Consider the following 144179-nt stretch of genomic DNA (forward strand, 5'->3'; position numbering starts at 1 on the left):
GTCACTGGGGCGGTACCCTATGGTACAAAACCGAAAAGGTACTAATATGTACCTTTAAGGTTCTACTATGTACCTTAAAGGTACTAATTTGCACTCTTAAAGTACTGATATGTACCTTTAAGGTTCTACTATGTACCTTAAAGGTACTAATTTGCACTCTTAAAGTACTGATATGTACCTTTAAGGTTCTACTATGTACCTTAAAGGTACTAATTTGCACTCTTAAAGTACTGATATGTACCTTTAAGGTTCTACTATGTACCTTAAAGGTACTAATTTGCACTCTTAAAGTACTGATATGTACCTTTTACGGTACTGATATGTACCATTTAGGGGTTATATAGAATAGAAGCAGTTAGTCTTATTGTTTAAATCTTGTTTTCTTGATTTACCACAAATATGTTTAACATGTGTAATATCGATATAGCTTGTGCAATACGTGTCTCAGAGTAGCATTATAACATAACTTTCAACACATTCAAATGTATCTAATATGATAAAACAGTGCTGCGTTACCCCGTGACCGGAAAAAGTGAAAACGACTGTCTGCGGCATAATAAAAGCTCTGTGAAATCAAGGTGTTATCGAGCTAGGCCTTTGTTTTGAATAAGCAACCGGTAGTGGCGGAGAAATTACATATTGTGGCTTTAAAATCAGTTGCATTTTAACACATTTTAAAAATACACTTTAAAATAATGTCATTATTTTTCGAGTAATTTACAAAGATTAAACTGTAAATGAAACTGATAAGGATTGTTTGTATTTAAATAATAATTTATTTTAATTGAAATGTAATATATGTAATGTGCAACATGAAGTAAAGCATAATATTTTCATAAGTAAACTAAACTCATAGTACAGCGTTATCAATTGGTTAAATGTCATGCATTATGAGATGAAGGTCTGGTGTGTGTGTGTGTGTGTATGTGTGTGTATGTGTGTGTGTGTGTGTGTGTGTGTGTGTGTGTGTGTGTGTGTGTGTGTGTGTGTGTTTTTGACATATGAGGACACAAATGTGTATAATGATATGGGTATGACATAGGTATTACAAGAAGAGGGTGAAATATGAGGACATTGGCCATGTCTCCACCTTTCAAAAGGCTTATAAATCATACAGGATGAGTTTTTTTTTTTTGAGAAAGTAAAAATGCAGAATGTTTCCTGTGATGGGTAGGTTTAGGGGTAGGGGCAGTGTAAGGGGATAGAAAACACGGTTTGTATGGTATAAAAACCATTATGCCTATAGAATGTCCCCATATGTCACAAAAACAAACGCGTGTGTGTGTGTGTGTGTGTGTGTGTGTGTGTGTGTGTGTGTGTGTGTGTGTGTGAGTGTGTCATGAAGATATGACGGTGTGACCCAGACACACTGATAGTGAACATAACAATGATTTGATGATCTACAGTTAGTGTGTGTGACAGCAAAGGTAGACGAGAGAGAGGACATAATGTCCTTTAATACCCTTTTATTATACTACTGAAGCAGCAGCAGCAGGCATTCTTTCACAGGAGGGGTGAGTGTTGGACACCTTCTGCGGCTCCAGGCCAGCGCTCCAGTCCCGTGACTGTGATTCTGTCATGCATAATACTCCACAGTTTAAACAAACACTCTATCTTCTGTCTGCCAAACATACACACACACACACGCTCTCTTTCGCTTTCACACTTTCTCCTCCGCACATATAAAGACACGCAAACATTCACACAGATACTGTGAGAGTTAAAGAGACGAGCGCGCTTACACAAACATCCGAAACAACCACACATACAGCCACTGAACTCCCCAGGGCCCTTAAATCAAAAGATGAAGATGATTTAGCAGATTCTGCAGGACTAATAGGAGATTCTCTTTCACACAAACACACACAGACACATCAATGCAAGTAATGCATCATCAGAAGTAGAAATGACACGGTGGGAGTTAAAACAGCTTTGTATTGTCATGTGTGTCTCAGCCAAGCTTAGATCTACAATCACACAGCCTGAGCTGGACTTCTTATGTATTTCAGGAGATAAGCTACAGTGCGCGCGCACACACACACACACACACACACACACACACAAAATCTGTCTGCTCTGCAGAATCACACATTGCTTCCCTGGCAAAGCTTCAAACCATCTGGCAAAGGTCAAGGGTCAAATGAAAAGAAAGCTGTATATAGAGCACACTGACACACACATTTTGCAGTCAGACAGACTTAGAGGGTCACATAAACATACAAACAAAAATTCACAAGTTAAGTCAAAAAGGCATTAGAAAGAGATTGTTTGAAAAGGTTTTCGTTCTCTCCGCATGATGAAATTCAACCCGTGTCTCTGACACTGCAGAACCATATATCAGTGCCTGTGTGTGTGTGTGTGTGTGTGTGTGTGTGTGTGTGTGTGTGTGTGTGTGTGTGTGTGTGTGTGTGTGTGTGTGTGTGTGGACAGACACACACGTGCAGAGAGCTGGAATATGGCCCTCAGTGTGAACACATGCATGGATGGGATGGGGAGGGGGAGAGGCGAGGAGTGCTTAAATAGAGCACAGTACAAACACACAACCAGAGAGAGAGAGAGAGAGAGAGAGAGAGAGAGAGAGAGAGAGAGAGAGAGAGAGAGAGAGAGAGAGAGAGAGAGAGAGAGAGAGAGAGAGAGAGAGAGAGAGAGAGAGAGAGAGAGAGAGAGAGAGAGAGAGAGAGAGAGAAAGACGAGACAGAGACGAGGCCAAGCGGAGACATCTGGCTTTAGTTAATGCAGTGCAGAACAGAATTAGAGTATTATCAGAGCGAGTCGATAAAACACATGCAGCTGAAATTAATAAACGTCTGCATCGGACGAATGAGATCACAGGACGAATACTTGTCCGCAACATACTTGTGCAATCCAAACAGAAACACTGTCTGCACAAATAAATCCTCCATCACAACTATCAAGTGGGTTAAGAGGCAGAACAATATTGTGAATATTGTTATGGCTTAAGGTATGATGCACAGCATTACACATTATAGGACTGTCTATTTGCTTTTCAAAGTCAGAAATCTAATGCAATATGACTGATTCAAGCTAAAAAAAAACATTAGGTTATCAACACAATCCTATGGCTATGGGTATATAATGTTGAATCATTGGCTAAATTGTATTAATTCATACAATCTTCATTGTACATTTTCAGATCTGCTTACATCCCAGTGATGTTATGTTTTAGCGGTGAGGTTTGAAATGTTTAAATTTTATACAATATCACCACCTTGTCAATAGTTACATTTTCCTGTAGGGTCATTTTAAGGGTTAACAGCCCCAATTTTAATGTTTGTTTTTGTAAATATGCATCATTATAATGATATGGTTTCTAAGTTTTCCAAAGGTTAGTTCAATAAAATGTTATTTTGTTCATTTTCGATACGCACATAAGGATGCTTTAAAAGGCCTAAATTAAACCTGTACAACATATAAAGTGATTTTGTCTCATCAGAAGACTTGGATTAAAATCACTTGATTAATATGAATTATTTGTCTTTATGAACTTTTTGAAGCATCAAAATTTGACTTTCAAAGGATGGACAGAGTCTCTCATGTTTTATTAATACCATCTTCTTCACTTATATCCCTCAGTTCCACCTTGGACAGCAAACCTATCGTCTACGCCATGGCTTCTCGTGCCCTCGGCTCCACACGAATGTCTTTGCAGCAATGTTAAGCTGAGTAAATTATTTCAGAGCATTCATTTTTGGATGAACTTGTCCCTTTAAAGGTGCCCTAGAATGAGTTGAAACAATATGTTAAATTGTTCTCTGATATCTACATAGAGGGTATGTGGCTTATTTAAGGAAAGAAATTGTCCAGATACAGTTTTACAGGTCCATTTACAACCCTAGAAATTGTCCCTAGGATGTAATGCTCTGTTTTGCCTTATTTGGAAGAGTCATGAATATTAATGTTGAGCTCTACTCTGATTGGCTTATTTCAGCAGCTCACAGCTGTTCGTGAGTCCTGATCGTCCTGACAGAACACAGACCAACTAAATGAAACTAAGCAAAACATCTCAAATGGAGATCGATAAAATCCAGCTTACTTATTTATTTGGTGTTTTCAGATCATCCACACGCGAGAAAGAGCACGCGTTCGTGCGGTTGCCAGATTTCAGTAATTAAATCCCCCAAACAGAGCTTTTCTGTGAAAAGAAACCTGTATACACTCCAGTTTTTACCTAAACATGTCCAATATGGCAACAGCACGAACGCGAGCTCTCTCTCGCGCACGGGTGATCTGAAAACACCAATAAACATGTAAGCTGCATTTTAATCAATCTCCAGTGACTATCGTTTTAACTTATATGGTGGAAAAGGCGACGTTTGCTAGAAGGATTGTATGAACGATCTGTAACCAAAGTATCTACGGTTGTATTTTGTAATACAAAATAATATTAACCTTTGTCATTAGACACAATATTTAGTTTTGTATGGTAACGTTACTTGGTGTTTCCTGTTGTTACTGTACTAGCATCTTGGGTCATCTAGACAATGCTGTCTCTCTAAGAAACTTTCAATTTAATCAGAAATTGTTTAAACAGTCAATAAGTGGATAAATTACGTACTGCTTACAGGAATATAGTTGCCCCTTTCTTCAGTTTAAGACGCTGAGTAAAGCTTGCTTGAAATGAACTGAACAAACGAATGATTTGTTGTGGTATCCGATTATAATAAACCTCAACCATGTGTCATGAGAGCCGTTTTTGCTATCTTCGAGCGTCTTGTTTACCATCAGTAGATTCGGCTTGTTTGGACAGATGCAAATGTTGGAGACGTGCATATAAATGATCCCCAACGCTTACGTCATGGTTGGGTTTATGTTCAGAAGCACTTTTTTTTCTGAGTTATTGATTTACGAGATTTACATAAGAAATAGGAAGCAATGGTGTTTGAGACTCACAGTATGTGGTGTCCATATACCGAACTCTTATTATTTCACTATGGCAAGGTTAATTCAATTTTTAATTCTAGGGCACCTTTAAGTATACAAAATCTAAAGCCATTATATGAATTACTCATTATTAGAAATTATTTAATTTCTCCATATTTAATTCATAGCTGTTAACATTTTAGTAATTGTGTAGTTTAAACACCTAGTATGCCAAATTGACCCATCAGCATCCAGGACTGTAACTGCTTTATAGTGAATCACATGTCCATTTATTACCTCATTTAAAGTTTCTGTAGTTTAAAAACGAAAAAATAATGCATATATACACTGTCAAGCCAGGACAGGACACATTGCAGATTGCTGGAAATTCATGCAAAGCAGCGCTTGTGGTAAACCCATGTGAATACAGCACAGTAAAACAACAGGTTGTGAAGGAGATGAGAAGCATTAGGAGATATCGGTCTCTGTCTCTGTGTGTGTGTGTGTGTGTGTGTGTGTGTGTGTGTGTACACTAACAGGCAGGAGGTTGTAACTCAGGGAAAGCTGTCAGTCACACGGCTTAGCTGCTGTTGCCACGGGGACATTGTCTAGCCAATGGTGTAAAAGACACGAGTCCCCAAAGACAAATACACACTAACACACATGCAACATTTACAATCTCATGAAAAACAAACACATAAATACACCAGGAGAGGAAACCGACAGCTGTTGTGGTGGGAAAAAAAACCTCTCATGTATATTCCCCAGCTTTAAAAATACAACCAGAGAGATTATTCATAGCAGAGTACTATATAATAAGATAACAGTTTTATCTAAAAGAATTGACTTCACAGAGGGTGAAATAAACTCTCATACAGTGAGAAAATCCTGTTGGTGTGAGTTTACAACCACAAAGACCTTGTTAAACAAACACACACACACACACACACAATACCACACCTGTACTGGAAAAATGAATGACAGATATGCACACACATGAATGCAAACCACAGCCAATCAATCAGACTGCATATGATCTGAGCAGCCAAGCCAGTAAAAACCAGTCACACACTTTCTTTCTCTCCATTCACACACAGCGCACACATACTCACACAGCTGGAAGCAAACGACTATTAATGCACATTAACGCTGACATCAGAGAGAATAAATAAAACAGTCAATACAAGCAAGCACAAACCATCTCGTTCACGATGAGCACTTATATGACAAATCCAACGTTTCAATGCAAAAAAAAACTACATAATTATGCTCTCTTTTTGCACCCCATTACAACACATACATTTCATTTACACTTTAAATGTCAATGAAACAAACTGTCTTGTTCAATCAGTTGCGCAGTATGATCCTCAGACTCAGGGAGTGATCTGCTCTTTCGCGGAGCACTAGTGTGGGAGGAAAGTGTGCCTTTGACCCTCCTAATTAGCTTCACAGTTGTAAAAATGTAAATATGCATATAGTGCAGGGTGCCGGTTCAGTCCAACGGAACTGTAATGGCTTTTCTGGAGTCAACATGCATTTAGCGCATTTAGTAACATGCAGGATTCCCTCAGCTCTTTAATAATTCATATCCATGGCTTTTCCGGTTGTTCGTGTTGGCTTTATTAGCTTTAAAGCAGTTCTCTATAAGCAATCTGTACCCTAATATAACACATACAGTATTCATAAACACAAAGGGTTAACACTGTAATTATAGTTGTAACTACAGAAAATTATTACAGGTGCAGTATGTTTTAAAAAATTAAAAAATAATGTAAAAACATGTATGTACATAATAGGTGCATAATATCAAATGTTACATAGTAATTACATTGACGTAATACAAAGTCAGTCCATATTATTATTTGTTACTTTTTCAATTTCTGAACATTTTTCAAAATTGCTATTTTTGAAAGCCACTATGTATTTTTTTCGCCACTAACGATTGCTTATTCAAAACAAAAGCGTAGGCCTATGACGCCTAGATTTCACTGAGCTTTTATGCCACACACAGTCACCGCTTCCGCTTCTTCTGCTCAACCGTATGTGGGGTAACGCAGCGCTGTTTTATCATATTAAGATACATTTGAGTGCATTGAAAGTGCATCGAGTGCATCGAAAGCTATATCGATGTTAAACATTGTATTCGTGGTAAATCAAGAAAACAAGATTTAAGACTGTGTTAAGCTATATAACAATGATTAGTTTAATGTCTATAAATGAATCCAAACATTTGCTCACCTGTCTAATAAAACACAATATATTAAAGTGTCTTTGGTGTTTCCATGGTTTCTACAAAATAAAACTGTAAATCGAAGGTATGATGTCATCGATAGGCGTTAGGCTTCGCACTAACACAATCCGTGTCCTGGTTAAAATTATTTATTTCTCTGGATTTAAACATTCTTGGAAACATTTGGGATAATCAAGTAAACAAGTCAGCAAGATATAAAACACTGTTCTAGTGGTTTTTGGATATTTAAATCCACTTATCTTACATATTGTGCCTTTTAGTTTTCCATAACGGTGGGAATCCTGAATGTGGATACACACCAAAATATTACATGCTAACAAATTCTAGTAGGCTAACGCATATTAGCCTACATGATGTTGTAATTGAGTATCATTGATTGTTTATGTCCAATTATATAATTATGTAGCCTAGGCTACTAACTGCAGTTGTTCATTGGTTATTTGTCAGTGCTTACATAGCCTATGTAAGGCTGTAATGTAAAGTGTATCCTTATTTTCCTTAAATATCAATACGTGAAGATAAAAGGAATGTGATGACAACTCTTGATGAAGCTTTCTCAGTGCTTGTGGTGAAGTGATGGCGCTAGTCATTAGGCGCTACAGCGGCAGTGCAGTAACTGTCTCACAACAGCTGATTAACCTAGTCTGAAGCCACACACACACACAGTTGTTTTCTCTCTCTATCATAGTAACACGCCCAGCTTCGACTCATAGTAAAAGCCGCCCGAATGTTTGTCGGCGAAACAACTGACAGAAACAAACGTATCACCTTTCAATACAATCAACTATCGCCGTCATATCAGCTAACGTTAGTTCCTTTAAACTTTTCTTCTGGTAAACAAGCGAAAGGCAATGTGTAGTAGATATATCAACTGAGACGGGCTCAAAATGAGCGTATGTTTAAAAGTTTTCCTTAACAGGAGTAATAGTGTTGTAAGTTTTACCGTTAGCAGCGTAGGCGAGTCAGTGGTCGCGCGGATGACCCCGGCTCTCCAGTTCCAGCGCGCGATGCCAGCGAGCTCCAGCTCTCCGCCGCTCACGCACAGGCAACGCTTCCCAACCAGCTCCAGCGACATAGTCCCGCAAAAAGTCCGAGAAATTGTCCGCGGACAACACGCAAACTTCCTCCTACTGTGTGCTAAGGTGTTGACACATTATTAAATTATGGTGATTAAAAGAAGATTTGTGTGTGTTTGAAAACAGGGGGTTTAAATTCCCTGCATACGTTCTCTAGCGAGCGCCGATGTCTCTGTGCGCCGAGAAACTGATTTACACTGGGAGTAGTAACAGTCATTATGGCTCTCTCTCTCTCTCTCTCTCTCTCTCCTCTCTCTCTCTCTCTCTCTCTCTCTCTCTCTCTCTCTCTCTCTCTCACTCATACGTGGTATTCATCCGCCCCTATTAAAGCACACAGGACTTTCAAACCGCAGCGAGCACACATGTCCGTCCGCCAGGCTTGAGTTCACTCCTCTTTTGGAGGCTCTGCCACAGAAAAGTAGTCCCTCATCTCCGTTATATCCTGCACTTGACCTTCTTAATCAGTTTTTAAAATTAAAGTTGGCTTTGATTTCGTTGGTTTTATCTAAAACTGCAGTCCACAAAAAACTATATTTACATTGTGATTTTGTTAACACAAAAAAACTACTTGCCTATCTATTTTAGCTACTAGGTCACTGATTAGGTAATATTTCAGTTCCCCCAGACTTTTTAAAGTGATGGTTCACTAAATTAAAATGTTAAAAGCTTTTCACAATACTTTGGTATGTCCATTATGATGAATAAATTATAATTTAAACAAAAGTTTATCATAAACTAATGTCTTATTTCTATCATGCACTAAGCTTTTGTCCTTGTCCCTGAGGCATTTGAAAATATTTAACAAAATGTGCAGTCACTGTCTATCATTTTTGGCATTATCATTATTTATTTGTGTTACTTAAAAATAAAGAGATGATATACACACAATTTTTCTATTTTTTACTTCAGTCCCATAAAAATGTGAGAATTATCATACAAATTTAATTTGTATTAAATTGTTATGAGGGACACATGAGCAGCAGGTAGATGTTTATTTTATAACTAGTTTTGTGTAAACCTTTTTAAACCACTTCATTTTTATCTTATCTATCATTTTTATCTATCTTTTATCTTTATTTTATTACAGGGTTGAGAAAAAAATGATATGTGTTTAAATCTTTAAAAAAAAAAAAAGGGATTTTGGAAAATGATTTGTGAAATGAAATGTAGTTTTAAAAATAAAATCAAGGATGAACTATTACCGAATCCCAGGAATGACCCTACAGTTTACAAAACTGTTTGCAAATATTCCCAAAGAGACCCTTTTCCCAGACTGCACTGTAAAAAAAAATGTAGGTTGTACAACAAAAAATTCTTAGTACCAATTTCCACTAGCTTTTTTTTGTTGACTCAAATTTTGTAAATCAGTTATACGAACTGAAAATAAGTTGTCTGTGACATATATATTTTGTTGTTGCGTCAACTAGACATTATTTGTTTTCTGGCAACTATTCAGTAACAAATCTTTTGTAGTTGAGCCAATTCAAGAAATGTTGGAAACAGGTGACGTGTAAATCCTGCAGTTTCTTTTATATTTTTCATTTTTTTTAAATGTATGTACATAGCACTATACACATATATTCCATTTGCATCAGATTTAAAAAAATAAAATTGCATAAAATAATAAAATAAAATAAACTGTGAGGGTGTTTCTAACAGACTACAGCGCTGTGGGAGTTGGAGTCTTTTCTCTTCTGAATGCCATTTTCAATCTCTCTTTTTTTAACTTTTTATTAAAGGTGTGAAAACAATAGCAAAAGAGGCAAAATAATTTTTCTTTTGCTATTTGAGCGAATAGAAAAACAAATAGTATTTTTAATGTATCTCTCATTCACAGCTGTAGAAGTCTATGATGACTTCCACTTCTGAGAAACCCGGGAAAGGGTCAATACAACTACACCGTAATTATTTTTATGACCTGAACATTTCATCAACCTTATAATCTCTAAACATACCACACACCATGAGGTTATTATATACACTGTAAAAAAAAAAGGCACATTTTGAACTTTTGCAGTATAATCAACTTGGATGTTTAAGTTATTTCAACTTAGATTATGTTAAACTGACTTTAAAAAATGAGTTACATCTTGTATAACTAATAAAAAAAGTTTAACATTGCTTAACTTATTTTGATGAGTTAAAACAATGTAAAAACATATGTTGTCATAACTTATTGAACATAATTTTTTACAGTGTAGATATCAATTCATTTTCCTTTGTCTCACTAAGTATAAATGGATGAAATGCCAACAGCATAAGTCCATTGCTGTCAGTTTGTACTGCTCTTAAAACTTTCTTCGACAAGTGAATGGGATGAGACATGTTTTCCTTTTTATTCGTGTGACGTTGTGCATCATGCCTATAGGCTATAGGCTATATTAGAGAACACATCCCTCCCTGCAGATACAGGTAGGTCCCGTTTATAAGGCCATAGGATTTCCGTGACGCAGACAGACTGAATCCCGGAATCCAGTCATAACAATGGAATTTACTGTAGGCTATGTGTATATTTATAGTCAGTTTTATCAAACTTTTATCTGTTGAAAAAAAGTCCTATTTCCTGAATGAAAACTGGTTAACTGCAGCTTAACCTCAGTCACCTTTCAGATGTGTTTTATTCTATTGTAGCCTATTTTGTTTTGTAATTGATCTGCTATGATCTGTTGGATATTCCTAATATGGTTCCCCCTTTGTCGCCATATGACCCCTCGAGGCACGGACTCCCCTCCACTAGATCCATGGATCGGGGCACAGATGCTCAATTGGGTTGAGATCTGGGCAATTTGGAGGCCAAATCAACACCTCAAAATCGTTGTTGTGCTCCTCAAACCATTCCTGAACCATGCATTTGTGGCAGGCACATTATCCTGCTGATAGAGCACTCTAAAAAATACTGGGTTAAAGACAAACCAAGTTGGGTTGAAAATGGACAAACCCAGAAATTGGGTAGTTTGAACCCTAGTAAATGGACCCATTCAAACAACCCAATTTCTGGATTTGTCCATTTTCAACCCAACTTGGGTTGTTTTTAACCCAGCATTTTTTAGAGTGAGCCACAGCCACCAGAGAATACCGTTTCCATAAAAGGGTGTACATGGTCTGCAACGATGCTTAGGTACATGTGTAACCTGAACCGCACACTCCAAGCGGGACTCAAACTCGGGTCCGCTGGCATAAGATTCGGACGCTCTAACAAGGAGGCTAAAGGCTGCAACCTAGTGTCAGTCGCTATAGAGGACAGAGGAGTGAGGTTTAACCGCATAGTGACTACTGTTACACTCACCCCCTTAAAACTTACTCTCATCCAGGCCAACGGCACCAAACCTGTTTATCCCCCCTGCTCCAAGCGGGACTCGAACCCTGGCCCATCAGCATGGGAGTCTGACGCTCTAACAAGGAGGCTAAAGGCTGCAACCTCTAACGTAAGTCGCTAGATGCACTGTGTATTCTGGCACCGGGTTATCACTGTTCCTACCTTGGACCACTGCAGACTGGGAACACCCCAAGAGCTGCAGTTTTGGAGATGCTCTGACCCAATTGTGTTGCCACATTAAAATTTGGCCTTTGTCAAACTCTCTTATTTTTCTTGCTTCATCAACTTTGAGGATAAAATGTTCACTTGCTGCCTAACATATCCCCACACACTACTGTAAAAAAAAATGTGTTTTTGTTGGTTTATCTTAAAAAGGTAAGTAACCTGGTTGCCTTAAAATTTTGAGTTTATTGAAATTAAAAATTTGAGTTAGTACAATGAAGGATATTTGTTTAATAAATAGAAACTAAAAATATTTGAAAGAAAATTTGATAGATCATGAAAATAGCACTATTTGGCATGTTTCACTGCGTCATCAGAAATAAAACACACACAATTACCCAATATGCTTACAAAATCTTTTAATAATATTATAATAAAGGTTGTCGAAGCTCAACATTTTTCAATGTATTAACTCAAAATTTTAATTTCAATGAACTCAAAATTTTAAGGCAACGAGGTAACTTTTTTTCTAAATATTTTTTTACCGTGAAGGTGCCGTGATGACGACTTCACCTGTCAGTGGTCGTACTATTATGCCTGTTATTATAATATTATCGTTGTATTCATCTGTATAATGTTGCTAAAAGCTGGTGTTAGTGGCTAATTCTGTATCAGATGACTGTAGTGTATATTCGGAGTGGTTTATGTCATTGGGCATGACTGGTGTTTTCATGTGAATTGTAAAAGTAAACTGATTTACGCAATAATCATATTTTTGTGGTGACAATGAGGAAACTATTATTCTCGATGTTCTTTGGAAACATCATATACTATATATAAACCTTCTCAGTTTCTGAATGTTTGGGAAATTCAACTGTCCCTTGACAGAGAGGGAGGACATCAACAACTGTCGTGACATGCATAATGTAAACCGCATGGAAATCGGAAGTAGGGCTTGTCTGTCTACAAAAATGATATATACAGTACAGGCCAAAAGTTTGGACACATTACTATTTGTAATGTTTTTGAAAGAAGTTTCTTCTACTCATCAAGCCTGCATTTTTTTGATCAAAAATACAGATTTTTTTAATATTGTGATATTTTATTACAATTTAAAATATTTGGTTTTCAACTTATTATACTTTTATTTCTGTGATGCAAAGCTGAGTTTTCAGGATCATTTCTCCAGTCTTCAGTGACACATTATCCTTCAGAAATCATTCTAATATGATGATTCATTGTGAGTGTTGGAAACAGTTCTGCTGCTTAATATATTTGAGGAATAAAAGGTTCAAAAGAAAGGCATTTATTAAAAATAATTATATTTTCAAATAATATGAATCTCCTTTACTATCATTTTTTCTCAATTTAACACATCCTTGCTGAATAAAATTATTGATTTATTTCAAAAAAAAGAAAGAAAAAAAAACACTGACCCCAAATTATTGACCAGTAGTGTATATTGTTGTTACAAAAATATTTCTATTTTTAAAACATTTACTTTTTTTTTTTTTTTTTTTTTTTTTTTTTTTACTTTTTATTCATCAAAGTTTTATAAAAAAGTATTACAGGTTATAAAAAAATATTAAGCAGCAGAACTGTTTCCAACTTTGAAAATGAATCATGATATGAGAATGATTTCTGAAGGATCATGATCACTAAAGACTGGAGGAATGATACTGAAAACTCAGCTTTACATCACAGAAATAAATGATCATTTAAAGTATAATAAATTGAAAAACAATTATTTTAAATTGTAATAATATATCACAATATTAATTTTTTCCTGTATTTTTGATCAAATAAATGCAGGCTTGACGAGCAGAAGAAACTTCTTTCAAAAACATTACAAATAGTAGTGTGTCCAAACTTTTGGTCTGTACTATATACAATTTATTAATTTATTTTTCATATTTTACATTTATATTACAATAGCAAATAACACGTAATAACTGCATGAAATGTAAGGGTCCAGTTCTCAGTTTGTATCAGATAACTGCAGTAATAGACAAAACACTATGGGGTTATTCTGCCACCTGCTGGTTATAAGTTGCGCTGCTCGACTCGACTTGTTCATCACGGTGTGGGCTATATAATAAATACTACGACTCCAAAACTATTTTTAAAATGACATTGCATTAGATAACAAAATATTTAACAAAATGGGATCTGGCATCTGCTGGAAATGTAGTGATGTGACTTTTAATGGGCGAATGACGTTCCCCTCAAGTTCACACTGGCGACTGATATAGTCCACTTGATTTGATACTCTGTTATTGATGACCTTCATGCATATTGAGCGTTACTTTAGTGTCCACCTCACTACTTTTGTACCATTATACCCAGCTAACAAGGAACGTTCTCAGAACTTTCTCAAAAGTTTATCATAAAGTTCTGAACAAACATTCTAGTAACATTAATAGAACGTTCGTTCAGCGTTATCTGTGCTTTAATAAAATAAAAATAAAAACTACATTTTTTTATTCATTTATGAAACATTTTAGTTGGATGTTCATATTTTAAACGTTATTAGGCTACGTGTTTCAGAAAACATTCAAAAGTAACGTTCCCATAATGTTTGTAAAATGATGAGATGGAATATCCCCTCGCATAACGTTTTTAAGACATTTGTTTGCTTTGAACATTCGTTTAATTAGAAATAACATTTTCATAACTTAATGGGAAAGTTAGCAAAACGTTCCCTGAATATTTTTGGTAGATGGGTAGCAGGTTCATATGATCTTGAGACTAATAAAATGAACACGTGGATGGAAAAAAAATGGTTTGAGGATTGTTTACAAATCTCATTGCGCACGTGACATGGGCGTTTCCTTTGTGGAGCTCAACCTCCTTGTTTTTTTCCTCTCATTCATTTCTCATTCAGTACTTCCTGTGAAAGGTAAACAAATGGCGCTCCGCAACTCAAACCTCAAAATGATTCAAAATGTAAGCAGAATATTGAAATTTAAGAGTTTAAAATGCCCGGACAGAAGAGAAAATATAATGTTCGCTTTCCACCTGTGAGTATTTCTGCATTTCCAAGTTTTGATGCTTTGTGAATCAACTCTGCTGGTTAGACGAGCGACACTGAACATCTCATCCTCCTGTTCTCCTTTTGGCCAGGGACGCATTAAGAAAATAATGCAAAAGGACACAGAGGTTGGGCGAATCGCCTCAGCGGTACCAGTCATCATATGTATCCTTAAAACCCTGAATGTTGAATGCTGGTTAAATCACTTAATCCATTTGCTAGTTTAATATTTTAAAGAATGTAAACTCTTTCCGGGGTTTTAATGAAGGGACATTAAGATTTTATTTTATTTTACACAATTTTATCATTTTATTTTTAGAATCATTAATATTTAGTTTTGCATAACATTATTTTCATTACACGCAAATGGAGGTTCGAAGTCGACTCCAAAAGAGTCGATTCCTCGACTCTGACTCTTCGCTTCTTTTGTTCTAACGACTCATTGGTTCTATCTATCTATCTATCTATCTATCTATCTATCTATCTATCTATCTATCTATCTATCTATCTATCTATCTATCTATCTATCTATCTATCTATCTATCTATCTATCTATCTATCTATCTATCTATCTCCATCCATCCATCCATCCATCCATCCATCCATCTCTGTCCCATCTGTTGTTCTGTCTGTCTGCATCCATCCATCACAATTCTTTTATATTGCGCTTATGTTCCATGACTGCACATTAAGCTAAAGCTTTAGAAATCTTCCTCAGATCTCTTCTCAGCATGACCTGCAAAATAACTCAATCCAGGAACAGCAGAGTGATGTCCATCAATCACATGTGAGGTTCAAAATGTGCCTCCCTCCACCTCTCTTAAATAAAAATTCCTATGCATTGTCCACTGTTATATGAGTATGTGTCCTGTCCATGTTTCTGTTATTTTATTATACTTATAAAATATATTTTATTATATAATTTTTGTAGGAAACAATGCATTCATTCAGAGAGATTGTTTGACTTCCTGAAGGATTTGGCAGATCAAGCCTCCACTGCGTCAACATCAGAGAGCAAAACTAAAGGCAAATGGCAGTCACACAGGTACAGTGTAATTTATTAAAATGTTCAGGTCCCCTGCAAATGAATAAAAGCAAATGTCATCGTCAGTGGGTGCCCAATCCTGTTATTGGAGTTCTTGCAAAGTTCAGCTTTAATCTTGATCAAACACAAAAGTAAGATCTTCAGGAGCACTTGATAATAACTACAGTCAGCAGGGTTAGAAGTCTGCAGGTAGATCTCCAGGAACAGGATTGGGTTCCCCTGCCTTAGTCCACACAAGCAATTGATGGCTGTGTCCGAAATCACATACTCTCTTGAGCAGGTATGAATAAGTAAGTAATTACTTTGCAACAGATAAAAAAAGTATGATAAAGTATGAATGATATCTGGACGTATTACATTAGCCATGTTGTTATTATCACATGACCACTATGTTGCTTCACTGCCGTTCATGAATCCTCTCCTGTGGCTTCATGGGATAGTAAAATGTCCATCGTATGCACACTTTTCACTGGAAATCTGGGTACTTTTTGCCTACACTTTTATGAATACTGTGAATTCAGACACCCTTCTTTTGTTACATAATGTTTTTTACCTAACTATATAGTAAGGATGTATGAGATTGTGGATGTAACCATTGTAAGGAAATTGTGTTCCTTTAGGAAACGGTGGCAAAGTGTGTCTATCAAAGCCAGATCACCGGAGAGGGAGGAGCCACCCCAAAAAGCCACCAATGATCTGGTCATCAACAGTGATTCGTCCAGTGTAAGTGACTCTACACCTTATTAATGGCATTTTTAGAAGATGTAATCTAAGTCTCGGTTGTCCCCAGAACGTAGCCTGGTCCTACCGACTCTCACAGATTACATTTTTTTTAAATTTTGTATTTAAACAGTAAAATACACACGTTTCTTGTTCACTGTTGTCACTTACGAAAACAAAATAGCGACGCAGAGGGTGGAAACATGCAGGTTAATGGACAGTAATATTATAAAATCCCCTTCCTAAAGAAGAGGAGAGAAATCTGAGCGGCTGATCACGTGCTTGCAGGGAAAGGCTTACCAGAAGTTACTGGGTTGTCCTTTTTTCATGTTTTCTGAGTTGCTAGATGCACCGGGGATGAGATCTTAGCACATAAACACGGAAAAAGTCTGATTTTCATGATGTTTCTTTCAGAAATTGAATGAAAGATATTTGTATTTTCAATGTTAGCCGTCTTCATGAGATTCATTCTTGATGTGTTTCTTTATCAGGAGTCTGAGCTGTTCATCTGCTTGGAAACTCACTCACCTTGATCGGGCTTCTGAAAAAGTGAGAATCATACTGACAAGTTCAGGCGCATTACTAATATGACAATGTTTAATTTTTCAATTTATTCTTATTTAAGTTTCGCAAGACGCAACAATCTCTCATTGAAAACTGCAGTGTTATTCTTGAAGACCCAACATCTTTTTGGGAGGGGTGTTAGTTATTCTTAGCATCTGACATGAATATTTAATTTTTAAGTTGTGAAAATGCTCTGTTGTGGTATTATAATGACCATGAAATTAATTATATATATTTTTGCTTTCATTGTTTTGTTTTTCAAATTTTCCAGGGAGTTTTAAATTCCAATAGGGAAGAAAATTATGTTTATTATATAATAGAGATTTTGTGATCGTGAGCAGCACCACTTTTTTTCTCAGTTGGATTCATAATTAAAACTGTAGTTTGAACTAATGTTTATAAGCTGTGACTTATGTGAGACAATATTTATAGATAAAGGTAAATATTTATTTTCTTTTTCTATCATCTTTAAAAGTCACTGGTTTTGTTAACTATTATCCACAGTAGGTTGCAGGGTTCTTTAAGCGGCATATTGAATGACAAGGTATTTTATAGTGAATATTCTATAAAGTGTATTTTAAGATGGCAATATTACACAATTCTGTATAAATATGCATTTACTACTCTTAACCTAACTACTGTGATAAATGACAAATGAGACGATGTGTAGTAAAAAAAAAAGTTTAAAATAATCAATCTATTACAAATAATATTGCAAAATGTATGAATAAAATATCTGAGGTTGATGTTTCAAAGGTACTTTTATTTTAAGTAAATGATGCTCTTTGTATGGTCACAAAGTGTGATGCAGAAAATATACAAGAAAATAAATAAAACTCAATAGGGTATAAACCTTTTCCTGGATCATAATTTGGGGCAATAAATCCAATTTTTCTTCCTATAAGTGACTTTGTTTTCCTTTTCAAGCATTTCAAACATATCAGCAGCTAAAATCAGGCAGAGCCCTATAAAGGCTGAAATACAGTACTTTCAGTGATACAAAGCAAATAGTAAAGTATATAACCAGTTGTGCATTGTACATGATTTTCTTTTTAATATAGTCTGTTTGACACAAAAGAAACAGGCTTTCCACAGCTTGTTTTTTTCTTGATGAATATAAATGGAGTAAAAATCATGTGTTCATCTTCATATACTATTAGATGAGATGACATAAAGCATGTACATAAATTCCATTTCCATCAGAATGAAACATCAAGTGGTCGGAAATATCTCTTTATTGTTCCTTCTCCAAACCATCATGAAGATCCAATTTTTCATAACTGTGACAAAAGCCGCCCAGTGCATAAAAGGAACCATTTAACCCTGTGACCCTTGACAGAACAGGACAGGAGCGCCATCAGAGAGTTACCATGCTAAAAACAAGTATTTTATATTACACACATACACAGATATTTCAAATGACCAGTCTCCCCTTAAGCACTCTCTTCATCTTGTTCAGCTCTGACGTTTCAATCTTTTTCTTTATTTACTGTAAACATCAAAATCATCCAAATAAAGAAACGTGATAATGAAGCAATGTGATGCCTGCTCTTCAGTTGAGTCACATTTGGATCCTTGTCTTAATTGTAGGTGGAGCGAAATGGAAAAATTAAAAAAAATTTAAAACAAAGAAAAAAGCCCAAAACAGCGGCTGCTACATCCTAGGCTCAGCAGAGTCGTGCGCCGTAGCCAAATGTCTGTTTAATAGCGTGGCAGTAGTACCTCTGCCAGCCATCTCGTGTTCGTTCCTCTTCACTCTCAGGAACTGCCCGACACTCAATCTTTAACTCCGTCTCATTACCCTTGTCTGTGAAAATCAATGTCACCGTCGCATAGTGCTCTGAAATGAAAAAGACAGACAGCGAAGGTGAACAATTTACAGAGACAATCAATTGACACACAGTAAAATAGAGAGCCGGTAAATACATTTATAATGTGACATGCATAAAAAACATCATGGAATTTCAGACTGAAAACACATTTATACATAGTAAGAATTCCTTCTGCCATTTAGTAAACTATACTACCTCAAACGTTTGGGGTCAGTAAGATTTTAAAAGAAGTCTCTTCTGCTCACCAAAGCAGCATTAAAAATACAGTAAAAATTACAATTGATAAAAAGCTGGTTTCTATTGTAAATCTATTTTAAGATGTAATTTTTTCCTGTGATTTGAAATGCAAAGCTGTATTTTCAGCATCATTCCTCCTGTCTTCAGTGTCACAGGATCCTTCAGAAATAATTCTAAAATGCTGATTCGTTTCTCAAGAAACATGGCTGCTTATTGTCAATGCTGAAAGCATTTAAATGCGGGTTGAACCCCTCTTTCCAAGACTACTTTGCTCTGATTGGTCAGTCGGCCCAGTCTGTTGTGATTGGTCTACTCTGATTGGTCAGTCGGCCCAGTCCACTGTGATTGCTCAGAAATCAAACAACCATTAGCATTTATGAATTTAAGCTCTTTCTCAGCACAATGACACAAAGAGTAACAATGGCGTCAGTTTTACCGTATTATTCTCATCCTTTGGAAAGATCCTCAAAACAGTTGAAAATTTACTAACCCCAAACTTTGAATGTAGTGTATGTGATATTACTAAAAAATTCCCAGTGTTCAGTCCATTTTTTCCACCCTAATAGCTTATCTGTTGTATGGGAAGGTCTCTTAGCATCCAATGCTTGTACTGTTACTGTAGCAACCAATGTAGATATACTAGTCTACAGTCTATTGTCTGTGGTGCGAATAAAGCTGGCTTAACTTACCACAAGGCCATGAGTTGAACCTCCATTTCATGACTATCTTCTGCTCGGGTACCTATTAAAACCCACAATACATGTTTTCAGAAATCATAGCATCTCTGGTCATTCTGTTTTATGTAATTAGAAACTGAAGTCTCACCAACTCCTGGAACTCTCCATTCACGTTTCCATCCAACAGGCGAAACTTCCCCCCCTTTTCAGCCTCAACCATGGCCCCACTGCGCGTGAAAGCCTGAACCATCTGGAACACAGAATTTGGCATTCTTCTCAAACAAAAGTAAATCACCATTGAGAAAAGATGTGCACATTAAATAATATGAGCCCAGGGAAACTCACTATATTTGAGATGCTATGGTGGTGGTGGCAGTAGAAGACTCACCTCCTGATTGAGAAACACCCTGTAAAGCTCTTCTGGTGAGGTAAGGAAAGTGTCCCTTAATGAAAACTTGCAGGTGGGGATTTTTACCCCCGTGTTGGAAGGAGGAGGAGCAGCGCTGCATGAGCCAATCTAAAAACACACAAATGATTGATGAATTAAGCCAACTCAGCTGCTTTTACATCAGTTGTGCTTCGGCACTGCTACATCATATGGTTTGAGGAATCACTATGGCTACATCTGATTGTCACAGGGGTGCAGATTTGTCATGCTACGTCGAGCCCTACTGACTGTTTAAAAAAACAGAAATTTAAACAAAAGCATATATTAAGTTGAGCAGATTTCTGAAATGGAAACCAGGGACATTTTCTAGTTCAGTGGTCAAAGCAGACATGATAAAAACATGCAAGAACAAATCCCATAAGCCTGGACTTTTAACATGAAATCCAAACTGACAACCCAAAACACATTATTGTAGGCTTCTAATGATCGGGACTGAATCAGGATAAAAAATATTAATTTAAGCATGGATTTAAAAAAAAAAAAAATAGAATTCTGTAACTTAAGGCCATTTTTAATGATAGAAAAATAGATTTCACATTCATAATTAGAGCTGACTTTATAGATTTTAAAATGATCTACTACACATAATGGTAATCAGTTGGTTAAATGTATCTTTAAAAATGACAAAAGTAACAAAGTATTTTTATTTGGCACATTTTTAAGTGTTTGTACTTTATCAAAACATTTTTAACGAAAAATTAAACTAAATATTTGTAATTTTTCGGTCCTTGTCACTCACTCCGAGACGTGATAGTGATGTCCGATTCGTGAACAAGCTGATCTTTTTCAATTAACCTGTTAAATACGTTTGCAAATCACACTGAACGATTCATTCGTGGATTGGACCGATCCGATTGAGTCTCATTAGCTGATTCTAATGATCCGTTTAGAGCAAGTCTCCTTTTAATGATTTACTGAATTCACAAGACTGACTCAAAATGATCAAAGAATGGGACATCCTTGAGTGTGTGTGCTGATGGAGTAAAAAGTAAGTTACTAATGCCTAATTCAGTGGTTTTCAAGCCTGTCTTGGAGGCACCAGCCCTGCATATTTTGTGTCTCTCATTTAATCACACCTGATTCAGCTCATTAGTAGAGACTGCAAGAAACTAAATTGGGCGTGTCTGATAAGGGAGACAAAATGTAAATATATTTAGGTCATCCACCACTGCTTTTTTGCAGATGCCACCTGTTTTGATTTTTGTGTTTGAAACAACTCATTCATGTGGCATAAGTGTTCTAATACATTTTGGGACAACTACATAAAACACACATTGAGTTTGAAGAAAATCAAGACACTTTAAGGCTTACCTGAGTTTTGCTCGACTTAGTTGTTGCCTGGGCTGTTTGTTTCGTCACACCATTGGCTGTGGGCAGGATCATGCCCTGTGTGAACTCTACAACAGACAATAACAGATTATAGCAAACCACATCCAACATTCAACACTACAGCAGGAATGCATCTAAAACTCTCATGCATGGCATCACTTTTGACATCTTAGTGATACGTACCTGTTTTGAGGAAGCCCACATAGCTGGCCAGGGCCGTACGAATTTTATCAGCTCCTTCCCTCCTCATTAGAGAAAGCAGTGTTGTCTCAGGCTCATCTTTACAAAGACTCACACTGATCTGTGTGTGATCCAAAAAAAAAGACTCATCACATTCACACAATCTATATATTTAGCATGGCTATTTAATCAAATCACATCCAATAAAAACTAGGGCTGTGCAATTAATGGTTATGATTTTCTAATTCAATTTTGGCTTCCAGCGATTATGAAAACAAGATTGTGCCGCTGCTGCATTCTGTCCATTCCAGAGATTTGTATTTGTTCCCTACTAAGCCAAATTTAACATCCAAATCAGCTGAGTAAATGAGTGTTTTAAAATGCAATCTATTGTCACTAAACAGCGGGACGTGCCTGATATTAAACAGTATTATTTAAAAGTGCATTAAGCTGGAACAGAGAGCAAACAAAGTCAGTTATGGCTTAAGTGAACGTAAACAGTTAAGAAAAGAAACAACAGTATATTGGATCCATGCAGCTCTTAAAGTGACAACAGGCAAATAAATCTGCTGAAGTCTGTCATTAATGTTAATCAAATAATAAAAGACACATTTTTGTTCTATCGTGTTTATTTGTCAGTTTTGTCAGTAATTTGTTTCTTTGTTCTTATTGTAATGCTTACTGTTGTCTCCTGTAACTGTTTTGAGGACCTTTTACTTAAATTAGTTAATCTAGTATTATTTTTTACTGAAGTATCGATAATTGTAAAATTTCACTGATATATAAAATGTCTCATATTATAAAATAAGACTGATCATATCACCAACCAACAATTGTTAAATCATGATTTCAATATTAACCAAAATAATCATGATTATGATAATCGAGCAGCCCTAATAACAACAACAACAACAACACATTTTTGTATAATTTTGTTCCAGATACTTTAGATCAGTGGTTCTTAACCTTTTTGACTCCAAGGCACCCCACTGTCCACAATAATTTTCGAAGGCTCCATGAATTTTCTAGTTGTTTGTGATTTACTAAGGATTAAGGATAAGGATTTTTTTTTTTTTTACTCACAATTTCTAATACTTTTGGAGCTTGGCTTAACTAGAAAATGTACATTCATTATTAAAGTGTTCATGGTGTTATACAATTTTATTTACATGACATTTCCTAGAATTCAGACTTTCATAATGAGGCTTCCTCGTATATCTATGTTATCTAAGGGAATAAAAATACTGGTTCTTTAAAAACAACAAATTAATTAAAAGAAGACATACCTTGATTTTAAATAATTGTAAGTCAACCATCTTGAGGCCCCTCTGGAATTTGCTAAAGCCCCCTATTGGGCTCTGTCTGTCCCCCAATTGAGAACTGCTATAGATTTTCGAATACATTTAAAGGGGCTATATGTAGAATTCAGAAACCCTTGTTGAACAGTAGCCCTTATTGCTTACTGAATATGATTAAATGTATTGATTATATTGTATATTTGAGACTATCGACTATATACTGTAGATCTGACTGTCTGAGACTACAGTTTGAATGAATCCTTTTTTTTTGCATTACGGTACAGAATGGCTCTTTCTGTATTTTCCTGAACACTGCATACAATTTGTTCATGCGTCACTGAATGGAAGAGAGGCTCTCTGGAGTTCACATAAATGCCACATCCTTTTGATTTTCCTGGCAAAAATGTCCACATAAGTCCTTCACATAAAAATCAGTCTACACATTTTCATAGACAACCTAGGAAGTCAGTCTCGTTACAAGCTGTTCGCACATTAGCAATAAAAAAGTAAGTAATGCATGAAAATTCTTACATATCGCCCCTTTAAATAAATAAACAATGTTCTTCTGTAAAACTGTCAGGCTGGTGATGCTACAAAAAAAGCTACGTAAATAAGGTTAACTTACATCAAGGTCGTCCATGTCATTTTCATCCGAAAGGTTTGGAACATCAATGTTCCCCTTGTATTTAATGCCGGTTTTTGATGTCCCTGTACAAACAAGCCCAAATCATCCACATGAATATTACAGCCAAATATCATAAACTAAATAACTGGTTCAATTAAAGGCCCACTGAAGTGCCTTGAAACATGCAGCATTATTCAATGTGTTAAGATAGGTCCTGTCCTAAATGGCATCCTAAACGCTCACGGTCTTCCTCTGAGTCCGCACTGTCACAATGTAATGGCGATTTGACTGCCGGGTAGAAGTCCTTTGTGTAGTTTGCGAACTTGTGGGCTCAGCTGAAGTGCGTATTGAATGCGCAAAGGGGGCGCTCACAAGCACCCTTCTTTAAGCGTAAATGACGAATGGGACAGCCTATGTTCTTGTGGCCATTGTAAGTGTGCCATTTGGGACAGGGCCATAATTTCTACTGAAACAGGAAGACAGGGCAGGACATAAACAGCTCCTCCCCTTTAAGATAGCAAATAGCATTTAGTTCCAAGTGCTACTCACTGCAGAGTCAAATAACATCCCAGCATCCTCTTTGGAGCTCCAGTGGTGGAGGGATATGGGCCCTGTCCCAAATGGCACACTTCATAAGCACTTTCGGTCTTGTGGACTTACAATGGCCGCTCCGTGCGCGTGTCCGTTGAGTCCACAAGACCGTAGGGTGTCCCATTTGTCATTTTACATCTCAGAAATGTGCTCGCGAGCGCCCCCTTTGCGGCCGTTATGCGCCCTCGATGCGCACTTCTGCCGAGCCCACACTAGTGCGAGCTATGCAGAGGACTTCTTCCCAGCAGTCAAAGTGGCATTACGTTGTGAAAGTGCGGACTCAGAGGAAGACCGTGAGGGTTTAGGGTGCCATTTGGGACAGGGCCAGAGTTCTGGCCTGGCCTGGGTTGGTTTAGGGTGTGGTTGGATATTCTAGCTACCCCCATTAGGTACAAATTACATTCGCCCCTCCTCTCTGGAGTTCTAGTGGGGAGGAGCTACATGTATGCACCACCCATTTGCTCTGCAGTGAGCAGCCTCTCTTTAAGTTTAGATCACAGCTCGGCCAGAGCCGTTAAGCTCAATAAATTAGCAACAACTCATCCACAGTTATTCCACCCGTATTTCCTCACCTGTCCAGGTAGCCTTCAGATTCCACTCATAGAAGAATATAAGCTTCCCTTTGCGATTATTGATGGATGCTTCTCCCTCCACCTTGCTGACCTCTGTGATCTCACACTTGCCTTCTTCACTCTCCACCCACAATCCCATGAGTAGATCCTTCAGCTTCTCCGATGACCAGTTTGTGGCGTCCCTCTCCGTCCTAGTAATACAAAGCACATCCACTGATATTACTCATTTATTTTGCAGGGGTCCATGCTAAGAATTTTTCTACTGGTCCAGTTTGCCCAGTGGTTCAGATTTTTACTTGCCCTGGCAATATTTTCACTGGTCCCACTAAAGAAAAAAGAAAAAAACTATGACTTAATCAGTTGTTTGTGATTACAGCATACAGACTTAAATGACAAATAGAATATATTAAATTAAAATGTATTTTAACATTTATTTTTATAATTAATATTTCTTAGAATCTTAATATTTTACTAACAATGAAAAGTACTTGTAAAGCATTCATTAATCTTAGTTAATGTTAATTTTAGTATTTACTAATACAATATTAAAATAAATACAACAAGGTTTTATTAGTTAATGTAGAGTGTATGATACACATCATTGATGTGGATTTCCATTAGTCAGGTATACAGTCATTAAAATGTATACATTTAATTACCAAGGCTATAATTATAGAGTATGAGTCTTCAAGACAACAAATGTCATGAGATTAACGAGCAATACATTTGGAAAGTGACGTTTCCAGGCCTTTAAAAAAACAATCACAATAGTAATATGTATTATTGAGATTTCCAAATGATAATTGTGCTTCAAAACTAGCTTTAATGTGACTGTCCTGTTGAATGTTTCCTGATTAGATCATGGTTGAAACTAGGCTCTGTAGTATTTGCTGTCAACAGTAAAAAGACATTCAAACTTGTGGATGTAGATGCTGACAAACACAAATAAATTGTATAAATGCTTCAGCTTCCCCAGTGTATTTCTACTTATACATCAGAATCAGTGTTAACCTAAACAATCATCCACTTCAACATTTAACTTGCTCTAAAGAAAAAACTGACAGCATCTCTTCCCCAGTACTAGTCAATGTCGAGACACTACAATAACAGAACCGAAGCGACTTGTCAGACAACATTAGCTGACAACCCAAGAAATAAGGGAATAAAACAATATTATCGTCAAATTATAGAAATATGTCGACCAGAAAGCCGGTGAAAGCATGGCGTGGATGAACTTGAGACGACGCTAATGGTCCACTAACCAGACATCAGAATAAACACCCAAATAACAACAACTTGAACTGGTTGTCGCATTAACGTTATATTTTCTTCGGTCAAGAGCCTTCGTGAGGCAAAGTGATTCAAAGACGACAGCTCATGTCAGTGTCGAGTCTCCTTTAGCATGTTAGCATCAAGATGAGCAAATGTGCCGGTTGACTCTCTCTCACCAGTGCCAGTTGTTGACGTTTGTGGCATCCGCTCGCTCCTCCACGATCCAGCGAGGGTCTCCTTCTCCCCACTTCGCCATACTGATTTAATACAGATATTCTGAATTGTGATTGAATGAAGCTGTGGAGTCTGGCGGAATGTGTCTGACACGAGTGAGCTCTCGCTTCTGGAATCCTCTCGACTGCTGCCTCTGGTTTTGTTGCCCGTAGAAATTACTGGAAACGGAAGTCGCACGCAAAGCACTCCGTGCTAAACACAAGGCTGCTTGAGATGATTCCGCATGAACCTGTTACACGTGAGCTGGGAGAAATGTGTCGTAGTTCTGTTTTTTGGTATTATACTATTCTAAATAATGGCTGTAGCATTGTGTTTAAAATATCCTGTAGATCCTGTAAATACCACGTAAATTCTATAGGGTAATATGCAAAATGTAAAATGGATGTATGCACGTAACTTACCCTCGGTTTCAAGGCATAAGCTAGTCCTAGACAAAAATGAGCTGTTTGAGCTGTTTTAACTGAAAAATCTTACAATATGTCAGTGGCATTGCTTTGTCATCAGATGCACATCAGTGTTTTTTATTTTATTTCTTTCGGACATGTTTATAAAAGTTACTTAAATTATAAATTTTAAGCAGGTTATGTGACATGCCCGGGTATGTTTAAGAGTAAGTAAGCGGATAACCTTAAAGGGATAGTTCACTTTGAAATTAAATTTTAATATGTTTTAGCGTACCTCATGGCCATGGGCATCCGAGATGTAGGAGTATTTGTTCCCCCAGTAGTTTCAATTTTGATAATTTTAGGTCCAACCGTTCTTGTCTGTGCCTCACATAATGCAGGTCTATGGTCACCCCCTCAAAGAGCATACACAGAGAAGTCCAAATTAAACAATCATGTACATCGTTTTTACCTCTTGTACACCACAGGAAACACGCACGCGCGCCCTCGGATCAGTCGGACGTAGTGGTGTACAAGAGGTAAAAACAATATAAATACTGTTCGTTTTCTCACACAAACCGCTCGTTTCGTGTCTTAGGCCATCAGTGTGTACTTACGATGGGTGATTGTTTAATTTGGACTTCTCTGTGTATGCTCTTTGAGGTGGTGACCATAGACCTGCATTATGTGAGGCACAGACAAGAACGGTTTGACCTAAAATGATCAAAATTGAAACTACTGAGGAAACAAATACTCCTACATCTCGGATGCCCATGAGGTAAGCTAAAACATATCAAAATTTAATTTCAAAGTGAACTATCCCTTTAACTCTCAGTTTCAGGGTATGTTAGTGGCCATAGCAACTTACTCTCTAAACATAACCTCTGAATATCCGGAGCAGGTTATCTTCTTAAGAGGTTTCAGATGTGTGTCTTATAATTAATATAGTTATATTAGTATTAACTAAATAATATACAGTATTATATATTAATTCTAAAGCACTTTTATAAAAAGGTAATGTTTAAATGTTGATGCAATTCAAATGTACCATATTAATTGTCATCGCGCACATGGATCTGCATTTAATTAATGAGTATCAAACAAACAAAATAATCTTTATTCTTAGATTGAAAATATGATTGCACAAACACCAAATAGGTGACCGTGTGCACTAGTAGGTTATGTAAATCGCCATTAAACAAAAGAAGAAGAAGGAAGTAGAATGGGGCGCTTTTCTAAGCATCTGTTTCCATTGTGTTTTTGGAACCAGCATACCTTGAGTAAGCAAGGTAACCTTTAGACACCTGCCTTTTTACATGAAGTTTAATGACATCCATTCTCAATCTGTCAGGTTTAATATGGAGTTGGCCCACCCTTTGCAGCTTTAACAACTTCAACTCTTCTGGAAAGACTTAAGTTTAGAAGTGTTTTTATGGGAATTTGTGACCAATTTTCTAAAGTATTTGTGAGGTCAGGCACTGATGTTAGACGAGAAGCTGTGGGTCACAGTCTCCACTCAAATTCACCCCTAAAGGCGTTCTATCAGGTCCTCCAAACCAAACTCGCTCATCCATGTCTTTATGGACCTTACTTTGTGCACTGGTGCGCATTCATGTTGGAACAGGAAGGGGCCATGCCCAAACTGTTCCTACAAAATTGAGATTGAAATTGTCCAAAATGTCTTGGTATGCTGAGGAGTTCCTTTCACTTGAACTAATGGGCCAAGCCCAACCCCTGAAAAACAACCCCACACCATAATTCCCCTAATACTAAACTTTACACTTGACACAATGCAGTCAGACAAGTATCGCTCTCCTGTGAACTGCCAAACCCACAATCGTCCATCAAACATTAACAACAAAAGAAGAGTATTTTACAAATATGCAATATATAGTATACAAGAGCTTTATTAAACATTAAATTGAAATAATTGCACATGGGGGGGGGGGTATATATGTTTTTAAATTTGCCATGTCCATGTGCTTCCTGGTCTTGTCATGTGATTCCCTCCCCCTCACGTGATCCTGTCATGGGTCATGTTGTCATTGGTTTAATTGTTCATCATTGTTCACAGGTGTCACTTGTCTTGTCATTAGCCCATGTGTATTTAAGCCTTCATGTTTGCCTTGTGTCTTTGTTTTGCATTAATGATGTGATGTGCTGTGTTGGTAAGTTTTATGGTTTGCCAAGTCTTTTTTTATATCTATATTTTTGAGTTTAATAAAGAGACTGCACTTGGGTATTTCAATTTGCCTCCCAGTGGACCTATGTTACAAGTTGGTTCAATGTTTAAATGTTAATTCTAGTATGTACAATAGCCAAAGGGACATTCAAATTTGAATTAGAATGGAAGTGACTTAGGCACAGACAAAAAACTGTGTTTCTGATTGAGCTTTATTTTTGACCATTATATTGATAGGCCATATCACATGCTTGCATACGAGTCATTTTGAACTAAAAAAAAGTTATGAAAAAAGTAATTAATGAAAAAAGAATGTATAGGTAAAAAAAAAGTATTCACTTAATTGCTAACCTGTAACAAGTTCTGACAGGTAAACCACTATTGGCATTATATATGACAGTTCTGTGATGGAGTTTGGCATAATTTCAGAAAAGCCAAGGACAAGAACTACTAATATTGCAACAAAAATAAACAAAAGCAGATATTGGAAAATGCCATTTCTTTTTAATGACACTTGAAACTGAAGAGAACCGTCATTCTTTTTTTTGCAGCAAGTGAGTTTCAAAGAAAGGCATTTATCATGTGATTATTATTATTTTTTATTTTATTTTTGTCTAAATTGAAACAAATATCACAACTTTTTTTTCCCATTAAAACAATTAATTATTACCAACAGATTTAAATGTTTCTTGTACACTAGATTGTGAGTTTATGCAAGAACTGCACATCTCAGTATGGACTCATTCATTGGATGTGCTTATGACACTGTTTTCTTCTGCACAAAGGCACAATGAAGCTCCTGATTGTGGCTATATTAGTTGGACTGTGTCTTGCCCAGCACAACCCAAACACTAAGCATAATAGGACCTCCATTGTTCATCTGTTTGAGTGGCGGTGGGCAGATATAGCTGAAGAATGTGAGAGATACCTGGCTCCAAATGGCTATGGAGGAGTTCAGGTATGGTTACAATTTTGTTGTTTTAAGGAACAGTATGATAAAATAGATTTTTTTAGACTAAGCTTTTAGAGGAGTTGTCTTTGATTTTACAGATCTCTCCCCCTAGTGAGAGCATTGTGGTGACTAATCCTTGGCAGCCTTGGTGGCAGAGGTATCAGCCAATCAGCTACAACTTATGCTCCAGATCAGGAACTGAGGAAGAGCTGAAGGACATGATCACACGCTGTAACAATGTTGGGGTAACACAAAACTACTGTAAAAATCCTGTAATTTTCATGACAGCCACACATTCTCCTCAAAAAAATTTGATTAATCAGTGCTGTGCCATGCCGAGGGACAATTCATAGCTGAGAAGTTGCAATTGCAGATTTTAAACCAAGATTGAGACCGAAGAAAATCTACAGACTGCAGTTTTAAGTATAGTAATATTGTTAAATTTGAAAACATTTCAGACAGCTGTGTTTGACTAGTTGGGACAACATTTGGTGGAATTATGTGGGTTTAACATTGTTTTTAAATAGTTTCTAGACATTCACATATAGTATGTGTGACTTAAAAGGTCCTCTAACCCAGAAAATGTAGTTGCTTTCTTTTACAGATAGTAGACGGCATCTCCTGTGTGCTACTTTTCCACAGGTGAACATATATGTGGATGCAGTCATAAATCACATGTGTGGAGCCTCTGGTGGAGAGGGCACTCATTCCAGCTGTGGATCATACTTCAACGCCAACAAGGAGGACTTCCCTTCTGTCCCATACTCCTCATGGGACTTCAATGATTACAAGTGTAGAACTGCCAATGAAGAGATTGAAAACTCCAACGATGTTTTCCAGGTACTTTTTAAAGACATGTATTATTTATTTATTAAACATTCGCCGTATCCGGTTAGCAAAACTCCAAACATATCATCTTTTTTTAAGAATGACTTCAGTGCCGTTCTTTGTTCTTTTCTCCGAGAAAAGCTTAACTCCAAGTCTTCCAGAGTCGCGGACAAAGCTGATTCGAAAGACCGCAGTTCGCCAGTTTCTGTGTTTACTACAAGCACGCAAACGCAACTCGACCGTAGTCATTACCGACTCTATACACGATGTGATTGGCCCGGCAAGAGTTAGGGGAATACAGCTCAGAAGGGTATTGAGAGTTGTTAGACGACACTCGCGGGCAGATTAAATCTGCTGCCGCTAGGGTGCGTCTAGATTTCTAGGTTAATGAAGTGACACTGTGTAAAAAAAAAAACTAACATCTTTATTCAACACTGTCTTCTCTTCCCTGCCACTCATTTCTGCTATACCTCTGGCGTCACATGGACTTTTATCAATCCCTCTACAACCTTTCTGGGCCTTGAAAGTGGTTGTTGCGTTGTTGTCTGTGGGGTCAGAGAGCTCTTGGATTTCATTCAAAATATATTAGTTTGTGTTTCGGAGATGAGTTTGGGGTGAGTAATGACATTAATTTTGGGGTAAACTAACTCTTTAAGTGACAAAGGAAACATTATGGTTTAATTACAGTATCTACCAGCAGGGGACACACTGCTCAAGCTAGTGTTAGGTGCACAGCACTACAGAAAGCTTGTATCATCTTACCATATATTTAAAGACTCATTATAGGTTTTAAAGGTACATTATTGCCCCTGACTTTAATTACAATCCTCAAATTTGTTCTCACCCAACTTAAATCCAAATTAGTAACACAAAGTTCAGTCATTTTAAGACTTGCTGATTTGTTAATTTTGTGTTGACAGATTAGAGATTGTCGCTTGGTGAGTCTCCTGGATTTGGCCCTAGAGAAGGACTATGTTAGAGGAAAAGTGGCTGAATACATGAACAAACTGATCGACATGGGTGTGGCTGGATTCAGAGTAGATGCTTGTAAGCACATGTGGCCTGGTGACCTTAGTAACGTCTACGGCAGACTCAAGAGCCTGAATACCACTTGGTTTTTACCTGAGACCAAGCCCTTTATTTATCAAGAGGTATCACCATCTCATCAAGATCAGAGTTACTTAACATGGTTGTTAAAAGCATTACCACATTATTATTATTATTATTATTATTATTATTATTATTATTATTTTTATTTTTTATTTTTATTTTTCTTTCAGGTTATCGAGTATGGTGGAGAGCCCATAAAAGCCAGTGAATATTTTGAACTCGGAAGAGTGACAGAGTTCAAGTACGGTGCAAAACTAGGCGCCGTCATTCGTAAATGGGACAAAGAAAAGCTAAGCTATCTTAAGTATGCAACAGTAACCTCTATTACACTGATATCTGGACATTTGGTTTCTGATTGGTTCTGAACACAGCCTTGATTGCTCATGTATTTTTGTTGTATATTTCACTGCTGTCCATGACAATCTCTCATACCATTAATAGTACGTCTTCATTTAATTTTATATCTCTTTTCATTCTTGTGGAAGTTATTTGGGGCCACTTGTTGCAGTCTCAGCTGCTAAAAATATAGATGCATAGTTAATAGGAAAACTAATCTGGATTGCAGATTAGTACTAATATGTTGTCATACTGTTACCGTGTTTGTCTTGTTGCTAGGCTGACAGTTTTTTTTTTTTTTTTGAGTTTTTATTCAGAATATTTCTTAGCCAATAGAGCATTAAGCAAATCTATAATTCCTTACAGTGTCCTGATTACCATGTATGGGTTTCTTTTGCAATGTTTACCAGCTTAATGTAGACCATGTAGTGATATCTTAAGGAGGAAATGTCACATTTGCCTACACAGCTAACAAAAACATGTTCTAAGAACATTTCTGCACGCATTGTTACTCTTGAATGTTGTCTGAACATTCTGAAACAAACTAAAACGTTTTAGAAAACAATGTCCCATGAATGATGTATAAATGTTTTTGTGATAATTTTTTGAGAACATTATAAAAGACCAGATAATGTCAAACAAACATTTGATTAACGCCACTGGAAGAACATTTGTTCATAACTTCGAGATAGTCTTGTCAGAATATTAGGCAAAGTTCTGAGGATTTGCTGGGTATAATCATGCTCGGCAATCTTTTGTCTTCTAAGAGTTGTAAACATTGTTTTGTCTTAGGAACTGGGGAGAGGGATGGGGTTTCATGCCCTCTGATAAAGCCTTGGTGTTTGTGGACAATCATGATACTCAGAGATGCCAAAGTGCTGGTGGAGCTTGTGTTCTGACATTTTCGGACTCTAGGTAAATATTTTGTCCCAAACTACAACTATTCCTACTGTTAGTGGTATTTTTTAAATTTTGTCTTTTGCAGGCTTTATAAGATTGCTTCAGGGCTCATGTTGGCTCACCCATACGGTGTCCCTAGCATCATGTCTAGTTACCATTGGGATCAACATTTGGTGAATGGAAAGGTGAATGCTTACACTTAAAATAATGATCACATTAAAGTCTTCTAGTTGATGACACCCAGGTGCTTTACATTAATGAATAGTGCACCAGGGTAAATCTCCTCAATCACTAAATTGCAAATTTTTTTTTGTTTTGTTCAAGGGAAGTAATCAACAGTTTTTCAATAGCTGAAGAATATGTAAAAGTATGGTATTTGTAGTGTCTCTAAGGGTGGGGCTTAAAATGTTGAAAAGCCTTTTTTCTTTAGCCCAAAAACACAATAGATTATTTCATACCACACACGTTGTATAGAAATCTTGAATAAATAATGTTTTGGTGAAATAAAACACAGGATCAGAATGACTGGATGGGTCCTCCAAGCAATGCCAATGGATCCACTAAGCCAGTACCCATCAACCCAGACTCCACCTGTGGGGACAAGTGGATATGTGAGCACAGGTGGCGCCAAATCAGGTGAGTGAATTCAGGAAACCGTGTGCAAAATTTAGTGTCAAGTCCCAGTGATTCTCATGCTCTCTTCCCCACCCCAGGAATATGGTGATTTTTCGCAATGTGGTCAATGGTCAGCCTCTCTCCAATTGGTGGGACAACGGTAATAATCAGATCGCCTTTAGCCGCGGCGACAAGGGATTCATTGTCATCAACAATGATGATTGGTGAGAAACTTGCAATAGTAACCCAAGAATAGGACATGTTTATATACAAATTGATTACACATTATTTCTCTTTTAAATTGGCATGGAATGGAAGTTGTGATACTCTTTTCTTCCCTGTTGTGATGTGTATATAAGAGTGAAATTGCTTTTTGAACAAGGAAATATTTAGGGCAGGGCTTAATTTGTCCATTGGGAATCTATTGGATGGTTCTGGTTTGCTATCGCTGTGATCTCATATGAGTGACAGCTTGTCCTGCCCTCAAGCCATTAAACACGTTTTCAGAGAAGATCTGTATGGAGAACTTGGAGGCATGGGGATTGAAAAGAAAAAAATGAGATGGGAGGGAAAATGATGTGAACGGGAAAATAATTTATAATTAAAATATTCCACACGAGTGCAAGAAAATAAAGGGTTCTGTCAGGTGCTTCATATATAGTTTGCTCCATCATGGGATCACTTTATTAATTTAGTATTTAATGTAATTAATTTAGTTTTAATTGGGTCCCCTAAAAGTGACCAGGTAGACCAAACTGTAAGTCGTAGAGAAATCCCTCCTTGAAATTTTCAGGGATGGTAGTATGCACCACTTCTACCATATCACTGAGGCTTGCCCCAATCAGCCGGATATGGGCGCTAGCCGCGCTACAGCGAGCAAAAGTATGGCTCAAAATTCCTAAACCATTCATTGCAGGCTCAAATGTCTTGTATTAGATTCGGTCGTCACCCCGGTGCAATTTTCCGGTATTTTGGATTTTCTGAACTAGTCCTAGTGCAGAAAGATTCTCTGGAGTTTTTTGATTCACACCCGCGATGGAATGTCAAACTGTTTGAAGTGGGCTTAGACATTTTAGTAAAAGTGGCCATCCCTATTGAATGGAATGAAATAATTTCACCAAACTCTGTACACCTATGTACAAGCTCAGTCTGTGGTCGCACAAAAGTGGCTGAAGGACCACTTTGTGGCGCTATAAAATTTTGATGAAGAAAAAATACTACCCAACAGTCAGTACGAATGACTTGAAAACTGGCATGCAGTGTCTTTGTTCAAGGTGCCGCAGTTGTCTACAATGAGAGCATTCGCTTATCTTGAAAAACACGGCCACGGGACCGAAACTTACTAGGCCTGTTTGACTCACAGCCCTAAACGCCTGTAAGATGTTCTAAAAAAATCGGCCATGGGGGCACTTTTCACATGCGTAAAGGATTATCTAGGTATCACATGATTTTTCGCACATGCCTACAACATTGATACCATATGGTAGTTCCTCATGCCTCATACGCTCCTCATTCTGAGCAACTTTGCCTCTAGGACTACCACTGTCAATTGAATAATTTGTTAAATATTTAAATAGCTTAAATTGACTTAAATAAACCCTGTTAATTGCTGCTTGCAGCTTTATTTTTTTATTACATTTTATCAATTAAGCAGTTAAGGAGCATACTTTATCACAAGAAGAAAATATTATGCAATCATGTAAGACATTTCTCCTTTTATAAAGAACCTTTTTGGCATTAAGATTGAGTCAAGAACCCTGTTCGCTATAGTATCCCACTAAACCTTTTTTTTTTTTTTTTTTGAGTGCACTCAAAAAAATAACAACAATGGTCAGTTTTGAATGATGGCGACTTCAACAGGATTTGATTAATGTCCCAGGGAACTGAATGTGATGCTGGACACTGGCCTGCCCGCCGGCACGTACTGTGATGTCATCTCTGGAGACAAGAGTGGGGACAGCTGCACAGGGAAACAGGCGTCAGTGGGTTCTGATGGACGTGCCACTTTCCACATCAGCCAAACACAGGAGGATCCATTCATTGCCCTCCATGCTGACTCGAAACTGTAGATTCAATAAGGATACTTATAATAAAGAGGGATCACTTAACTCAACAGTGTGGTGGAACAGCTTTTGGTTTACAATCACTTATTTCATGAAAAAGACAAACCAAAGTATCTTATAGCCTACAGATCTACAATCTGCTGTCTAAATTTGGATGAACAAATGAACAAATCAATCAATCAATCAATCAACTTTATTTATATAGCGCTTTTACAATCACGATTGTGTCAAAGCAGCTTCACAGTGTCAAACAGGATAATATTGCGACAAAATTAGATTTGGCTGTACAGTCGTTCTGGAGTAAACAGTAATGTTATCAGCTTAGTTTAATTTATCATATAGCAACAATGTTGGCAGATCAGTATTTAAGTTTATAGAATTAAATAAGACCTAATTCATACATTTTATTTGTATAATAAGTTGAATAACTTTAATCATATTTTTAGTGTCCCCAACTGAGCAAGCCAAGCCAAAGGTGACAGTGGCAAGGAACCAAAACTCAATCAGGGCATGATGGAGAAAAATAAACCTTGGGAGAAACCAGACTCAGTCGGGGTGCCAGTTCTCCTCTGGCCTATTAACACACCATGTAAGATTATTATTCTGGCAACCTTACAGGTCAGAAATCATATTAGATTGGAATATTCAAAATTTCAGGGTGAAATGTATAAATATTTATCACTTATAATACCTTAGCCAATTGCATTGATTAGCATAATTTAAAAGCTATTGTCAACGTAAAACTGATATCTGAAGTTGTGTATATATTTTGTTGAAAGAATATATATATATATATATATATATATATATATATATATATATATATATATATATATATATATATATTCACAATAATAAATAGCTACTTAAATGTGAGGAATGGTTGTGTAAGGTCATATTGAACACAAATAAAAATATTACCCCCAAAAAGCTACTTTTATTCTAGGTGAATGATGACCAGGTAGGCCTATGTTGTTTACAGTTACCGAGGTGGAAATCATGTTTATTTATACAAAATGTTTCATTTCTTTTAACTTTCCATAAGGTTTGTAATATACTAGCACCCCTGGCGTGGGGCCCAAGAAAAATATATAGGTGTGTGTATGTGTTAAAAATACAAATATTTTAATAAAAATTAATTGTATTCATTCATTTGACTGAAGTCATCTGTTAACAACCAATTCATTGCAAAGAGAAAGCAGAGTCCATTTGGTGCTAAAACGCAACAATAAAATAAACAGAAATTGCATTAACAAAAAGAATAAGAAAGAGTCAGCCTGATGATGTTTACCGCGTGTTCTTCTAATATTATTAGTCACGTCACGTAACTCTTGTTATTTACGTTCCAGCGGCTTGTTGAGGCGCGAAAATTTAAAACCAGGCGACCGTTTGCTTCTGACTGGAGGTGAGTAAAATGTTTTTTTTTTTTCTGTATAAAATACTTCAAGGTGTAGAAATGGTTATGATAATGGTAAACACAAATAGGAATATTTTAAAAGATATGGAAAGTATTCTAGGTAAATGCAGACCAGGTGGTTACACTAGAATTCATTACTTTTTATGAACAAATCCACTTCAGAACGTTATCTTAATGAAACGTTACCGTAAAAGCACTACAGACAACATAAGCTTTGTTAGTGTATGTCATGTTTAACTATTTGTATTTATATAATTATATTTTGGCCATAAAGGGATAATGGAGTCGAATGTGATGCCCTGGCAAATGTTACAGTAACGTTACTTACATTTAACAACTAACGTTAAATGGCGACATGGGTGTAAAGTTAACAGCAAATCAACTAACGTTACATGGTAACGTTAGATGTAACGTTAGTTAAGTGATGTACCAGATTTAAAGGGGGAAAGTTTATAGTTAATGTCATGCTTTTAACGTTACAGCAAGTAACCTAGGTTCTATAAGTTAGTGTCACTTTTTTGTTGTTATAATTTAAATATTATAGTTTTGTTGTAATAATTTAAGTTTATAGTTAGCATTTACTAATTTGCCAATAGTTGCTTTGACTTAGGACAATTTGGTTTATTTTTTACAGTAATATTTTTTTTCGTTGTTTTATAAAGCCCTGTGAAAGCAGCTAGATGTTCTTCAGCAGCACTGAAGAGGTGACACCGGGTTCAAAGTCTGAGCCCGGGCCGAGCAGCAGCACTCCAGGTAGTGTTTTACCCACACTGACTTGTGTCTCAAATAAATTAGTGCAAAAGCAAACTTTCATTTCATAAATATATGAATGCAAACAATGAACAGCTATGCATATAGTGCAAATGACTGTCGATAATTTTGGAGGGAAAATATAGGCAAAATTAAAAAGTTTTAAGTGTTTTTGATAAAGTTAAACAAAAGAAAAATGTACTAATTCTCACCTCATGCACACTGATTTGACTGGAATGCATCGAATTTACATCCACCGTGTCACACAATGTAGTCGCCTCGTAGTAAACCCTCCGGGCCATCAGCTGTCTTTTGTTGCAGTGGAAAGGCACCTTCAGACTCTTGGGCCTTAATGTATATCAACCATCTGATAAGATATGTGCATGAAAAACCCTTTAAATATTCCTACTCTTCCACCTTAGCTTCATGGCAGCTGAATATCAGTGGAAGAGCAGACAGGGTCAGCTCATCTGTGGGTTCATCTGGTGGTTACGGTAACAGCAGAGTGGTGAGAAGCCTTTACTTTTTATGAACAAATCCACTTCAGCACGTTATCTTAATGAAATGTTATCGTAAAAGCACTACAGAGAACATAAACAAGCTTTAATAATGGTTAATCTATATTTATAGACTTCATAGTCTTCACTGTATATAGATTAACCATTATTAAAGCTTGCTTCTAAAATACACCCTATAAATAATCCACCATTAAATGGTGGATTTAGGGCGTATCTTAGATTCATATGTGAGATAGAAGTTCATTACCTAAGTCATGTACTCTGTAAATTGCACAAAGCAAATCGTGTATTATACCTGTATGATGAACGTGATTTCAGAGAGTGCAACATTCCAATCAACCAATCAGAATTGAGGGGCAAATTTACAGTTAATGTTGAGTTTAGGCTTACAACAAGGGTAAGGGTAACTTTTTTGTTATAATTTAAATATTATAATTTTGTTTTTATCATTTACATATTATACTTAGTAATTTACTAATTTGCCAATAGTTGCTTTGACCTAGGTCAGTTTGGTTTATTTTCACAGTAATAATTTTTTCGTTGTTTTATAAAGCCTTGTGAAAGCAGCCAGATGTTCTTCAGCAGCACTGAAGAGGTGACACCGGGTTCGAAGTCTGAGCCCGGGCCGAGCAGCAGCACTCCAGGTAGTGTTTTACCCACACTGACTTGTGTCTCAAATAAAGGAGTGCAAAAGCAAAATTTCACCATCAATATATATGAATGAAAACAATAAACAGCTATGCAATTAGTACAAATGACTGCCAATCATTTTGGAGGGAACATATGGAGACAACAATTAAATTATTAAAATCATTTTAAAAAGATTAAATTAATAATCTATTACTTATTTATCAATAACCATGCAATTAAAGAAAAAAGTTTTAAGTGTTCCTTATAAAGTCAATAAAAAATATACTAGTAATTAGGGATGCACCGATACCATTTTTTCAGAACCGCATACCGATACCGATACTAAACCGTTCCGATACCAATGCAGTTTTGTTTAAAAATTCTATGTATGTTCTGTGTTGAATTGAAAATCACTCTTTTGTGAGTTAAACACAATCAACTAAATACAGACTTCATTACAAAGAAAAACAACAAATTAAAAAATAAAAATAAAATCACAATCTATGACAAAAATAGCCTACTACTATAGATGGTGAATAAATTAGATTAGTGAATAATTCAGCAGCAAAGGTTACAAAATGACGAGTGCACAATAATTGTATAAAATCTAAACATGTAGTGGGGGGAAAATAAAGGAAACCACAAAAGTGAATAAGTGTAGCTGTAAATCTGGTAAAATGTTACACAAAATACATTCATGAAAAGCATGTTAATATATTTATAGAAATAGGGCCTATATACTAAGAAATTACATTTATTTTAAATGTATAGTGCAGACAGCACTTTTTAATGAGACAGCAACATATAGATAGGGCAGAACAAGAAAGGCTATTAATAAGGCTTTTATAGCGCAAAAGTATTATAATATAGAGCGGCACAAAGCGCGTATGCACATTCCGTGCGCAGGATGATCCGCTTGAAGCAACACGGAGTCGCATTCTCACAGCCATCGACACTCACAGCACGCCGTGCTCAGTCCGCAATGAGAAGTTCAGAACAAGATATCGACGCTTAGTGTATCTATGCAGTCTTCTTATAAGCCGTTTATTTTGACAGTTTAACATTTCAGTTACTGTGTGTGAAAAACAATACAATAACTAGTCCAGTGTTGTGATCTAACAGACACCCGGTAGAAAGTAACACGATTTACAGCAATAAACGCCAGCAGATAGTCATTTTTGGAGAAACCAAACCATAGAGCGTTATCTACAGATCAAGCATAATAACAGAGACAATAAATAATCTTGGAGAGAGTTTCATCATGTTGAATGTCGTAACCGAATGCGACACACAGTTTAAAGCTGAATGGGAAGTGACTGACAGCCGTGGCGGAGGGAAGCATTGACGTGAACTTGAATTTAATGACTTAAATATTCCTCTGTACCTCACAATAAACTATGGAATGGCTTCAGAACACTTATAATATAGTGCACAAATCATTGATGATGCTTTATAATGTTTCTGTGCCTTTTGTGGGGCACTGGGGCTTAACAATAACACAGAATATTATGCACACAGTATCGGATTTGGATAGGTCCTGTCTGTCCGATACCCGATCCGGCAAATAATGGCGGATCGGAGCCGATACAGATCCTGAGTGTTGGATGGGTGCATCCCTACTAGTAATCCTCACCTTACCATCACGAATTTGACTGAAATGTATCACATTCACATTCAGCGTGTCATGTAGTCGTCTCATAGTAACCCCCCCAGTCCATCAGCTGTCGTTTGTTGGGTGCAGTGGAAAGGCAACTTATTAGATTTAATTTATAACACTTTTCATTCCAAAGAATCTCAAAGTGCTATGGAAAAGAAAAATAACTAAAAATGAATAAAAAGTCAAAATATAAAATAATAATAAAACAAACAACACATTAAAGTCTTTCTGAACAGAAAAGTCTTCAGTTCTGCTTTAAACTGGTCCAGGCTGTACTGTTCTCAGCTTGCTGAGAACATGAAAAATAAATATGTGCATGAAAAACCCACATTGGTTAAATAGTCCTACTCTTTCTCCTTAGCTCAATGGCAGCTGAATATCAGTGGAAGAGCAGACAGGGTCAGCTCATCTGTGGGTACATCTGTCCACTCCTGGAGCTCCTGCACTCCACATCTGAAGGCCACACCTGCACTCTCACACCATGGCCGAACCCCTCAGAGTGACCTCAACAGTAAGCAACTAACTAACCCACACCTGACACTCAAGTTTTGTGTTTTTTTGTGTGGATGGACATCGTTAGTCCTGATTAATTTCTTTGTTTTGAATGAATGTGCTAAATCAACTGATCACTCACTATGCAACTCTTTTAATACAGTGACAACATCTTCATCTGCGTCTGCATCTGCCTCTGCCTCTGCATCTGCATCTGCGTCCTCTGTGATAGTGGCTGTGGTGGAGGGACGTGGCTTAGCTCGGGGGGAGATTGGCATGGCCAGTATAAACATGAAATGCCCAGAGCTGGTGCTCACTCAGTTTGCAGACACTGGAACTTATGCCAAGGTAATGATACATCCCAAACCGCAGAAACAAGGTTGTGGTGTTGCAAAGTGCCGCTTAAGCAAAAAGTTACAATATAATGGAGACTGACGGAGAAGACAAAAGACACAGAATAAAGCCTGCTACTTTTCTGCTGCTGCCTCAGAAGACACAGTAGTCCAGTGCAGTGGTTACACATTGTCATGTAAATAAGACAGCATTTGTATTGCAAACCCCTCCATGTTGCGTTTCTTGTTGTTGTTTTTGGCTTATTCCTACCATAGAAACCAGTGCAGATATTCTGAAAAACAAAAGAGCAACACATGACACACAAATCGAATCTGAACAGCTGCAATACACGATGTAGACAGTCAATAATTTTTAGATCAGATTCCAATTGGATTGACAAATAATCAGATTTACACTGACAGTGGGATGTAGCCCTTGAGGCCCCCGTGGAAGTTCGTTTATAACCACTTGTGGGCCCTGGCACTCTGGTTGAGAACCACTGATCTAAGAGAATTTGCTTAGCTTTTTACTTACATTTTAATTAAGTCCATTTACAGTGTAATTAGAAAATATAAATGTTTTAATCATGTATTACACAAATATCCAAAAATAAAATAACTGCAATACTCTATAGTTGTTGTATCCATTGCATCAATATTAATTCCACAGTCGCACAATGTTGTCTAGGCATTAGACATATTGAAGCAGTTCCCCATAATCTACAATTAACATGTTTGAATATTTTACAAAAAAGTCTACACCCTAATAAAATCTGAATGATTTTTTGATGGCTGAAAGTTTTCACATTTATTGCCATATATTATGCACTGTATGCTTGCAAAGCTTAAGCTGTTTCGACCTACATTACCTGGAACAATTTGTCCCAGGAACTTTTTCCCCCCACCTGTTGCTGTCTGCATCTCCATCGTGGTCTAAAGTACTGTGAAGATCAGGCTAATTAGTGCGGTGACGTAGGACTGTGCGCAAATTTCCAGTTTCCACTGGATTACGTCCTCCACATTTAAACAAAATGAAGCCTGAACCTCGTTGTCAGTCCATTGGTTGTATTTTTTAAACTTCATTGTTGATTCGAATAGCAAACAATTTTTACCACACGCACCGCAACAGACTTCTAGGTTGAAAAAAAATGCTGCGTGGAGTCAACCAATCAAAATGCAGCATGAACTCAACCAATCAGCATGTTCAGCACCCAAGTCCCACCCCCAAAAGTTCGTGAACTTTGAAAAAAGTATTACCTTGCAAATAGGGCTGCACGATTAATCGAAATCGAACCACAATCGCGATTTGGCTTGTGTGCGATAATGAATGCTCAAAGGCTGCGATTTAAATTAAATAAATAAATGCCCAGTGTGTTAGCGAAGAGCGGCTCTGTGATCAACGCTGCTCCGTCTGAAAGACTGCGAGTTTGAGTCGTTTATAACGTGCGTTTGAAAAAGCAACACGAGTCAAACATCTTCACAAACTAGTGAAGCGCTCATAAACCTGTTCAGCAAAAGACAACGTTTAATAACATAACATTTACCTCACTTCATATCGTCAGTCGAGTGTGTGTGAGCTGATGTGGCTTCTCATCAGAGTGAGGCAGACGATGCGTTATTTTATAGTATTCTATGTCAATCAGCACTGCATTATAATACACTTTATTACTATGAAAATACCTTTGACGGCTTGAAGAACTCAAATACACCACATTTTGCTGCAGTCGTGTTTATTGTCGTCATCTTTAATCAAAGCGTCTCTATCTTCTGTTTACAGAACGTCATTACTTCTCTGAGGCAAATGTGGCGTTTTCCGCTCAAGGGCGCCCTCTAGCTTTCAGTATGAATTAAAAACGTTGGATAATCAATAATAAGAAAAAATTATACTTAATACATTTTAAAACTTAATAAACTTTACAAAATTATAAATTTATTGGACAATCCATGTTTTTCTTCAATGTACAGGAGTTTTTTTCCCCACAGTGGATGCACAAGAGGTTCATATTTCATATTAAAGACAGACTTTAAGAAATTGAAATCACAGATAAACACACACACACACACACACACACACACACACACACACGCACACACACACACACATATATCTATATCCATATATCCATATAATTTTTTTTACAATAACTCCTTAGGCTTAGACCTTTCTAATGTTTTTAGTTATAGGCTGTCTGCATATTAATAGGCAACCCAGCAGTTTTTTTTTTTTTTTTTTGTAAAATAAGTTTTCTGTAAAATATTACAAAAATAATAATAATTAGTATTATATTGTTATATTTATTCTGACATACTCTTTTTATTTGTAATTATGAAAATGTTATTGTAATGGTAATACGTCTTATTTTTTAAAATACTTTAGCAGTAATAATAATCATAATAATTATTATTAGTCACATTAATATAAAAACACAAAATGTTATATATACACACTTTACATTTGTAAAAAAAATTATAATAACAATAATCGCAATCGCAATTTTATCCAGAATAATCGCAATTATATATTTTCCCCAAATCGTGCAGCCCTACTTGCAAACAGGGACTTTTTGACAGAAAAAAGTTTTACCCGGAACTTCATTTAGACAATGGTCCCTGTGGTAGAACCACACCGAGTACCACCCCAAAGTCCCTAGTTCCTGTGATGGAAACGCGGCTTAAGATAATGAATTTTTTCCCTGAGACATTATCATGAAGTAGAGGACTATGCTCTTTTGTAAAACTGACACAAATGATTTTAAATGTTAATTCAGGTGATTACTAAACTGCATAACTTGATGCCTCTGGAGATTCTGATGCCAGATACTGCTAGTGTGAAAGGGCAAGGAACTAAACTCTTTGGCCTCATCACTGAGAACTTCCAGGTATCATGCTTGTTTACTGCCTCTATCTCCGCTATGAATCAAGGTTGGGTTTTATAATTAGAATCTTATATAACTGAGTGCAGAATATTGCCTTTTTTACCTGTGCAGTCAGTCAAATTCACTGCCATTCTGAGGAAGTACTTCAATGAGAAGAAGGGCCTGGAGTACATACAGCAGCTCTGTGTCCCTGAGTTCAGCACTGTACTGATGGAGGTGCAAACCAAGTAAGCCCTCCATCTTTATGAAAAATTTTGATTTTATGTATTTCCAGGGAACTCCTCCATACTCAAGATAGACATTATCTCAGATGTAACCTTTTATTGTGACAATGTTAATTGTTTGCCATTTCAGAAGAGTGATATGAATGTATTTCTATTAGGGCCGGGACTTTAACACGTTAATTAAGATTAATTACGCAAAAAAATAAATAACATAATTTTAACCACACTTATTTTTGCACCGCGGAATGTTTTTCAATGAATGAGTTTTGACGGACCGATTATACTGGAACACCAATTAGCATTCACAAGTCACGACAACAACAAAACATAGTGAACGTGAACGAAGAAGCTGATGAGACCGCTTTGCTTGGCCCCGTGGATGGGAAATTTGGTTTTAAAAAAACGAGAGAATGGAAGCGTCGACAAGAGCATGGTTGTGTGCAAGCTATACAACAAAGAATTTGCGTATCACCGCAGCACATTGAGACTCAAATATCACAAATATGCTATTGCTACACTTAATGGCAAACATTGCACTGGTCTGCTGGACTGAAATAAATAAACAATATTTTGTTGATTAAGCTTATGTATTCAGTCATTATTCAATAGTATACTAAAAATCCATGTGAAAAATTACTTCTCACTGTTCTCAGGTCAAATATTTATATGCAATTAAAATGCAATTAATTTCGATTAATTAATTACAAAGCCTCGAATTAATTAGATAAATTTTTTTAATTGTGTCCCGGCCCTAATTTCTATAAATACAATAATTAACATATGTAAGACAGAGGGGCAAAACTATGTTCCTTGAGGGCCACAACCCTGCAAAGTTTAGTTCCAACCCCTGCTCTAACTTGTAGTTTTCAAATTATTCTGAAGGACTTGATTAACTTGATCAGGTGTGTATATTTAAGGCAACATACTTTGCAAGTTACGTCTTTTTGTTCTTGCAGCCCTAGTTTGGGAGTTCTCGAAGCTGGTTCTCGCCACATCGCCTAAGCAGGACTTTTTCACTTTTTCTGCACTTTTCTTGAGTGTGTCCGAGAACTTTTGTGTGATTGGTCATTTAAAGTGGGCATGGTTAATGGCGAAACGCAGATGTTCTGCACCTGCTTTTCTCGTGAAGTATGGAATGTACTGGCCAGAACGAACTTTGTTCTTGTTCTTGCCACCTTGAGAAAATGAACAAATGTGTTTGTTCTTACAGAGTATGTTCCAAACGTTAGGGCTGAAGCTAAACTCTGTAGGGCTGTGGCCAGAATCTGTTATGCACCCCTGATATAAGCTATATAATATACTGTATGATGAATATGACTAAAACAATATCAAATAATAAATGTCTGTTTATAGATACTACTGCCTGGCATCTGCATCTGCCCTACTAAAATACTTCGAGTTTGTTCAGAACTCAATATATGCTCCAAAGTCACTAAAAGTGGTCTTCACTGGTAGTGAGCAGACAGCCATGATTGATGCGATATCAGCCAGCAACTTGGAACTAGTAGTGAACCATCGAGATCACAGGTTAGAAATTAAAGATACAGTTAAAGACTGCAGTTTTAGGTTGAACTCTACAGACTCTTTTTTTCGAGAAAGTCTTAATTTCTGTAGAGTTTGAACACCTGTCATCCACAAAGATCTACACATTTTACACAGTTTATCTATTTAAATACACACCAAAGAATGTAAAAAAAGCACACAGATTTAATTTGGGTGTGATAGACGTGACAGTTAATTTTTCGGCTTTTAAAGCTTTGCCTAACCTTTGTAATTATGAACTAAGACATCGATCCTTTTTTTATTTATTCATGTGCCCTGAATAATCTTTAATTAAAATAGCTTCCCCTCCCTCCTGCAATGACATTTTCCTCGGCCCTGTTTACACCTGGTATTAAGATGTGTTTTGTGCGACTGGATCACAAGTAGCCCTGGATGAGGGAGACACATACCTGTTTACACCTGGTATTTTAATCCATCTATTTTGTTCACTTTCAACCATTTCTGTCCTGATTTCTTTAAGGGGAGGGTCTATGTGTCAGGAAATGTATGTGCTTTTTCAGATCTTTCGATCTAATGGACAAAGTAAGCTTTTGAACATATGAATACAACTGGAGACAATAGAAAAACCATAAGGAGATTAGCAGATTTGTTTCTGCTCTGTTCTAATGTGTTTTTGACTACCTCTGGAAGTAGTTGAAAGGACAAGCTCAAAAGTGTTTTAGACTCCATTTACACCTGTATTTAGTTTCATCCACTTGTGATCCAATCAACTGAAATGCATCTTAATACCAGGTGTAAACAGGGCCCTCTGATCTGTTTACTGGTCTAAGTGCGGTGTTACATGTCACTTACATTAGATCACAGCTATTGCAAACCACAACCATCCAATCAATTCCTAATGGACAAAAGTCCTGTCCCATCCTACATTTTTCTTGCCATTTCACTCGGATATATGTCGTAATAAGGAAGAAAAGGCTATCGAAACTTCTGTTTCATGCCAACTTTTATGTCAGTACCCGTATGTTGCAGGAGTGCACACACCCTGTTTGGGGTCTTAAACTACACTAAGACTGCCGGTGGTGAGCGGCGGTTACGCTCCAATATTCTTGAGCCCCTGCTGGATGTGGTCACCATCAACTCACGTTTGGATACCATAGAGGTGATCACCTGTTATCTGTTTTTTTTGTTTTTTTGTTTTTGTTGCTTAGTTGTTCTGTCATTAATTAAATAATCATCTATTTGATTCGTTTCCAGGAGCTGTTGCAGAATGAAGAGCTCTTCTTTGGTCTGAAAAATGGTAAATACTAAATTATATGTGTCTGTTTTAGAGACTGGTTTTACCCTTAGAAGCTGCAATTTACTATGATTATATATTTATTAGGTCTGTATTGCACCACATGTTTAAGCAGCAGAAGTGGTTTGCAACAGCAAGCTTATTTTTGCACTTTGCACAATACAAATTTTTTTATTTTTTGCTCACTGTATTCAACCATGGTTATCAGTAGTGGCCCACTGAGAATTATGGCAAATTTGTTTGTCATGAAATCTAGTTTACATGAGGAGGGGGCCACATATACATTCAGGTATTAGCCTAATTACACAGATCAGAACCCAAACTCAATTTTTTTTTTAGCGTATTGACTATTCACTCAGAAAGCTAACAAAACAAAACACAATAAAAAGAGGTTCCATACAAAAACTTTACAGCGTATACTGTAAACTGTTAACATGGGTGCCAAAATAAATAAGCACTGCTTACTTGCTGCTAATGTGTGCAGTGTGAAACAGGCCTTACTTGTTATCAAACTATTTGTTGATGATCTCAATAGCTCTTAAGTTCCTGGATCACACCTACCTAGAATTGCACCCATGCACAATCGTAATGTATTAATGTTAACCAGATGCCTAAGTGTTTGGCTGGCACCACTCTTTGGTGGGACAATTATTGATTTTATGCTTTTATTCACAGCCATTGCACACTTCCTGGATATAGATGAGCTGCTGTCTGCTCTTGTTCAGGTCCCAAAGCTTGAGACGGTAGGCACAGAAAACACATTTTCCATAGTATTGACCTTAAAGATATTTCTTTCTTAGGACAGCAATATGGTGGGTAACCCCAAACAAATATATTTATAATTTCGTGAGAACATTTTACTCTCTCTACACTGAAAAAAGTAACCTACAAATGGTAACATTTAAATTAAATGTTTAGCCAAACACAGATTTTTCAGTTTTCCGGTTTGGGTGGGGCGCTATTACATATCTTTTGAAAGAGTACAGAATCTCAAGATCAAAACACAGTTGAAGAAGAAGCATAAACAAGTGATATCATATGTAACCATATGCATATGTAAAATAACGTGATCATCAACATTAAACAGCATATGCAATATATTTTGAATGATAATGCAATATTGGACCAACATAATGGGATCAACATTAAACAGCATATAAATCAAAACTGCCTAATGTTACTGGATGAAATGTCTACCAAGCACGAGCTATAGGACTGTGCAAGCTTTAGGGGTGTTGATGGATTTGATTTACTCCATCTGTTGTTTATCGTTTTGAATTCGATCCAGATGTAGTATTTGAAAAAAAAAAGATTTTTCTCAGCTTTTTGCTCAAAATGTTGCTTTTTTTATGGAAAGGATCCACATTCAAGTGCTGATAAAAAAGAATGCCTGAAGCTATAATAAAATGTCTTCTGTTTTTTTTATGTTTTATTTAAAAGCAGATTGTCTGTTCTTTCTTTAGATATATTGCATGTTCAGATATGCATACAATAAAATATTGTGGGGGCCATGAAATATTTGTAAAAATGTCATAAATGTCAAAATTGTCAAAAAAAAACGCTGGCAGTGGCTGGCTACTTTTTTTAAAATGCTGGTGGGAAGAGTTAACTGGTTTTATTCTCTCTTAATCAACCTAAATAGATTAATTTATACCAATAAAACTATTTTTATTAAATAAATCAGGTAAATGATTTACAATATTTACAATTTTTTTACAAATTTTTACATTATAGTTAAGTAGCAGGCACAATTCTGTAGATTATAGACTACATCCTTTAGCCAGAGAGACATTTAGCATATCAATTTAAATTTTTATAGCATTGTTGTTTGAATTAGTGACCCTCAATAGTTTAGAAGAATTATTGAAAATAATCTATTTTATGTTTTTCCATGTAGGTACCGGTGGCTGAAGCAAAAATAACGCAAATAATTAAGCTAAAGCACATTCTAGAACTGGTCCCATCACTAAAGGTAACTTGAGCATTTTTGAAAATTCTGTCAGACAGCACTCTAAGACACAAAATCATTAAAAGGACTGTACAGAATCTGCAAAGCACCCATATTTTAACTAAACTGTTTATGCTTTCATCTACCAATAAGAGAAGTTGCCATCTCACCTTAGTGTAAAGTCAACATTATAACCAAACAGTTAAGATTGACCTTTATCATTTATAACATTTTAGTCAGTGTAAGTAAGGATGTAAATGTAGACAATTAAATTTCTCCCTGATTAGGTGATGCTGCAACATTCCAAAACATCCTTGTTGGAAGCATATTGTAGCTCACTTGATGACAGCAGGTAATAAGTTTATTTTGTGATAACATCTTGCACTGACCATTTTAGTTAAACAAGAATTATGAGTCTGATTGGATGATGTGTTGTGCATACAGCAATATAACACGGGAGGCAAAAAGAGTCCCATGTATGTGTGCAAAGTTCAATCAGCACTTTCATATGTGCATTTGATGGTTTATGTCTAGTATGCAGCCCATCAGGTTTTACTATTTTATCTTATAGTAATAGTTTAACTGTTTCTCATTTGTGTTGAATTAGGTTTAACATCATTCTGGATCAGATCAAATCACTGATTAATGATGACACCAGCTATATGAAAGGCAGTTTGACCATGCGCACACAGAAGTGCTATGCTGTGCGGCCCAACGTCAGTGAATTCTTAGATATTGCACGACGAGCCTACACAGAGGTGGTAGATGACATAGCAGGTGAGCTCCTTAAAGGGTTAGTTCACTCAAACATGAAATTTATGCCATTAATAACCCTAATGTCGTTCCACACCCGTAAGACCTCCGTTCATCTTCAGAACACAGTTTAAGATATTATATATTTAGTCCGACAGCGTATCTAAGTGTATGCACACTATACTGTCCAGAAAGGGAATAAAAACATCATCGAAGTAGTCCATATGTGACATCAGTTGGTTAATTAGAATCTCTTAAAGCATCGAAAATACATTTTTGTCCAAAAATTACAAAAACTACGACTTTATTCAGCATTGTCTTCTCTTCTGGATTTGTTTTCAATCCTCAAATAAAGATTCAAACGGTTATGAATCAGTGGATTGATTCATGAATCATCCATGTCACATATGGACTACTTTGATGATGATTTTATTCCCTTTCTGGACATGGACAGTATAGTGTGCATACGCTCTCTGACTAAATATAAAATATCTTAAACTGTGTTCTGAAGATGAACGGAGGTCTTACGGGTGTGGAACGACATTAGGGTGAGTCATTAATGACATCAATTTCATTTTTGGGTGAACTAACCTTTAACTTTAGTGGACTACGAAAAGATGGATATGTAGGTTATTGAGAATTACTAATTCCTCTGCACTGACCAAACCGGCACAATGTTAAATTACTGCTTTTATACAATTTTATTTCCTGAGGTAAACTCATAATGTTCATTAAATTCATTATTTAATAAAAAGTTTCTGAATTCTAAATAGGTATTTTAAATGTATATGGTCATGTCTGCATATGTTCAAATTAAATGACTAAATTAGTTACGTAGTCCTTATAGTTTGTGATTAGTAATCAGATCTTTCCACATCCATCCTGTTTATTTGTTAGCCATGAACATTAGCATTATTTACATATTGCCTTGTTGCTGATCAGGACTAGTGACTCAGCTTGGAGAGAAGTATAGCCTACCCCTCCGGACAAGTTTCAGCAACACACGTGGCTTCTTCATTCAAATGAGGCTGGAGGGTGGGGTCTTACCTGGGGGGAAGTTACCAGAGGAGTTCATCAAAGTGAGCAAAAGACCGAATTTTTTTTGCAGCACGTGCGATATATATGTAGCACTGTACAGTCCTGTTCAATTATCCATAAATCATGTCTTTAGAAAAATCAAAATTTGTCAGTAGCCAGGTTTCTGAAGTTTTTGTCCAGTTGTTCAGTGCCCTCGTGTCATTCGACACCTGTAAGACCTCCGTTCATCTTCGGAAAACAAATTAAGATATTTTTGTTGAAATCCGATGGCTCAGAAAGGCCTCTATTGGCCACAATGACATTTACTCTCTCAAGACCCATAAAAGGCACTTAAGATGTTACAAAGCCCATCTCACTTCAGTGGTTCTACAATAATTTAATTAAGCAATGAGAATAGTTTTAGTGTGCAAAAAAAACCGAAATAACTTATATAGTGATGGGCCGATTTCAAAACAAAGCTTTGAAATGTTATGAATCAGTGTATCGATTCATGATTCGGATTGCGTGTCTTTGGCGATCCGAATTCTCCTGTGTACCATATTTGTTTATGTACAGACTCTTGTATCTACCGGTATTTGGATTCATGCGTGTTTAACTACTACATTATACACTGATCAGGCATAACATTATGACCACTGACAGGTGAAGTCTTCACCACAACACCTGTTAGTGGGGGAGATATATTAGGCAGCAAATTAACATTTTGTCCTCAAAGTTGATGTGCTATAAGCAGGAAAAATAGGCAAAGTCGTAAGAATTTGAGCAAGTTTAACAAGGGCCAAATCGTGATGGCTAGACGGCAGGGTTATAGCATCTCCAAAACTGCATCTAGCAAAAGTGGTCCAAGGAAGGAACAGTGATGAACCGGCGACTGGGTCAAGGCTCACTGATATTTTGGTGTCGAGCGAAGGCTGGCCCATGTCATCCGATCAAACAGACAAGCTACTGTAGCTCAAATTTCTAAAGTTTAAGTTAATGCTGGTTCTGATAGAAAGGTGTCAGAACCCACAGCACACCTTCAGGGGTCTAATGGAGTCCATGCCTGGATGGATCAGGGCTGTTTTGGCAGCAAAAGAGGGACCAGTGAAACCGAGGCCAGCTAGTAGTCACTGTGCAAGTAAACCTCACTCCTCAAGACACGCTCTAGCGGCTGACGCTAAAGGTTGCAGCCTTTAGCCTCCTTGTTAGAACGTCCGACTCTCATGCCAGCGGACCCGGTTTGAGTTTGAGTCCTGCTTAGAGCGGGCGGTTCGAACAGGAGGGGTTACACCAACATTCAATATTAGGAATGTTAGGTCATAATGTTATGCCTGATCATATGTCAGGCTTTACAGGGTTATAGTGTTGTTGAATAGCAAGTGCTGATGGGCTTAACCTCAACATTATAGGTGACCAGACAGAAGAATAACTACGGGTTCACCACTGTAGACCTCATGAAAATGAATGACCACTGCGAGGAGGCTTTGAAAGACATTTTTCACATGTCATATGTGTGAGTATATGGTAGCTCAAAGTAAGACTAGTGCAAGGATGGCAAAAATGTATTATTTTAGTTATAGATGGTCTTTCTGTACATTGCAGGGTTGTGTCCAGGTTACTGAGTGAGGTCCATGAACACATCCATTGCCTGTACAAACTGTCTGATGCTGTGTCAATGCTGGACATGCTGCTTTCTTTGGCTCATGCTTGCACTGTCTCAGATTACGGTAATGTTTAAGCACCATATAGGTGTAATGTAGATTATTACATTTATGTAAGCACATGCCTTTTTCCTTTTTTATATACTAATAGCATTGATTTCTTTTTTATTACTTAATAACTTATTATTTTTCTTCAGTGCGTCCTGAATTCACTGATACATTGGCAATAAAGCAGGGTCGCCACCCCATCCTGGAGCGTATTTCTGGGCAACAACCCATCTCCAACAACATCTACATCTCTGAAGGAAGCAATTTTGTGATCATAACAGGCCCCAACATGAGTGGCAAGTCCACCTACCTTAAACAGGCGGCCCTTTGCCAAATAATGGCTCAGATAGGTACACAGAGTTACTATTATATGTAACTTATTATATTACATTTTTTTAAACATGCGTTTGTTACTTGTTTACAACTCTTTTGGTTTCCAACTCTAATTTCCATACTCGCAAACACAACTAATATAGAGTAAGTCTATGCTGGTAATGATTAGCAGGTTTGGGGTAGGTTCTAGGATAAGTGATTAATTTGTATAATTTATCACCAGCTCTCTCTTAGTCACGTGGGGTCAAAACAACCTTATTCAGAATGTCTTTTTTTCCCCAGGATCCTTTCTGCCTGCGGAGTACGCCTCTGTTCGTATTGCGGATCAGATATTCACCAGAATAGGAGTAGATGATGACTTTGAGACCAACTCTTCCACATTTATGGTTGAGATGAAAGAGGTACATTGGTTAGATACAGCAAATCAAGAACAGTTTATTGATATTTAATCTAAAACTATAGTATCAAGTCTTAAAAAATTAAAAAAGTTTTTCTCATTTAAATACTTAAATGAACTCTTAGGTGTCTTACATTATCCACAATGTAAGCAAAAAGTCACTTATCATTATTGATGAGCTGGGCCGAGGCACCAGTCCAGAGGAAGGCATTGGTATCTGCCACAGTGTCTGTGAATTCCTCATCAATACTAAGGTACTGTATTTATGTTAGTAAGAGGAGTATATTTGATACAATGAAGATGCATTTAGAAAACAAATATTCATATATTCCAAACATACCGTTTATTCTAACATTGGTCTACTCGCAGTATTCTGTAAGTGGCTAACAAAACTTGTGCTGTAGGCCTTCACCCTCTTTGCCACGCACTTTCTTGAACTGTGCCAGTTGCAAACTCTTTACCCCAACGTGGACAACCAGCACATGCAGGTTCAGCATGTCCGTGCTGGAGATGGCAGTGCAGAAAAGGTGGTCTACACATACCAGCTCAGCCAAGGACATTCAGAGGAGCGCAACTATGGTGGGCTAAGACCAAGCTTTTCCTAAACTATTCTATTCTATGGCAAAATTGTATGGCAGTGTAGTATTATGTAAGTTACATTTGGTCCGTTCCAATTCAAATACCATCCATCCTAAATAGTATTCAAAATTATAAGTTTATTATATACATGTAAGTGTATATTTTTCTTCAGTATGGTAGAAAATTTAATTAAATTGAATGTAGAGGATTTTAACTGTGACAAGAGGATTGACAGGGCAGATTAAATGGTGACAGGATGCAAGTAAATAAGCAACAGATCTGTCTGTTAAAGACGCAATTATGACGAAGTAGTACGTCCCAAAGCTTTCCTACTCTTCTGCTACACATTCAAAAGTATGTACTATTTCTTCACAAAAACAGTACTTACTTTTAGGCATGTGCATCTAAAGCAAAAAAAAAAAAGATGTGGGTGGGTTCAATTTTTTTTTACAGGAGTAGATGCCATTACATTAAGGCCCCGTTTATTACGTTATTTTTCAAAACTGAGACATTTCCCTGTGTATGCACCCTTCGTTAACACGCAAACACAGAATTTGCCTCTAAAAACGAGTCTTTCTAAAAACTCCGGCCAGAGTGGAGATTTTAAAAATCTTCGTTTGCATGTTTTTGTAAACTGAGACAAACAGGTAGCCAACGTCAGGCAGCCAACATCACAGTATGCACCAGAGCTCGCACCTACGCCAAAAGTGTGACCAATGTTTACATGTGATCATGGAAGTGTTCAGAGTAGGAGTCACATTTATGTTGGTGCAAACTCTTCTCATCTGTTTGCATTTGCAAATGAGCAGAGACGAATGAGTGCTCGAAGGCAGTGGCGGTTCTACATTGAATTACACCCTGGGCGAGACCCCCTTCGAGTGCCCCCCCACCCCCCTTTTTATTTTTTTATTCTACAGTTATATTTTACTATAACAACATAATTGACATAGAAAATTATATTTCTCAATTGCAAATCGTTTATTAGAACATTTTAAAAACACACTTAAAGGGATAGTTCACCCAAAATTGAAAATGTGATGTTTATCTGCTGACCCTCAGTGCATCCAACATGTAGGTGTGTTTGTTTCTTCACTGTAGAACACAAATGAAGATTTTTAACTCAACCGTTGCTGTGTGCCAGTCATATAATGCAAGTGAATGGGTAACAATTCTATGAGAGCAAAAAAAAAACATGCCTAGACAACATGCACAAAGAGCCCTGTGGCTCATGACGGCACATTGATATGTGTTGTAGCCCTGTGGCTCATGACGACCTTCTTTACGCACTTCGCTTTTGGTAAGGAAGGTCAATATACACGCTCTGGCGTCATAAAGGCATCACATTATGCGTAAAGGCATCACTTCCGGTATACACCATCTGGCATAGTTTACGCCAACGGCAGAAGTGAATCTCGTACACAATGCCAGATCGTGTATTATTGACCTTACCGTCAATAATAAATGTGCCAAAAATATCCTAGGCCTACCGTAAATCCTCTAATATAGGCCCGGGCCTTTATTTTACTCAGGCGCATCGCGGTTCAGGCCTTTATTGGAAGGAGGCCAGAATTAGAGGCAGGCCTCAATTTCTGAGGATCTGATCCTTGAGCAAATCAAACTACCAGTAGAATGAATAAAAATGAGATTTTGCGTCTATTTCAACTTATAAAATACTAGGTTCATTTATTGAAAACGTACAGTTACCATAACATTATGGTATGCATACAGAACATTAACAACAAATACCGGTAATTCAGACTAAATTCCAGTGTAGAAATATGGTAACAAATACGTAGCAAACATAGGCTACCAGAAGTACATTGTAAACACTTAACCATACACGGTGATAATTAGGTTATTGATTCATAACAAAAGTCAACAGACACCTTACCGCTCCGAAGTTTAACGTTAACCATTCCTGTCTCGTTTGGTTTGAAGTAATAAAAGAAATACTCCAATTCTGTTTAATCCTTTTCCTCCTCAGTTTCCTCCTCCACTTCATCTCTCCCTGTAAACTCCTCATCACTCGAGCCAGCCTGTACAGCTCTTCTTCGTCCTCCTCATGTTCCGCTGCGCGTCTGTCATCCTTGCGCAGGCAATTAAAAAAGTCTTAACTTTACTTGCGGCCTGATGGATGAGTTCTCTCTCGTCAACGCGATTTTTTTTAAAGTCCTTTTTATAGAATTTTCCATCGCTGCTGTTTCTCTATCACACAAGTGCAAATTACGGGCTAAGTGAATAGGTAAACACACTTCATGAAGTCACAGACGTGAGGCGCGTCACATACATGAGACAGCCTATTGCCTGAACACAGCTGTCAATCAAACAACATGCAAAAAAAAAAGAAAATAGACTGTAAAAAACTATTTTTATTTATTCCAGTATTTGAGATGTTATAATAATTTTGTAATTATGTTAAAATAATTTAAACAACTTTTATTTAACAAATAATATTATATTTGTATAATAAACTGAGGGGGCCTGTCATCATAGTGGGCGGGCCTGTGCCCGTCAGGCTACGTCTTGGCTACGCCCCTGAACGCTGGTTCTAATAATAGCCCTGGCCACTATTAGAGACCGGCCTTTATATACCTTCGGTGACAGCGAGACCGGCCAATGTTGTAAAAATGTGTACAAAAATATGTAAAAAACACTAGCAGAGAGCAACAGTAATATAAAATATTAAGAAAAATATAGGCTACGAATAAAATATAGAGAATATTTTAAATAGCATAAATCCTTCATTACACGTCATTTCATGCTATTATCTAAGGCCACATTTACACTGCATGGTTAAGTGACCAAATTCCGAATCTTTTTCCCTCTCATGTGGCACAGATCAGATATGATATGTGAACGTGTAAGCAGGAAGAAAGTGCATGGATTTCCATATTCTCAGATCGGTTTCAGGCCTCACTTATATGTGAAAACTAATAAATCCGATATAATACTACACATTTGCGCCTGCCATACGCAGACAGATCGGATATTCCCGTCTATGCAAGTCGCAGCCTGCATCATTGAAAAAGAGACTTTTTTGGTACAGATATATCTATAAGAAATTAAACATCTCTAGTTAAATAGCAGAGTATTATTTTCAGTCGTTTGTGTAAAATAAAAGGCGATCTGGTACTAAAATAAATGTGTTGCTTTTGAAATCATGCTGAGAGCTCGTTGTCGCTGTTGTCAGATGCGTGCTTCAGTCCCTTTGTGGAGACTCTATTCTTTCCAGTGACAGCACAAAATAAAACGCACACATATCCCTGCACTTAATATAAAATCACTGATGAACGTATTTGAATGCAATGAGTAAAAAAAATCTAAATCGAACCCACCTGACGTGTTCAACAAAAGTTAACTGGGTGCCAATTTTCCAATTCCCCACACAGTGAAATTATAGATAATAGAAAACCGCTTCGCGGCACAGGATTTGTTTTTGTTTTTTAACTGCTTGTGCCGCCCTCCCACGAGTCATGGGCAACTGCCCGTTTCACCCGTGCCTAAAACCGCTACTGCCCGGAGATCAGCAATTTTGCAACATCTCCCTCCAACACGAAAAAAACAGACTAGCTGTGTCCCAAAGTGAAGTGCATGCACTTCGAAGGCGGCATTTGAAGTGCGATTACGTCATAGCGGCACTACGAAGGCTGTCCCAATGTGAAGGCTGCCTGCCCCCTCTGAAGGCCGCATTTGAAGTGCGATTACGTCATAGTGGCACTACGAAGGCTGTCTCAATGTGAAGGCTGCACCTCTGAAGGCCACATTTGAAGTGCGATTGCGTCACAGTGGTGCGACGAAGGCTGCCGCAGTTCATGAGCGACTTCAAAATGCGCCCTTCGGTTCTCAGGCAAAGGAAGGGTACAGCAGATGGAACCTTCCCACAACTTTGCAGCCTTCCCTATCCCAGAATTCATAGCACACTGGTGGTCCGCAGATTTCCCAGTTAAAGACGGTATAGCGGTCGGTAACTCAAGTGTAGCCTGGATACTTATTGAACACAACAGCGCAAGCGTTTGAAATAAATAAAACATTTAGTGCATTCGCACCCTGAGCAACCAAGATAAACTTTAATTTCCCTAAATGCTATTTATTTCTCAACCATTCTCTCAAGAAGAGGAATCAGTCCATTATCACCCTTTTTGCTGTTTCTTTTTTTTTTTTTTCATACACTTTCTTTAAATAGCCTTCAAAATATAATCTGCGCGGGGCTGTATTTTCGTCCTGCACCTGCTATTCCGCACCGCACCATTCCGCTCCCGCATAAAAGTCACTCCGTGCTCACCCGCTATAAATTATTTTATTCCCGACCCGACTGATCCAGCTAAATTTTTATTTTGTTTCCAGAATCTATCTTTTAAATTTCCCTACAGAAAGAGAGACACTGGGGATAGGAATTGTCCGTGCAATCATTTATTTTTCTTATAGCCTATAGGCTACTGCCAACACCGTTGCTAAAACAAATATCACAGAAAAATAGGCTAAATCAAATGTGACATCTGTCACTCAAAATTATAAGAAAAAATGCAAATAAATGAAAACTGCTGACTTATGCTAAAATAAAGTTTTTTATATGAATGAATGAATGTTCACTGACGACAGTCACCGAAAGATCGATCCTCCAAAGGCTGAATGCGTGGCCAACACAGAACAATTTAAATGTCTAGGCTATATTATTAGTTTAATATTATTTTTTATGCAAGTTATTTGCAAATTAAACAAAGAAACTGCTGTCTATTGTTCATTTTCGTTAACTTCAAACGTAGGCTAAATTAAAGAGAAGTGGTTGTTCTATAGCCTACATTGTTTATTTTTGTAATGCACATTATATTTTTTTATATTTATATTTTTGTATACAGTCTGATAGGTGTCCATCGTCCATCTTAAATTAGTGTTTTGGTGATTGAATTCGGTAGGTGGTGCTGTCACAAAAAACTAGGGTCATGTAATGCACGTTATATTTTTGTAGCTACATTAAACATTAAAATGTATATGTTTATACATATATTTTCTTGTCATGTAATTTAAAATGTGTAAATGAAAATAAATTGGTCTATATATTAGCCTACTTAACTAGCCTATTTATAGACCAATAATATAACTTAAGTTTAACATCAGAATTTTTTATATATATATATATATATATATATAATTTTTTTTTTCTCTTTTTAAAATCTGCTCACGAATGTCCGCTGTCAGTTGTCACAACCTGCTAGGCCATTAACGACGCGGTTCATTGTTGGCAAGTCTGGAATGGGGTTGCATTGAGGCTACTGTTACTTTGGGGTGTTTGTATAGTCCACAGGTTAAGTTGTCTTTAACTTAAGCAATATTTCTACCGCCCGCGCCCCGCATTTTGGGATATTTTGGCCCATTCTGGCCGTGATTCCGATACTTTTGAATAACGTAATGGAGGGGTTTTATTATTCAGACCTGGCAACCCTGTCCCTCGGTTCGCCCTTCGTGCACTTTGAAGGCGTGGCCTGGCCTGGCCTTCGAAGTGCGCACCCTTCACTTTGGGACACAGCTTGTGTCACCCCAAGCACCACCGGGATTCTGAGCTTCTCGTAACATCGCCACCTACAGGTTTGGCATGTTCTTGAAGGCATAGATACACGAGTATGTGTCCACAATGTTATTTTTGATACCAGAGATATTGAAAATGTCTGTTTATGAAAATAGCCACCCATGTGTAAACGTAGCCTTAGTGCAAACAGCTTGCCTTGTTTACTAAACACCTGGTTTACAGACAAAATTACAAAAGACACCAAATTATTCAAGGTGGCAATAGTATAGGGGGTAAGGCACATGCTAGAAAGTTTTGACGCAAATCGACCTGAGGTTAAAATACCCCTTTTGCTGAACTCGCTCTACTCCTTTTTCTCCTCACATATCAGATCAAAAAGGCATTTAAAACTAATACAATATTTGAAAAGTGGAAATAAAGCATCTAACGGTTGATTTATTAATAAAGTGTTTATCGGTTAGGTAAACAGACATGCGCTGAATTAGCAACGGTAAAAGTGAGTGGGTCCAAAATCATTGGTCTTAAAAAGTGCCCAATCCCCCCCCTCATACAATGGTTCCGACACCCATGCTTTTATGGTATAGTATAAGTGGGTGAATTGGGATATAGTAATTGTCTGCTGTTTGTGTAGGTATAAAAGCAGCAGAGATGTCCAATATACCACCAGACATTATTCAGGAGGCCAAAACGATCGCAGCTAAAATCAGCCAAAAGCTGTGGGTATGTTATGACACATGAATAATATATTCTAGAGGTACAGGAGAAAAATCTCATACAGATAGCCTACAGAGTTAGTTACCCTATATTTCCATTGTCTTGTTCACAGGCAAAGCATTATAGTGACCCTGCCACTGTCAAACAGAAGGCAAACTATCGTCTCGCCACCAGACTACTGCAGACGGCCCGTAACTCACGATTGGACTCAGAGAGTCTGCGCCACTACCTAAAGGGCTTGAAAAAACAGTACGAGGCTGAAATTCAAAATGCTACAGAGTTGGTAGAGATAGAGGAGTGAAGAACGGGATAGCGGGGAAGGAATTTTTGAGAAAACATTCTGTTCGTGAAAGATAAACTACGCTTCTTGAATAAAGTCAAGGAAGTTGTTCCTTCCCTACACACTTCTTTCGAAGTTGTTTAAAAAAATATTTTCACAGTGTAAGTTTAGATTATAATTTTTTGTTTGTTCAACCAATCAAATGAGATGTTATTTTACTGAGACCAAAACCATGTGTTCCACTTTCATGTGATGTAAACTGTTAACCAAACAAATGTGTGAAGTGATTTATTTCAGTGCGTTTAATGCAAATGTTCACAGTCTCACAATCAGGGACTTCTGTGAATGTAATTTAATAGACTATGAGACTGAGATGCTAGATTTGAATAGGCAAATTCTTAAGTGTCTATGATTGGATCATTATTGCAGTGATTATTATTATGTTACGTTATGTTTCTAGCATGTTATATATTTAGCAATAGTTCTTCCAACACTAATTGATGGGGTGTGTAGCATCCTATTTCTTAAACAACCATGTAGACACATCATGGCCATATTCCAGGATGGCAATGTCAAAATGCATCAGGCTCAAACTGTGTAAGTATGGTTGGGCGGGAGAATCATTTTCACACATGGATCGGCACTTCTGAGTCCAGACCTTATATTTACTGAAAGTATTTGGGATGTACTAGACTTTACAGTGTTGAATTGTCAATACAAGATCTTGACCAAAAATGTATGCACCCCTAGATGGAAAAACATCACAATATTTATTTCCATCAAGAGGTGCATCAAATTTTTGGGCAAGATTTTAAGTCGAGTGTTAGATGAATTGTTGCCAAACATATAACATGCTATAAACATAATAATCATAGCAATAAGGATCTAGTTACTGACTCTTAAGCGTTTGCTTATTTGCATTATATCCAAACAGCTGCATTTTTTGGCCCGGCAGTGCATTTTAGCTATATCACAAAGAAAGTGGTTTTCCAAATATTGGTATGTGTGGGGATTGGATGATTTTGATTTAATATATCACACAAACAAACAGCACACTGACAAATGCATAATGTCTGAGTAAGTATACACTGGCTTCCTGAATAATATCTGATGTAAATCGCCAATTTCATGCTGACAAAATCTAAAATGTTGGGGCTAATCTACCATTAACCTTAATATAATTATTTGTGACAATTTGGCAAACTCAACAATAGTTAGTGTTATATAACTATAGTATTCTACGTAGTAGAACATGGAGCTATATTGTTTCCTGACGCTTTAAAATTGTGTGTATAGATAGATAGATAGATAGATAGATAGATAGATAGATAGATAGATAGATAGATAGATAGATAGATAGATAGATAGATAGAATGCACTTATTTTTTGTCAGACTTTACAAGGGAAAAGAAAAGAAAGTTCTGTGCTGTTCTGACTGAGCTCTACGGCTGGGAATCGACTCCAAAAAGAATCGATTCCAATGCGTTGGGAATTGAGAGTCGACTCTTTAAGAGTCCTTTTCTATTCAATAGAGTTATCATTAGGCTCGTTTGAAATGCACAAAATCTGCGCAGCACTGATCACCACGACATTCATGCCGGTTAGAAATCTGTCCGACGTGGTCAGTTCCTTCAATCTAGTTTAAAAAAAATCGAAAACATCGATTGTTGAAATCGACTCCAGAACCAGGATTCGGAATCGACCAGCCCTCCTGAGCTCTCTTCTCGCGAGAATTCTGTAACCCGTCACCCCCGGTCTCTGGCAGAGTTCCGTCTTCTTCTCTCACTGTGCGTTTCATTCCACACTGACCTGACCCTGTCAAAGCGAAACAAGCAGACGTGCCGCCTACAACCGGGCCGGAGTCGCAGTCCACAGCGCTTCCCCTTAACATCCCGACAATAACATTAAAAGCGAGGACACCACCGCAGGTACGTGAAGCATAGGCTCTATCTCGCTTTATAAACGGATAGTGAAGTGAAGCGTGAGTGGATGGAGCGGATCACACGGGGCCTAGCGCACCGCTTACTCCGCAGATCCTTCTCCATGCCATGCCGTCGGAGCACAGGCAGCCTCGCACTGGACAAGGGTGTGAGTTTAAACGATGAAGACCTGAGATCCTATCCAAGAGGACACGGGCTCACGATCGTGCTACGTATGTGCTTTGCACGGGGGTTTTAAACCTGCTGAACAAGCTGATGATGTCCGAGCAATCCACGCCTCCCTCTTTACAGCTAAAGCTAAGCTAGTGATACTAATCAGTGCGACAGAGCTGGGGATATGCCTTCTCACTTTCCTGCTATTTTTCACCTCCTTTCGCTGTCAGGCTCAGAAACATGCGTGACTGGACAGTCTCAGCATACGTTGTTCTGCTGCTGTTTAGTTGGTCAGTCAAATATGAGGTGTCAGCCAGCTCTCGACCAAATCCTGACGACCATGAAGTCATTTTAGCGAGGGACAGGTGTAAGGACTTTGCTCCTTGTACCGACCTTATGTATCGTTATCGCTAAGGCGTGAACTTTATAGCTCTGGTGGTATGCACCTCACAATGAAAATAATCTATTGTTTTTTCTTAACTTGTCACCCTTGTCGCTGGCTTGGTTTAAGTAGCCCTGGTGCGTTGCACATTTCCCTCGATGTGGCCAACAGAAAGGATTATCTGTCAGTACTAGTAAATGGGTGGCTTTAAATACCGTAGTCGCTTTAAGTTAGCGCATGCGCAATGACATGTCATTCACAGAAACAGAAGGAAGCTTACATGCGTCCCAGTCGCTATTTAAAGACCCCATGAAATCAAAATTGTACTTTAGTGGCTTTTAATCCATGTCTATTATCTGCTGCGCTCATAAGTTATACTGTTTTTTCCCGCAGATATAGTCAAACCAAAAATTATTTAGACACCATATATAATTTTTTTACTAGTCTTTTATAGTTCCTAGTCATTTATGTAAATGAGTATGGGCAAAATAAAATAAACTCTGACACATTACACCCAAAAATACTTCATACAGTGACTACAAGTAAAATTGATATACATTTGGGACCAAAATTATTTTGACACTTTGACCTGACCATGATTTTTTTTTTCTTTTTAATTGCTAATGTGACCTTTTACACCACAGACTGAACAAAATGAAGCATTGGTTGAGCTAAATTGGTATTGTCTAATTGTGAACTTAAATTTATCAGCTGATTGGTTGATTGTAATACATTACACAGCCTACCTTTCTAGCAAAGTTATCCGACATAGTTCTGACACCGTTTAACTCTTGAGTTTTGTCACATTTTATTACCATTTTTGAAACTATAGTGAATAAACTGATAATGTGAGAATGTTGAAGGTGTCTGAATACATTTTGGGTTGATTGTATATTTAAAATATACGGTCATTTCTAATAGGAAAATAAACCTAAAATATATAATGACTCATTTAGATTGCAACAGTCAGATTCCAGGAATTATAAATCCTATTAATTTCCTCCATAAGGGGAATTGATTTTGTAACAATAACACAAAGCTTTAGTACTTTTGTACCCTATTGTGACACATCAGAGTAAAACAACTTCTTGGCAAAGAAAAAATATTGTGTGGGAATTAATTGAGTCATTGTTATTTGCTATTGGTCAATCTCATGTGAGTGACAGGTTGTCCCGTCCCTTGCGCCAGTAAACACACCATCAGAGAAGAGATGAGCTGCAAGAGATGTTGTTTTGATTAAAGATCACTTGGGCACATGAATTAAAAAAATAACGATGTGCACAGATAATAAATATGGCAATGTTCCATTAAAAAAGAGCATTGTCCATTTTGATTTAATGGTGACTTTAAAGACAGACATACACCCTTAAGAAAAGGTGCCAGAAAGGTGCCAGTAAACGGGGTTTCACAGTGATGCTATAGAAAAACCATTTTCTTTAAAGAACCATTTTTTTCTAAACATTTTATAGTCTAAAGAACCTTTTGTGCTATGGAAAGGTTCTTTGGATATTAAAGGTTCTTCACGGAACCACACCCTGCCTAAGAACCATTTAAGAACCGTTATTTTTAAGAGTGTACTGTGAGCTACAAGGTTGTTATTTGATGGTATATCTTTTGAAACAACTAGCCCAAAATAACTTATTTTATAAATCATGTTTATAAATTACAGTGGAATTTATGGTGAAAATCTACATTTATTAATGCAGTTAAGTTGTCTGACTATCACCAGACCAAACTCAGTTTAAGACTAAACATTGATCTGGGGAGTCTTCTCTTTATTTTCTACTGCACAAGAGGTGCGATCATGAGCATAAATTAAATTACTCTGTTCGAAATCGGATAGTCCTTCAGCCAATCAGACCACAAGAGGTGAGCTGAATAGTTAACGGCCCATCACTTCTCTATCCGTCATCGTGTTAAACCCGCAAATAGTGCGCCAGGTGGATAAGCCAGTCTGTGATTGGTTCCTGGCTTCCTGCAAAAGTGTAACAGAAGCAGGATAAAGTAATGTACAGGTTTCCAGACTAACAGTTAAGAAGACTGTAAATTAAATATAGATTAATCCGTATTAAAGCTACAATATTCTGTTACCTTTCTTCTTTGATTTACATTAATGACAGACATCATTAGTGGCTGCTGTGACTTTAAGATCTGCCGCACATGACGCAAATTTGACGCGCCGTCAAGCGCATCTCTTTTTCTCACAACTCTTTAAGTTCATTATTTAACTTCTTTTAAACTACTCTTATGAGAATACTTGACAACTCGGGCATTATGGCATTATTCTGTGTGCATAATTCTGAGAACTCGATTCTGGTGCGCTGTCTGTGTGCATGATACTGGCGCACGTCTTTCTGTGTGTGTGTGTGTATGTGTGTCTGTGTCAGAACATTGACAGACAACGCATTCTCTTTGTCGTCGCACTTGAGTGGTTTAAAAACGTTTATGAATAAGAGCGTGATCATATAATGTAACGCTAGCCAAAGGATAACAGAAAAAAACAGATTGGTTGGGTTATTTGTCCGGCATCAGTTAAATATTTTCAATGTGTTAAACTGAAAAAATGATTTGCATGTGTTAGCACACTAACTTTGACAGCACACAGGACATTTGTCCATCATTTTTATTTTGTTTGTCATTTGCATTTCTTCTTTAAAGCCGGTAATAACTCATTGTTTTTTGTTGTTGTCGGTTGTCAAATGCTTTGTTTCTTCAAATCAAAGTTTTTATGTTGTGATTCACTTGATTTGTTTAAGGATATAACTCTAACGAACATTAAAAAAAACTATTTCTATGGGAAAAGTACTTTTGGAACGAAGGCCACTGAAAGTGTGGACTGCACTCTGTTGCACTCAGGGGTGTGTACACACTTCTGTCCAATCAAATGCTCTTAAAAATGACTGCTCCTCCTGTCTCTGACTAGCTACCTTAAGTATCTAATTATGGTCCTCGGCTGGGATGTATGATGTTATTTCAATTATGATGTGATTTATTTTGTTATTAAAACAAAAAGGATATGTAACATACTGTTTCCATACAAAATGTTATTACAGATAAGAAATTAGTGTATTGAAGTATTTCAGAGACTTTGTCCAAGTGCTTGGTTTAAATTGGTGTGGAGCTGTTCTTTTCATGCCATGCTGCCTTTGCATTAATATGTAAGCTTAGTTTCCTCTCTTTGTCTGAATCATTGTTCTGAGTAGTGTGTATTTAAATAAACAAAGAGAGGAGTTTACGTAATTAAGACTAGCAGATGACTTCATTTTTACTTCCTGTGGCTTAGAAACAAAGGGTTTTCTTTGGCTGCACATGCATCGGAGAGACTGTTTGGTTGTTTTAAACTCTTCAGAACAAATAATAGTAACTGGATTGGTGGTCGACTGATATGGATTTTTCGATGGCCAGCGCAGATGATAATGAAAATCCTCATACATTGCACTATTTAATTTAAAGTACATGGCAATTGCTGCAGTTAAATTTGGGTTATTTTCCGTAATATTTACTAAATTAGAAATAAATCATTTGAAATGTATTATTTGAAATTGATATAAAAAGTTATACTTTAAATGGCAACGTTGTTGGTGTAATTCTATAATATTAGCGCTATAATATTTTTTGTTAACAGAGACAGTAACCTAATGAAGATGGAAAATGCAGCTGTTCTCAGTGATGTCAAAATAAAAGTTCTGACACCGTGGCAAAACAAAAATACAAATGGCAAATATCAGCTGATTATATTATAATATTCGACCAATAAACTAGCGTTGAAACTCTATTTTGCTGAGGTTTTATTATGCCACAGTCACCGCTTTTTGTCTGTTAGATCATTAGATATTATTAGATGTCTATTATTTATCATATTAGATACATTTGAGTGTGTTTAAAGTTAGGTTCTAATTATACTCTGTGTGTTTGTTCGGTGGCTACTCTTGTCTTTATCGATATTAGGCATGATAAAACATGGTACTAAATCAAAAAAACGCAATTTAAACAATAAGACTAACTGTGTTGAGCTCTATAATAATCATTAGTTTCCTGTCGATTAATTATCCAAACAGTTGTATCCGTGTACTAGAAAAGTATTGCGATACCCTGCTATTACAAACGGTATGATATGGAATTTTATTAGTACCGGTACTTTAAGTTGGACGGCACTAATATGAGCTGTATTTCTTAATTTGCGTGGATGTGTGACAGCAGATGTCAGGAGTGACGTGTGTGCAGACTGCAGAGCTCTGCTTCCACCATTCACTAAACATTGGAAGTAGAAGAGTTAAATATATACGCGCAGCACATGACAAAGAGAGCAACAGAAATTTGAGTGCATGAGAAAATAAAGCGCAGCGTGGGACGTGCTCGTGTTGCCGGACTCTGACCTGAAGCCCACGCACACGCCTTTCAGACAACATGCGATCGATCCAGTTCTTTCATGGATTATTGTTTGGGTTTGAATGGTCAAAAATATATAAAAATGCACGGCCTGGCGAGCATTCAGGTAAAAACAGTTGGATATGTCTTTAGTTAACGTATACAGTTGAGGTAATTAAATCCCTGGAGGTCTTAAAGGGCTGGACCTAATATTCTGTGTGATTTTAATGTTAATCAAACAACAATGAAGAATGGAAAACCACCACATGCTTGGCTTAATAACTTAAATATATGTATTAAGAATCAGTGTATAGGTAAATTATAGAGTGAAACTTTTGCTGAAAAATAAAGCACTGCTTTTGTCATATAGTTTATAATTTGCATTGTTGGCTCATTTTGAAAAACAAATATACAATTAAAAATCTATATAATTATAAAATTACATTTAAAAATATTAAATGCTCGTATCATAAGATTTTGGTCATCCCAACCTGTTCAGAAGTGAAAGGTTATTGCATGATTGATAATGTGATCTCTGTAAGGATCTTCACACTGTCATGTAGTTATGCCAGCAATAGGACGAGCGAATGGTTAAAAACCAGCACAGGAACATGCTGCCTAAGCCTATTTTTTGAATGATGAATAAGTTCTGTTGTCATATTATTCAATTACTTTTACTGTTTTTTTTTTTTTTTACCATGGTATCGATTTAGTATTGGTATTGAGGTATTTTATTATGGTATCATATCGAAGTCATAATTTTGGTATCGTGACAACACAACAAGTGACGGGTAAAGTGAGTATGATGTCATTGATGGGTGACGCACGGACATTTTAAAAAATTTCTCTGGATTTAAACATTCTTGGAAACATTTGGGATAATGTATGTACACAAGACAACTCCATATATATCACGCTGTTCTAGTTTTAGTTTAGTGTTACGATTTTTAATTATTTAAAAATCATACATATTGTGCCTTTAATAAATTAATTGAGAACATTTTTTCATTTTGGCAGCCTGAACCAATAACGAGATGTTTAAATAAAATTATAGTTGACTTTACGTCTTGTTTATTCAACATATTGGAAATAGAAGGTCATGTTGAGTATGTTGCATTGTGGGATACAATACCCTGTCTAGTAAGCTCTGGTATACGCATTGCATCGTGGAGACCAACCGGGTATTCAGTGCATGCAGACAATTCGCATACTATGCAAAGTACTGCACACTGCCGAAATAGTGAGAGTAGAGTGATTGTATGCCATTCTGAACATAGCCAGGCGTGGTGCTTACGAATCCAGATGAGAGAGAGGCAAAGTGTGGTTGATCAGATACAAGGCCACAGGTCCAATGTGGCACCAGCTACATAAAGCAGCAGTCTTTCACAGATTTGCCTGCTGAACACCTCATCCTGTGGCAGCGTTCGCAGACACACCGCTGTTTTCGTTTTCCTCTCAGCAGTACAAAGAAAAGTACACGCAGTTCAGAGCAAGTGAGCGCGCCACACCCATCTCCACTTTGTTCTCTGCTCACAGGGCTGTTAGAATCAAACACACGTGAAGCCAAAGAAATGTGTTTCCACTTATTTAACAAGGAATATGCAAGTAAGGGCAATGAGCAGATTTTTCTCAGCAGCTGCTTGTCCCGTCTTGCATGTTTCCAAAATTCCTTTCCTTCATTTCCTTTAATTCAGTATGCTTTTGCACAATTTTTTCATTATTATCATATTTATGTGTAATTTTGTACACTAAACTAACTAAATTAGAGCTGCAAGTTGCTATTCACAATTAAAATACTATCACTTCAAAAAGTATGCATGCTGTCAGTCCAACTGAGTGTAGTCGAAACTACTACAGACAGTCATTTGTCTGTTCTGGCAGGTAATATACTGAACCACTTTGACAAACTCAGGCATTTCACAATGACCAAAACAGCATTTCAGATTCTGTGTAACTGGATCAATCGGCTTGTTAGTCCAGTTATGCCATCCCATTGCAAAGTCACGTGTCTTTTTTGTGCACATCAAGGAATTTATCCGTTAAATGTTTCACTCAAAGTTTTTGAACATGTATTTAAATTTTTTTTTTTTTAAATGTAATATCCCAAAATGTGCATAAAAATAGGTGGATGGAAACCATTAATGTTAAGCATCAAATGTATACTACCATTCAAAAGTTTGGGGTAAAATATGATTTTAAAATATGAAATATATTATTGCAAGTTAAAATAACTGATAACTAAAATAATTAGAATGTCTGAAAGAATTCTGTAGAATGGACAAAGCTGACAGTACTGCTTTTTTTCTTGTAGCTGAAAGCATAATTAGATTAGACAAAATATAAAATAAATGTGCACAAACGGGACAGTAGAATTTAGTAAATGACAAGCATTCCAGTTCCACCCTGATTCTCTCTGTCTTGGGACTAATTGCTTGTTAAGATTATGACATCAATGCATGTGAACTCTTCTTTATTTGTGTAACATTGTGAGATGTGACCGGAAAATGGAGAATGTTAGACTGATGGCCTCTTTAAGGACTCCTGGGAAATTGCAAAAGAACTGTGCTCCTAAATGTATTTTTGTATTGTAATCGCTTATCCGGATTCCCAGCACAGTGGATCTCTCGGACACGCTGAACCGAACAGACTTCAGTCAGACAGCGAGCAGAAGGCCGTTCCAGGACCTGGTGCTTCTTGTCGTTGGTTTTCCTCACTGTCCTGAAGGCAGAATTCAGCCAGGGCAGGCAGGTCATCCAGCACACTGTTTCTGTATGCTTGGATTTTGTACAAAAGCACTCAACCAAACGTCCATTTTTATGGCTTCCATCAGGAGGCTGTCTTTTCCTTGTCGACATTGATTTTTTTTTTTTTTTGGGGGGGGGGGGGGGGGGGGGGTCTACAACAATGAGCAATTCATGTGTTACAGTATTAATATTTATTAACCTCAGTGAATACATATATGACTGTTCATTGCTACAGCAAAATTAAAGAGCTATATTTGTAGTAACAATAATAAAGCTTTTTCTCTGTCAAACTAAATTTGAAAATTAGTTACATACCATTTAGCAACACAAATCATCCAGCTTTTATTAATACGATGTTCTAAAATCGGTCTAGCTTACAGCAGTTTGCAACAATTATCACATACCAGCCACCAAGCGAACGCACAGAGAGTAACTTTATAACGGCGGCTTGACATTAAAGCTACACTGTGTAACTTTTTTAGTTTATTGTTAGCTAAAAACTTTTTCACACCCAAAGTGCGTGCACATTAAGCCGCCTCTCAATACTAAATTGATTGAGTTCTTTTTTTCATTGCTTATTGCTCCTCCTAAACAGTCAAATACACACAAAATAATGTAAAAATGGCGGTCTTGGTGAGTATTAACACAGTTGGTTATGCTTTAAGTGAACGTAAACAGTTGACAAAAACGTGTAACGGTATAATGGATCTGTAAATTTATCTTAAAGTGACAGCAGCCTAATATACATACCAAATTATTAAAAATATTTATATGGCAGTTTTCGCCATGGTATGGATGGCAAGATTGTGGCCAGTAAAACTGCTGAGAGGCTAGTAACTTTGGAAAACCACTAGCCACAGCAGCTGTTTTCTTCCACTGACTTTAATATAAACCAGGCCCAAGATTGACATTCAGCCTGAACAGATTTTTTTTCTTAAGTCTGCACTGAGGCCTTTTAATGGGTAAGCTTTGGACAGATTAGCATTGAGGGGGGAGTCAGTGCCATTTTCAGATCTGAGACCACTCGGCGTCAGCATACTAGTGACATTTTCTCGGCTGGATATTTTTGTTGCTTGCAAAGCCCCTCTGCACTTCAGTTTAGGATGTCAATTGAGTTAGCAAGGGTGTCTTGAATGACCGCTCTGGGTTGGCGTAGCTTCACGGTGTCATCTGTTCAACAAAGAAATGTTGTCATTTTTTATTTTATTTTATGATAGAGGCATTTTTAGCTGTGTTTTGATTTAGCTCTGTAATCATATTGCTCCTATATCTTCTCTCTTCATGCTGAGAAAAGTGGACGTGCAAGAGTGAGTGTTACTTGCAAACAGGTACTTAGCTCGGTGTCAATAAGTAAAACCAGATTGCTGCCCTCAGCACACTTACTAATTGGATCATACCACTGTGAGAGGCTGGAGGTGCAATGAACAAGTCAGAGATATGGAGGCGGCGTGCTTTTTAGAGTAAAAGAAAGTAGATGATGTCAAACAGAGAAGAGGAGGCGTTCTGGGCGAGTCAATGAAAAGTGTTGGTTGGCCGCATTAGAACATCTTATGCAATTTGCTGAATAAGTGTGCCATGCTTTTCTTTTCGTTTTTCTAATGAAAGTGTGCTGAATTTGCTTGCCTGAGGCATTCTGTTATATCTTTAAAAGGCAAAAAAAGTAAAACAACAAATGGCTGTGGTAACAGCGTAGTTTGATAGCAGATTAACGATACATGTCTTCATCTTGTTAGAGATGACAATGAGATTCAATTTAAAGGGGTGATCTGTGTTTTATATGTAGTTCTGTTGCTTGGAATTAGACCCTGCTAGTGAAGTGAAGGTAGCGGGAGCTGGTATAATGCAATCTTCCTGTTTGCTAATTCTAATGTTGCCTTCACATGCTATCGTAATTATCGTAAATACGAGTTTACTAGGTCAAAATTGCACATGAACACCCTCCCATTTCAACATTTGAATGAGATGAGCTCATAAACATGACTTCAGAAATAGGAATGATCAAATTTCGGATAGCATGTGAAGGCGGCATAACATTACCGATGCACCCTTGTGCTTCATGTCATTGTTCACAATCTGAGATGAACACTCAATATTTGTCAGTGTTTTGAACCAATCACTGTGCAGGCATGCGGAACGTGCATGTCACCCCAGCACAAACTCATGTTTACTGTGTGCTACCATTCTCTTAATACACCATGGGCTACGAGTACGACCCTTCACATCGCATGTTCCAGCGATGTGACTATCACTCATGCGCACATCGTGATGTCGATGTTAAAACAGAATATCGTTCAGCATTATTTAGCGCTGTGGCCCTCAAGGAGTTTTGCACTCCTCCTGACATAGAAGGTATTAATTAGTAGATGGCAGTTTTCAGTTGTTTGTTTGGCCTTGTTGTCATGCATCCTGCTGGATTGAACATTTGCGCTCACCTCGTCTTTCTGCTCTTTGTTTTTCTTTAAGAATGGCGCTGGACATGGCTGACTCACAGTACCTTCTCATCCTGGCACCGTCGCTGGTAATCGCTCTCATGTTCCTCTTTTTCTGGCTCTTCATGAAAGAGACTTCCTATGATGAGGTTCTGGCCCGCCAGAAAAAAGACCTTAAACTGCCTCCTGCCAAGCCAGAGGTTCGTAAAAAGAACGAGAAAAAGAAGAACAAGAAGAAGGAGACCGGTGGAAGTGGAGCGGGAGGAGGAGGAGGTGGAGGCGGTGAGTCAGAGGAAGAACTGAGGGATTTCGATACATCTGATGCCACCAGCCCTGCCTCAAATGATGAGGATTCTGAGGCGGTACCCATTCCTCCACCTGTTGCTGCTCCAATCCTGGCAGAACCTCTGTCCGGGATAAGAGAGAGGAAGAAGAAAGAGAAGAAGCCAAAAGCTTCTCCAACCGCTGCCCCAATGGTTGTACCCCTTTCCCGTACCACACCAACTATTCCACCTGCCTCAGAAGAACCTGAAGTCAATGGTTCCAAACCTGCTGTTCGTAAAGAGCAAGCCATAACGCTGACCAAGCAGTCCAGCCCACCGAAACCTCAAGCCACGCCACCAATCCCAGCTGAAACTACCAGCAAAAAGAAAGCCAAGAAGCAGAAGAGTGAGTCAGGTGAGTGGACTACCTACAAATATTAATGTGTGTCAAGCAAATGCCATGTAAGTGGTCAAGAGCAGTTAGTGTTTTTTCTTTGTTGTTTGATTTAAGGGCACAGACAGCAGCAGGAATATTAGGCTTTCATGTCTTATTGTGCTTGAACAATTTCAAATCGCTTGACCGTTTAAACTGGCAACACTTAAAAACACATGTAAATGATGCATTTAATTTCACAGATTGGTCCAGTAACATTTCTGTAAGCCTCAGACGCGATGCTTTTGAGTCTGTGAAGTCTATTAAAAGTTGCTTCAACTCTACACAAAATAGACACTGACACCTAAAAATGCATCATCAGGGAAGCGCTAATTAAATGTCAATGATTTCGGCTAATGATTTCCAAAATGGAAATAAAGATTTTGGCTAAATATTTTAACTTAAAAGATGCAGCATGGCAACACCCTAGAGATATGACAACTTCTGCATGGGCAAGCCACACAATATTTGGTTTTATCAAATTAATTAAATTAACACTTTAATTTGGGGTCAAATTCTCACTATGAACTAGTTGCTTATTAGCATGCATATTACTATATATTGGCTGTTTACTAGTACTTATAAAGCACATTCTGCCTTATTCTGCATCCCTTTATCCTACCCAATACCTAAACATGACTACCTTACTAACTATAATTTAGCAGTAATTAAGAGTTTGAAGCAAAAGTCATAGTTAAAGAGTTAGTTCACCCAAAAATGAAGATTCTGTCATTAATTACTCACCCTTATGTCGTTTGACAACCGTCAGACCTCCGTTCATCTTCAGAACACAAATGAAGATATTAGTGTTTAAATTCGATGGCTCATAAAGGCCTTCATTGACACCAATGTCATTTCCTTTCTCAAGACCCATAAAGGCACTAAAGATGTCGTTACAAAGCCCATCTCACTACAGTGGCTCTACAATCATTTTATGAAGCGATGAGATTCGTTTTTGTGTGCGAAAAAACTAAATAACGACTTGTATAGTGATGAGCCGATTTCAAAACAAAGCTTCGAATGGTTATGAATCAGTGTATTGAATCAGTGTTTCGGATCACCAAAGTCACCTGATTTCAGCAGTTTGACATACGATCCGATTGATGAATCGATACACTGATTCATAATGTTAACCCCTAACAAAAACTGTTAGGGGTTAACAATAACAGTTTTTGTGTGCAAAAAAAAAAGTATGTTATGAATCAGTGTATCGGATTCATCGGATCGCGTGTCAAACTGCTGAAATCACTTGACTTTGGCGATCCGAATCATGAATCTATACGCTGATTAATAACGGCCCATCACTATACAAGTCGTTATTAAAAAAAATTTGCGCACAAATTATTCTCGTCGCTTTGTAAAATGATTGTAGAACCACTGAAGTGAGATGGGCTTTGCAACGTCTTTAGTGCCTTTATGGGTCTTGAGAGAGAAAATTACATTGGTGTCAATGAAGGCCTGTCTGAGCCATCGGATTAAAAAAATATATATATATCTTCGTTTGTGTTCTGAAGATGAACGGAGGTCTTACGGGTGTCGAATGGCATGAGGGTGAGTAATTAATGACAGAATTTTTTATTTTTGGGTGAACTGGACCTTACGTGTGACCCATTCTTTTTTTAAAGTTCTTCTCATGTCCCTCTGAAGATATCTAGCTCTCTTTTCACACAGAAGAGCATCCACCTGAGGTCAAGCCCGATCTGTCTCCACCTGTGCTGAAGGAGGAGCCTGTGATCATGGAGATGAAGGTACAGGATGGAGCCGCCCCTGTTGCTACAGCAGCACCACCAACCGCCTCTAGCGGCAGTGGGCGTAGAAAGAAGAAGCAGAAGTTGGAACCTGTTGTCACCGGTAGGAATACACCTAAATCAGGCAAACTAAATAAAATTCTCAGTCGAGTCAACAGTGAGAAAAAACATCAAAATCTTACTGACTCCAAACTGTGTAGAGTTTCTAGCCAAGGGCCTTTGCCTTTGTGTGCGTAGACTTGGTCAAGCTCATCATTCATGCATATTTAAACTGCATATTCTTAAAATATTTTCAAGGCAAATGCTCTAAAGGCTTTTTTTTGTCCCCATTCACTGCTATTGTATGGAAAAGAGCACATGAACATTCTTCTAAACTTCTTTTGTGTTCCGTAGATGAAGTGTTATCACATTTGGAAAAACATGATGAGACGATGTTAGTTTTGCATAACTTATTCCTTAAATGATTCCTGTGGTCATATTTGTTTTTAGTGGATGAGGCACATCTCCAGTCCTCTGCCCCGGTCACTCAGACTGACTTCGCTGCCCCAACAAACCACCAGAGCAACCAAAACAATGAGACGCCGCCTCCTGCTCCTGCCCCCACCAAACAGGGCAAGAAACAGAAGAGTGAAACCAACAAAGGTACTTGGCATCTTTTAATGCACATTTTACAGTAGAACACAAACATTTTATAATATATGGGGAATATAGACAGATCTTTTTTTTTACTATTTATATTGATCCCCCTGTAAAGTCCTCCTGTAGTCATGTAGTTTTATCCCTTAAGTCGTCTTTGATCACCAAAATTACATATTTAAAGTTTTTTTTTTTCCTTTGAAAAAAATAGCTTGATTGCAACTCTACACTCTTGCTTCATTTAGTATACGTGGATTCATGAATATGCAAATTAGCCCTGGCTCCACTCACTGCTCAACAGTATCGTTCTTCACAAACGATAATTGATATGATTTGCCTTTAGCTTGACTACATTATCAAACAGCTAATAATGTCTTACTAATGTTACACAAACCATGTTCCCTTTTGCCAACTCCATCTGCCTTCTAAAAATCAGCATACTTTGAAATGCTTTTAACATCACAGAATGTTAGTGAAAAAAGACATCATAACATCGTAATATACATCATATACATAATTCACCTGCTATATTGCTTATTTACCCAGTTTTTCACATCAACAGAACAATATACCAGGATAACCTGGCTTCTCTTGAGACTCCTCTGCTTCGCAGCATTTAATGATATGCTAAAGCCTACCTACACATTGATGTGATTGGTTACAAGGTAGTTTGTGACGTCAGGAACACCAGCGACTTTAAACCGCTTTTGGTTCACTGCAGTTTTAAGGAGAAAATACTCAATAATAGTGTTGACTTATGAATTTACACACAGTTTGTCTTTAAGCATATTAAAAACACCACAGGGACATATAAACAACATTTTAAAACTTTATTTTCACCACAGGAGGCTCGTTAAGTATATTCATAATCTCCATTTCTCCCACATTCTCCACCGTCTTGAATATTTTTTTGACTTGGTCTCTTGCTAAGCATAATAAGATGACCTTCTCCATGAAGGATGCAATCTTGTCTTAAAATTTGGCCTAAGAAGGCATATTAGGCGGCAGCATAAAATGGTGCCTACGGAGGGTTTTAAATTAAATTTCCTGACGGCCTGCGGTGTGAAGAGGTGGCTGATGTGTGTCTGTTTTTGTGCAGAGAACTCTGAGGTGAAGCTGAAGGAGCTGCTGGCCAGTCTGAGTGGACTGATGCTGTCAGACTCCGATGTGGTCAGTCTCGTCTCGCTGCTCAGAGACAAGAGTCCCAATGCTTTAGACAACTGGTACAAGGTTAGAAGACGAGGTTCACTTTTATTTTTTATTTATGTTTTGCTGTCATGCAGCAATTAAATATGTTCAATAGTGAAAGTTTGAGTTGTCAAGTTTCTGATGACTTTTCTGGTTTTGTTTTCTTAGTCTGCAGCTAAGTTTGAGCCTTCGGCCCAGCAGCTCGCAGAGAAAGATCGTCTTCTGAGCACGCTACAGGAGGAGGCGTCCATCGCCAAGGGCAAAGTCAAACAGTTAAGCCAGGTTAGTCATTTATTTCTTTCATGTTTCCTGAAGTGAGTACCAAGCTTCCCGGTTTGAATATATGTAGCATTTTCCATGAACAAAAATAAGTTTCTCATATATATCAAGAAAAGAATCTCATTACATTTTCAACTGTATTACTAGAACATTGATGTATTGGTTATTATTTAAATACATTTTTTAGGTGTATTACTAGAAAATAACCAAATCGCACAAATAAGGGGTGTAAAGTGTTTCTGCCACAATTTGTTCTTGCAAAAATGGCAAACCTCATATAAAATAAACCTTTTCATTAGGAGTGTGAATGATCACCATTCTCACGATTTAATTTGATTAAGATTATCATGTCAACGATTTGATATCACGATGAGTTGGATCCTCAGTTTTGTTAATTTACTGCACATGGTTAATTTTTTTTCAATGAATACAAGCAGTCAGATAAATTAATACCCTTTTTATTTTATCTGCTCCAGGAAAGTACTCTTCTTGAATGTTGCAAACATCAAACACAACTTAAAGGATTAATTCACTTTAAAATTAAAATTAACCCATGATTTACTCACCCTGAAGCCATCCTAGGTGTATATGACATTTTTCTTTCTATCCTTAAACTTAAGAAAAAGATCCATCCATTGTAAACGTACTTCGCACAGCTCCAGGGGTTTAATAAATGCCTTCTGAATTGAAAAATATCCATATTTATTACGTCATAAAGTAAAATATCTAGCCTCCGGCGGACCACCTTCCGGATTCAACTTGTGCAGAAAGTGTAACGCCTTTCACAGTTCAAACAGCTTACGCAAAATCTGACGTTACAGTTACGCTGTGTCAGTTACTTTTTTTGTAAGTTAAATATGGAAGGTGGTCTGGTAGAAGCTAGATGTTTGACTTCATAAAGTTTTAAATCTGGATAATTTTCTTACACAAATGCATGGCTTTGCTTAAGAAGGTATTTATTAACCCCCCAGCGCTGTGTGGTGTACGTTTATAATGGATGGATGCACTTTTTTGAGCTTTAAGCTCAATGGACCCCGTCACTGCCTTTTATAAAGCTTGAAACTGTAAGGATATCTTAAAGCTGCTGTCCGTAACTTTGTGTTCAATATTTACAAAAATTATATAATGAAAATTGTACAACATGAATCCATTTTCCAAATCGTGTTTTTGTCTTACACTGAATCATTATGGTACACTTATAATAAGTATTTATATTGGGACCATTTCAGGCCAGACTGGTAGGTACCGCTGCGGAGGAGCACAGTCCCTGCGTGATTCTCCATAGACATAAACAGAGAGAAGTAGGTCCAGCTGCAATGTTCTTCCGCAAGGTGCATGTAGTTCTGTTTATTAACCACTAGAGTGCAAAAAGTTACGGACTGCAGCTTTAATATAACTCAGATTGTGTTTATCAGAAATAAGAAAGTCATATACACCTAGGATGACTTGAGAGTGAGTAAATCATGGGCTAATTTCAATTTTAAAGTGAACTACACCTTTAAGTCTGAACACAGCAGACGACAGGACCATTTAAAACGAACAAACACTAGTAAATTACTACAAGCACATGAAACTGTCAAGTTGTGTACTTAAGATACAATAACACACAAACACACACACACTTGTAAATGTTAAAATAGTGGGTGCAATTTTTTATTACTCGCTTTTCTCCTTTTATTACCTCCCTCCGGTGTTTTATGCTGGCGCAAGAAGTGTGAATGTGACATAGTCAGAGAAATGTCAGTAGGCTATAATCGAGTTTGGTCTATTACTGCATCGATGCAGATTCATCCACAACCGCATTGCGATGCAATGATTGATTTCAACACCTCTATTGCTCATAAAATGAATTTAATTTTCTGAAAGATAAGGTTCTGAATAGTTAACAAGTAACAGCAATTATTAGCTATTGTAGTAGTAGAGTTTTCTACATTTTGAAAGGGTTTAAAAAAATTGCAAAGTAAAAAAAGCATGCTGCAGTTATTCAAAATTTCACTGTGTTAGCATTGCTTTGATTTGATGTTGATGTTAGAAATGTATTGAATGGTACTTCAGGAACTGCAGGCGGAGAAGCAGAAGACGGGCCGTGTGGAGTCTGTGCTCCATGAACATCGTGTTGCCAGAGATAAAGACATCCTGCAGGCTAAAGCTCAGAGCTACCAGGAGATGCAGATTAAGGTAATCAATCTCGTTGACTGATAAGACTGTCATGCATAGTGCAATTTGATCTGACCACTTGTGTCGCTGAAATAGCAGAAGGAGGCATGCTTGACGTATTACGCTTAGTGTGAGAACATCCAATGACAAGCGAACTTTCTCTCTGCAGTTCCAACAGGTAAGAGAACAGCTGGACAGTCAGATCGCTCGACTGCAGCAGGAGAACGGCATCCTGAGAGATGCTGTGGAGAGATGCTCCACCTCCAATCAGATGGAGAGCAAGTGAGTCCCACATCTTTTCCATTTGTGTGCCAAAAATCTTCATAGTTTATTTTTTATGGCCATTTTCCAGCCTTTCTTTGGTTTTTGGAATTAAACACTATGGGCTTTTCACATGACATCCATGCTGAAATGTGCTGCACAAACTGCTAAAAGGGACTTACTTACTCGCCTTCATGTTGTTCCAAACCCATAAGACACATTTTCAAAGCACAAATGAAGATATTTTTTATGAAACCCTAAAGATTAACTTTTTGTTTTTAGCATTTTTAAATATTATTTTAGTTTTGGTGGAAAGGACTATATGGAGGGATAGAAAATATCAGGTTTCATAAAAAATATTTATGTTTATACAATTATGTTTAAAAGATGAATGGAAGTCTTATGGGTTTAGAATGATATATAAAGGTGATTAACTGATGAAAGAAATGTCCTTCATGGGTGAACTATTTCTTTAAAGTGCCCCTATTATGCTATTTCAAAATTTCCTAATTTAGTTTTGGAGGTCTCCTACAACAGGTGTACATGCATCAAAGGTCTAAAACACTTGTTTAAATGTTCAGTCTCTCTAAACCCCTTCTTTCCGTCAGCTTGCGCTGCTCTGATCAGTCAGATGACCCTGTTTATCACAAGTGGACAACGCTAAATGCAGGTCTAAGCGCAGTCTAAAATGTTTTGGAATTGTTAATTTTTAAACACCTCAAGACGTAGTTAGAAAGGCATTCGACCGGATTGCTTTCGTAGTGTAAATGCTCATGTGATTGAATGCTTTCGAACCGCTGCAAAAGACCGCCTACTGTCCTAATGCTCAAACATTATGGGAAGCAACTGACCAGACGAAAAATCAAGACAAAATGTGGATAAAAAAGGAACATGTATTGAAACACCCGATGCAAACAGAGATGTGTCTTCCTTATCTACTGTAAGCAGGGCCCTAGTCTGGTCTACTTCGCAAGTTGAAAACGAAACGGCCATTGCCATAACTGAATTTCAGCTGCGGAGGCTTCCTCAGTGCTTATATGAACATTTAACAATGGCATCAGTTTTACCTGTGCCTATTCCAGCACAAATCCTCATCATTTTGAAGTGCAGTAAAGTGGATTCGCAGCGCTGGATTCACAACACCTTCTCGACAACACAAACCAAACTCTACAGCTACAGTGTTTGAGGGCGGGGCAAAATAGACACCGCTCGTGAACAGCCAATGAAGACCATAGGCTGGCATTATGCAAATTTGTTACAAACCTATGTAGGTATGTTACAGAAGTGAAACTGGAATTGCTGACGACTCGTGTAGGTCGTTTTTGAATTGATTCATTCTTTTAGGAGACAATAACTTTATTTGTTGTGCACTTTAATCTTTAACACTTATCTTTAACATTCACAAACAGCTGTTACACACTGCATGAAAGGTAATATTTGCAAAAGCAAAATTGGGGCACTTTAAGCTGAAATCATCAGGGGCCTTGTTAAAAATAAACGTGCAAGTTTTCTCAAAAATATTCTTATAGAACATCAAGCTATTTTCTATCAAAAGACTAAAGAAAATGTATTTCCGCATAATATGGCCACTTTAGAGCACTGATATTTGTTTTTTTCAAGCACTAATTGGTGGAAACACTGGGAATTTTCCACGATCTTTGCAAACTTAGATGGTTTCCATTTACTGTGTTTTCAGGCAGTCATCAGAGCTGAATAATCTGCGTTCGGAATACAACGGACTGATGAAGGAGTTAGCGGAGACCAAAAACAAGCTTCAGCAGGAAGAGTTGCAGCGGAAGGGTCTAGAGGTCAACTACAAGCAGAATATGTCCCAACTGGAGGTGCTGATCACATCACACCCACAAAGCCATTGCACAATACACATCTTTGAACTGAATCCCACTATTTTTAGAACACCAAATAAGGCATTTACAAAATCAGTTAGCCATGTTTTATGATGTGCAAGGTGCAATTAATAGCTAATTACTTTGTAATTTAGAAGTGTGACTTCTTGGCTTAAACATTCATGATCAGATGTGCTAATTGACCTTCAGTTGGAGTTTTGGAAACTAATGTGAAACCAATGTAGCTTGCCAAGATACTTATGATTTAAAGCTGCAGTCAAAACTGCTCAAAGAAATTAATAGTACTTTTAAAATATTTGTTCTATAAAAAAGAAAACAATTGTAAATATTTATCAGATTTTAAAATAATTATATCTATTTTTGACAACATTTACCTTTAACTGTGTGAAATGTATTAAATTATTAAGTCAGCTTAATTCAGTTAAGTCAACGTGAATAATTGAATACATTTTGCACAATTAAATATCAAATAATAAACTATTCAAAAAAGATATAAACAAAATCAGTGTGATTTTAAACAGAAATGTTTAACCAACTTTTTATTTATGATCTGATTTATGTGTTTAAATACAGCTTCAGTGATTTATAATGGAAAGAATCATTGCTCGCTTTCTACACATTGCAAAGTTTCTGGATTGACAACCGTATATAAATGTGCAATTTAATGTGAATTTATTGTGTATCATGTTCGTCCGCCACCACTGAAGACCACTTTTGACCATGGAAAAACCCTGTTGAAGTGTCACTACATTCAGTTAGCTTATCCCTAACACTAAACGGTTTTGTATCTTTTGTTGCAGGATGCGAAACGTAGTTGGGAAGATCTGCAGAACTATTTACACAACTTGAGTTCAGAGAGAGAAAAGCTCCAGGCCGCTAAACAAGGTAGAAATGCACGCACATCACCATAAAGACATCAAATGTTCTGCACTGGCCACTCAACACGTTTCTCCTTTGTCCATCTCAGAGCTGCAGAATAAGCTGATGGCTGTGGAGAGCGAGATGACCACTAAAAACAAGGAGATCCAGAATCTTCACAGCAGCCTGAAAGACTCAATCTTTTTCAAGGAGCAGGAGCAGCAGAAGGTCATGCAGCTGGAGCAGAAGGTCAGGCAACTGCTGGAGGCGTCGACGCACACCATGCAGCCTGACGACCAACTACAGGAACAAGTCCAGGTACTTCTTACTAATCACTTTACTCCTCAATCTCAACAGAAACGTGTCTACATTTTATATCGCTGCTGATCATCATATAATGCTGTCGTTTGCAGGATCTTCTAAATGAAAACAAAACGCTGAAAGTTCAGATTGATAATCTTCAGACTCAGCTCAACACTCAGGTATGTGTGTAGGCTTGTGGATGAGGGTGAATCTGTCTCTGCTTGTCAGTGGACATTAATATTAGAGTCGTTTCTTTTTTCTTTTAGGCTACGACAGTATCACATTTCGATGAGCTACAAAAACTGTAAGTGATCACCTCAAAGCTTGTTTTATAATTTTACACAGAGGCCTGTTTCACACTGCACTGTAGTTCAAACATATTTTGTTACAGTATTTACACTGGCTGTGTGTAGCAGAAACATGTCTGAGGAAAATCGTCATCGCCTTTTTTGCGAATTATAGGCATTTATAAAGCAAATGAATCTACTTATCCATTGGGGGGTAATTATTAATTACCAAATAATTAAAAAGAGTATGTATGCGGTTCCAGTGACAGACACAAAAATAACTTTACATTCAGTAAATCTGAGGGAATTCAAATGATTTAAGCTGCTTGAAGCTAGACTTTAAATGTTTAAATTCTATTCCATGTTGATTGATGAGTGTGAATTAGAAATTAAGTTTGTAATCACTCAGTGGCCAACTAATGACAGCCATTACATCCTTTATAGCATTATAAATTAATACTCAATAAATCTCAGAGATCGGACAGCTGGATGTGTGACAGCATGGAGCTGTCTAGTTTGCTTGGCTAGTTCATTGTTTTGCTTAACATTCTTGATCAGATGCTGTGATATTTGGTTTCCAGTTGTGAAAGCCCTTTGACAGTTTAGTTAGTGATTAGTTTGATGCGCTAATCATAAAGGTGAAATCCAACACTGCGGTTCAAAGATTATTGGTAAGAATTTGTTTTAAGTGTTTTTGAGAGAAGTCTCTTCTACTGCATTGATTAGAGGAATATTGTAGGGTTGCCTCCTAATAGTCGACTAAACATTTTAAAAAAGTTTAAAACTACAAGCACTAAAAGCTGTGCTTCCCCATAATATAGTCCCAAGGCAATGGCTGCGTCCGAAACCTGAGAAATGCTGCCATTGGAGGACACATTTGAAGGCTGGAAGGCATCAAGCCACATCCGAATCTAATGTTAGCTTCACTTCCTGTCTCCTGAGAGACCTTCATCTGATCGATTTTTGAAGGCAACATGCACAACCACGTCACATATGCTCGATCTATGAGGATTATTAGGCTATAGCTCAGTGGCTCGTTCTCACTCACGCGAGCCCTCTCTATCCCTCTGGTTGTTTCGGTTGAAAGGAATGTCCACTGGTCCATGCTTTTCAACAAAATGCCAGCAGCCATATCACCCTGTAGCCCAAGACTGGTTTCCCACTGAAGCTAAGCAGGGCTGAGCCTGGTCAGTACCTGGATGGGAGACCAACTGGGAAAACCAGGTAGCTGCTGGTAGAGGTGTTAGTGAGGCCAGCAGGGGCTGCTCACCCTGTGGTCTGTGTGGGTCCTAACACCCCAGTATAGTGATGGGGACACTATACTGACAAAGAGCACCGTCTTTCGGATGAGACGTTAAACCAAGGTCCTGACTCTTTGTGGTCATTAAAAATCCCAGGATGTCCTTCGATAAAGTGTAGAGGTGTAACCCCGGCATCCTGGCCAAATTTGCCACCAATCAGCTGGTGTGTGGGGAGCGGTCTGGCGCAATATGGCTGCCGTCGCATCATCCAGGTGGATGCTGCACATTGATGGTGGTTGAGGAGATTCCCCCCTTCAATGTAAAGCGCTTTGAGTGCCTTGAAAAGCGCTATATAAATCGAACGCATTATTATTATTATTAAATAATTTGCATGTGTATTTTTTCTTTATTTTTTGTATCTGAAGCGATAGCAGCAACATTGAAAGCTCCAGTCTCTGTGTTTAATGCGAAAGCTCGTGTGATCGCGGCCAGCTTGCAGTGCAGTCGTGTCGTGTACCAGCTGATTTGATGCGATTTATCAAATTAACTGACTCGTAGCGTCTGCAATATCTCACGAGTGTACGCCCGCCTTGATGTAGTAATTAAATATTTGTTTAGTTCTCACCAAAGCTCGCTCTAGAGAGAGAGAGAAAGAGAGAGAGATCACTTTTACTCGGGACATGCTAGCTGGCAACATAGGATTCCATTCATTATTCTAAGCTAGGCTAGCAGCGACCCTGCCAAACTAAAACAATGCATGCACTGAGACAAAAATGCATTTGCCCACATATCTAATCGTAGGAAAGAAGTTGAATAAGCCCTATTTCTAAAAACGGTGGAGTGTTCCTTTAAGTCTTACTAACCTCACACTTTTTAATTGTAGTGTATAAATTGAATACATTTAATACTAATAAATGACAATAGCTAATAAAACTAAAATGCCCAGTAATAAGTAGCATTTAACCAAATATTTATTTTCTACCCAGAAGTCACTGCATGAAAGCATTATTATGCTTGCAGTGTGAAACAGGCCTGATGCCGTATTAAAAACCACAGCTTATGAGAGACCGTACATTATTTGATGTTTAATATACAGCTATGTGGAGTGGGATTTTGACCAATTAGACCTGCTTTCAGCCAAAAGTCCTAACATGGAAAGGATTTATCACTTACATCACATGGTTGGGACACAGTTCAATGCGGTCAGCTGTCTTAAACCTCATTAGACTTTATCTTGCATGTGTCTCTCATTAGGCTGGCTGAAAAAGAGCTACAGAGAAAGAGTCTAGAAGATTCTCTCAATGCCGAGAGGAGCAGCGGCGCCAGCCGGGAGACCAACATGCAGGCAAGTGTCACCACCGTCATTTTAGCTCACCGGTTAAACTCCAATTTGATTTCTGCAGTGTAATAAACACATGGCTCTCTCTACACTCTGCAGGCCATGCACAATGAGAATCTGACATTGAAGGCTGACCTCAAGAATCTGCAGGCACAGATTTCTGAGCAGGTTAGACTTCAGTTGCTTTTCTTTCAATTGCTTGTCTTTCCACGAATTCACTAATACATTTCAGCATTAACACACACCACTGTCGTATCTTCTCTTTCCCCAGGTTGTATCTGTGGATCAACTTCAGCAGGGGTAAGTGCATTGATAAGACGATGGTTAGAAATATAAACATAAAATACTGCACACTAGTGCTGTACTGATATTAAAAATCTGGGTAAATAAAACCCTAAAAGTTAAATAAATGTATTACCCATGTTTTATGGCCAATATTAAAAATCTGTATCCATAATATTTAAATATTTTGTCTAAAAAAGTAATACAATTAAATTGATTTACAGAATTCTAAACATGCATTTACAAAACAAACTATACATTTTGAGACTCAAGCAATAAGGCTGTTTTAATGGGAGAATTGTGATTGACAATAGAGGTTTGAACCTTTGGATTGCTTCTCTGACTGGTGAATAGTAGTGTCCAGTAGATTTTGATAACTTTGGTATTATAGTTTGTGTGTTATTACATGTGTACAGTATCTAAACTAAAAGAATTCAATAGGAAAGTTGCATATGAAAATCTACATCATGTTTTTTTTTTTTAGACACGCTTGTGAAACGGAAAGGAGATTCATAATGAAAGAGTAATTCAAAGCTGAAATAATTTTATTTTGCGTGTCTAAGTAGCATTAGTATATTTTTTTTTATTTTAATTATTTCAAAACAAGAACACCTTTTTGTGTGGAAAATTTACAAAAAATTCAAGTTCTTCCTACCAGTAATCTTTAAGTATACACGCGGTGACATTTTTTTATTAAAGATAATTAATTAATGTTTTTCATACGTGTCCTTAGCCTTCAGCAGCGTGACGAGAAGGTTAGAACGGTGGAGACTTTGCTGGAGTCCAGTCTCATTCAGGTGGCCAATAAGGAAGAGGAACTAAAGGTAAACAAGAAATTCAGCTTTACATTTTATTTTATAAGGTTTTATAGTGTTGTCAAAAATCGTAATATTTCGGTATGTATCGATATTGAAATATTTCAAACCGTAGCAGTTTATAATATATATATATATATATATATATATATATATATATATATATATATATATATATATATATATATATATATATATATATATATATATATATATATATATATATATATATAAATAATTTAAATATATAAATACATTGTTTGTAAACTAGCTAAAGCCCCATGACCTATATTAAAGCAGTTAAATTATCAGTTTAAATTGGTTGTATTGAATATTCCTTTTAATGTTTTTTAACAGGCGTTCAGAAATGAGTATGAAAGTTTGAAACAGCAACTGGAGGCAGTACAGAAACAGTCCACAGAACAGGTAGTGTGTCCTACACAGACATTAAATGCGGAGGTGAGGCTTATTGTCTAATAAATGCCTGCCAAAGCTGCCCACTTACATTCTTCCTGCTTCTCATCATCACTTTTTTTTCCAGACATTGTCAGAAAAGGCTCTAGAAGAGCTACAGCAAAAGTAAGTTACATAGTCACAATTAGAGATTATAGTTTGTGTATTTAAGATTTAGAGTCCTCAAACAATGACACTCACTTAGAAACGGCATACACTACGAGATTATAGAGGCAGAAACATTTGTCAACTTTCTGTTTGTATCAGGATTCAAGAGAAGGATGAAAAAATCAAATCAGTTGAGGGAAGTTTGCAGTCAGCATTGGACAAAGAATCAGAGAGAAAGAAGGCAGTGGAAGTAAGTCTGTGCTGCATGATCTGTTCATCCAAATGCTTCATTGCCTGCATTCTGTGCTCATCCAATTGTATGATAGATTAAGGCTATGATGCAAATTTGTCCACAGGATCTACAACAGCAGGTCGAGACTCTAAATGCTGAACTTGCTCAGCTGAGGAGCAGAGAAACTCAGGAGTCAAACTCAGACTTGAGTGCTAAACTTCAGGAGCTACAAGCACAGTATGTATCTCTCCTCTTATGTGCCCTTTTACTTGTCAGTCAATTCAAGACGGAAAAATCAAATAGCATCTTTTTTTTAAGTACTTCCTTGTTGATTATATAGATAGTTCAGCCATGAAGCCCTATTTACTCTCTGATTGATTGTTTTAGCATATTTATATATTTACATATTCATTACCACTTTACTTTATAACTGCAATGCATCAAAACATATTCACTAACTGTGTGGGCAATGCAAATTCTTATTCTAGCCCTCCGCCTCCCCAGCACCACCTGTCTAGATTTGCTACAGGGGTCTCCCTCCCTTTCTATAGCAGCAGCATTGTTTTTTTTTAGCTTGTTAATTTTGTAGTCTGAGCGTTTAGCATACTTGTTCTGCAGCAACTAGGATTGCACCTAAGTTTCGTCCACTAAAAATTATCGGCCGAAAATTGAGTAAATTTTCATTTTTTGTCCGAAAGACTATATTTTATGAGCTGAAAATATACATCAGTGTTCAGAATTCAGGTTTCACTCTCACACTTGTAACCTTGCAAGCCAAGTGCCACTGCTTCCGAAGATGCACAAAAAAAACTCCACAGGGAGTGGTGAAGTCCCACAGTCAGTGAAGGACCGATGGTTAATTGTGGGTTCTTGTGGTAATTACAGTACGTCAGGCAGAAAATTCAAACATTTGCCTATCATCCATCGACCTCAAATATGGCTTATCATAAGTAAAAGTGTAGCACACTTACTGTATGACAAGTAGTCACCGGCGCGATCACTTGCTTTTTTTCCCAACTTATCATACTCAATTAGTAATTTTTGGTAGAGTAATGCATCATTCCAAACTGTAGAGTCTATTTTTATTTGTGTAAAATCACAATAACAACAAACAGCATGCTCTTTCTGCTGTGTCAGGCTCCCTGAACTGCAGCATCACAAAAAATTAACCGTAAATCAGAGTATAGGTTTAATATTTTATTGACTTGAATTTTTTTTAAAATTCAAATTCAGTAAAATTATTTAATTTTAATAAAAAGTCTAATAATAAAATGTGATTAAATACACAATTCATTTAAATATTATTAAAACAACTTACTATTATTAAAATACATTTTAAGTTGCTTTCGGTTTTCAGCCAAGTGCATTCAGAAGTTTCGACCCAGAATTTTCATTTCGGTGCATCCCCAGCAGCAGCGTAGCAGATCTAGCCCACCAACACCAAAACTAAAACAATGTACATTTACATTAATAAAATGTGTTCTTAACTATCCTGAGAGTTGCCATGGCTGAACTATATTTAGTAAAATGGATTTCATGTTGTCTTCAAATGATTTATTAAGTCCTGCCCTTGTAGTCAAACTGAGGGAAAACATAACACTTTTGATATCAATTTTCATTATTATTATTCTTCATCATCATTCTCATTATTAATAATTATTAAAAAAAATTATGGAAAATCATTGGAAAATCAATAATTTTTTTAATCAGTAATCAACTTGGTAAAAATGTTGGCCCTATTGGGCCCTACATTAAAAGGTAGTGGCATTTGCTTATAAAATGGAAAAAAAAAATACATTGAATACACTTAAACTATTTAAATTATATTTGAGAATATAACTTATACAAACCTTTTTGCTGTAAGACATTTTTTTTCTGTAATCTTTTGGCCCCAAATTAACACTATACAGTTTTGTTATATCACATTATATTGTAACCACTGTTTCAAACACTGAAATCAGGGTTACATCCAATGAATTCTACAGATCAATAATGCATATTTATATTATAGGTTAACGGCCAAGGATCAGGATGTTGAGAGACTGCAGAGAGAATTGGAGAAGGAAGTGCAACAGCAACAGGTGAGTGTGCTGAGAAATTCACAACCGATGCCACAAAAACAACTGTAACATGACCAGCTGTATGATATTCACTTGGCATTTTTCATTGATTAAAATCATTTGTCTCTCTTTCCTCAAAGCAAACAGTTTCAGCAGCTCCCAGCCAGGAATTATTAACAGCGTAAGAGTCACATTCTTTTAATTATGATATATGATGATGATCTCAAACATGTTCAAGTATAATAAGGCTAATCACACTGACATAATTCACACTTTCTGTTCTGTGTCTGTCCTCAGGCTGGCAGAGAAGGACAAGAGGCTATCTGAACTTCAGGAAGAACTGCTTGAGTTGAGGGAATCGGTGGAGCTTCATCGTAAGAAGAACAACGTGAGTTGAGCGGGGTTGAGTCTTTTTGCTGAGCAGCTGATCTTGTCTAATGCACATGCTGATGAGTATGGAAAGCAGGTGACTTTAATTTGAATGGCAGTTCTGTAGGCTGTTGACCAGATACAGTGCATCCCTGAACCTTGTTGGAAGTGCATTTTTGATTATGACCTGCTAAGAAATATAGTTCCAGTTTCTGCATCAGAGGTACACTGTGATTTAACCCCATAGGAAATGAAAAATACTTTTGAAAATATTAAAATATGTATAATATTATTTAAAATGTACTCTAAAGTGTACCATATTTTCCAGAAGGTCACAGTCGGAAACATATTGTCACTTACATCCCAAAGCGACTTGAATAATGCAATTAATGTCAAGCACACAAGGTGCACACAAATATACACGCGCACACACAGCACATCAGTCCTAGCATTACCTAACTTGACATCACAAGCAATGTCTGCTTGGTTTGCTGCTCACCTGATTTTCCACGGTTTTAACAGTAGTCAATGCAAAAAAGGCAATAAATGTTGGTCAGTGTAACTTAATAAATGTTGGTCAGAAAATGCAACTTATACACTGATGTAACTCTTTTTTTCTTCTATCGTAGTGCTTTTGTCCCTGTTTTTCCTGGAAAATAATGTACACTTACATAAGATTGTAATTTATGGATTTTGTTTATTTATGGCCTTCATTGAGGCAGACATTTTTAGATATGACCAGCTGAATACTTGACACATTGTTCCCACATTGTCAGACACTTTTTGTTGAAGAAAAAAATGGATCAGCTTTCAGCTTCTAGGGTTTTCCTGAATAACGTTTGCTTTTGTGACTGTACATCCACACCAGTGTAAAGTCTGAAATCACTCTCGTATCGATCACACAACAAAGTTACCAAATACACCTTCAAGATATATAATTGTTTGTCTTGTTAACAAAAAAGTACATACTAAATTACAAACCAATGTTGATATCGGTATGAAAAAAAAAAAACTTGACCAGAGGCATTAGGAAACTTCGAAGAGTGCATCAAGATGACTTAAAATTATTTGATTTGAAACAAATTAAAGCTACACTGTTTAACTTTTTTTGTTTATTGTTAGCTAAAAACACTTATAATAAAAAATATATGTGCTCATTAATGTATATTTACTTCTTCCAAGTTATAAAATATTCTTGTGAGTTTATAATATGCCATTGAAAATACATACGGGTGAGGGGTTCGAATGCCGGTCGCCATGTTGCCCCTCCATCTTGAAAGTACATTAGCCAAAGAGGGACATACCCGTAAATTCAAGCTTCGCCTTTCGCGTTTTAACATTCAATGGCACCGTGTCAAATGTGAAGAGGTGGATTGCCATGTTAATCTTGGACTAAATCGGCCACCGTAGGAGTTAAAACGAAATCAGAATTGATATTGGGGGAAAATATCACACAGTGTAGCTTTAAGCTAAAATGAATTTAAAAAAAAGAAATATCTCTTAATTATCACCTCAACTTTTTTTCTTGAATATGAGGAATTGTAAAAAAAAATGTGTGTAAATTCTTATCCAGTAAATCATGAACAACTGGAAAATTATTGGAAAAGCCAGAGTCAAAAAGGTTGAGAACTGCTGGTTAAGATGGTCTAGAAAGGCATGTTTACAATGGCTCAATACATTTAAATTTTATTTGTTCGTTTATTTTTGGGTTTGATATGATTGGGATTTTCATCCGCTTTTTAGCTGAACATTCCTCATGGTACATTGTCACTTATTCCTTTTTTTTTTTTTTTTTTTTGTGCCTTGGTTGGGCCTTGGATCTTTATTTATGGTTCTTTACATGAATGGGGCAATCATTTGTTTGGCAAGAGTTTAGGCTGAACTGAAAGTGGTGTTTCTCTGAAACTGACTAGGAGCTACGGGAGAAAAACTGGAGCGCTATGGAGGCGCTGTCAGCCACCGAGACCATACTTCAGGGAAAACTCACCAAGAGCGTCAAGGTTCGCACCACAACTCCCAAACTACTTCACTCTAGAGTCAAATCAAAGCATCTCCAATAAGCCATTTATTGACCAGTGAAGTTCTCATTCCTAATTAACTTCCTCATGACTGGCTGCATACTCATTTCATAACTCTGCTCAGCTGCATGCGCTGTGTTGAATGCTGAGAGCTGTAAAAAGCTTGTAACTTGCAGACGGGTGGCAAAATTCTGATATTTTGGCTGAATCTTGCTGTTTTTTTCTGCCCAATTTCCATTGTATGTGTGTTTTAATTGTTTTAAACAAGACACCTGAAATGAGTCTGCAGCTATTATTATTTATTTATTTTATTTGATTCGGAATCATTTTATGACCAGTGTTACATTAGTCATCCATTAATGACATCCTGTCATTTGATCATGATTTCTTCTTTCCAAGCATGCTGATCACCACCTGATTCCCATTATTCTGCACCAGTTTATATCTTATCACTATTTATGTCAGGCCAAAAGTAAAATCAGGAAGAAAATGATCAAATCCAATGGCACACAGAATGACTTTCTGGAAGATGCACATCTTGTGCTCTATTAGTTGGGTTCCATCCATCCAGATTTTCCCCTTTCCCAACACCTTTTATGGTCTCACCATCTCTCTCTTCCTGCCAGGTGTGTAGACCAATCAGTAATCAGAAACTCCTGCCCCATGGCGTCTCCTTCCACGTTGGTCGGTCATCTAAATGTAGCGAGGCATTTGAGTTGACGTCTACGTCACAGCGTAGAGTAACCAGTGGCTCTATAAACGGTCCTGAAGCTATAACTAACCTTGCTTACATCATGAGTAATTCTACTGTGGCTCGGTCTGCTGTCGCTTGTCAAGCGGACAGCATGTACTGTCCGTTTTTTCGACATCTGCTCTTAGTCATCTCCAGCTGTATGAATCGCAGGCCTGCACCTGCTGTACAAACTCAGCATTTGCCAGATTTCTGTGCTCTTATGTGGATCTCTCAAGTTCCGTTAAAAACGTTCCAAAATATACATTGGCCTTTAAAGCTAACCTGAAATCAAAATTGACACACTTTCTTTTATCAATGCACATTCGATGTCGTCTTTTGAAATAACATACACTGATGAGTTTTTCAAGTGATTAATCAAACTGTGATCATTTGGTAGCCAGTGTTTTAGCAATTTTATTGAATCTTGATTCATTCTGGTACATAGAGCTAACTAATAGCAATCCAACAATTCTCAAAGGGATATTTCATTCAAAATATTAAAAAATTGTCATAATTTACTCACCCCCATGTTTTATGTTGTTCTTCGGAACACAAAAGAAGATATTTTGAAGACTTGGTAACCGAACATTTTTGGCAACCACTGTGGTTGGCAAAACTGTTTGGTTACTAGTAGTCTTTAAAATATCATCTTTATTGTTCAGGAGAACGAACATAAGGGTCAGTGCAAGATGATGGAAATTAAAAAAAAAATTTTAAACTGAGCTGTCCTTTTAAAGGGATAGTTCACCCAAAATGAAAATCAGCCCATGATTTTCTCACCCTCAAGCCATCCTAGGTGTAAATGACATTCTTCTTTCAGAAAAACACAATCAGAGTTATTATAATGTCCTGGCTATTCCACGCTTTATAATGGCAGTGAATGGCTGTTTCTGTTTTGAAGTTCATAAAAGTGTATCTATCCATCATAAAATGGAGGATAGAACAAAACAAAACTTGGTTATCGTGAGAACTAGCATATTCTCACTGAAGCGTCCTACGCAATACACTGGAACACCAGTCTCTTGCGAATGTGTGTACAAAGGTAGCTGAAGTTTTTACAGTTTGTAAAGTTTCAAATATGGATATATTTCTTACACAAACACATGGCTTCACTTTAGAAGACTATGGACTTCAGAACAGAAACAGCCATTATAAAGTTTGGAAGAGCCAGGAATTATTTTTAATATAACTTTGATTGTGTTCATCTGAAAGAAAAATGTCATACACACCTAGGATGCCTTGAGGGTGAGTAAATATTTTTTAATATAAATGTTTTATTTTTGTGTGAACTATCCCTTCAAATATCCTGTTTTTCTTGACTATGAAAAAAATAAAGTGCATTATATTTCAGAATTTCCCATCTCTTAAGGCTAATAGTTGTTTGTTTCCTTTGCAAAATATGTATATATGTATAGTGAGTTACAATAGTCTGAAGCTAAACTTCGATGTAGTTTATTTGTATGTGTTCATGAGAATAGACAGAGGTTTAGAATGAGTTGTGGGAAAAAGTAGGCATGTATACAGCAAGCATAAAAAATACATGGTTTTTCCCCATTTGTTTGATTACTTTTATTTGATTAATTCACAGACTAATAAAATATAACTTGATTTATTCTAAGATTGGTGTTGGATGTTATCCTGGACAGAATAGTATAATTTCTGTGAATATATGCGAGAGTGGTTACTTTAAGTTAATGGCTTATACAGTGTGTGCATAATTATTATGAAAGTTGATATTCTGATCATATTTTTTCCAAGAACATTTTCCAGGTTCAAACCACATCAAACTACTATTGATTTTGTATTTAATTATTTATAAATGATATAATTAAGGAAGGTTGGAAGTGGAAAACCCCTTATATTCAGGTGTGAATAATGAAGCAGGTTTTATATTACAGCTAAAATGACCCAATAAAAGAAATTTAACTCACACTGAAGAGTCAAAAAATGATGAAATGCTCATAAGAAGGATGCAATACTAATGTAATACTAGAAATTGCAACATGAAGGCATGAACAATGGACAGCAAAATGCTCAATGTTTCAACAGGATCATACAAAAACAGGCCAAGAAGAAAAGATGCATTGGGGAAACATTTCTTTTGATTTTAGGTTAATAATAAGGTGTGAAACCATCAGGAACACTTTAGTCTCTAGTGCCAACATTTTCCAGAATAGCAACCTGTGGAGTCTCCAGAAGCACAAGGTGTCAGGATCTCCGAGTTTGACCTACACCTAATAAGAATGACACGGCTAAGTGTTGTGAAAAGAACTTTTTTCATTACCAGCTTTCCTCAATTATATATCACTTTATAAATGATTATACATTTGATGTGGTTTGGAATTGATAAAATGTGCTTGGGAAAAAAATATATGATCAGAATATCAACTTGCATAATTATTATGCATGCACTGACTAGTAGAAGTGAGTAAATTTGCTAAAAGCCCAGGTTTTTGTTTTTATTTCACTGTTTGGTGAGGAGCACCACTGGTTTTATCTGATCTGGGCACAGTTGTGGTGTGGATTATGGAGTGATTTTTGATTTCACTGTGAAGTGTGATTAGATCAGGTTTCAAGGAGTTTGATTTGATGGAGTGTTTGGTGTGTGTTTTCTCACAGGAGCATCAGACGGTGCTGGAGTCAGCGGAGGCGGAATGCAGAGCATTGCTGCACAGAATCCTGCCACACGTGCCGCTGCCCACCGACCAGGTATACACACACACACACACACGCACACATACGTAAAGCAATCTCCTTTATAGATATTATATCTATGTTAGTCAAAAAAGTTTTGAAAAGTCTGTTATGCACAGTTAAGGCGGTCGCCCCCATTGTGAAATTATATTAATGTCTGTACTGTACATTATGATTCTACTGTAGAATTAAATACAACGGTTGCTTACCTCAGTCACTGAACATTTTACTTCAGAGCGTGCATTACCTACACTGGGTAAACCCAGCCTGATCTCGATCTCTGATTTCGCCCCCCGGCAACTCAGTCTGGAAACCTGTACATAAATTTCTACCGCTTCTGTTACACTTTTGCGGGAACCGCTATTGGCGGTTTTTACATGATGATGGCTAGAGAAGTGATAGGTCAAGTATATGTCTTTTGTGGTCTGATTGGCCGGAGGACTATCCTTTTGCATACAGGGTCATTTAAATAATGCTCATTTATCACGCCTCTTGTGCAGTAGAAAATACAGAGCAGACTCCCCAGACCAATGTTCAATTTTAAATTGAGCTTGGTCTGGTGATAGTCAGAAAATACATTACCTGAATTATTTGAGACTCTTGACCGAAAATCCAAAATCTTCCTCAACACAGCTGATTTTCTATAATAATCTGGTTTGTTTCATATAATTTTGGGTATTTCCCAGTTTTTCATCCTCCTTTTCATTATTTTGATGCTACTCCAGTCTATTGAAGTCAACTGAAATGTGTCATGACCTGTTAACACCAGTAGGTGGCAACACAGGATCGTGAACGTAATCACAATGGGCAAAGGTTTACATGCTTTTGCACTGAGGTTAGTGTATGGAAAAATGGCACAACGGGGCAAAATTTATGTTTAGGAAGAACTACTTTTATTATACATTTTGCTTATGTTTAGACTTTATTCAAGCTGTAAAACTATGAATGTAAATCTGAATGTATCTTGCAGTACAAGGGGAAGTCAGTTTGTACATTGCTGTAATGTATAACCCTTCCCAAATTAACCCAACACACATCTCTATAACCTGTTCAAATCAGAAGATTTGTCCTTCAGGTCGAGAGCATTGCCCGTTGCTTAAAAACTGTAGGGGGAGTCCGTGCCTAGTTCAGTCAAGGGTCGGCCCGATCTGTTCCGGAGTTCACAATTTATGGTCTGCAATTTGCAGTTTGAGTTTTTCCTTTAGCACAGCATTATTTTCCCTATTTGGCGATTTAGAATCTTCAGGCAAACAGCATTTATTCCTTATTTGGCTATAAAAGCTCCACTAACCCACTTTGAATTCCTGTCACCTTTCAAATAAATATATAATATCTCTAGGCCTTTGCTCTCCGGGCTGCTTTTTTTTTTAGCTAACTCTCTTTTTTCTGAAATGTTCATTGCATATACAGTGTATTGCATTGTAGGGTGAATGATTGCTGAATCCTCTAATCTATGTTTACTTTCTGATTGTGCAGAACCACCAGCAGTGGCTGCAGAAGTTTGAGACGTCCATGAGAGAGAGTCCGGCTGGAGGGGTGTCCTCTGTCCCTGCCTCAGGGGCTGCAGACTCGCAGGTATAGATGCATTGTAAATCATATCTACAAACAATGTCTAATGGCAATTTATTGCTCAAATGGGTGTATAAACATTTCAAGAATTTGATGAAGACTTCAAGATAAAAAAATTTCTTGGCAGGCTTTAGCAGAGAAGTTGAAGGAGGCTGAGGAAGCTCAGAAAGTTCTACAGAAAGATTGTGAGACATACAAGAAAGTGCTAGCAGAGACGGTGAGCTGTGTTCATGGCATCTGTTTGCAATTTTATATACTAAAATAGTTGACACCTGACAGTGTGTTAGCAGCACAGGGAACCGTGAGTGGGCTGAGGGTTGTACAGTGATTGTGTTATTGAGGGTTTTGTTGGTGTTGTGGTCACAGGAAGGAATCCTGCAGCGGCTACAGAGCAGCGTGGAGCTGGAGGAGACGCGCTGGAGGGAGAAGTTGGAGCAGTCACAGGCTGATCTCAAAGAGGTTTGTCAACACTGACACACTACATCAGCTTTTCTCATATCTACACCACTCCTTAGACAATACATAGTCAGGTTTTAATAAAGAAGTCTTGCAACTATAGAGGTGTAAACGTTTGCTCTGGCAATGGTTTGGTCTGGTTAGGATCCTTTACTAAATCCTGCAATGCTTCACATAAAAGTATTATAGTAAATCAGCTATTAAATTCAGCAATTGATGCACTGTACAGTTATGTTATTATAATGTATAATAACACCCAGGGCTCGACATTAACTCTTGCCAAATGCAGGTGGATTTTTAGCAGTGGTGTGTTTTGCAAACAGTTTTACTCATTCCCACAGATGTTTTGCTCACACTAGGGCTGGGCGATATGACGATATTATCATATATCGACGATGTCTAGCAAATATGTCGATATCGATAACAGTCAGTGTTATTAGACGATAATCGACATCATAAAAATGACGACTGATAAACTCACAGGACATTGCGTTGCCAAATACATTATAAATAGTAGTTACCATACACTCACCTTTTTAGTGTTTTTGATGCATAACTACAGTAGCCTATATGTCTTAAAGCAAAACATTGAATTATGGATAAAATGTAGGTTGTGTTTTCATTATACACGCGCAAAGAGAAGCACATTGGCTTGGCTAAATGTTTTAAAACGCTCTAAAAATATTATTGCCTATTAGGCTAAATTATAAATATAATAGCCTATTAATAATACAAACATGGAAACCTGTAAAGCATTTAAAATAGCTTACTAACGCTAAAAATAAAACGAAAGAGGAACCTTTGGGGGAAAAAATAGCTCAACGGGAAAAAAAATAGCTCAACCTTAAACGGTTGAAAATGTCTATAAAAGCTAACCATAGGCCTGTATTTTAAATACTATAAAATAAAGGTGTCAGAATAAAATTATTATAATATAAAAAATGAAAGAAAAATATATTAAAGTGATGTAAAAATGCGCGTTAAACTCACAGCTCGTGCAGTGATGGAGCGCAGTTCTGAACAGAAACGCATGAGCTGCTCGCGTCAACACTGCACTTTGCTTCATTACATATTTTCGTTTCGAATGCTTCGTTTAAAAGTGGACATTTTAAGCTTTCTATGCGCATATTTCTCTTGTCTGTGAGGCAAGTAGCCTGCTGCTTTCGGTTTATTTATGAGACACGCGCTCAAGTTCATAAGAAATTAAAGCGATCACTCCCGCGACTTCGACACGATTCATGTCTTCCATTTGCATATTATTTATTAAACCCAGGCAATTGGCCAAAGAAACCTTTATTAAAATTAAGATACAATTTAAACAATGCTTTCTACAAAACAAAACTTAATATTAAACTAAATATAACCACCAAAATCATTTCGGACTCACTCGCATCTTTGCACTTATCATAATCAGATGAAATGTAAAAATACTATTATATTAGGCCTATTCAAACATAATAGCCTATGCAAAAAGAAAGAAGACAAACATTGTTTAATGGCTACAACAAAGTGAGCTACAGATAAATGTCTGAGCTGGATTTAATTATTTTACAGGTGAGCGGTTCAAGAGCGCGCCTGCGGATTATTGAGCTGAGTCAAGCCAAGTCAGCTTTATTTATTATACTAGTTCTTTTACAATGACGATTGTTTCAAAGCAGCTTCACAGTGTTAAACAGGACAATATTGCAGCAAAATTTGATTTCCAGTCGTTCTGGGAAAACAGTGATGTTATCAGCTTATTTCGTTAATTTTAGTTTTAACATGAGTCACACCGGTCCGCTTCGCTCATTACAGGCTCGTTCTCATAATTACAGTTAATGTGCCGGGCCGGGCAAGGCTCGGACACAACGAGCACAAGCTCGGGCTTGATCTTTTAGGGTCGGGCTTGATCTTTTAGGGTCGGGCTTGATTTTTTGAGCACGATCTAAGCTCTAATTGACATTTACGGTGTCATTGCTGCTCGACCACATATCTGTCGTCTTTGAGAAGCGGCTGCAGAGCGGGGCTCAAACGAGACCGCTAATGCTGAGTAGTGTACGTGGATATGGCTGTGGAGATTAGTGGTTCACTTTCTTTCTTTTTTGTCTTCTTCTTTTTTTTTGCACAGCCTGCAGATAGCCTCTGTTGAATCCACTGGTTCACCATTTGCATTTGGTTTAAATCCATAATACTGCCAAATTACTGATGTACATCTTTTCTTGGATATTAAGCGTTGTCCTCCATTTTATGCCTGGAAAATTTTGTGGCGCAGGGGAGTGGGCGGGATCAGTGCGGAGTAGATGATATTATCGGATATCGCGATATTTTTGAAGGCGATTATCGCCCCCCGAAAATTAACATATCGCCCAGCCCTAGCTCACACCCATAGTGCACTAGGGCTGTCAACGAATGTTCCAAATTTGAATAAATGTTCGAATAGTTTTTAAAAAACGAATTTCGAAAGTGAAAATTAATATTCAAATAAATAAAAAAAGCGGGGAAAAATCCCATGCCGTAGTAGTAGAGGTGTGGCGGTCTGCTTTGCGAGTGAGCGCGCGTCTGAGGGTTCAGGGACAGGTCACAGGAGTCGCACTGTCACTGCTGTGGACGCATCTTGCAGGGGAGATGGCAGAAAGTGCAGAGCCCAACTCGACCACAGCAGAGAAAGAGATTTTAACTCCATAATCTAATAAGCCATGTCTGGAAGTACGTTGGATTTTGGTCGGTAGGAGGTAAAATTGTTGAGCCGCGAGATAGTTATATGCAAGCTATGTAAGATACAGTTAGAGTACCATGCCTCATTTTATTTAACGTTAAATAGAAACATTACGAAAATGTAGGCTACTGTACTGACTGAAGAGATAAATGAATAAAGGATAAATGCACTGCTTTCACTGGTGTGATTATGTACCATGTCAAGGAAAAAGCTCCATGTTTAGCACACCACAGCTGGCTTGGAGCACTCAATATGTTGTTAATTAATATTAATAATATTTGTTTCAATCATTGAATGAAGCCTGCTATATTTGGCACAAGAGTCGTGAGTTTCGCGGCCTTAAATTGCTTGCACGAAACTCTTGATCAGCACTCAGTTTGTTCATTTAAACCGTTATCCGCAGAGACAGAGAGCGGTCTGCGGTCTGCGGTCTTGGCCATTAGTTAATTTATATATAATAATTATATAATTTATAATAACAATCTACTTGTTTTTGTGTAAGTAATACGTTGTCAAATATGTATAAACTTAAATAGACAAACTATACAAGTAGTTAATGTCTCTTTGTATTAATTTGTCCTGTTATTGACGTAATGCGCGTCATTGACAAAATGCGCGCCCAGATGTTCAAATAGTTCGAATATTCGTGTTTGTTTTAGAGGGAATATTTGAACGTCATTTTTGAGCAATTTTGATAGCCCTATAGTGCGCACACATAAAGCCGCCTCTTAGTTCTAAATTGAGTTATTTTCGCTCCTTGATGAACTTAAACAGTCAAAGGCACACACAAAAAATGTCAAAATGTCGGTCTTGGCGAGTATTCACGTAAACAGTCAGTTAGGTTTTAAGTGAACGTAAACAGTTGAGATAGAAAACACGTGTTAACAGTATAATGGCTCTGTGTGTCAGGTGTCACTTAAAGTGACAGCAGCCTAATATACCTGCCAAATTATGAGATAATATTACAAATATCTATATGGCAGTTTTTCCCCATGGGATAGATTTGTCAAAATTGTGGCCAGTGAAAATGCTGTGTGGCTAGTAACTTTGAAAAACACAGTGGCTGGTTAGCAAAAAAGTTAAAGATGATAACAGCTAATATAATTTGTTGTTACTGTAAAACACAATAGCGTTCAAACGTTTGGGGTCGGTATGATTTTTTATTTTTTCTTCTCTTATGCTCACTAAAGTTGCATCATTTATGCCTGTGATGACGGCTGAATTTTCAGCGTCATTAATTAATTCTTCAGTGTCATATGATCCTTCAGATATCTTTCTGATTTGGTTCTTAAGAGATATTTTATATAATGGGAAAACAGTTGTGCACAGCATTTGTTTGAAATTTAAATATTTTGTAACATAAATGTCTTTTCTGTCACTTTCTATCAATTTAATTCATACTTGCTGAATAAAATTATTAAATTCTTTCTTGTCTCTTACTGATCCCAAACATTAGAATGGTAGAATATTATATTTAAATTTTAAATGTATTTTATAATTTGTATTATTATTATATTAGTCATTTAGTGTAGTAGTTAGTAGTAGGCCTAGAGTAAAAAACAAATCTGTATTTTAAAGCAAATGACTAGACTGGGTAAACCCAGCATGATCTGCCAGCAATTTTGATTTCCCCTGCAGCTCAGGCTGTAAACCTGTACATATTTCTATCCTGCTTCTGTTACAAAACTGGGGACCAATCACAAACTGGCTTATCTACCTGGCGCACTATTGGGTTTAACACAATGATGGATAGAGAAGCGATGGGTCGTTGGTCTGATTGGTTGAAGGACTGTCCAATTTCGAGTCATTTGAACTATGCCTGTTGATCAGTTGTGCAGTAGAAAATAAGCAGACTCCCCAGACCAATTTTCCATCTTAAAATCTTGGTCTGGTGATAGCCAGACAAGTAAATGACCATTTAGAATATGAATAACCAAACAAAACACAAAATTATCCTGACACATAATAGTAATGCTTAATTATGATGAGAATAATAGTCGATTTATCTTTCTTTTTTGTGTGTGCTTCTGGAGCCTGTGACCTAGTGTTTTTTTGAGATTCACTTAGACTGCAAAATAAAGATGTGATGCTGTTGTGTTTAGATGACTCAGAGGGTAATTGCACTGGAACAGGAAGTGGACAGACTGAGCTCAGATGGAGATGTGGAGAGTGTGAGTTTGCTTTCAGTTTGATCCTGCTCTTTATCAGCTCTGCAACACGATACAATTTACACCTTCAATTTGAGAAACAAAATAGCTCTAAGCTGAAGATTATGCATTTGAATATTGCTTTGCAATGTATATTTTGTAGTTGAAGAGAGACAAACAGCACCTCGAGGCTGAACTGGAGAGAGCGGAGCGTGAGAGCGCCACCTACGTATCAGAGGTCAGAGAGGTAAGACGAATCAAAAGCTTTATTGCATGCTCGTACTTCTGTCTCTCGTTCTTTTGTGTTTTAGTTTGTTGCTTGTGGTTGTCGTTTTTAAATGTCTAACATGTTGGGTTTTAGCAGCTAAACTAAAATCTGTTTATAGCTTTCAAGGTTGGCATCTACTTATCTATCCTCAATTCAAACTGCCACAGCTGTCAGCGAAAAATACATTTATGACATACTTTACATGATCTTTGTAGAAAGCTTTTATTGTCTGGACTGAGGATAGAACTCATTAAAGGAATGCTCGCTGTCGATTACCAGAGAAAGAAATTGACTTGTTCCTTCTTTGAAGTAGAGGGTTTTAACATTGCCACATTCACTTCTATTTGTAAGGGAGGCAAAATTATTTTCTCTGTTAATCAATTCATAGTTTTCAGTCACATGACTGGCGTGGAGCCCTGGAGGGTCAACCATCCATACACTGCATCAGTCCTGTCAATATTTCATAATTTTAAGCTACAAATGTTTATTTATTTATAAGATATGTGAACAAACTCAAAGTTTTGGGCACTAGCGATACATATACTTCTTTTAAAAGATCAAATTCAATATACATTTACTATATACAGGAAAGCAAAACAATCTCTGCTATTGCTCATTTAAAGGGATAGTTCACCCCAAAATTAAAATTGTCATCATTTACTCACCATCATGTGGTTCCAAACCTGTTTCTTCTTCTATTGATGTTTTAAACAGTGCTGGTAACCAGACAGTTGATGGTAGCCTTTGACTTCCTACTATAGAAGACAATGGCTACCGTCAACTGTTTAGTCAGTCATTTGTTCAACAGAAGAAATAAATTTATGTTTTGGAACCACATGAGGGTGAACTATCCCTTTAAGTTAAACGCTGTCATCCAAACCTTGGTGCGCATCAAACAAGCAGACCGAGAACCCTAAAAAGGTAGGTTTCGGTTTGACTGAAATATTAAAGCAACACGGACCAAAAACATCTAAAAAAAACGAAAATACGACATGACGTCCTAAGATGAAACCCTAAAAAGGACAGAATTATTGCGCATACCCTCCTGTTCTATGTTGGCCATTACAGTTCAGTATAGGGGTCAGAACCGCCGTCTCCTTGCAGCAGATCTTTGCTTATGTGCAACGAAGGAATATTTGCCACTGTTTATACTCCTTTACACATTTTAAATTCTTAGTGAGCCAAATATGTCATAAAAGCTGTTTTTTGTTTTGTATCTTTAGATTCAGTGTTAAAAATTACCAGGACTAAATGTGTCATTTTTCTTTTACAGTCCGGACCAAAAGATCCAAACGAACTGAACTATAAGTGTGAACACGGCCTAAGACAGGGGTGTCCAATCCTGCTCCTGGAGGGCCACTGTCCTGCAGAGTTCAGCTCCAACCCCAATTAAACACACCTGAACCAGCTAATCAAGGTCTCGCTAGGCATACTCAAAAGGCCAGTCAGGTGTATTGAGGCAAGCTGGAGCTAAGCTCTGCAGGACAGCGGCCCTCCAGAGACAGAGTTTGAACACTCCCTGCCCTAAGGAGTGTACTGAGTTTGGTCTTTAAATATCACTGTCTAGTACATTAAAAGGTACAACGGTGCTAAAGGCACACGTTAAGAATGTGCTTTTTACTACTCCCATTGTTTTTTTTTATGTTTATAAGTAAAGATTCTGAAAACATTAATTACCCTGAACAAAACTATGAAAATTAAGATCTTTTTCTCAAAATATATTTTAGCGATTCTAATTTGCAACTTATTAAATATTAGATCAAGTTAGCTCAGAATCAGTTTTGCGCTGCTGCTTGCGATTGCGTCACGGTTCAGCCAAATTTCCACATGCATCTTAAAAAACTATTTTGGAAAGGGCCTATGGCAAGTTTTTGTGCCATCTGGTGGTTTAGAGTTAAATAAAATCAAAGGCACCTTTAGCTCCGTTGTACCCTACTCTACAGAAAGCTGGTAAAAATAACTGGCAGACAAAGGAAAACCTAGCATGGCCCTCCAAGTGTGACATGAACTCGCCTGGATATTTCTCCAGGAACATGTCCCACTTGTGTCGATCTTGTAAATCCATAGCATATAGACCTGCTGTGCGTTCACCAAACCCAACTGTGCAATGTTCAGTAGAATGTGAGAAGGTGGAAATGACATAGGAAGTCCCTCATTTCTTGTATCAAATCCAGACACCATCCTCCGAAACCCCCTCCTAGTTTTTCAGTCCCGCTCATTCCTCAAATATCTCAAACTTCATTGCAGCTCAAAGATCTCTTGACCGAGTTGCAAAGCAAACTCGACGGCTCGTACACTGAGGCTGTCAGGCAGAATGAAGAGTTGAATTTGGTAAGCCGTCCTCCTGGTCAAACTGAAGTAGCTTTCCCTTTCTGCTGTTGAGCTCACATGGGTGGGGGCACTTGCTTCAAAATACTGGAATTTATGGCAAGGAGTTGCTATCTGTTATCTCTAATTTCTAAACATTTATTCTGCTTTAAATCTGAATACTTAAAGGAACCCAATAATGACACCGTCTTGCTCCGGTAATGAAAAATCAACAACATAAATATTTTTTGTTATTTGTTAAGTCCTTATAGTATGAAAGATTAGAGATGATGGATACACCTTGCCATGGTTATGATGTGTTAATCTGTCATCTGATACCTCACTCTGTTTACTCTGCTGTCATAGTTTGACTTATTGCCACCTTTGCTTAACTTGGAACTGCAGGCACAACCACACACTCACTCCTAACTGCTCAGCTCTTGTCTGTTACATACACTACGGTTCAAAAGTTTGGGGTCAGTAAGATTATTTTAATACTTTTATTCAGCAGTGGTGCATTAAATTGATCAAAAGTGACAGAAATTTATGCTATGAAAAAGTATTCAGAATAAATGCTGTTCAAAGAAACCTGATGAAATGTATCCATTTCCACAAAATATTAAGCAGCGTAAAAGTCTTCATAATAATAAAAAATGTTTCTTGAGCAGCAAATCAGCATATATAAAACTGATTTCTGAAAGTTCATGTGACACTAAAGACTGGAGTATTGATGCTGGATATTCAGCTTTGATCACAGGATTAAATTGCAGTTTAAAATATATTAAAATAGAAAAGTAATTTTAAATTGTAGCAATAATTCACAGTATTATTGTTTTACTGTAATTTTGATCAAGTAAATGCAGCTTTGGTGAGCAAATTACAATTATTCCTCAAAAAGAAATGTTAAAATCATATTGACTGTAAACTTTTGAATGGTAGTTTGGTGTTTTGATTTGTTTTTATTCTTGTGTATAATGTTTGTCCATTTATATGTTCTTTTTTTAAACCTTTTATTCCCTGAATTAGTGTCAAATCCTCAGTGTTTCTGTTTTTGACATTTAGACATCACCTGCTTCACCCATTTGTAAAGGAAACTTACATTTACACAGTTTAAATATCCATTTCCATGTTAGTTTACACCTGAATAAACTATTAGAGTTGTTAACCAAAACTTTTATACAAACAATCATTAAAATGAGTTTCCTCACATTTTCTACACAATTAACAGTGTTTCTTAAAAGGATAGTTCTCTTAAAATTCGTTCTGTCATTATTTACCTATGTCATTACAAACCAGTATCACTTTCTTTCTTATTTGGAGCACCGAAGGAGATGTTTAGCAGAATGTCCGAGCTGCTCTCTTTCCTACAATGAAAGTGAATGGGGACTTTCAAGTGGATCTATCCAACTCCAAAAGGCCTCATAAAGGATCATTAAAATAGTCTGTTCTATTAGTGTGCTATATTCTATGTCTTCTGAAGCTGTATTATACTATAAAATTTAAGTCATTATTTACTGAAAATCTTCCCTGACAGTTGTGCTCAGCTTTTATTGTATGGAAAAGAGCAGCTTGGACAATCTGCTGTATATATCTCCTTTTGTGTTCCTCAGAAGAAAGTAATTCATACAGGTTTTAAAAGAGTTGATGGTGAGCGATTTAAATTTCATGTTTAGGTGAACTGTCCCTTTACGAGCTCCATCTTTGGAGCCTTCTATATGTCAGTAAAGTAACTTTTGACTTGGGTTTTTATTCAGCTTAAGACTCAGCTGACTGAGACGTTGTGTAGGCTCGAGACGGAGGAGACCGAGCGACAGAAAGTGGCTGGAGACCTTTATAAGGTAAAGCTTGATGCAGGATTGATGCTTTCTCTCAATTAAATGGTTAAGAAGCTTGTTTGCTGTCAAGTTGTCCTTTCCCTCATTGTATGTTGTGTATCATGGTCAGGCCCAACAGTCTCTGGAGCTGATTCAGGCAGAGATTGTTAAAGAAGCAGGCCAAGCTGACCTGATTGAGACCAGCAGCCTTACGCAAACGGTAAGAACTTTAATCGGTTTTAAGTGATTAAAACAATATACTGTTTAAAATAAAGTCGACAGATATGTGGACACTTTCTGGTTGTCCGATGTGACTGGGATGAACTACACCTGTGATTAATCTACTAGGACACTTGTGTGGAGGACAGACTTTATACTCATTTTAACCTGTAAAACCCCTGTATAGTTTTTTAGGGTGCGTTCACACTTGTCATGTTTAGTTCGATTAAAACGAACCCTGGTGCGATTGCTCGTTTAGTGCGGTTCATTTGAACATATGTGAACGCTGCCATCCGAACCCTGGTGCGCACCAAACAAGCGGACCGAGACCGCTAAAAAGATGGGTCTCGGTCCGCTTCCAAACGAATCTGGTGCGGTTCGATTGATATATGGACGCAACACGGACCAAAGACGTGTAAACGAACCAAAAACAGGACGTAATGTCACAAGATGCGACGCATAATGCAGTTGATTTGACGACGCGGAAAGATCGGTGTATCCAAAATGAGTAACTTTAACGTTAAAGGGCAAACGTGGAGTAACGAGGAAGTGCCTAATCAATATTTGGTCAGACGAGCATGTTTCGAAAATGCTAGAAAAAACACACAAAAAGCATACCTGGCTCTTCTCATCAAAGTTCCTGTGTTGCCCATTATTAGCAGGTACAGACGACAGAACGGCCGTCTCTTTTCTGCTGTTTTGAACATTTCATGAGCTCTTCATGAGTTCTCTGGTAAAAAAAAAATAATGCCATATGTACACGCATAAAATGACCGCGTTTAATCCAGCACACAGCGTTGTTTTGAATGTTTTGAACATTTCATGAGCTCTTCATGAGTTCTCTGGTAAAAAATAATGCCATATGTACGCATAAAATGCCCGCGCGTGTAATCCGCATACAGCATTGTTTTGAATGTTCGGTAAGCGAGCTCCTACGTCATATAAGCCGACCAATCAGGTTTTGACCGTCTCCCTATGCCTTTGGTTCGGTAACTTTAGGTTCGCTGTTAAAAATGCCCGTGTGAACGCTAAGCGGACCAGGACTATTATGTTTTGTTTTTGTTTTTTGGTCCGGACCAAACTAACCGAACTACAAGTGTGAACGCACCCTTAAAGATTCTCTAACTCTCTCATAGTCTCTTAGTTTAGTTGGGGAAAGGATTAAGCATGAAATGCAGCTGATTTCCTATAGGTCTGCATACACCTTACAATAAAATATTGAGCGACAGTATCTTGTCTGTTTGATTGGACCACTCAGCCCAGTCTTCACTCCCAACGTGTATCAATGAGCCTTGGCCACCTATGACCCTGTCGCTAGTTCACCACTGTTCCTTCCTTTGACCACTTTTAATAGATACTGACCACTCAGACTGGGAACACCCCACAAGAGCTGCAGTTTAGGAGATGCTCTGACCCAGTCGTCTAGCCATCACAATTTGGCCCTTGTCAAACTCGCTCAAATCCTTGCCCTTTTTCCTGCTTTTAAAACCGCCTTCACGTGCTATCGAAATTTTGATAATTCCCACTTCTGAAGTCGTGATTACAAGTTCATCGCATTCAAATGTTGAAATGGGAGGGCGTTCATGTGCAATTTTTTACCTGGGAAACTCGTATTTACGATGATTCCGAGAGCACGTGGAGGCAGAATAACACATCAACTTTAAAGACAAAATGTTCACTTGCAGCCAAATGAATCCCACCCACTAACGCACTTCACCTGTCAGTGGTCATAATGGTATGCCTGATCAGTGTGCAATTAAAATTATATTTAAGTATATAGAAAACTATAACTTATTCTTGAGTATCAGTGAATACAACAGAACTGTAAATTGATGAAAACGACATTTAACTAGTTTAATTGCAAAATGGCTGAGAAAAGTGAAGTTAGATCTGAATAAAAAACCTGATTTAATCTTCTGTATTGTGAAAGCATTTTCATTGAGTTTAGGATTTGAAAATTGTGACCTTTTACAAATGTATGCCTGACTTTTCTTTTGACATGTTCTTAGGAGGAGCTTGACCGTAAGGAGAAGATGACTGCAGGGTTGAATCAGACAGTACAGGAACTACAGGAACTACTTCAGTCTGTTAACAGACAGCTTACCAAGGGACATGAAAGGGTAGGGTTTTATTTTTTTATTTTTCTTATTACATATATAAATGACTAACCATAAACCATTGATTTTCATTAATGAACAATTTAAATATAAATGCTCAATGGACTTATAGGTACACTATATAACTTTTGGCCCTCAAGCAGTTCATCAAAACTGCATGCATTTTGCAGAAAAACATTTTGTTTTGGTTGAGCTTCGGCTCACTATTGCCTCATTATTTAAATGTTATTAATTTCGAACAAAAATTGCATAGTGTAGCTTTAATTCAATTGTTTACATTTAAATAAAAATGTACAGAAAATGTATTTAGGATCTGATTACTGTAAATTCATTGAGCATTCTGTTTTTCCCATTTATGATAAACGAGTGTCTTATTCTCTTTTTGTTTTAGGATGAGGAGGATAAATTATACTCCAATTATAAACTGTAGTGAAATGGAGGAAGGCTTCAGTGTGCTCTCATAAAGACACATAACATCAAACCAGAGTAACCCACCGTCAGATTCCAGCCCTGTTTACTACATACTACACCTGATCTACTACGTGATCTCCAGTTAAAGCAACTCGCGCTCCCTACACACTTCAACCTGGGGTCCCGTTCTCCCAGAAGGGTACTGACTGACCCTGACGACGTGCACTCCGTGAACCGGATCCTTTCTCATGCTGTGTCCGCTCCTCTACCATGGCATTCCTCATCTTCAGTAGACTTAAAGAGTAAAAGCATCTGATAGACGAGGCAGTTAGACTCGTTGATGTTTTATTTGACCCTTTTCCAGTCCGTATACTTTGAATACTACTTTTTGTTAGCTCTCCTTGACCAGAGAGGTTTTTATCCTTTCGTATAAAGAACATTGAGGATATTTGTGTTGTTTTAAATATAAAATAACTGTTAGGATCTACTGACTCTCACTATGTGTTTTCAGCTCTTGTTTTGAAACCCTAAACTCAGAGGCACATGCAAGAGGTCCGTTTAAACCAATAAATGCTTTTCCTGACTAATGCTGAATTTAGTATTTGTTTTCCTGGGGGCCTGTTGTGATGAGGAACATATTATGGTATCATTGATAAAAGACGGGTTATAAGTCAGTTGCAATTCTTTAAGTGCTGCTCAGACAGACGCATCCTCCTCATCTGTTATCACACTCTATACTGTTGCTAATTTCATTAACACTGATAGTTCCTTTTTTGTAAAACAGGTGACCAGTAATAAAAGGGATGCTTGATTTAAAAAATGCAGTGTGTTTTGTATTGTGATGATGACAATGAGTCTTGTTTTGGAAAGCTACAGTTTTAGGGGGAAAACAACAAAGAAATTAAAATGTTTATTTTAAAGGGGACATGAAAATCTGACTTTTTCCTGTGTTTAAGTGCTATAATCAGCTCCCGGGTGTATCTTGAATGTATATTATTACTAGTGAAAATAACATTGTAGATATCTTCTTCAAAGCATATTATGACTAGTCCTAATAACATTGTTGATATTTTAATTCTAATTACGACAATTCCAATTCCAGATATTCTGCAAATTTGACTATTGTCTAATTAGTTTTGCCTAAGCTAAAGGTTTTTTTTTTTTTAAAGAAAATATACATGCACAGCATCTATCAAAACTTAATTCAGCGATTAGTGTGTGGTTTTGTATCAGTAGAAACCCTGGATTATATTTGAATGATTGTGCTTTTCTCATAGCCTGACAAGCCAGACCCACATCAAGATGTTAGGTCTGGAAACTCACCGTAGACAGGGCTCAATCCGAGGGTCGGGATAAACGGCTGTCTTTCAAACTCCCTCTGCATGCGATAGGATAGAGCTACACCAACCAGAGCAACGAAGGTGAAACAGAGCTTGATAGATTAAACATTCACCGTATCCGGTCGGCTAAACTCCGAACACATCTTCCCTTTTTAAGAATGACTTCAGTGCCGTTCTTTGTTCTTTTCCAGAGTCGCGATCAAAGCTGATTCGAAAAGACCGCCGTTCGCCAGTTTCTGTGTTTACTAGCACGCAAACGCAACTCGGCCGTCGTCATTATGGCCCCGCCCGCCAACTCTATACATGACGTGTTTGGCCCGTCCAGATTGTGAGGACTACAGCTCAGAAGGATATAAAGAGTTCCTAGACGACACCTGCGGGCAGATTAAATTTGCTGCCGCTAAGGTGCGTCTAGATTTCTAGGCTACTTTTCTCAGTCTAGAAGGCACCAAATTAAAAAATTGTTTCACATTTCTACTACATTAATTGTTTCTACTACAAAATGACCCAGTTTAAATACAGATTCATCTTCCCAGCACTGACATACCCCTTTAGGTCATGACACATCCAGGGGTATTAATGCTAAAACGGCTTGCCATATACACATCCACCATTGCTGCACTGAATCTATCCAAGGCGTTGTAACGTTAGTTTTTTTGTTTTGTTTGTTTGTTTTTTTGTAGCTGGATGTATTAATCCACACAGCTCTCTCTATTTAATCCCGAAATCTGAGCCGCGAGGTGGATTAATTTTAACTCTTAATTGTAACTCTACCGAAATTCCTTTATGTCTCCTCGAGTCATTTTACTCCGGACTGCTTTGTGAATGAGGGTCAGTATAAATCAGGTTTTGCGCAAAAGTTGCTCCTGAAGGATGTAGCAGTGCCAACTGTGCGTGATCCACATCTCCAGAAGTAAGTATCACGCGTTTGTTTTCCAAATTGCATTTTAATTTATCAAGCTCATATCACATGTGGGACTCTGTAGTAGCATGCGATGGCAGTGACACCATGAAGATGATGATGAGACCACGCTATGTTGTTATTTTTAATCGCGCCGCTCTCCCCGTCTGTGTAATTCATGCTTATTTATTATGCACAGTACAATCCCAGCAAACACACAACGTTGGCACAACGTACTCAACCTTCTAACGTTGACACAACATGGCCAAAAGGTTGCTATATATATTACGTTGTGTGGTGAAGGTTGTTACAGTGTTGTCACAACGTTGACATTGAACCACCGCCCGGACTACTGCTTAAAGTTGTGCCAAGGTATCTGGACAACCACTGGGCGACCTGTACTCGTCATCACTGTCCTGAAGCGTGAATATCAGCTTTTTAAATTTCAACTGTCAGTTGAACCGTCTCATTCTTCAACGAGTAGGCTAATGTAACAGGTGTAAAAAATAAACATTTATTATTATTTTCACCCAAACTCTTCTTTATTAATAAAATCTTTGATCCCTTTATTTTGCATTTATTTTATATCCATTGTATTGGTTGTTTTAATTTTACTGGTTTATTTTTGGAGTTTTATGTACAAAATGTAATTAAGTGTACTGCCCCTTTAAGAAACACTTAACTTTGGGCGCGTTCTCTCCTCGCTCAGTTGATGCTAAGCTACACTGAGATGAGGATGTATGGTGGCTCACGGAGCCAGAGATAGTGTTTTTGAGAAGCCACACAATATACATGCTGTCTAATATTGATTCTTCATTTGTCCAGAAAATAAAGACCCAGCCAGAGACCAGTCAATGAAGTTTGGTGTCCCTTTTTATACACACAACGCAGAGTCAACATCCCATCATATGGGACCGGTTACAATGGTGCCGTGACCTTTTAAGGATCCATCTGAAGATCGACGCCAGTTCGTTCGCCGTGGGTGGCTGCAGTACCTGATTTTAGGTATATTTTTTTCTTTTCAAGGACTGAAAGGACTAATTTCTTTGAATATGACATAAAGTGGACTTTTTTTTTTTTCCCTCTCTCTCGGAAAACACATCATCAACTTGCAATCGGACTTTCAACAAATTTATTTTCCGTTTGAATATTGTTATTAGCGAATGCTATTCAAAATATTTTTTTCTGTTAGTTTATTGTTCTAAAGTTGAAGTTAATTGATTAATACAATAGGGAAACATGGCTGAGGGTTTCAGTAAATTTGAGGAGGTGGATGAAAATGTGACATTTGACCAAAGTAGCCAACTTGGCAGGGGAAGGGGTCTGTTCAGAATACCTTCTGAACCTAGGACACCAGGGTCTACTGGCAGGGCATTTGATACGCCTATTATGACCTCCACAAGATATGTAGATCGTGCCATGGCAAATCCAGCTAACCAAAACCCTGATTTAGGTTCACTCATTAATGAAATAGCTGAAAAACTGGGTCAGTCCATTACTGCTCAGCTAAGATCTGATAGAAGTGCGTATGTGAGTAATCGTGAACAGCCAACTGAAATGACACTGTCTAACGTCAAACTAGTGATGCAGTCAGACGTGAAAGAACCACCAGTATTTAGGGGTGATGGCTCAGACAGACTCTCAGTTCAAGAGTGGGAAAATGTCATGTCCTTATATCTGAGAAAACGTGCTATTCCAGTGCATGAGCAGTCACAAGAAATCATGGACCGGCTTATGGGAAAAGCAGGTGATGTAGTGAAAATTAAACTGCGTAATTACACATCTGTTGACCACAACAAAAATCCAGAATTGATTTTTGACATCTTGAAACAACATTTTAGCACAATCACCTACTCTAGAATGCCCCTAGCTGATTTTTACAATACTTTACCAATGCCATCTGAAGATGCAATGGAGTATTGGATCAGGCTGAACAAGACTATGGATGTTGCGAAGGAATGCTTAGAGAGACAAGGTCGACGCGTTTGTGATCCAAGTCATGAGATCAGTATGATGTTTATTAAGCATTGCCCAGATCAGTCCCTTTCAAACGTCTTCAAATTTAAATCAGCAGAAAAATGGTCAGCCTGTGAGATACAAGAGAGACTTGATGAACATATGCAAGAACGAAAAGCTCAAACCTATGCAAAGTCACACAACTTGTAAACAACAGAACATCGAGTAGGCATTCAGAGCCAGAATGTTGTTGAGATGCCTGGATCTAACCCCACTTTAGCTGTTTCAACTCCCGTAGCACAGTCCAGCGGTGACACTGACTGCATGAAAAGCCTAGTGAGTTTACTAGATCGTCTTGTCACTCAGCAGACCCAATTCCAAGCTAGTCCTCATCATCAAGCTACTGCATTTCAGTCTTATCGTAAACCATGCCGAGTTTGTTGATCCTTGGATCATTCGACTGTGTCTCATTGCAGACAAGACAACAGATGTCTGAAGTGTTTGGCTCCTGGCCATTGGAAAAAGGACTGCCCTCAGCGAGTCGATCATCGGCAACATAATCTGAACAGTGACTAGCAGACAACCTCCCCAGTTAAACTAGTTGGCCCACGTCAGGGAAGGGGTGATGTGGGTATGAATGATAATTCCCTTCATGATGCATTTGATCTTGCCCAGCTATATGAGGAGAACTGTAAAAATGCCCCTAATGGGACTAGGATAATTGTTCAGTCCAGTCAAAAAGTTGAAGCTTTCAGTAGCCTTTTCTATGTTCCTGTTCGCGTCAACAACCATGTTCAGTTCAGTGGCATGCTTGATTCAGGTTCTATGGCATGTACAATCAGCAAACACGCAGAAGAAAAAATCAGTTCAGCTGGTGTCTTGCCTGTCAAGAAACATTCTGAAGAAAACATTGTCTTGGTTGGCTGTGGTGGTCAGCATGCACAGCCTGAGGGTTTCTACGATTTGGAGATCCAATTCTTTGGGATCCAGTGCGTTGTTCCTTGTTTGGTCGTGCCTGGTCAACGTGATGATCTTATATTGGGCTCTAATATCATTAAGCACGTGATTCATGAGCTGAAGAGCAGCAGCGATTATTGGGACATTGCAATTAGACCTAACAATCAGCTTAATGGAGATGCTCAACAGTTCTTGTCAATGTTTACGGGTGTTGAACGTTGGAATGGAGCAACCGTCCCTGATAAAATAGGCACAGTTAAACTCACTCAAGCCGTAGTGCTTTTGCCAGAGCATGAACATTTGGTCTGGGGCCGTCTGCCACCTAATGTTCCCATGTCACCCGGCAGCACAGTGATCGTTGAGCCAACCAATTCCAAAGTCTTGCCTCGAGATATTCTGGTTGGTCGCCTTGTTACACCACTCTGGGGCGACAGGTGGGTGCCTATGACAGTTGTGAATCCAACAAATAAAGTAGTCACTTTGAAAAGAAACAGTAAGCTGGCTGACGTATTTCCATGCATTGCATCTGAGGATTTTGAGATTTTCCAGGGCCTACATGTTACTCCAGTGGAAAACAAGTCAGATGTCTCCAGTAATTTCTGTCCTGTAAATAAAAGTCTGTTGGAACTGGGCCTTGGTGATGTTAACATTGATTGGAGTCAGATTAGTGATGGTTGCAAGTCTAAGCTAACAGAGTTATTAGCTGACTATCAAGACATCTTCTCCAAACACCCACTGGACTGTGGTGAAACCAAGGGACATGTACACCGTATACGGTTAACTGATGATCGACCCTTTCGGTTGCCTTATAGGCGAGTCCCACCTGCCCACTATGAGAAGTTAAGGCAAGTTCTCAATGACATGGAAGAGAGGGGTATCATCAGGAAGTCCTCAAGTGAGTACGCATCACCATTAGTGATGGTGTGGAAGAAAGATGGTGGGTTGCGTATTTGCACTGATTTTAGGTGGCTAAATGCCAGAACTCTAAAGGATGCACACCCTCTGCCTCACCAGGCTGACTGCCTTGCCGCGCTTGGAGGAAATTGCTTCTTTAGTACAATGGACCTCACGTCAGGGTTTTATAATATCCCAATGAATGAGGAAGACAAGAAATATACGGCTTTCACCACACCGTTAGGCCTTCATGAATATAACCGCATGCCACAAGGACTTTGTAATAGCCCAGCTTCCTTCATGAGGATGATGCTTGGAATCTTCGGAGACTTGAATTTCTCAAAGCTTTTGTGTTACCTTGACGATCTCCTTGTCTTTGCTCCATCGGAAAGTGAGGCTATGTCTAGGCTACACACAGTGTTTCAGAGGCTAAGGGAGAACAATCTAAAACTGTCCCCTAAAAAATGTCATCTTCTCCAAAGACAAGTCAAATTCCTTGGCCATATCGTTGACAGTGGAGGTGTGTCTGTTGATCCAGCAAAGGTAGAGGTCATCACGAGTATAACAGCGCAAGATCTGATGGAGAATGATGGCTGTACACCATCTGTCAAGAGAATAAAGTCTTTTCTTGGCATGGTATTCTATTACCAACACTTTATTTCCAACTGCTCTTCAATCTCCAAACCTCTTTTTGGGCTTACAGCAGGGCAGAAAAGGAGAGGAAAGTTGTCAAAGGACAGAAAGCTCCAAGGAACTTACCGTAAACTTACCCCTTCTGATTGGACAACAGAGTGTCAGGCTGCTTTTGACCAACTCAAGACTGCCTTGCTGGAAAGTGTCATGCTTGCTCATCCCGATTTCAATGAACCCTTCATTCTTTCTGTTGATGCTTCGTTGGACGGCCTAGGGGCTGTATTGTCGCAAGTACCCAAGGGTGAACTTCGAGCCAGACCAATTGCTTTTGCGAGCAAGACCCTCAGTGCATCACAGCGTAAATATCCAGCGCACAGGCTGGAATTTATGGCTCTAAAATGGAGTGTATGTGAGAAGTTCAGCCATTGGCTAAAAGGCCACAAATTCACCATCTGGACTGATAATAACCCCCTTACTTACCTCCTAACTAAGCCAAAATTGGATGCATATGAGTTGAGATGGGTTTCAAAACTTGCGTCATACACATTCGACTTGAAACACCTGCCTGGAAAAGCCAATGTGGTAGCAGACGCTTTGAGCCGTGACCCCTTTGTTAAACCAATAGGGCAGAGATTATTGAATGAGCCGTATTGCTCTTTATTTCAGGAGGCCAATGGGGTGTGCGAAGACTATGTTCACGATGTTTTCAGGTTCAGTAGCCACGTTGAACCCAGTCGGCCCATGAGGAATTTTTCACATAGAGCTGACTGCAGCATGGATGAAATCAGAGCTCTTTGTCAGTCTCACTGTAGTTGGCCAGATGGAGCAGAGTCCAGAGCCCTTCATTTAGTCCATCATGTTCAGAAAATATCAGGTTGCCAGGGACCTTTACCAGTGTTGTCTGCCCAGGAGCTGAAGCAGAATCAACAGGAAGATCCAACAATCTCCAAAGTGTTGTCATTTCTGACCAGAAAGAGACGCCCATCAAGAAGAGAAAGGCATGGTGCAAGTACTCAAGTGCTGAGACTGTTAAAACAGTGGAATAAGCTGGAAATTAGAGATGATGTTATGTACAGAGTGACGAAAGATCCATTGTCAAAGAAGAAAAGATTTCAGTTTGTGTTGCCTTGTAGTCTAAAGGACAAAGCTCTGTCTGGTGTCCATGATATTGCAGGCCATCAAGGGCAGGACCGCACACTTTCACTTGCAAGACAGCGGTTTTATTGGCCGGACATGGAAAAGAACATAAGGGAGTATGTGAAGTGCTGTCAAAGGTGTGTTTTTGCAAAGTCCCCAGAACCTTCTGCTCGTGCTCCTTTGGAGAACATTAGAAGCTCAGCCCCAATGGAGTTGGTGTGCATAGATTTTTGGTCGGCAGAAGATAGTAAGCAACGTTCAGTAGATGTCCTCGTAGTTACAGATCATTTTACTAAACTCGCTCATGCATTCCCTTGCACCAACCAAACAGCGAAGCAAGTTGCAAGAAAGCTTTGGGACAATGTGTTTTGTATCTACGGATTCCCTGAAAGAATACACTCCGACCAGGGCACCAATTTCGAGAGTAGTCTGATAGCGGAGCTTCTTCATCTAGCCGGCGTTGCAAAATCTCACACAACAGCCTACCATCCAATGGGCAATGGCTGCACGGAGCGTTTTAATTGAACCTTGGGTGGCATGCTTCGATCACTTCCCTTAAAAGCTAAAGTCCAATGGCCACAGCAAATCCAGACCCTCACATTTGCCTACAATGCTACTATTCATGAGACCACAGGTTATGCACCCTTCTTTCTTATGTTTGGCCGCATACCCAGACTTCCAGTTGACATCATGTTTAACCAGGTACTTGATAATCCTGATGTTGCTGATTTTGACTCTTATGCCAAGTCTTTGCTGTCTTGTTTGAAAAATGCTATGCAGATTGCTCAGAAGCATTCATCTATCGAGCAGCAGCATCAAGCTCAACAGTATAACAAGCGTGTTAAAGGTGCTCACTTGTCAGTGGGAGATCGAGTATTAGTTGCAAATAAGTCTGAACGAGGAAAAAGGAAGTTGGCCGATAAATGGGAGAACGGGGTGTTTACTGTTGTTGACGTGAATCCAGACATCCATGTTTATAAGATAAAGGATGCAACAGGCCGCACAAAAGTTGTGCATAGGAATCTACTGCTTGAAGTAAACTTCCTACCAATTCCTGGCATTGATGAAGGGTCAAATTTTGGTGGAACCGACCAGCCAAGGACCTGTGCGGAGTCTAATCAGGACGATAATGGTGTGGATCAGACAACAATGGCTAGTCGGCCTGACATACCAGATTTGCCCACCTCAAGTGTAGAGATGTCGACTGTTTTGTCCACTGAGAATTCATCCCAGTCTTTCTCTTATGATTCAGATGAGCCTTCTGTCTGTGAACCAGCACTTAGTCCTGTGACTGACATGAACCTACCTGGTGACTTAACACCCTCTCTTCGCTCAGATGTGGCAGACCCAGTGAATTTAGGAATCACACAACATTCTGGTACTGCTGATGAATTGTCTGAAGATAAAGGACATTCAGATGAAATTGCACAAAACTTACCTCTCTCTCCAAACTTAATTTGCACTGATTCATCACTGCAAGTTGATACACACACTCGTGCTGAGCTTGTTAAACCTGTTAAAACAAGAGTGGGAGAATAGTTAAATCTGTAAACAGACTAATTGAATCTATGGTACAGATACCAGTTTTGAGGGTTCAAGATGTTTGAAGTGTGATTTTGATTTCAAAGTTTTTAAAGATTTGATATAACAACAATGTTGGTGACTGTAAAGTCTAATAGGGCCAAGTGCTGTGTGGCGTACTAGGCGTCACATTAACTTAAGGGGAATATGAGACTTGATCAACCTCCTATTTCCCTAAACCTTGAAATTGAGGTAACTTTTATGTTGGTTGCGTGGATTAGATCGTACGTTTCACTTGCGCCAGTAAAATGAGTTGACTGAAAAGGTCTTCATGGTACCTTAAGAGATTTTGGTGAAAATAAGGAGGGGTGAATGTAACAGGTGTAAAAAATAAACATTTATTATTATTTTCACCCAAACTCTTCTTTATTAATAAAATCTTTGATCCCTTTATTTTGCATTTATTTTATATCCATTTTATTGGTTGTTTTAATTTTACTGGTTTATTTTTGGAGTTTTATGTACAAAATGTAATTAAGTGTACTGCCCCTTTAAGAAACACTTAACTTTGGGCGCGTTCTCTCCTCGCTCAGTTGATGCTAAGCTACACTGAGATGAGGATGTATGGTGGCTCACGGAGCCAGAGATAGTGTTTTTGAGAAGCCACACAATATACATGCTGTCTAATATTGATTCTTCATTTGTCCAGAAAATAAAGACCCAGCCAGAGACCAGTCAATGAAGTTTGGTGTCCCTTTTTATACACACAACGCAGAGTCAACATCCCATCATATGGGACCGGTTACACTAATAACTTGATACGCGGATACGTGAGTATTGCTTTCAATTTACATTAGCTGATACGTAAATATTCAAACAAGCTACAATTTCCGTGTCTATGTGACAATCGTTCTTTCTTTATTTTACAAACTACATTTTTTTTTTAAATAATATATTTTTAAAATAAAATAAACGGACAAATCATGTTATTATTCATGGAGTTGGGATTTTGTGTATTACCATCATAACGCTATTTCTTTTAACGTTACCAGATTTACTCAGATCCTCACCGTTAAGAAAGTGTTCAACATCTCATACCTGCTGGTTTCTGGACTTGCATTTCTTGACATAGGCCTATCTTTGCTTTTTTTCTGTGTGTTTGATGTATTATACTTAAACTAAATATTTGTTTATTCTATTTTATTTATTTTTACAAAATGTATCTGTATGTATGGTCGCTTACCACATGCTGTTATAATAAAGTTGAATTAAACTTGTATGTCATTTTTACTCTTCAAAAGTGTGTTGCAGGTGTTGATTATAATTAATTTACTGTTAGGCCCATAAATAATAGGATAAACAATAGGCATATAAAAAGTATAATGTCTGAAATTAAAAATGAACCACTATGGGGAATGGGAAATATAGCACTTAAAAAATAAGTTGTCAGAATGTCGTCTTGAAGTTGCTGAATGTTGCGCAACAACGTTGCTACAGCCCCGTCGCGTCTTACAATTCTACGTTGTTACAATGTTGCGAGCACGTCGACATGCGACGTTGCCATAGTAGAAATGCAACGTGCCACAGACGTTGCCACAACGTAAACGTGTTTGCTGGGCAATGAGATGACCCCGGAAAAGTGGCGATTTTAGCATGCTATAAAAAATTATCTGTGGGGTGTTCAGAGCTAACATACACAATCTGAGGACATCAAATAATAATTTTACATCTTGTAAAATGATGTATAATAGGTCTCCTTTAAAGGAACATGCAGATTTTGGGGAGACTTTAGCTTTTTCACCGCGTCCCCGCTAATTAGATACATAATGTTACCATTCTCATCCCCGTGCGTGCCGTAACTGTCGATTTTTTACGGTTTATGGTCTGCATCCACCGCTAGCCTAGCTTAGCACAAAGACTGGAGGTAAACGGCTCCATCTAGCCTACCGCTTAATAAGTGACAAAATAACGCCAAACTTTTACATGTTGTTGTTAAGTTACGTAATATTACTGTTGCAGTTAGCGTTGGATTCTGAAGAAAATGTAGACGAGAGATGGATCATCTTTAGCCGTTCACGGCATATTTATTTGTCTCTAGCTGACACATCAGTCTCACAGACAGCTTTTAGTCAGAGACTACCATAAATCATTTTTGATTTCAGTATACACTTTGTGCCCCCTTGTGGCATACACATGCATAACAGAGAACAGTAGGCTATAACATTACATTATATACTGTAACATATTTTAACAGTTGTGATGTGTATATTAAGCCCCGTTTCCACCAAAATTACCCGGAACAATTTGTACCAGGAACTTTTTTACAGGAACTTTTCTCCCCCCCAGACCTGCAGCTGTCTGCGTTTCGACCGCGATAAAGTTCCGAGAAGATTAGGCAAATGATGTAGGACTGCGCGCGACTGCTCCTCCAAATCAGTGAAGGACAGTAATCACTTTTAAGTGTACCGATTGAAAGGTTTAGTGGACTATTTACATGAGACGTTATCTAAACCGATCTGGTGTTTACATGTGATGACTTTCAATCGCAATCATTTTGTCACATGCAGTTTGTCTGCCGCATCAAAAATGTCGCCGCTGTTTTCTCCAGCAGCTGAATGTGTTAACTGTAGCCATAGCAACTCTTAACGGCCACCAGGACTAATACAGTATTATTTATAGCTATTTATTTGTTGTAAAGTGAAATAATCATCTCAGAAAAAAAAAAAATCTTCTGTCAGGCGCAGTTAAAGTAAAAACTGCCCGGGGCAATATACGCTGTGTCATTACTCCAACATTATCTTCATAACTTATGAAATAAAAAGTTTACCCCTCAGAAAAATTTACTTTCCTCTCTTGTGAACACGAGCACGGCGCGCACAAGGGGGTAATCTAGCGCTCGGAAAGCGTTCCACCCATAGGGGCTGCCATTGCTAACCAAGCCATCACCTGCTGTTAGCATCCCATTGACTCCCATTCATTTTTGAGTCACTTTGACAGTGAATAACTTTACATCTGAGACGTTTAAAGACTCCATTTGTCCATTGTTTATTTCTAAAGAAACACGACAATGCATAAAAGTCTCCGTTACCTTGTATCTTACACTATCGCCCTGTAGAAGCTGTTTTTGTAAAAATAGGCTAACTATTGCGTCATAACCAACGCGACTCTGTCTCACATTTGAGAAATTACCGTATAGACCTGAGGAGACGCTCGCAGGCAATCTTTTACTGTCTATGAGACAGTCGGGAGGACGTGGAGACATAAAGTCTGATAAAGTCAAGGGGGAAGAATGGGGAGAAGCCCATAGTGAGCCAAAAGCAACGGGAGAAAATATTTAAACAACGTGATTCAGCTTTCCCTTTCCACAACTACTAGAAGACCTACAGCTGTCAGACAGGAGGCTCACGTCACATCTACGTCCTCAAGCTCAGTCTGAGCCTGCGCAGTTCGCTCAGCCATCAGGAAATGAGTGCTCCTATACTGACATCACTTAACGCCGTAGAAGGCAATGGGATCGCTCCGTCCATTTCTTTTACTGTCTATGGGCGCGCACCGTCACGTCATGTAAGGACGCACACTTAAAAGTAAACGGTCAGGTCGTTTACATGGTGAAAAAAAATTAATAACGAGTATGGAAGAGATTCAAGCTGTGCTGCTTTTGCTGGTTATGTATAGCTTTACGAGGTAATTAACAGCGACAGAAAAGAGCACTAATATGCAGATTCAGCAGCATGCAGCATATTCAGAAAGCTTGTAAAGCTAGATTTAAAATGACAATGTATATTATTATCAGCTATTACGGACATTGCACGTGAGATGGCTGAGACGAACGCGTGCCATCAGACAGAGAGCAAGACTGATATTTACTGAACGAGACCGAACCTCGCAAAAGACTTTTAAAAATGCCCGTTGAACTAAAATGCTGCGTGAGCTCAACCAATCAGCATGTTCAGCGCCCAGTCCCGCCCTCGAAAGTTCCTGAACTTTGAAAAAGTACTACCTCGCGAGCAGGGCCGTTTGGAGGGGGAAATATTTACCCGGAACTTCATTTAGACCCTGGTTCCTGCGGTCTAAACACACAAAGTACCACCCAAAGTTCCTAGTTCCTGGGTAAAGTTCATGTGGTGGAAACGGGGCTTTACATCGTGTACAAATAACAAGGTCAAATGATGAGACATACATAGCCATAATTAACCGTATACATACTGAGAACTATATTCTCAGAAGGCGAAGCACTGCTACTTCACCGGAGTGATTTGCTCGCAGCACCTGAGGTACCCCAGTCCAGACCAGACAGTCCCCACCTGCGGTGAAGAGCAAAGAGTTCACTCAGAAATTACTAGATAGTAAATACATAGTTTACAATCATGGGTGTTACTGTATTGTAAAGAGCTGCAACAATAAACAGGGGAGACCAGGTAATACCATTTATAATGATGTTTCATATATTTCCAACCCAAAAACGCTGACTTAATTGATGACTCCATGGCTGCTGGCTCTGGATATAGATCCAAACACACCTGTAGCCATTAAGTTATCAAGTATGTGTTTGCTCAAAACATTTCACTGAGGATGCACGGAGATGAGAATGGTATGTGGACTTATCTAACTCTGGAGGATATGGCGAATAAGCTGAAGTTCCAAAAAGTCGGCCTGTACCTTTGTTTTGCCTATTCAAAAATCCAATTCAAGATATCTACAAATTCAATTTGAATAAATTATTTTCAGATATCTACAAATGTATTTGATATTGTAAAACAAAATTATTTAAAGATATCTTAAATGTGATTATGATTATTTTCAGATATCTACACATGTATTTGATATCATAAAACAAAATGAATTAAAGATATCTTAAATGTGAATATGACTAGTCAAACACCAGTTAGAAAAATCTCTAATTATATATATTTTTACTAGAAATAATTTAGTTAACGATATCTTGATTGTTATTATCACTAGTAATATTGTCATTTGTGATATCGCCAATTAGAATTATGTCAGTACAAAATCAATTATAAATATATTTAAATACAATTTCTACTAGTCAAAACTCCAAGATATATTCAAAAATATTTTCCAATGGAAGAATATGACTAGCCAAAATAGCATTGTAGATATCTCGAATCTATATTATGACTAGTCCTAATTACATTGTAGATATCTTAATTCCAATTACAACTAGTCAAAACTAAATTATGACTAGTACAGCCAGAGGTATTTAATGCTAAAACGGCTTGCCATACAGGTGCATCTGCAAACCCAGAAAACGTGAAGAAGGACAACCCAGTAACTTTGTTTTGGTAAGCCTTTCTCTGTAAACATGTGGGGGAAAAAATCAGCAACTCAGATTTCTCTCCCCTTCTGATGTAGAAAGGGGATCTTTTTTATAATATTACCGCCCAGTAATCTGCATGTTTCCACCCACAGTGCTGTCATTCTGTTTTCGCAAGCAAGATCGGTTTAAGTTCACCATGGCAAAAGTTCGAGCAAAGCATGCTAACTGTTCTGTCGTTGGCTGCACAGATGAGCACAAAACACTATTTAGAGTCCCAGCTTCAGAGGAGACAAGAGAGCAGTGGATTTATTTTATTTTTAAGGGAACTCCCCCAGAAACGGTGAACAAAAACCTGCTTGTGTGTGGTAATCACTTCAAGCCAGAGAGCTTTCGCAACCTAGGACAGTACAAAGCAGGATTTGCTTCAAAGTTGTTCCTGAACGAGGGAGCGATACCAACCGAACGAGGCAAAGCTGCAGTTAAAGAAAATGTAAGTTTTTTTTTTTTTTTTTTTGCTATGTAATGCTATGTGTTTCTTCGGTATCTGTCAGCTTCACTATCTGTGTGCTTCTCTATTACTTTATGCAGAAGTTAAACAGAAGTTGTTTTTGACTTGCGACAGCTTTGACTATTAATATGATGTAAGAATTGTAAATCATTTACTAGCTTTTTAGATACCCATATATGATGTTTGATAAAGATCTGGCTTGCTGCCAAGATACAGTGTTAAGTTAGTTTGTATAGCCTGCAAGTTAAAAAAAGAAGCTTTTCTGCCCGAGTGATATTTTAGAAAAAAGAAAAAGGCACAATATATATATATATATATATATATATATATATATATATATATATATATATATATATGACGTGACGTCACCTTTAGGTTTTTGAAGATAAGTTTTGAAGCAAAAAGTTGGCCATTGCCATCTTGGCAGCGCGTCACTCCTGGATAACTGGTCAAAGAGGTGGGACATGGCTGGAGCTGAGGTGAAGACTAACAGACAGCAGACAAACAGCTATCCACCTGTCACTCAAAGTGGCCCTGCCCTCAATTATGCAGAACTTTAAGACTTTATATAATGTAAACGAATGAGATATTTAAAAAAAAAAATCACCCCCCTCACAGTTGTCTTGAAAGGCAAAATTAGCCATATAGACCAAAACCACAATTTGTACCAGGCTGTAAACAGATTTTTTTCTGCTGGGCATGTTAACATTGGGCTCAGTGAGATTTCTCTAGCGGCCAGTGGATGAGTTGCAGTTTAAGTCACTTCCGCATTGGCTTTATAAATACTTATAATTAGGTATGCAGTGTGACAACATCCATGGATTCTTTTTTTCATTGGGGTTTAGGCAAGCACATATGTGCAGTTTGCTGATGTGGCCTGCCAGACGGATCAACCAACTACCGGTACATATGGCACATGGCTCTCTATGAAGACTATCACACCTCTCTTCAGAAGCAGAGGTTTGCAGTTAGCTTAAATGTATATGTTGTCATTCTTTATGGTTCAGTTTTAATAAATTGAAATGGCTTCCGACTTATTTTAATTTGCGATTATGACACAAATGATCAAAGGCACACAGACAGACACTGTGTCCTGCACCGATGCTGGCGTTGGCACCTCGGCTGTCAGAGCTTCAGGACCATTACTTGCATCATGCAAGAGACCCCACTTGGAACTGGAAGAGGAAGATGACATTTCGGAAGGTGGCTCATCTATGATCGTTGAAGATCCGCATGATGTCACGCATGATCCTCTACACTCTGTCACTTTGACCAAATCCACAGATGTGACGTGAGTTACATATTTGTCATAATAATTTGCTACAAATTTTCTATTTATTTCAGCTTGAGCAGGATGGGAATTGATTATTTTTCTGTGAAATCTTTTCTGTTCTGATAGAATAGAACCTTCCAGCCCGATCCACAAAATATCAACATACATTGTGTATGAGAACTGCCTACTGGAGCTATTTCTGGTATGCCCAAAGTGTCAACGAGATTTAAGGCCGAAGACAAGAACCATGGGCACATTCCTCAGAGTGGAGCAGAACTGTCCACACTGTGAGTTCTTCAGAATATGGAACAGTCAACCTATTATTGGGTTCACTCCTGCTGGCAACCTTCAGCTCACTGCAGCCGTTTATATTTCAGGTGCCTCTTTCTTCAAACTTGAAAAGGTAATGACAAACACAACTGTGTATGAACTATTTCAGTGTACCAAATAATGTTGCTATATTTTATACAGATCATGGTGATAAATGGATAAACTGTGAACTATATTGCCAAAAGTTCTGGGATATCTGCCTTTACATGCACATGAACTTTAATGGCATCCCATTCTTAATCCGTTGGGTTTAATATATAGTTGGTCCACCGTTTGCAGCTATAACAGCTTCAACTCTTCTGAGAAGGCTTTCCACAAGGTTTAGGAGTGTGTTTATGGGAATATTTGACCACTCTTCTAGAAGCACATTTATGAGGTCAGGCACTGATGTTGGATGAGAACGCCTGGTTCAGTCTCCACTCTAATTCATCCCAAATGGCTGAGGTCAGGACTCTGTGCAGGCCTCCTCCACACCAAACTTGCTCATTCATGTCTTTATGGACCTTGCTTTGTGCACCGGTGTGCAGTCATGTTGGAACAGGAAGGGGCCAACTCCAAACTGTTCTCACAAAATTGGGAACATGAAACTGTCCCAAATGTGTTGGTATGCTGAAGCATTAGAGTTCCATTCATTGAACCAAGGGACCACGTCCAAACACCTGAAAAACAACCCCACACCATAATCTCCCCTCCACCAAACATTACACTGGGCAAATGCAGTCTGACAAATACCGTTCTCCTGGCAACTGCCAAACCCGGACTTGTCCATCGGATTGCCAAACAGAAAAGCGTGTAATTTGTTACTCCAGAGAACACATCTCCACTGCTCCTTTACTGGAAAGAGCGCTTTACACCACTGCATCCAACGCTTTGTATTGCACTTGGTGATGTAAGGCTTTGGATGAGCTGCTCGGCCATGGAAACCCACTCCATGAAGCTCTCTACACACTGATCTTGAGCTAATCTGAAGGCCACACGAAGTTTAGAGGTCTGTAGCTATTGACTCAGCAGAAAGCTGGCGACCTCTGCAAACTGTACGCCTCAGCATGCGCTGGCCCTGCTCTGTGATTTTACGTGGCCTACCACTTTGTGGCTGAGTTGCGGTTATTCCCAATTGCTTCCGCTTTGGTATAATTCCTCTATCAGTTGACCATCAAATATTTATTAATGAGGAAATTTCTCTAATAGACTTATTGCACAGGTGGCAACCTATCACAGTATCACGCTTGAATTCACTGAGCTCCTGAGAGCGACCCATTTTTTCACACATTTTTGTAGAAGGGTCTGCATGCCTAGAGCTTGATCTTATACACCCGTGGCCATGAAGTGATTGGAACACCTGAATTCAACGATTAGGAGGAGTGTCCCAATACTTGTGGAAATATAGTGTATCTTATCCTCTTATCTTGTCTGACCTCAGATCTTCCAGGCAATGCAACTACAGTTGTACAAGTACAGCACCTTTCGAAGACTTGCCCGGAAATGTATTGAGCCTGCTATCGTGCACAGGTGGAAGGCGATGCAGGACGCCACGTTGGAGCAGCTCCGCCAACAACAGAATGTCATCCTAGGTGGTGACATGAGGGCTGACTCTCCAGGTTTGTAATTTTGATTGTATGTTTAATTGTATAATAATGTTTTGCTTTAGGGGGTTACTAGGAAAGCAACGTGGAAATCAAAAAAGATTTGTTGTATTTGTAAAAGTAACACATTTATTTTATTTTTAAAGGTCATTCTGCCAAGTATGGCAGCTACACAATGATGGACCTGAGGAACAACATGATTATTGATCTTCAACTGATTCAGGTCAGCTGGGGATACAAGGCATGAACTAAAAGAAATAGCAGTGTCGTTGGCAGTAAGGGGGAACAGTTGGGGTGTGTGCGGGGGCAGGTGGTTCTTTAAAAACTGAAGGGAAAACACAGACATGGGTAAAATTGTCAGGTATTAAAATGTCATTGAAGAGATGGCACTGAAATTCCTGACTGTACTTTGCCAACATGGAAAACTTATCTTTTTTTCCCCCTTTTATATCAGAGCAACGAAGTCGGTGGGAGTTACTGCATGGAGATGGAGGGTCTGAAGAGGAGCCTTGCTCTTTTGAAGGAACGTGGTGTTACTCTGGATAGTATTGTGACAGACCGTCATCTGCAAATTCAGAAATTCCTGAAGGAGACCAGGATAAAGCACTACTATGATGTCTGGCATATAGAAAAGGGTATGATATCCTTTTTTTATTTTATTAAGTGGAACAACAATACTGTAAGGGAGTCCCTGGTCACTTGTGAAAAGTTTCTTTGGTTGATGACATACAAATGATCACGGACAGGTGTTTTCCTTTATATTTATTAACTTTAAACAATATTTGAGCCACTTTGGTAATTAGCATTGTATTCCATATACACTGAATATTTACATAAACTGAAATACATTTTTATATTGTTAGGACTGTCCAAAAAGTTGGTCCTGATATCAAAGAACAAGGACTGTGACATACTGAAGAAGTGGCTTCACAGTATAAAAAACCACGTGTACTGGACAGCAGCTTCATCGACATCAGGGACAGAGAGGGTGGCTAAGTGGACGTCTGTCCTAAATCATATCCGAGATGTCCACATCCACGAAAACCCTGCTTTCCCCCAGTGTTTGCATGCACCACGGACATCACGGGACAAAAGCAAATGGTTGAAAGCAGGTATTATTTGAAATATAAAGATTGCTCGGACCCTCTTCATACATGCTCTATACACTATCACAATTTCCCCAAATCTTTCCTGGTACTGCATGTAGGTTTTTAGATGATGGGGACATTTTTAACCAGTACCACTTACGCGACTGTTTAGTGATTCTGTGTTCAACACATTTAATCTATGGTATTGCTTCTTTATGTTTTCATAGGAACAGAGGCCTTCTGCAAATTAGAGAAAGCCTTGACCAATAAGAGGATTTTAAACGATGTGGAGAAGATGAGCCCACTCCACCAGACCTCATCGCTGGAGGCTTTTCATAGCGCGATACAACGTTTTGCTCCAAAGAACGTGGTATTTCCTTTTCTTGGAATGTTGTGCAGGTACGTACACCATCATTGTTGCCGTATTAAATGAATGCAGTTTATACATTGTATTCAAGAGTTAACCCTTCATATTTCTGAGTATTATTTTTCTTCCTAAGACTCTACCTGGCTGCCATGCACTTCAACGAAAATGCTGGGCGTCCCCAAGCAACATCACCAACCGGTGAGCTGTTATACAGAGTAAACTTCCCCAAGTCCAAGAAGAGACAATGTACCGTGAAGCCAGTGAAAGTAGATCCAACTCACGGTACATTTTACAAGCTTTCATTGTAAAAACCACACAAAGCCAAGAAAACTTGCAAAGATATATGTGAAAAACATAATATAAAATGCACTGTATTTAAATGTCTTCCATAGTAAATATATAAATACAAAATGTAAGAACACATATAAAAAATAAAAAGCAAGGAAAACAAAAACGTGCAAAAGGTTCACTATGGTATTTTAGCAATTGCAAGAAATATGCAGTCACTGTTTCTTTTCTTCTTCTTTGTTTTTGGAATTACAGATTATGTGGATGGACTGATGGACCTAATCTTTGAGAAGGTGTTTGAGGACCCTGTTCCATATGAGGCCGAGGTGCAGAAGATCCACATCCCTGACGATCTTTCCGCCCAATCTGAAAAGCCAGACAAGATAGAAGTGATAGCCAAGTATGTGTCACGGTTCAATCAAGGACTGGTCTGAAATATTACATACACTCCCTGAGCATCTGTGAACTTCCGTCATATATGTAGCACTACACATAAGGGAATTACCACTCATTCTCCGGCCCAGGAAGCCCCAAACCCAGCATACAAAGCTTCTGTAACGGCTGAGCACAGAGAAGAGAGAAGCAGGACTGCTGGTTGTTCAATTATAACCTTGTTTAAGAAAATGCAAAACTTACTATACAAGTCTTTATGACAAATAAAGTAATTTTTTTAATAAATGGTTTTGCGTCCTTTCGGTTTTTTCATATACATGTTAAGATTCATATGTTAATGTGCCATATGAAAAATAGTAAAGTAAGTAATAAGTATTCCATTATTATTAAAATAAAATGTTTATAATGTAATGATTTTCTCAGTGTAATAAAATGTTGAGCTCATAATAACAATTTGTACATGACAATTATTACATTATAAACTCACCAAAAACATGCCATATTTTCATTAGTGTAATAGCTTTAAAACCCAAAAAATATTAGTATTAGTAAAAAAAAAAAGAGGTACATTTTTAAAAATCTAAAGTCAGTCTTAAACTACCTGTGAAATGCAACCTTTAAATATTCATACAATTATTTAGATTTTATTACATTATTTTATTACAATAATATTTGTAATGTATATTACATTATGTGGAGATACTACATTGAGATGTTTGGTTTGTAGTTTTGAGAATACATAAATATATATTTATATTATTTTGAGAAAATTAACATGTAATGACAAGTACACTACAGCAGGAGGCAGTAATCTATGTAATAAATGCCTTACTGGTAAACTATCATTTGGACAGTATTTTATTCAAAGTTAAATAATATATGGGAAGAACACAACTGTTTCACATCTGATTACAAGATTATTTATCATGATGAACTTTATTACAACAAAGGAATGCAGTTAATTATTTTAATGATCAATTATTCTCCCTCACATATTACACACACCAAGTAGACTTATGATTTTTCTTCCTGGGATCGAACACAAAATGAGTCATTTAGTAGAATGCCCAAGCTGCTCTTTTATGAAAGAGGCTGGCGACCTAATCATGAGGGTGATAAGATTTAATTTTTTAGGAGTACTGTCATTTTAAATCAATCACGTGTGCTTAATGTTCACATAATGCCAAATTCAAAGTACATCACACATTTTCACTTTACCTTTGTTTTCTACGATCCCACATGGCTATAATGATTAAGACTTTAATGAAGGGTGAAGAACAAGTTAAAGGAGATAACAACTAGACTTTTGTGTGGATATGAGGTCAGCAGACACGCTAGTGTAGTCTCAGCAGATTCCAGCCATTCCCTCCTTGTGTCACACTGCTATCAGCTGATCCCAGACCTGCCTCTGTCTGAGACAGTATAACTATGGTCATTTAAACCTTTTCACTGGCATGTCTGGCAAGCCGTTTTGACTTTTATTCATTCCCATTTTATCCTAGTTAAAATGATAATTCTTGATATCAGGAATGAGATTTCTACTAATAACAATGACTATTTTGATATCAGGAATTAAATTAATTTCCACTAGTAAAAAAGTAAAAAAGTAAAAATGTAAATATATATATATATATATATATATATATATATATATATATATATATATATATATATATATATATATATATATATATATATATATATATATATAGTTAAAGGAACTGAATGTAAGTAATGTAATAAATCATGTTTTTCAGTTAATCATTAATCATGGCCCTGATATGTCACTTGGCATTAAGAAATCATGTTAATTTCAAATACTTCTATCACTGACAACAGTAGTCCGGCCAGGATATTGTCATTTAAAAGCTATTGTTGCAGCCCTCAACTGATGTTGATGTTGTCATGTTGTGTTTTGGCCTGAAGCTCCGCCCTCCACCTATCGACCAATCATGAAATCAGTAGTGTTTCGGCATCCGGGTTGCCAGATCTGCTCTAGTTACCACAGCTGCAGTTACAAACGTTCCTGCTGATCCTGCAGCCAATCTGGCAACACACATATATATATATATATATATATATATATATATATATATATATATTATCTCGAGGTTGCCAGATTGGCTGCAGGATCCAGCAGGAACGTTTGTAGCTGCAGCTGCAATATATATCGATATATATATATATTATATATATATTGCCTCAGGTCACACGTGTATATATATATATATATATATATATATATATTACATAGCCATTGATCATCCGGGGCTATATATCATGGGCTGAACAGGGTTTTCCAGGTGTCCATTTTGGAAGTGGTATAAAATATCACTCCTGTGACGTGTGACCTGAGGCAATAACTTACATGAGTCAACGTTCTCAAATGATCTTTATGATGCTCTCACAGTCTAGACGTACATATGTTGAGTAATAACAACATAATTTACTGACTTTGCTGCTGTAGAAACAGACATTGTGAGTTAGAACTGACTTAGTAGTTAGTCATTCAGATATTTTTGAACGTACATAACTGTAACTGGTAACCATATGTTATAGGGATCTAAGTGTTAAAGCACTAAAACACAGCATAACAACGCCCTGACAACCACCCACAAAATAACTTTTAACATTAACATTAAAATAACATTTTCTTCAGCTCTGTTTATGTATCCCGTGTTCATATGACCTGAAAAGAAAATTATGATTCAGGCCAGATCTTCACTCTGCCTAAGTTGCTCGATCATGATCATGTGTCATGCTTAATAATTTCTCCTTCGTACATGCAGTTATATTGTCATAGTACAAAGATTTAAACCAGACACATGCCATTCGGGAGCAGCAGCTCTTTGCATCTGCTATCCATCAAGATGGAATGAGCGACCAAGCCTTTGATCCTTCGTCCAGGCACGTGTGTGAAGGGGTGGAGGGGTTGACTGTAATTCATAAAAACCCTCCCTATTCGCAACACACATGTGGTCATATGCTGTCAGGAAGTGGGAACAATTGAGAAATATTTCAGTCATTGACACGGAATTGTGATTCATCCACATTTTTGTTTACTCAGAAGTGGCATTAATGTAAGAACAGTAAAGCACATTTTTGGCAACGCCTCCTGTGCAACTAACAGATTAAACAGATTACTGTTGCAGTAATTAGTTTTCAAGAACTGAAATGTCCAAAATAGATGTTTAATTAAAATAGTCTCAAATTGAATCTGATGTGTTCTAAAAAAGAGCCTCTGTAGAGAGTATTGATACCTAGTTTGTAAGTTTTTTAAAGGCATAGTTCACCCAGAAATGATTATTTGATGTTAATCTTACCCCCAAGACATCCAAGATATAGCCTGGTGACTTTGTTTCTTCAGTAGAACACAAATAAAGATTTTAAACTCCAACCGTGGCAGTCTGTCAGCAATGCATGTGAATCAGAATGGTAACACATGAGAGTATTATATGAGAACTATTAGTAAAAGCCATTCTCGTTACGCAGGTCATTTGAGCCTCAGCGAGAACCAATGAGGTTCATTCTCGTGTTACGCAGCATGTTTGAGCTTCAGCGAGAACCAATGAGGTTCATTCTCGTGTTACGCAGCACGTTTGAGCTTCAGCGAGAACCAATGAGGTTAATTCTCGTGTTACGCAGCACGTTTGAGCTTCAGCGAGAACCAATGAGGTTCATTCTTGTGTTACGCAGCACGTTTGAGCTTCAGCGAGAACCAATGAGGTTCATTCTCGTGTTACGCAGCACGTTTGAGCTTCAGCGAGAACCAATGAGGTTCATTCTCGTGTTACGCAGCACGTTTGAGCTTCAGCGAGAACCAATGAGGTTAATTCTCGTGTTACGCAGCACGTTTGAGCTTCAGCGAGAACCAATGAGGTTCATTCTCGTGTTACGCAGCATGTTTGAGATTCAGCGAGAACCAATGAGGTTCATTCTCGTGTTACGCAGCATGTTTGAGCTTCAGCGAGAACCAATGAGGTTCATTCTCGTGTTACGCAGCACGTTTGAGCTTCAGCGAGAACCAATGAGGTTCATTCTCGTGTTACGCAGCACGTTTGAGCTTCAGCGAGAACCAATGAGGTTAATTCTCGTGTTACGCAGCACGTTTGAGCTTCAGCGAGAACCAATGAGGTTCATTCTCGTGTTACGCAGCACGTTTGAGCTTCAGCGAGAACCAATGAGGTTCATTCTCGTGTTACGCAGCACGTTTGAGCTTCAGCGAGAACCAATGAGGTTCATTCTCGTGTTACGCAGCCCGTTTGAGCTTCAGCGAGAACCAATGAGGTTCATTCTCGTGTTACGCAGCACGTTTGAGCTTCAGCGAGAACCAATGAGGTTCATTCGGGTGTTACGCAGCACGTTTGAGCTTCAGCGAGAACCAATGAGGTTCATTCGGGTGTTACGCAGCACGTTTGAGTTTCAGCGAGAACCAATGAGGTTCATTCTCGTGTTACGCAGCACGTTTGAGCTTCAGCGAGAACCAATGAGGTTCATTCAGGTGTTACGCAGCACGTTTGAGCTTCAGCGAGAACCAATGAGGTTCATTTGGGTGTTACGCAGCACGTTTGAGCTTCAGCGAGAACCAATGAGGTTCATTCTCGTGTTACGCAGCACGTTTGAGCTTCAGCGAGAACCAATGAGGTTCATTCGGGTGTTACGCAGCACGTTTGAGCTTCAGCGAGAACCAATGAGGTTCATTTGGGTGTTACGCAGCACGTTTGAGCTTCAGCGAGAACCAATGAGGTTCATTCTCGTGTTACGCAGCACGTTTGAGCTTCAGCGAGAACCAATGAGGTTCATTCAGGTGTTACGCAGCACGTTTGAGCTTCAGCGAGAACCAATGAGGTTCATTCAGGTGTTACGCAGCACGTTTGAGCTTCAGCGAGAACCAATGAGGTTCATTTGGGTGTTACGCAGCACGTTTGAGCTTCAGCGAGAACCAATGAGGTTCATTCTCGTGTTACGCAGCACGTTTGAGTTTCAGCGAGAACCAATGAGGTTCATTCTTGTCTTACGCAGCACGTTTGAGCTTCAGCAACAACCAATGAGGTTCGTTCTCGTGTTACGCAGCACGTTTGAGCTTCTGCAACAATCAAAAAGGTTCATTCTCACATATCAAGCAGATTTGGTTGAGCTTCTGTTTATGCTCTGATCAATGTTTATATGTGAATTAAAAGCTAAATTCAATCTGTTCATCATATAAAGTGATTGAGTCTCCTCAGAAAATTTTGACTGCATTGCTCAATTCATATTGATTAGTTTCACAATATCTTTATGAACTTTTTGAAGAGTCAAAGTGGTAGTTGCTTATGCTTTCAATAGAAGAACAAAAATCTCTCAGATTTCATCAACCGTGTTTAGGAGAGTTCTGATGGATCTTCATTTGTGCCACAAAACAATCCCAAACACTGTACAACACTGTCATACTGTGTGTCTGTTTATAATATCATAAGTAGGTGTTGTTTTCTTTAAAAAAAAGAAAACCATTTTTCCATTAAAAAAAAATTTATTTTTAGTTTCTGTGAAATTCCCTAATATGATGATTCCAGGACAAATGACAAAGGTCAGTGTGTTAAGCTAGTGTGTTGAGCCCTGTTGGAGGAGGTTGAGGGAGGTGAAACCCTTGCCAAAAACCCAATTGCTCTTGATGGACTGTGATGACAGTGTGGGCTAATTACAATACTTTACAAAAGTGTGGAGGTAACACATTCAGCAAGAACATGTGAATGACTGAACAGCCGTCAAAGAACATGCGGAGTGCTGATCGGCCAAAAGTGGGAGCCCCACAGTGATCAATAAGTAACTATTTCAGACTTCAATTATCCAGAGAAAGTGAACTGACAACATTCATTTGAATGAGAACACATTCCGATTTGTCAGCGGACAATTTTCTGCAGTGGGCCAAATTGATATTAAAGTCACCATTCATTTTTTTATGGAATATTGCTGTATTTATTATAAATTATTTATCAATGCACATCCTTATTATTATTATTATTAATATTTTCTTAAAATTTGTGTGCCCTCATAATATTTAATCAAAATAACTTTGCCTCCCTCTGGCAGGGACATCTCTTCTCTTCACGAGGGCGGGGCAACCTGTCACGTCCTACATTTTTTCTTGTTCGAGAAGCCATTTCAGTCAGATATACATCAAAATAGAGAAGAAAATCAAAACTTCCATTTTATGCTGACTTAAAAAAGATTTTTTGTTGTTGCCACAAATTCATATTTTGTCATCAATTACTCAACCTCACATCTTATTTGTTGTTCCATGCAATAAAGTATACAAGTTTGCAAAGGTAAGTGATAGAAAAGTTAATTATAGAATTTTTGGGTGAACAAATCCTTAAAGCAGAAAAATAAACATTTCTATGTTTCAAAGGGTTTAAAACACAGGCAAAATAAATCTACAATACTAATTATCAAACTTAATGATCAAGAATCTGAATGGGGCTGTGGGAGGCATGTATGGAAGAAAAGCAAACTTTAGCAAATGGCTCATTCATGTGGACTGAGCTGTTAGAACAGCATGATGTCTGCGAGGGAATCGATGGCATTTAACACTCTCATGGTTTACAGCAGAGTAAGTCAACAGTTTAGATTCACAGGTCTGGTTTACATTATCGCTGCTAATCATTTGTTCGTAAAAGAAAATTCCATCCAGCATACCTAAAAGAATATACAAAAGTTTAAATGACAGAAGCTTAAAGATCATTGTAAATTTTATGTAAATTAAAGGAATAGTTTTAAAGATAGATAGATATTTCCCAGCAATTAAAGTCAAAGGGGTCTAGTTTGGACCACAATGTTCTTAAAAATATCTTCTTTTGTGTTCTGTAAAGGGTGAGATACAGATTTTAAATTTTGGGGTAAACTGTCCCTTTTTAAAACATTATAAAACATTTTCTGGAAAAACATTTTTTTTTACATTGTTTTAATAAGTTAAACAATTAACTTTTTTCTGTTTTTATAAGTTAGTGTTTTAACACTATAAAATATTATTTTCATGATTTGTTATCACAACTTTTTATCTTTTGTCAAATCAACCTAGATAGTTAATGTGATTCAAATAACATTATGTTTTGAGTTTCTATTTATTGAACCAATCTCATTTGTTGTATTTACTCAAATGTTTAATTACAATGAACTACAAATTTTAAGGTAACCAGGTAACTTACTTTTTTAGAGTTAAACCATTTTTTACAGTGTATATAAGATTTAACTACTTTTTAAAGTTAAATTTAAGTATATATATATATATATATATATATATATATATATATATATATATATATATATATATATATATATATATATACATTTTTTAACAATATATATTTTTTAATATAATTATTATCAAAAATATATTATTATTATTGTTGCTGCTTTTATTATTGTTATTTACGTAGTGTTTCCAATGGATAAGGTTAAAATAAAATAAAAAACTGCTCATAATTTAGTGTACCGCTTTAAATATGTCCAACTTTCAGCCTTTGTTTACATAATTGAAGGTGCCGCCTCAGACCGCCGTTGTGTTGGATTGTGCCGTTAGAGGGGGGCGAGGTTTTTTTAATAGATTAAACGGTGAGATATCACAGGATCAAACTTTCCATAAGAGTTTAAACAAAGTGAATACAGTCCACAAAAGTGTGTAGCCGACACTGACCGACGATGAAGCTGTTTGAATATTCACATTAATAATGGGAAAGTTTCTTTCGATGCTTCCCCGCGTAAAGTCGTTACAAGTGAATGGTACGGTCCACCCCCTACTAGTACTGTTTTTCTTTCAGCGGATGGAGCATTAAGTTATTCGCAGTTCCTATGATGAAATGTCTCCGAGAATCAAGGCTTTAATTTTTACATTTATGTCGGATGTACGATTTCATTGATTATTTTTCCTCAGAAAAGTACAACGCAAGATCGGGAGCGGGTAAATGGGTAATATGGCAGTTAGGAGCGTCCTTTGAAGTCTTTCCCTTTTCGTCGCTGGATTGATCGTGTAATTTAAAGTGAGGGGCGTTGTGTTGTTTGAAAAGCCTCATGTTTTCAGCGGGTCAAGAGGAGCACTGTGCGCCCACCAAAGAGCCAGTAAAGTACGGCGAACTGGTGGTTTTGGGGTGAGTCCATACACGCAGCTATTTTTCCTCATGTGTGTCCAATATTGACGAGTTCACACGACTTTAGCTCTTATTATTTGCTGTTTCCAAGCTGCATACTTTCACGTGCCGCCAATACTCCCAACAGGGTTCTTTAGAAACTCCCAGGCATATTTTGAGCCGCTATTTAGTGGATAACCGCGTTTTTAGAGACTACGGAAATAGTTTGTTTACACACTTGATATTGGTGTGCAGAGCGCGAGACCTCCCAGCTCTTAAAATTCACGCGCTCACGTTACTGCACAAATGAAACACGTGCACTCCAGAGAGTGTTGTCTGTAAGCTTGAGGGAGCCAGATAAATAAACCCATTTGGGCTATTATTATTTTTAGGCACGAAAGCCATCCTCTAAAGTGATTTCAGGATGACAAATGTGTGCGCAGGGTGTGCATTTTACTCCATCGTGGATGTTTAGGCTTTAATCCCAGACTGGCCCCAGTGTTCGGACCTTGATGGGAATTTCTCATGGTGCTCGCTCATCATCTGTACGGGCAGTCCTAACGAGATGAAGGGCGGTGGAGGAATTCGGAAGCAGCCCTCTAAAGTTATTGGGCCCCCCTCCTTTTCCGTGACTGAGCAATGAGCTCGTCTCTGTTTTACAATACCCCCTCTCTCTCTGCTTGGTTGTAAATCTCAAATGTTCAGTGATCTAGAGCAGGGGTTTCCAAACCATTCCTGGAGCGCTGCATGTTTGATGTCTGCATCATTAGTTCATTAGAATATGCTCTCTGTGCTGACCTGTCCCATAAGGAGGGCAGGGAAAGCTGTTTAACCTCAAGGATCTCAGGTCAAGTCTATAGAAGACCTCCCGGTTATGCATCATAGATGATACTCAAAAACACGAACTGTTTGTGTACACATTACAATGACTAAATTTGTTCACTAACCATGAGCAATACATTTAATACAGTATTTATGAAATAATTTATTTTTAACCTATGAAGCCTACTGTATCATTTGATGTGCAAATTTCGGAGGCCTCTAAATGATTGGCCTTTGAATACAAATTAGGTGTTTTTTTTGTTTTTCCTCCTTGAGCATTAGGTTCATATTCTCACTCAGCCTGATGCATCATATAAAAAACATATTTTAACTTTTTGGTAACGCTTTACAATAAGGACTCCTTTGTTAACTAACCATGAGCAATACATTTGATACAGTATTCATGTAACTTAAAATTCATTTTAAACCTATAAAGCCTACTGTATCATTTCATATGTACATTTCTAAGGGATCTTATTTTTTTATCATGATCTCAACTTTGCTAGAAATTCACTTTTTTTTTTAAGCAATTAAAACACCTTTTATAATTAAAAAAAATATCCTCATGTCTTTGTTTTGAAATTTTTACTGATTTTTGTAAACTAAATGCAACTTTTTTTATTGGTAGTAATATTTCAAGATGAACACTTACTGGACTGAATCAACTTAGATTCATACTTGTTTTTTTGTGTGTGTGTAGAAAAATCATTTTAAAATAGGATTATTAAATGTGACACAAAATTGTGTATGTCTTTCAATTGTCATCGCATCAAATTATGTTTTTGTCCCCAATACAAACAACAGAGTTTTGATCGTAAAACGAAGCGTTTAAATGAAATCTAATCTTGCTAAGACACATTGGGAGATGACAACTGATATTTATATGCATTTTATGTAAGTAGTCTGCTACACTATTATACATATCTAATAGCTATTACAAGCTATCAGTATTTCATCTTACTTTTTGTCCATACAAATATTAGCAACTACACACATTGCATGTTTTTGCTCTGTTTGGGCCTTTGAATAAAAGTAGGCTATAGAAGACTTATGTTGCATATATGATACTCAAAAACATTAACTATTTGTTGACACATTACAATTTTGTTCATTAACCACAAGCAATACTTTTGATACAGTATTTATATAACTGAATTTATTTTTAACCTATAAAGCATACTGTATCATTTGATTTGCCAATTTCTAAGGCCTCTAAATTATGGGCCTTTGAATAAAAAAGTAGTTTTTTTTTTTTTTTTTAACCTTCTGCGAGCATAGGCTCTATATTCTCACTGTATCATTCTGTATGAGCCCTAAATGTATCAGTTATGACACTCAAACAGATTCAAACTTTTTGGTAACTTAACAGTAAGGTCTCATTTGTTAACTATCCATGAACAATACATTTGACACAGTATTTATTAATCTTTGTTAATTTAGTAAAAATGCAACTGGTCATTGTCTGTTATTTCACAAAGTAATTTTAACAAATACAGCTTTTTATCTTGGTGTATTAGTAAATGTTAAAAGAGCTAAGTAGAAGGATTGTTCATTCTTAGTTAATTAATTAAGGTAGGTAACCGTTAACTAATTAAGCCATTGTAACCTTCTTTTTTAAAAAAAAAAAGGAAACTGTGCACTATACTTTTCAAGTTAAAAAAGAAAACTGAATTGTTGTTAGACTTATATCTGGTTAATATCACAATAAGACATGATACACTTAAGGGTGCGTTCACACTTGTCAAGTTTGGTTCGATTAAAACGAACCCTGGTGCGATTGCTTGGTTAGTGCGGTTCATTTGAACATGCGTGAACGCTGCCATCAGAACCCTGGTGTGCAACTAAGAAGCGGACCGAGACCACTGAAAAGATGGGTCTCGGTCCGCTTCCTAACGGACCCTGGTGCGGTTCGATTGATATATGAACGCAACACGGACCAAAGACATGTAAACGGACCAAAAACACAAGATGCGACGCATAGTCAGCTGATTTAACAATGCGGAAAGATTGGTGTATCCAAAATAAATAATGTTAACGTTAGAGGACAAACGTAGAGCAACGAGGAAGTGCCTCATCAATATTTGGTGCGACGAGCATGTTTCGAAAATGCTAGAAAAAACGCATAAAAAGCATACCTCGTTCTTCTCATTAAAGGACCCGTGTTGCCCATTTGTCGGTACAGACGACGGAACGGCCGTCTCTTTTCTGCGTACAACGGAGGAAATCCTAGTGGTGTTTTGAATGTTTGGAACATTTTATGAGCTCTTCATGAGTTCTCAGCTAAAAATAATGAACGCGCATAAAATGATGGCGTTTAATCCAGCACACAGCATTGTTTTGAATGTTCAGTAAGCAAACTCCTCCGTCATAAGCCGACCAATCAGGTTGTGAGCGTCTCCCTATGCCTTTGGTTCGGTAACTTTAGGTTCGCTGTTAAAAATGCCAGTATGAACTCGTAAATGGACCAGGACTATATGTTTTTTTTTTTTTTGGTCCGGACCAAACAAACCAAACTAACCGAACTACAAGTGTGAACGCAATGTGTGTGTTCATGAATCCTGAGTTCCACATGTTTTTGGTGGAGCAGTTTGTTTAAAAGCACAGAAACCTTTAAGTCTTTAATTTGTTGTCAAACCTGTCTGTGTGTTACTTCATGATTTTCCTATTGGTTTTTTAGAATAGTGTTTTTTTGAATTGAGTGTAATTTCATAGTCAAATATAACCCAGACATTACCGCTTTTATGAGCACAATATGCCCTTCAAGCGGAGTCGGAAACATCATAATTGCAGGTTCTGAGTACATGAATGACCAGGTGAAGTTGTGAGTGGCATGTTGATTTGACGCATTACAGAAATGCTGATCTGTAATATAGATAGTACATCACTAATCTCTATATAGAGATCAGTGAGTGGATGCAAGTTGGGAGCGAATACAATTTTTGAAAGTTAATCACTTGACTTTCATTTCATAATCTTTTTTTATATTAAATAAATGAATTATGTTCTTAGTTATGAAGTCAGATGTAGTTTTGTTTGCACTATATCATTTTGTCTTAAGGCTGCTTCCATTTTATGTTTCCAACTTGTCTGCATGATATCGTATTACACATTTTTCCTGGGTGCACTTGAAGGCAACATATTTTCAGAATCTTATAAAAGATAACACATCATATGACCTAAATCAAGGTTAATTGGTAGATATTTGTGGCTGAGTGGTTTTTATCTTTTATATTGAACAATCTTGCATTACTCTGAGTACAAAATGAATCTGATGGTATGGTAAAAATGTTGCTGTTCTTAGAGTGTTTGATTCATTGAATTTAAATCTATTGTAGCATGTATTCCTTAAATAAAATCAACCTACCAACTTTCTGCTGCCCTGATTCATTGGGGTGGCCTGGCATTGGCTGCTGGCACACACAGCGCAGAGGCTGAAAGAGGGTATTATTGATCTGGGCGCAGGCAGATCTGAGCCTCCAGTCCTCCTCTCTCTGTTCATTGTTCTCATTAGACTGACTGAGCTTTTTGATAAGGCTTTGTGGGACACAACAACCCTCGAAAATGCACCTTTTGTAATGGTGTCTTTCCTCTGTGACTGATAGCTGTGGGGAGATGGATCTCGCTGACTCTAAAGTTTCTGCCAACTCACTAAGATGGCCTTACAGTCACTATCATTCAAACTCTGACCTCTGAAAGACAGACACTTCCAGAGGTAGTCAAACGCATTAGACTGGATTTCTTTCATAGTGTAAACGCTCATGTGTTTGAACCAGGGATGGAAATTAGCACCCGCCACCAGCCAAATGCGGGTGATTTTGCGTTGTGGCGGGTAAACTCGCTTCACCTACCGGCCACCGTGGCGGGTAAATAAAAATAGCATACTGTTTCCCCTCTTTATAAACTGTGTTCAGTGCATGCGAGTGCGGCCGTATGTCCGAATATGACCAGTCGTTTTCGCCGTCATTACCCGGATGTAGTGCCAGAAGACGCGAATAATAACCATAATAACTCGCGCGCACTGAAAGAAGATCCGTCACTGTCATCCGGAAGCGCGCACCCGTCTCACAGCGTGCAAATATTGAGTTCTCTTTTAAGTCTTGTGCTTAAACGGACAAACTCACACAAAAAGTATGCCAACATGTTCATCTTGATGAGAATTCTAGCAGACATAGTCTGAATATGCCTTAAGTGAACTTTATACAGTCGTGAAAGATGACGCATATCCCTCTATTAGGTCTTAAAGGGGCAGTAGCTTTTACTGCTATGTTTAATGTCAAACAAACGATAAGGACATCACTCACTGCTCTTGATTGAATAGCTTTTGTAAGTTTAATAAGGAATAATCTTTCATTTAAACAGTTAAATATGCAGTTATTTTACATTTGATTACTTTATTACATTTCTGTAGGCTAGTAGACCTGTACATTATTATTTAATGTACACATGAGTGAGATCAAGTTAAACATTTTACTTTGAATTTTATTTTATACTGTTTGATGTTGCAATGTGCTAAATAAATATTTGCATAATTTGTAATTGATTTATTATTTGAAACTTTAATATTAATTAATGCAATTGCAATGCCTTGATTTTTAGTAAAGTTACTCAGTCACAGCATTAGCCATAAATGCAATGGACAATTGGCATAATTTCTTTTAGTGCTTCGGTTTCAGCCAATAATTTTTATTTCGATGCATCCCTACTGACAATGTTCTGCTCGGTATGTCGTCAACACGCTTCAGAAGATGCCAAAACTAGTAGTTTCATTGTTGGTACTAAAAACCTAAAACTGGAAGCCATAAAAGAATCATCCAAATGCCACATCCAGGTAAAGAAAAAAGAAAAAAGAGAGAACATAGAGCCCTACTCATTTAATGAAATGTATATCAGTTCATGGTTTGTGTGTGTATAAGAGTGAAAAAATGTCAGTATTTCATTGAGATTTGAGATTAAATAAACTGCTTAAGTATTGTAGAGCTTGTAGTATTAATTTTCACATGCAGTTACACATTGTCGGTTATAAACAAGAAAGTGGCTGGTAAAAACGTTGAGTGGCTGGTAGATTTTGAAATCCACCAGCCACAGTGGCCGGTGGACAAAAAAGTTAATTTCCATCCCTGGTTTGAACTGCCACAAAAGGCCGTCTACTCTCCGCCTACAGACCTAATGTGTCATAGGAAGTGTGCTAGCCAGACGTGATTTAAACTTTCAGCTGAAGACCCAAGATGGAAATCGCACCAAACACTGTTCGCTAACCATTCCTGTTTTCTAGCACACATTCACAGCCCTTCGCCGTGGTCTCTGTGGCTGTCCAAGCAGAAGTGAAGGCTGATTTCACAGACCCTCCACTCAAAGATATCATGGCAGAAGTGGTTGAAAGTGGACAAAAGAGATGGCTTAAAATACCAGGTGTAGATGGGAATGCCTCCCTTCTCTACTTGTGCTCCGATCAACCAAAACACATCTTGGTATCAAGTGTAACAGGGCCTTGGGGCTGTTCACACAGAGCA

General features: G+C 37.7%; 8 protein-coding genes, 1 long non-coding RNA gene and 1 pseudogene across 27 annotated transcripts in view; 8 read left to right on the plus strand and 2 right to left on the minus strand.

Annotated features, from left to right (window-relative positions):
- Positions 1-8407, minus strand: part of jmjd1ca (jumonji domain containing 1Ca) — an 83019-nt gene extending 74612 nt beyond the window's left edge. The window contains exon 1 of the mRNA XM_067455007.1: positions 8076-8407. Within this exon, the coding sequence (XP_067311108.1) occupies positions 8076-8207 (132 nt within the window). The 5' untranslated portion in view covers positions 8208-8407. The remainder of the gene's footprint in view (positions 1-8075) is intronic.
- A 6162-nt stretch (positions 8408-14569) lies between these two features.
- Positions 14570-17943, plus strand: LOC137090985 (dr1-associated corepressor). Of its 3 annotated transcripts, XM_067455032.1 has the most exons (7): positions 14570-14706; positions 14810-14882; positions 15411-15504; positions 15649-15762; positions 16383-16485; positions 16974-17031; positions 17108-17943. In XM_067455032.1, exons 1-6 carry the CDS (start codon positions 14665-14667, stop codon positions 17013-17015), a joined length of 468 nt encoding a protein of 155 aa, XP_067311133.1. In that variant the 5' UTR covers positions 14570-14664; the 3' UTR covers positions 17016-17031; positions 17108-17943. The 3 variants fall into 3 exon arrangements, with proteins under 3 accessions (XP_067311133.1, XP_067311132.1, XP_067311134.1); XM_067455031.1 differs by having other exon boundaries at positions 16974-17943; XM_067455033.1 differs by having other exon boundaries at positions 14579-14706; positions 14805-14882; positions 16974-17943.
- Positions 17944-18080: 137 nt separating this feature from the next.
- On the minus strand, positions 18081-26506 carry ahsa1b (AHA1, activator of heat shock protein ATPase homolog 1b). Of its 2 annotated transcripts, XM_067455030.1 has the most exons (10): positions 26284-26456; positions 25136-25160; positions 24836-25026; positions 23673-23755; positions 21753-21870; positions 21552-21637; positions 20181-20309; positions 19941-20042; positions 19805-19856; positions 18081-18886 (listed from the first exon to the last, which is right to left on the minus strand). In XM_067455030.1, the coding sequence occupies exons 1-10, from the start codon at positions 26309-26311 to the stop codon at positions 18714-18716; spliced, it is 987 nt and encodes a 328-aa protein (XP_067311131.1). In that variant the 5' UTR covers positions 26312-26456; the 3' UTR covers positions 18081-18713. The 2 variants fall into 2 exon arrangements, with proteins under 2 accessions (XP_067311131.1, XP_067311130.1); XM_067455029.1 differs by lacking the exon at positions 25136-25160 and having other exon boundaries at positions 26284-26506.
- On the plus strand, positions 20981-36192 carry amy2al1 (amylase alpha 2A-like 1). 6 transcript variants are annotated; one of them, XM_067455025.1, is made up of 11 exons: positions 20981-21228; positions 29692-29864; positions 29957-30103; positions 30501-30698; positions 31607-31837; positions 31967-32100; positions 32925-33047; positions 33118-33217; positions 33547-33668; positions 33746-33871; positions 35527-36191. In XM_067455025.1, exons 2-11 carry the CDS (start codon positions 29697-29699, stop codon positions 35714-35716), a joined length of 1539 nt encoding a protein of 512 aa, XP_067311126.1. In that variant the 5' UTR covers positions 20981-21228; positions 29692-29696; the 3' UTR covers positions 35717-36191. The 6 variants fall into 6 exon arrangements, with proteins under 6 accessions (XP_067311126.1, XP_067311124.1, XP_067311125.1 ...); XM_067455023.1 differs by lacking the exon at positions 20981-21228 and adding an exon at positions 26397-26616; XM_067455024.1 differs by lacking the exon at positions 20981-21228 and adding an exon at positions 26397-26579.
- A 406-nt stretch (positions 36193-36598) lies between these two features.
- On the plus strand, positions 36599-60920 carry msh4 (mutS homolog 4). 4 transcript variants are annotated; one of them, XM_067454486.1, is made up of 25 exons: positions 36599-36805; positions 37060-37115; positions 37790-37880; positions 38300-38385; positions 38949-39039; positions 41044-41193; positions 41338-41522; positions 44275-44385; positions 44494-44609; positions 45960-46133; positions 47139-47268; positions 47364-47406; positions 48079-48146; positions 49301-49375; positions 49639-49703; positions 49959-50128; positions 51047-51183; positions 52531-52634; positions 52724-52848; positions 52980-53180; positions 53446-53564; positions 53686-53814; positions 53965-54139; positions 60295-60383; positions 60490-60920. In XM_067454486.1, the coding sequence occupies exons 3-25, from the start codon at positions 37808-37810 to the stop codon at positions 60676-60678; spliced, it is 2805 nt and encodes a 934-aa protein (XP_067310587.1). In that variant the 5' UTR covers positions 36599-36805; positions 37060-37115; positions 37790-37807; the 3' UTR covers positions 60679-60920. The 4 variants fall into 4 exon arrangements, with proteins under 4 accessions (XP_067310587.1, XP_067310588.1, XP_067310586.1 ...); XM_067454485.1 differs by lacking the exon at positions 36599-36805 and having other exon boundaries at positions 37034-37115; XM_067454487.1 differs by lacking the exons at positions 36599-36805; positions 45960-46133 and having other exon boundaries at positions 37033-37115.
- Positions 60921-62402: 1482 nt separating this feature from the next.
- On the plus strand, positions 62403-110118 carry ktn1 (kinectin 1). 3 transcript variants are annotated; one of them, XM_067455034.1, is made up of 36 exons: positions 62403-62585; positions 72708-73351; positions 75041-75220; positions 75607-75759; positions 76853-76983; positions 77110-77223; positions 79276-79398; positions 79547-79659; positions 81335-81479; positions 82304-82388; positions 82471-82679; positions 82775-82843; positions 82931-82968; positions 85447-85537; positions 85631-85699; positions 85803-85831; positions 86547-86637; positions 86986-87054; positions 87170-87207; positions 87349-87439; positions 87546-87658; positions 89433-89502; positions 89622-89662; positions 89779-89869; positions 91764-91850; positions 95221-95310; positions 96772-96870; positions 96992-97081; positions 97231-97323; positions 102118-102186; positions 102326-102409; positions 104678-104761; positions 106492-106575; positions 106682-106771; positions 108780-108890; positions 109279-110118. In XM_067455034.1, the coding sequence occupies exons 2-36, from the start codon at positions 72709-72711 to the stop codon at positions 109315-109317; spliced, it is 3816 nt and encodes a 1271-aa protein (XP_067311135.1). In that variant the 5' UTR covers positions 62403-62585; position 72708; the 3' UTR covers positions 109318-110118. The 3 variants fall into 3 exon arrangements, with proteins under 3 accessions (XP_067311135.1, XP_067311136.1, XP_067311138.1); XM_067455035.1 differs by lacking the exon at positions 104678-104761 and having other exon boundaries at positions 62405-62585; XM_067455037.1 differs by lacking the exon at positions 91764-91850 and having other exon boundaries at positions 62405-62585.
- On the plus strand, positions 84072-84188 carry LOC137091701 (5S ribosomal RNA; annotated as a pseudogene).
- Positions 110119-110861: 743 nt separating the features above from the next.
- On the plus strand, positions 110862-119772 carry LOC137090533 (uncharacterized). The gene is made up of 4 exons (XR_010907884.1): positions 110862-111551; positions 112365-112544; positions 119347-119467; positions 119690-119772. It is a non-coding gene; the product is annotated as an uncharacterized lncRNA (long non-coding RNA).
- Positions 119773-123642: 3870 nt separating this feature from the next.
- On the plus strand, positions 123643-130017 carry LOC137090534 (uncharacterized). Of its 6 annotated transcripts, none has more exons than XM_067454493.1 (12): positions 123643-124405; positions 125269-125383; positions 125495-125714; positions 125823-125983; positions 126074-126099; positions 127447-127624; positions 127756-127832; positions 128064-128244; positions 128473-128721; positions 128925-129096; positions 129198-129346; positions 129608-130013. In XM_067454493.1, exons 1-12 carry the CDS (start codon positions 124052-124054, stop codon positions 129784-129786), a joined length of 2061 nt encoding a protein of 686 aa, XP_067310594.1. In that variant the 5' UTR covers positions 123643-124051; the 3' UTR covers positions 129787-130013. The 6 variants fall into 6 exon arrangements, with proteins under 6 accessions (XP_067310594.1, XP_067310592.1, XP_067310593.1 ...); XM_067454491.1 differs by having other exon boundaries at positions 123643-123940; positions 124068-124405; positions 125823-126099; XM_067454492.1 differs by having other exon boundaries at positions 125823-126099; positions 129198-129262; positions 129608-130017.
- Positions 130018-137524: 7507 nt separating this feature from the next.
- Positions 137525-144179, plus strand: part of peli2 (pellino E3 ubiquitin protein ligase family member 2) — a 38799-nt gene continuing 32144 nt past the window's right edge. The window contains exon 1 of the mRNA XM_067455040.1: positions 137525-137868. Within this exon, the coding sequence (XP_067311141.1) occupies positions 137792-137868 (77 nt within the window). The 5' untranslated portion in view covers positions 137525-137791. The remainder of the gene's footprint in view (positions 137869-144179) is intronic.

Source organism: Pseudorasbora parva, chromosome 10 (assembly GCF_024679245.1).
Source record: "Pseudorasbora parva isolate DD20220531a chromosome 10, ASM2467924v1, whole genome shotgun sequence".
In the NCBI taxonomy this organism is placed as follows: Eukaryota; Metazoa; Chordata; class Actinopteri; order Cypriniformes; family Gobionidae; genus Pseudorasbora; species Pseudorasbora parva.

Coding starts and splice junctions, on each gene's coding strand:
- LOC137090985 (XM_067455031.1), top strand. CDS start 14,665: ATGCCCGGACAGAAGAGAAAATATAATGTTCGCTTTCCACCT. Junction 15,505..15,648: donor GTGATGTCCATCAATCACAT/GTGAGGTTCAAA, acceptor TAATTTTTGTAG/GAAACAATGCATTCATTCAG. Junction 15,763..16,382: donor GGCAAATGGCAGTCACACAG/GTACAGTGTAAT, acceptor GTGTTCCTTTAG/GAAACGGTGGCAAAGTGTGT.
- ahsa1b (XM_067455029.1), bottom strand. CDS start 26,363: ATGGCGAAGTGGGGAGAAGGAGACCCTCGCTGGATCGTGGAGGAGCGA. Junction 21,871..23,672: donor ATGACATGGACGACCTTGAT/GTAAGTTAACCT, acceptor GATCACACACAG/ATCAGTGTGAGTCTTTGTAA. Junction 21,638..21,752: donor TGTGGGCTTCCTCAAAACAG/GTACGTATCACT, acceptor TGTCTGTTGTAG/AGTTCACACAGGGCATGATC.
- amy2al1 (XM_067455023.1), top strand. CDS start 26,565: ATGAACCTGTTACACGTGAGCTGGGAGAAATGTGTCGTAGTTCTGTTT. Junction 32,101..32,924: donor GAAAAGCTAAGCTATCTTAA/GTATGCAACAGT, acceptor GTTTTGTCTTAG/GAACTGGGGAGAGGGATGGG. Junction 33,048..33,117: donor CTGACATTTTCGGACTCTAG/GTAAATATTTTG, acceptor TGTCTTTTGCAG/GCTTTATAAGATTGCTTCAG.
- msh4 (XM_067454486.1), top strand. CDS start 37,808: ATGTTCTTCAGCAGCACTGAAGAGGTGACACCGGGTTCAAAGTCTGAG. Junction 41,523..44,274: donor ACACTGGAACTTATGCCAAG/GTAATGATACAT, acceptor ATGTTAATTCAG/GTGATTACTAAACTGCATAA. Junction 52,635..52,723: donor ATTTTTCACATGTCATATGT/GTGAGTATATGG, acceptor TGTACATTGCAG/GGTTGTGTCCAGGTTACTGA.
- ktn1 (XM_067455034.1), top strand. CDS start 72,709: ATGGCGCTGGACATGGCTGACTCACAGTACCTTCTCATCCTGGCACCG. Junction 75,221..75,606: donor GTTGGAACCTGTTGTCACCG/GTAGGAATACAC, acceptor ATTTGTTTTTAG/TGGATGAGGCACATCTCCAG. Junction 82,844..82,930: donor AGACTCAGCTCAACACTCAG/GTATGTGTGTAG, acceptor TTTTTCTTTTAG/GCTACGACAGTATCACATTT.
- LOC137090534 (XM_067454489.1), top strand. CDS start 124,052: ATGTTTCCACCCACAGTGCTGTCATTCTGTTTTCGCAAGCAAGATCGG. Junction 125,715..125,822: donor ACCAAATCCACAGATGTGAC/GTGAGTTACATA, acceptor CTGTTCTGATAG/AATAGAACCTTCCAGCCCGA. Junction 128,722..128,924: donor AAGCAAATGGTTGAAAGCAG/GTATTATTTGAA, acceptor ATGTTTTCATAG/GAACAGAGGCCTTCTGCAAA.